The sequence below is a fragment of the Dreissena polymorpha genome, chromosome 4 (assembly GCF_020536995.1).
Source record: "Dreissena polymorpha isolate Duluth1 chromosome 4, UMN_Dpol_1.0, whole genome shotgun sequence".
Classification (NCBI taxonomy): Eukaryota; Metazoa; Mollusca; class Bivalvia; order Myida; family Dreissenidae; genus Dreissena; species Dreissena polymorpha.
Genome location: NC_068358.1, coordinates 119243858 through 119388036, shown reverse-complemented (window position 1 = coordinate 119388036; position 144179 = coordinate 119243858). Strand labels below are relative to the sequence as shown.

At 35.5% G+C, this 144179-nt stretch overlaps 5 protein-coding genes and 1 long non-coding RNA gene across 10 annotated transcripts; 3 read left to right on the top strand and 3 right to left on the bottom strand.

The window, feature by feature from the left end:
• The first annotated feature begins 24789 nt into the window (after positions 1-24789).
• LOC127878737 (uncharacterized) lies at positions 24790-28332 on the top strand. Its single transcript, XM_052425267.1, has 2 exons — positions 24790-25693; positions 27136-28332. The coding sequence occupies exons 1-2, from the start codon at positions 24970-24972 to the stop codon at positions 27891-27893; spliced, it is 1482 nt and encodes a 493-aa protein (XP_052281227.1). The 5' UTR covers positions 24790-24969; the 3' UTR covers positions 27894-28332.
• A 24486-nt stretch (positions 28333-52818) lies between these two features.
• LOC127877914 (uncharacterized) lies at positions 52819-54633 on the bottom strand. 2 transcript variants are annotated; one of them, XR_008048666.1, is made up of 3 exons: positions 54602-54633; positions 53903-54117; positions 52819-53258 (listed from the first exon to the last, which is right to left on the bottom strand). XR_008048666.1 is itself a non-coding variant. In XM_052424233.1 (2 exons), exons 1-2 carry the CDS (start codon positions 54075-54077, stop codon positions 53122-53124), a joined length of 312 nt encoding a protein of 103 aa, XP_052280193.1. In that variant the 5' UTR covers positions 54078-54402; the 3' UTR covers positions 52819-53121. The 2 variants fall into 2 exon arrangements, 1 of the variants encoding a protein (XP_052280193.1); XM_052424233.1 differs by lacking the exon at positions 54602-54633 and having other exon boundaries at positions 53903-54402.
• Positions 54634-59184: 4551 nt separating this feature from the next.
• LOC127877338 (cytosolic carboxypeptidase 1-like) lies at positions 59185-109531 on the top strand. Of its 3 annotated transcripts, XR_008048365.1 has the most exons (25): positions 59185-59351; positions 60715-60798; positions 61271-61401; positions 66108-66175; positions 70269-70335; positions 71362-71508; positions 72361-72492; positions 77672-77803; positions 78262-78408; positions 82115-82333; positions 83101-83216; positions 85317-86146; positions 88017-88163; positions 89045-89135; positions 89875-90031; positions 93851-94083; positions 95673-95826; positions 97271-97342; positions 98089-98197; positions 99818-99947; positions 100331-100468; positions 102471-102650; positions 103897-104060; positions 104558-106833; positions 106991-109531. XR_008048365.1 is itself a non-coding variant. In XM_052423074.1 (24 exons), the coding sequence occupies exons 2-24, from the start codon at positions 60782-60784 to the stop codon at positions 104712-104714; spliced, it is 3738 nt and encodes a 1245-aa protein (XP_052279034.1). In that variant the 5' UTR covers positions 59185-59351; positions 60715-60781; the 3' UTR covers positions 104715-109531. The 3 variants fall into 3 exon arrangements, 2 of the variants coding, with proteins under 2 accessions (XP_052279034.1, XP_052279035.1); XM_052423074.1 differs by having other exon boundaries at positions 104558-109531; XM_052423075.1 differs by having other exon boundaries at positions 59283-59309; positions 104558-109531.
• A 14831-nt stretch (positions 109532-124362) lies between these two features.
• On the top strand, positions 124363-128575 carry LOC127879570 (putative ATP-dependent DNA helicase Q1). Its single transcript, XM_052426510.1, has 4 exons — positions 124363-124430; positions 124813-125703; positions 125971-126112; positions 126992-128575. The coding sequence occupies exons 1-4, from the start codon at positions 124410-124412 to the stop codon at positions 127255-127257; spliced, it is 1320 nt and encodes a 439-aa protein (XP_052282470.1). The 5' UTR covers positions 124363-124409; the 3' UTR covers positions 127258-128575.
• Positions 128576-130823: 2248 nt separating this feature from the next.
• On the bottom strand, positions 130824-135880 carry LOC127879676 (uncharacterized). Of its 2 annotated transcripts, XM_052426668.1 has the most exons (8): positions 135803-135880; positions 135160-135351; positions 134629-134785; positions 134136-134301; positions 133477-133528; positions 132982-133087; positions 132796-132878; positions 132227-132371 (listed from the first exon to the last, which is right to left on the bottom strand). In XM_052426668.1, exons 1-7 carry the CDS (start codon positions 135833-135835, stop codon positions 132832-132834), a joined length of 753 nt encoding a protein of 250 aa, XP_052282628.1. In that variant the 5' UTR covers positions 135836-135880; the 3' UTR covers positions 132227-132371; positions 132796-132831. The 2 variants fall into 2 exon arrangements, with proteins under 2 accessions (XP_052282627.1, XP_052282628.1); XM_052426667.1 differs by lacking the exon at positions 132796-132878 and having other exon boundaries at positions 130824-132371.
• Positions 135881-142406: 6526 nt separating this feature from the next.
• LOC127876745 (uncharacterized) lies at positions 142407-143601 on the bottom strand. Its single transcript, XR_008048058.1, has 3 exons — positions 143463-143601; positions 142731-142796; positions 142407-142454 (listed from the first exon to the last, which is right to left on the bottom strand). It is a non-coding gene; the product is annotated as an uncharacterized LOC127876745 (long non-coding RNA).
• Positions 143602-144179: the final 578 nt, after the last annotated feature.

The following is a 144179-nucleotide window of genomic DNA, read 5'->3' as shown; positions in this document are numbered from 1 at the left end:
GATATTCGTACATCAAATAACACAAAGGCCACGTAAGTAAGCAACACATGTGTGGACGGTTTTATTTCAATAACTGTTTTATTCCGAGGTCTACGATCTGGAAACAAAAACCGAGGAAAGCTCGTTGAGCCGAAAGGAATAATTCATTTTTAAGAAATATTAAGAATATTTAGTTGCTCACCAATTGAAATTGTAACTAACTCTTTAGCGAACATCATCGAAACGACGCCATTTTGGATCTCATTTCCAACTTACCTCACTTCAACACAGTCAGCTTACGTTTACGCACGTGCCCCCCCCCCCCGTATAAATTCATTTACACTATGAATTTGCAATGTATAATTGGATTAAATTCAATATCGATATATGATTCGTCATTGTTTCATTTAATAATGCACTTCAGTTAAACGTCGGGTTTTAATGCCGGAAGGCCAAAGGGCGTAAGAAACAACATTTGGTTCATTCAATCGTTTTTGGTTGTTTATTGTTGCTTTTTTTAGCTTTTGTGTTTTCCTTTGTCTGTTTAAGGTCATTAACAACAAGGAAAATCATGTTATGTGTGGCGATACTTTCAATCATCCAGTTTTGTACAAATACTGTTCAGGGTGCATGTCGTATTTCGGGTTGAAAGAAATCACGGACATTACCTATTTAGTATTTACTGATCCAGTAACACTGCATACCTAAACACAATTACCTTAACTACGAAGAGTTACAGTGCTTCAATAATTATTGTTTATAAATAATCCAGTTCTATTTAACGCATACTGAGAACGTCAGATATAAAACAGCTAAACATGTTTACATCTAATTCTCGTATACTCAATTTCTTCGTAAAGGTGAGACTACATGCAAATGGTAACTTCCGTAAAATGGGTCTTTAGCCATAAGAATGTCATGTAAAGGTTTGGAGAGAGAAAATCTTGCTTTTGGAATTTCGCCTGCACTGTCGTTCCTATAAAATCTCTCGATGCTTTCCCGTTTTGACATTCCTCCATCTTTCAATCTCTCTGTGTATCCCGCTAACATAACTTTTGCCTTTCTAGCAACACGTAGTCGTTCGTCAAATTGCATTTGCATTTCGGTTAGACTATTATCCTTGGACATTTTAAGTTTTCCTACTAACAACAGGAACTTGTCGTTCATCAGAGCACACAGTTTATTCTTTTCAATTTCGACCTGTTTAATTAGAAAATCCCTAACAGCTAATTTCTTGACCACAGTGTCTTTAAGAACAATCAGTTCTATTGCCAGTTTGCAATACTTCGACTTAACCTTTCTTGGGTCATGTATGTCGATGGAGTCGCAAGCCTTGTGATTGTCCAGATAGCACTGGATACACACGATGTCATGGTGGTCACGACAAAGTATCTGTGCGGTCTGGCGAGGGTGGTTTTTGCATTCGGGCTTCCAAGGGATGTCTATAGACATGTTGAATCTAGCTGCAATATGCAATCAGTTGTTATAAATAATAACAATTGTTACCTATATATCTCGGTTTAAAGACACTTTACATCTACTAAAATATAAATAAAATGTAGATACCCTTTAGCGGTATATGTTTAAACAATGACTTTTTTAAAGGTGAAATTGGTGCAATTATAGAACAAGAATGTAATCATGTAATTTTGAAATAAGTGATTCACTTGAACCAAAATGACTTGAGGAACTAAATGACAAACAAGAAATTGGCATTTGTTAATTTTTAAAAGACATTTGTCTATGTAAGTGAATACAGTCAACGTGTAAAACGTTAATTAAATTAGCTTAAAGTACAGCTTTTTAAGATTTCAATTAAACACGGTGTAACACGAATATTAAACACTTACCATGTTTATTTGGCTTTTAACAATCCTTATACTAATGATATATATATACTTAAGGTAAACAATCGGAAGTGAGTTTATCTGGATGTAATCTAACCCTGCGTTTCTTATTTTAAAAGAGTATTTCACAGTATAAACTCATTATGTGGAAATCGATATATTTGTCAATAATGATTGACGTGCGTTTATCCAACCAAATAAACTTGGTTAAAGAAAACGCTTGTTTGTATATTCACTTTGCTTTTATATGACACGTTAATGTAGCGCAGAGTTTCCACTTCATTAATTCGTGTAAACGTGTCTTTTAAATAATGTTTTATTTAGAACGTAGATAAACAATGAATCGTGATAAAAAGTTAATGGATGTTTTGTTAGTTTGTTTTAAGTACTATTTGTAGAAACAAATAATGGCTGAAAATCACACAATAAGGCCAATATGTTTGGGTTCCGCGGACCACGAACCACGGGATGCGTACGCCTTGTGTGACACCCATAGCGCTTTTCTTTGCATACAATGCCTAATCGAGAAAAGACATCTACAAAGTGACTTGTGTAATGTCATCGACCTTAGTAATTTTACGACTAAATACGACAGGGCCAAAATCGAGCGAATAATGTTTACACAGGAGGCAAACAATAAAATAGCCAGTAGAGAAAATGAAGAGGAAACTATTGGACAAGCAAGGGTTAATATCGCTCAAGAGATGGAAAAACATTTTGAACAACTTAAAGCAAAGTTGCAAGGGATAAAAGACAAATGTCAGAGAGACATGTGCGACGACTTTGACAAACAATTACAAATTGAAGAAGTCAAGCGGGAAAAGGATATTTTAGAAAGAATGGAGACCAGTCTACAAGACAGCATCGATGTTCTCCTAGAGGCCGACAAAAAAGGCGCAATGGACTCACAGTCCCCAGAGTTCTTTCGGTATAGAGAGCAGGAGCGTCATGCAAGGAGCACGGTTGCTCATCTCAAAAAGGAGAACAAGACAGAATTAGTCTCCAGATTCGATCTGGCGCCAAATCTAGTAGATATATTATCGGGCCGAAAATCGTTATTTGGAAAAACTGTATTTACATCTTCAATAAGGAAATAAATAAATTATGCAAAAAAAACTATTCATACATAGAACATACATATATATGTTTGGTAGTTTAGGTTAAACACAATAATTGTTGTATTTAAAGCTAGCCTTATTATAGAGGTTCATTAAGAAACAGCACATTTATTCAAAAGTATATGTTATTCATTTGAAATTAACACAATTTGATTAACAGAGCATTTGGACATTCAGCATATATTTTTTTCATTGTATGTGTAATGTATCGGGTACATACAACATTATTTATGGATAAAAGAAAAGTGCACATGAAGCATGTACAGTTTGGTTATTATTATATGCCGACCGTTTATGTGAAAGTACAGCTTACTTTTAAAACTATATATATGTCAGTGCGTAATGAGAAAACTTATAATGTTAAAGTATTTAGTCACTAATTCGGAAAGATTATAATGATTTTAAATTTAAGATTGATGTAGTCATAAATGATTATTCCATATCAAAATCTATGTCAATTCGGTCAAAACATGGATGACATATTTTAACATTGTATCTTGTTTCGACGATTAATTAAAAAACATTTACAATGCAGTATTGAATAAAACAAAGTTGTACGTGACCACCAATTACTTTATGCATTTTTAAACAAATGTATTATCTGTGTCGTTATGTTGGTTTAGGTTTTTTGTACTCAATTTATTTTTCGAGTATTTGCAATATATAAAAAAAAAACACTGAATAAATGCGCCTATTTGTGTATACAATGATTCAAGTACTTTTATTAAATTAATGACACAACATTCATTGTTGCACTGTGCATAAGACACTATCGGGGGGGGGGGGGGGGGGCACAATGTGGCGACAGGTATTTTCGGCCGTTTGGTACCCATTCTTACTCGTGTAAATTGTTAAAATGCTAACTTTCCAGTCATATCAGCAGAAAATTGATTAGCGTTTATTTGGTATTAATGTTCCTTTTTTATCTCGGCTTTACAGGCTACGATTTTTTTCGTAGCGGAAACTGAAACTGGGTGACCCGCTAAAAATTTTGGCAGCGAGTAAATTGGAGATATAGAGCGAATATTTATACGATATAAACGCCAATCACTTTCTAGCCGATAGAGATGGAACATGAGCGGCATTTCAACAGTTTATTAAGTAATAAATGGTATGAAACGGGTATAAAACGGCGGAACAAATCTGTCTCCATCTTGTTTGTCAAGTGATTACCACCTCTTACTATTGGGTTTCCGTATACAACAAAGCTATAATTAATCATCCCCTCTTCCGCTCACCCTACGAGATTATCGATTTAAAGCATACTTAAAATTGCATACTTTATCTTGAACTTATGATTTTGATTATGTCAAATTAACTGTGATGTAAGCGCGTTTGTCCTTCATTAACTAACACTTTTAATATTCACAACATTCCATTTACCCAACATAACCTTGTTGTCAGATGAAATTATTATTAAGTGAGCGATATAAAAACGACGCAATAAATAGCATGTTGAATGAATTATTAGTTCATGATGGACTGAAATTATGGTGTTTTTATTTTGATGTTTGATTTCTTTGTATGTTCGAAAAATCATTTTATATTCATGAATTGTTTTTACATTGTTTAAAACCTCAATAAGCGTATCCAGACGTATTAAAACAAGCGTATTTGCTGTACAAAATAAAAGATCCGCAACAGGGACACTCGCACCACAGTGTTGTTATGTCATAATCTATAATTCTTATCTAATCGCAATTCGTGTTAATAGATTGTTCTACCAACACATTACTCAAATGTATGCATGTTAAAATGTCAAAAATAAGGACCTGATAACAAACAGACACAAGAAATTAACGCTTGGTTAACCTTAACTATACGAAAATTTCATTTACAGCTATAATGCGTGCATCACAAATGGGTTACGTGTACTGAACTTAAAAAGAAAAAAATGACCGAAAATTAAAATGTTAAATATGCTATATAAGCATATACTAAATCAGAGGGTAGGAAACATCATCCAGTGTTACCTACACGCTATAATTTTACCTGTCATTTTCATGAATATTTAAAGTAGTATTAATATTTACAAATGGCACTTCATAAAAGAATATACAATCGTTCTACTTAACTAAGAGAATATGACTCCAGATTTCGCCCAAACATTAGGGCTACTGCACTGCATCATGTAATTAGTGCCTACAAATAAAACGCCAAAATAAATAAACAATACAATTCTGAAAATAGAAGGAATTTAAAGAGTAAAACGATAAACAAGATGAGTGCTCATCTTCACATCAATCAACATACTTACATTATATATTGAAGCGAAACAAATCTAGTTCAGCAATGTAAAACAATAGTTTATATCTTTTTCATAACTGTATTAATTATACAATCATTCCATGTGTTTTATATATATAATTGAAATGCCGGATATTTTGCGAAAGTTTGCTTATCTCTCAATCACGGATCGTCAAATAATAGTTTATTAACACTAATCTGATGTTACTGATATATGTTAGTTAAGACAACGAGATATGGCTTTGAATGTAGTGCATTTGAAAAAGAAATGCTAGGATGATTTAACATGTGTTAAAAAAACATTTTAAGCCATTTTACCTAATGATAAAGCGAGTAGCAACATTTAGATGTTTCTAAAGCGTAACTGATGAAAGAATCGCAAAATTCGAAAAAATTGCCAATCTGTCTGAAACTAGTGTATAGTCAGCATGCTAGAAGGCCAATCAGAGTTTCTGATGTTTGTGTTACAATATATGTGCATTTGTGGATCACTTAAATAAAATAAGATATTAACACAATTACAACATAACATTGGTGATGGCCAAGATATATAATAGTGACTTTTGTAAACGACCCACCTCGTTTAATACCTCTTTTGGCTTAACATTACAACCGTTTAAAGTAAAGTAAATTAAATACAGTTTTTTCTGCTTTACTTGAACTTCTTTTCTGTTAAATCTGTACGCTTTGGTGGGGTTTGAAATTCTTTCAATTCTAAAACTATGTGAACAAATCCTTTAAAATATTTAACAAACCGATATATGTCATAATCAGTATCTATTTTTCCTGAAAAAGCACATTCATCAAAAGCAACTTTCAACTTACCTATAAAAAAAATCGAGTACTGTCGACTGCATTTTATTGTTTTCCCTATTAAGTTCAAAGGGCGAACACTCAAGCTATTGTGTTCCTAACAAATACACCTTATTGATACATTTAACACCATAAAATCTATCTGGTGAGACAAGACTGGTTACAAGTACTTGTTTAATCTATGTCATCTGCATAGCGTTTAGGAATTAATAAAATGACAATTTAGGAAAACTGTGATAGATGGCGACATAATTACTTCACTTTAAACGCATTTCACATCGGAAAAATCTAATTGTATACGGACACACTAAAAAACAAATACATAACCGTCCTCTGTTTTCTTTCGAATTATTTTTAAAAGATTCAGTCAATATAACTGGTAATGTTTGAACCGATGAGTACGAACCACATGTGTTATGGTATTGATAGCTGTTTGGCCCCGAGTAAATACACTCTAATATATTGAAAAAGAATAAATGAAACATCTATATCAATAAACTATTAAAGCCCCATAAACACTCAAAATGAACGAATATTTCGTAAAACATTTCGTAAAATAAAGTAAACCAATAACAAAATCAGTGTTTTTTATAGCAGTCGCCACTATGTCAACTCTAGATGTTGTAAGCTACCATAGATTTAACGAGACACAAGATGCTCATTTTTGTGACCATATATTCCACGTGAATTTCCCGCCAGCGACAATATCCGAACATTTATGAGCGAACGCGAGATTGGCTTCGGGCAGCGTCGGAGAATTAAGTCAAATGCACAATCAACATATGTTTCCACACAAACTAGTTCTCATGTAAACGAACAAGGGTTTTTTTTCACCCAAAAATATTAATTGTTTCAACATTTTTTATTTACGATTACCTACACAGGAAAGCTCAAGTTAGCTGTCACATAATTGTTATCGATGAATAATTCACTGGGGGCTGACGAGGTATAAGCGTAGTCCGTTTCGCTACGAAGTCGGGTATATGTTTTTCTACGAAAACATTGTGTACATACACATGACATCGAAGAACGGATTAGTGGAAATTTGTGTTTAAAACAGGTAAGATTATGCTTTTGTAATAACAAAACTCTGAATTTAAGCACAATGACATTTCATAGGTCTGTTACATCAAATTATGATTCAACATGTGTCTGGTTTATGCGTTAAACATTAAATTTACCGCTGATTTATCAAACCGAAGTCAAGTTTTATTTTACAAAAATGCAATTAAGGTTTACAACTATGTTTAATTAACACAATTTTACAATTTCCATATTGATGTATGTATCGTTAAGCCACTGGTGTGTTCAGAAATGTATAGGGTGACCCAGTTGTCAGAAATAAAGGCTAAATAGTATTATTATGTATGATCGTGTCTCTGACAGCATACGTATATGCCTCGCTACGACAACGCTTTAGCGTGTATGCGTTTCTCACAGAGGACGTATTGGTTATCTCTCAAAGGCGAAATAAAGAACATGTTTTTTAAAATACAGAGTCATGGAGTGGCTGGATGTTTCCTTTGAGGAAGAGATAGTAACAACGACACAACATGATCCGAAGCGCACAGTCGACATGGTAATGCACATTATTATGATATAATTAAATTCACGACTAGGCCAAAGGAAACGATCAAAATCGAAACTCCATATATAAGACGACAGTTGAGAGTCGAGAACCTATTGTCGTCGGTCTCAATAAAATTTACGCATCTTCACCTTGTGACAATCCCTTATACGTTCTTTTGGACAGAGACCGACGATAGGTTTTTAGCATACGGTATTCTTTATCAAATAACATTCGATGCTCGTTATGTTATCTCGAAACTCTGCTTATGTCAAAGTAAATCCCATGTCCCAACTTCGATCCTTCTTTATCTCATACGGATTTTTACATTTTATCTGTCAAAGCGATTTTCTTGAAAATCGGTTATCGCCAACTAATTTTTAGATGAATTTCATGTTCGTATACATGATTTTACCTGTAATATCAACACCTGTAACAGCCGTAAGGTGTGGAAAGTAGGTACCCAATGGCACAAATCCGCAATTTCCTAATCAATGTATTGTTGTTAAGGCTTGACAGTGGGTTTCTGTCACAGGTTATTGTTTACTGTGTACATGACGGCCGGTAAATTTACCTCGTGTTACAATGTGGTTAAGGTCCGGTCTCACTATGATGCCGGCGGAGCCCCGGTGCGTGATCAGGCATCTACCGGGATGAACGGGGGCCATACCGGGATGAACCGGTGCTCCACCGGGATGAACCGTAGACGACCGGGGACAACCGGGGCTCCACCGGTAAAATATTAAAATGTTTAATACCTCCGAGATGAACCGCGAGTCACCGGGAAGGACCGACAACGACCGGCGTGGCACTGTGAACAACCGGGACTGCACCGGTACGGCACAATAGCTCCACCGGGGCCCAAACAGACCCCGGCAGAGCTACGGGGAGCCTGGTGAATGCCGACAGAGTCCCGGTATAGATTCGGTACATAATTAAACCGGCGCTCTGACGGTTCCATCCCGGTTGTGTCTACATTGTCCGAAGGTACCACTGGCTCGGGAAATATCTGACAATGGGCGTGTTAATTCGTGATATCTTTCGCACAGGACTTTCTGTCACTGTAGATTTTGTCGGAATTATCAATTTGCCAGAAACCGGATTGAATGTAATATTTTCAGAATACTTTTAATGTCGCCACCCATAATATTGAACGTTCGATTTCTGTATTGTACACCTGGTGCAGTGTCACAAGGCATCTCCCACATAAAGGGAACCTTTTCGTTTGGATGCTCATGCGCACAATTAAGCACAGCATCTTTTGCACTGGGAAATGGTAGTCTGCAGTAACTGCAAACTGCATGTGATATGTCCTGAAAAGGATACAGAGACTTCGTTGAGTAACCTATACATTGTATTTGTACTTCGTAGCACAACCAATACATACTCTGTGCGAAACCTATACATAAAGCGACTTGTAATTTCCTTCGAAACAAAGCATTTGAATAATTAAAATACATGTTCGTAACCGTTTTTGTACTTTAAAATGTGTAATGTACAATGAATCAAAGTAACATGTAGTTTAATTCGATTTAAGTTACCGTAATTGGCTTTTTAAACATAATAACCACCTTATGCATTGCTTCAAATCAAAATATTTCGATTTTACCTCAAAATAAATGTACAGGCTGAAACTACGCACATTTGTTATTAGTTTTTTATTGAAAATAAGTACCTACCATTACTGGATGTTCCGTTCTCTAATCCATAAACACCAGAAAATATGAAACTCGCCTGATTAAGTAGTGTATGTACACAATGTTTTCGTAGTAAAACATATACCCGACTTCGTAGCGAAACGGACTACGCTTATACCTCGTCAGCCCCCAGTGAATTTATAGAATGAGAAACGAATGAACAATATTGACTTTACATGGTCCCATTTGGAACAGTTGCCACTCAATTTATATTTGACTGCTACTACTGTCGAATCCCATTTCCAAGGACTACCAATGTTATCGAAATTGATAATGATTACCCGTAAGAACTGCAGGATGAGTCGGGTTACCATATTCACCTGATACGGAAGTAATCCTAGACGATAATGTGTTAAAACAAATCATTGAAGTTAATATTCTCTAAGGGACGTTTTATTTCGTAACTCTATTGTAAGAACAACATGTTTTTTTCCATTAAGACACTATGTATAGAACAAGCACGTGTGCATAGTAAATAACTTTATCAACCGAGAGTGTAAAAAAACATTGTTTATGACACAGATTACTACAAAAAGCTAAGTGCTATGTCATAACATTGCTGTTTGAAATGCAATGAGAATTGTTAGGTCCAAGAGTACATATTTAACTATAAATTGGCATACAAATCATATGTAGTGTTAATATTGTTACTTCCAAAATTTAGACGTGTCCATAAAGAGGGCCAATACTGTGGATTTGCATGCTATTTAGACAATAACACACGACAGAGCTGGGCCGGGCATCTATAATCGGCCCGCTGCCGACATAACGGCATTATGCGGCTAGGGCCGATTTTAGACGTCCGGCCCAGCTCTGCCGAGTGTTATCGTTTATATCACGTATCATACTATTTTGGCCCTTCACTAAAATTTATACAGAACCAGCTCTCCGTACTTTTATTTTCATTCAATTGATTACGATTATGACGTACCTTATGTGACGTAATTTCAATGACGAAACTACATAGACTCTCTGGATTTTAGGACAACAATTCGGAAGTGGAGGGGTTTTATTTAATAATTACATATTTTTTAAGCATCGAACAATTCCAAAAACGCATTTCGGGTTTTGTGTTTGTCATTCATAATTGGGAGCTTCGATTGAAATAAAATTATTGTAATCGCTTTGACATTCGATTTCGTAAATCGTGTTTATGGTGACAGTGTTATGAATTCGATGCAATCTTTTATTTTAAAAATGATTATGTGATTAAAAATCAAAATACATAAACGGATGGAATAACAGAAAATGGAATTACAAATCTTTGTCATTTTATAGTTATAAGAACCGGATTTAAGTTGCCATCGAGGTATGTGTGTCTTTTTCTATAACTTTTCTGTTTCAGTGTTAGACGAATCTTGTTAAAGCACAAATAGAAGCATCAATTTAAAGTACAGATGAGTTTCAGTTTCAATCGATATTTGTATTATCCAAATTGTGTGCTACGTGTCATTATAATTATGATCGATTCTTTTATTGAGTTGTGGCTTAATTTTATTGAGCACCCTTGGTTAAAACTGAATGTGGACGACATTTTGTTCAGTATAAGCAGCGCGATCCCATTCTTTTTCTGATATGAAAAATCGGCCCGGCTCAGCGGGCTGATATAATTTATATTGGCCCGCTAGATACCAATAACTTCCCGCTCACGACGTCATTTTGTTATTATTTATAGTAAAGATATGTGATATACAGTTATTAGTGGCACTGTAAAACGAAATGGAAACGCAAATTGGTTTCGTAAAAAAGGTGAAAACATTGATTTATGCGCCTTATCAAACAAGACTGGACATTATTGTGGAAGAGGGTTTTGAAAAGGAATATATATATATATATATATATATATATATATATATATATATATATATATATATATATATATGTGTGTGTGTGTGTGTGTGTGTATACTTCTTGTCTCTTTATTTATTTTTTTATTTTATAGTCAATGTACCCTGTTGAACACAATGGCTGAAAGGTGTCCACCGTATCGAATTTCAACTACACTGGATTACAAACTACGTGTGTACCAAGATAGCCAACTCCAATGGCTGGTGGGTTAATTCAGTATTTTCCAGACATGATCTTTTAGTCCCTATAACCACGCACGACAGAACGATATATTAATGATAGTTAGTAAGCGTTATGGACTGTATGTATTCAAATTTATAACCTTTTTATCCTTTGATTTAAGTACATTTTTACAGGTACTCTGAAGTCTAAACGTTCGTTTGTGAAAAAGGGTAAAGCAATGCATTATCTGCAAATGCATTTTTAAATATAAAAAGTAGTTGTGACGTGTACTGTGATCAACAGGGACATATACATATATATCATAACTGTATTTTAAATGCATTTACAATTTTAGGCGAGTTTAAAATATACGGAAATATTTTCACTAGTTTTTTTTTAAATAATATTTCATCACATTAAGCCTTACAATGAACACAATAGTGATATCCCTAAATGTATATCTGTATGCCAGGACAAACTCTGTGCAAGTTATAAACAGGACCATAAATTACAAATATGATAACACGTCACATCATCGTTTTGTTTTCTCATCTTAACAACAGATTTTTTCATGAATCAATGTATACGCATACCATGCTTTAAATGAGATTAATGAATTATTTGCTGCCACAGATACATAAATATTTTCATTAATTTACATAGTACGATTACAATCTGCAAATGGTTGCATAAATGTGAAAGCAAAGTTCAGGCTAATTGATACAGCGTATCCCTCGTTTTATAAAGTGGAATAACATGTGCGCATTGCTTTGCCATACTCCAAAATAAACATCATATCGATTTCGCAAAGTAAACGATAATGTATCCATCACTTACATGCCAAGTTTCGAAAAGTTGTTTTAACCTAAGTTTGTGTTTGCGCTCAAAAAAAAATAACAATCAACGTGTAACAACATTTTAATTCCTTATAAACACGCGTATATTCGACTGGGTAGTTTCATATATTTTGTCGTTTATAACGAATTAAAAAACGTGCACAGCTTCCCGGTAAATTAAAAATATATTGGCGTCAAATGCCATCGTTCTCTAGGAGTATGGTGTTTTACGCGGACACTAAATAGATTTGTATGCACGATGTATTTTGGGTTTTGATTACTGTGCGAAATAAATCAATGGGTAATAAGTTGGTTCCTTTTTCCTAGTTCCTTATTCCTTATTCGAATTCCCTTATATAGCCCTTATAGAGTTTCCTAAATTGTTTTGTATTTATGTGATGAAAAGTTCATTTTACAAGCCCAATCATGCTGTTTGCTTTGTTAATACATTTATTAATATTCTCACTAAATTTCAAGTCAGTAGAAAATAGTATTCCAAGGTCACATTCTTGGGTATTATTAGGTATTTCTGTTTTATCAGGTCCTTCTCCTAACAAGTAAGCCATATTTGGGTTATGTATGCCATAATGAAGATTACTACATTTCGCAGTATTGAACTTTAGTAACTATTTATCACTCCACTGGGAAAGTCTATCAGTATCTCTCTGAATTTGGTCATGGACATATTCTGTCACATTTCTTTTTATATTCTATGTAACTATACACGCTGAAAACAAGTATTACGAAGAGGATAATTAGGAAATGGTAGTGCCTTTCTAAAACATAAATTAAAATTAACCAAATAATATAAAATGTCGCTGAAAATCATAGTTTGTGTAGGTTCGAAGTTAAAAATATTGATTGCAATATATTTCTACCTAGTATTATTAGCTCGGCTGTTTTCGGAGAAAACCCGAGGTAATTGTCATAGCTAGATCGTCGTGTCGTGTCTGTCGTCGTGTCCGTCGTAGTGTCCGTCGTCGTGTCGTCCGCCGTCCCCGTCGTGCTAAAACCTTAACATTTTGTCAAGGTTTTGAACATTGGCTCTAAAATCAAAGTGCTTCAACCTACAACTTTGAAACTTCATATTATGTAGCTGCACATTGATGAGTGTTACATGCCACATCCATTTTTGGGTCACTATGTCAAAGGTCAAGGTCACTGTGACCTCTAAAACAATTCTGACAAACTTTCATTTATTCAAATCTGCACCCGCAGCCGAGCGTGGCACCCGTTATACGTCGCTCTTAAAATACAGTTCCTTATTCAGTGCGAATAAGGAAATGGTTCCTTATTCCCTATTCAAATCGAATAAGAAACTGGCTTTTCATACTAAACAAACTATTAAAATGAACCAAAGAAACCAATAAAGCGATGAAAATCATTGTAAATTTAGGTTGTGTATCAAAACCATTAATTGCAGTACATCACTACTATGTTTCATTTAATGATAACCTTGTTCCTTACTCGGATTGAAAAAGGAATAAGGAACTGTTTCCTTATTCATTATTCGAATCGAATAAGGAACTGGTATTTTCTTACTTTACAAATAAAATAATATGAATTAAGGGACGCATAAATCAAGGAAAATCACTGTATATGTAGGTTTGGAATAAGAAATATGTATTTATTACAGTACATGTCTTTTTCGTATTATTGTGTAATGATAACCTAGTGCCTTTTTTGAGGCTGAATAAGGAAAGCGATACCAGTTGCAATATCTAAACATATCACTTATAACCACCGAGAACAGTTCCATTTTGTCGGATCTCACGACTTTTAATCGTGCGCTAATGTTGAAGGTGGCCGGATGTTACGTAGGCATCATAGAGCGAGGAAACGCGCTTTCGGAGATAGAAAATCTATTGAAATAAAACAACCCGATTACAGCTATGTAAGTTTTGGTTTCTAATTGAAAAAAAAACAATAGCAACAGCGAAATACAGAGGAATTTCAATGAAACTTTCCAGTATAATAGAGGCACCGTGGCCGCTGCTTCCGGTTCAGTCTCGCTTTATTGTGACATCAGTGACGTCGCACTGATAGCAACCGAGGTTGAAAGTCGCCGAATGTACCGTCGGTCTGCATGAGCGAGAAATCGCGTATTCGCACTAAAATATATCAGATGAAAACACACTTAAACAGCTAGGATGCGCGCTTTTCGTTTCAATTATAACAAAAAAAATATTGAGGCATTTCGATGAAACTTTTCAGACTTATAGAGGCACTTGGACCGCTGCTTCCGGTGCAGTCTTACTTTTATGGAGACGTGTTTAAATCATTTTGCGTTCTTAATCATATCCCTTCGTAACAATTTTCGTATGAAAACGGAACAAGATATCTAAAACATGTTTAGTTTTCAGCTATTATATAGTATTGACCAAATTTCAGGGTCAGATAAGACTTCAAGAACTGTACCAGAGATATAAGTAACACATCTTACACAAAAAATCGCCAATAATAACGAATATAAAGCTGTGCTATTCTTAAATGATCCGATTTAAAGTATCCGAAATTATGGCCTCTGAATAAGGAATTGGGCGTAAAGTTAGTTCCTCATTCGGAAGCCTGTATTCCGAACGATAACTTTCGGATATGTTATATTTTCGATGGTGTTTTGGTTATTTAAGCTTGAATATGTTAGATGGACGTATTCTGTCAGATTTCTTTTTTTATTCTATGTAACGATACATGCTAAAAACAAGTATTATGAAGACGATAATAAGGAAATGGTATTGCCTTACTCAAACATAAATTGAAATTAACCATATAATATTAAATGCCGATAAAAATCATGGTTTATGTAGGTTCGAAGTTACAAATATTTAATGCAATATGTTTCAACCTAGTATTATTTAATCATAACACAGTTCCTTCTTCAGTGCGAAAAAGGAATAAGGAACTGGTTCCTTATTCCTTATTCATATCGAATAAGGAACTGGCTTTTTCATACTAAACAAACGAAATGAACCAAAGAGACCAATAAATCAATGAAAACCATTGTTTATTTACGTTGGGTATCAAAAACATTAATTGTAGTACATCACTACTATGTTTCATTTAATGATAACCTTGTTCCTTATTGGGACCGGCATTGACAAACCGTGCAAGAGTTAGCACGGTGGCGGGCATTATTTATATTTTGGCAAATGTTAATGAATGTAATAAAACTGCGAACTTCCTTGCTGTCCTCATGTTAAAATAATGTTTTTATAAAATGCAAAACATGGTCTTTAGGTAATTTCCTTATGCTGCAATTAACAATAATGGATTTTATGACCTAGATTAACAAATAATTTTCCCATAATTGAAACACATCAAATGATTCCATCAAAATGCATTATTTTTTCAATAAACCATAGAATTTTAGAATTTACTGAAGTAAATTACTATTATTTCGCTGAAACTTTTTCGTTTGCAAGAGATACATTAAAATGTGTTCGGAGTGCATGGTTCGATAATATTATATACTAAATCAATGCATTCCAAAAGCAGCACGTGCTTTAGCATACCAAACAGCCGATACATATTTGCCAAACGCCAAAATTAAGTATACACATATAATTTGTCATAATTGTAAATTTCCGTATAATTCGTTTTAAAATACATTTTACATACGACATATTATTGTAAAGTTACAGTAATCTTTACGTAAGAACCTAAGATGTCTATCATGCGTGCCTAATAGTGACAAATATATGTAATTGTTAAATGCAAACTTCAACCTGAATTTCAACTTGCATTCAAAAGTTTTACCGCACTTTTAAAATTACAACGGTCATTTGTGTGTTGAAATATGGTCACATATAAAGTTATAATATAGTTCTTGGATAGAGAAAGTAAATAATTACCATGACAATGTAGGCAACGACGTCTCATTACGATATTTGTAACAAATATAGAGTTAGATACAAGTTGCACTCATTTTTTAAGCAAATTCTTACAAAGGGGATTTACTATACTAATTAACTTCATACGATGACCTCCAAAACATGTGTTAAGTTTTGATTTAATAACTGTTGTAGAATCAGAGGTATGGAGATAATGCGAATTTACTTTTACCAGAACATTACGAGACGCTAACGCTGACATTTGGATGAGAAGTATAGCTCGGACTTTATGGTAAATAAACGAGCGAAATACTTAATAACATTATCAACTACTTTCTCTGTCACACATATTGTTTAATTTTATTCACAGGTTCTGCAGGCGCAAGTAGACTGTTGCTATTTCACTGCTTTTGTTGACTGCAAAGACATGCATCCAGTGCAGTGTAGTTCTAACAAGCTTAATTACTAGTCTGTCTTGAACATACAAAATAGGTATTTAAACAGACTGAACAAATTATATGTACTAAGTGGTCTGAACATACGAAGGATTCCCTTTTTCGTAGACAAATCGTCGGTTGGTAAACTTTGTACATTATTAGTTGGTTGTACAGCTTTCGACGTAAAATATATATCATGAGATTAATTTAATGTCCATATCAATATAAAAATCGGCAATAGCTTATACAAACATGTATTTTGATGTTAACAGTAAACCACTGACAAGGCGAGGCACGGCAAGGGATTGACCGCAATGGCTTTCTCTAATGCTATGTAGTTAGTACTCGAAATGTTCTTTCTACCATCATGTAATTTAGTGGTCAATGTAGTCGTGTTAAGCAGCCTTGGCAGGATAAGGAACGTGCGAAATAAGAAAAGTCCTTTGCGGATTATCCGCATGATTTGTGCTCAGTATAAAAATGCTATAAAGTGAAATATTGTATTGAAAGAGAGTTTTAATAAACAGCAGTTCCCGGTATATGGTATAGGAATTCATAAACCTTGTTAAAGTATTTTACGGAAGCGCGCGATTCAGATTTTATTTTCCAATTATTTCTGTAAACAAAGCACCAAAAAATATAAATTACAAATACAATCTTACATAACATGCATATTCCACATAATGCCCTATACCGTCACCAAGAACTCCATTAACCTCGCTTTCATAGTTGTTTAGGTATCACACGATCCAACTCGTTCATTCTTTGTGTGAAATTATAAAAGTAACCTTATAATAATTGGGTAAGGTAGCGCACCCATAATGGGCACATATCCAAATATAATTTAATTATTTTTTTCCTAATCAGCATCATTTCACTGAACTACATGCAAATTTGTAGGTAGGCTTACCATGCTTTTTAAAAGAATATACCGATTTTTTCAAAACCACTCTCACGCTCGGCTTTTGTCCAGTTTATTTTCACCCCTGGTGTATATTAAAATTCCATAATTCATTCAAATTTCAAAATATGGGCATGCAGTTGGTGTGTACAGATGAAGTAAAGGTGTTTAAAGTTTAAACAAGATGAAATAAGTATTCTTTTACTGACATTTATTTTTCACAAATTTTTATCTATGGAATAGCGCCATGAAATGTAAGTGATTTCAGCCAAGTAAAAATTGGGTCGGTTAAAAAAAAAGTGTCATAAAATTCAAAATAGTATCATTTAAGTTATATTTTAAACTTAGTTTTTATAGAACCACTATATACAGCAACAATACCAAGAAATAGACAGATTTACCGTTGACTTATTTAAATAAAAATAAAAATGCAACATGCATCATTCGTAATTTCAGCAGTAAATTACCCAATTTAGCCATAACGTTGTTTTAATTTTAAAAATTGAAGGATGTGCATATAATTTTCAACATATTTAATAATAAACATAGCTTATATGCTATATTAAATCGAATTACGTTAGGAAAGAAATAAAACGCGTCGCAAAAAGTATGCGCTGTCGGCAGGATTCGAACCTGCGCGGGAAGATCCCAAAAGATTTCTAGTCCATCGCCTTAACAACTCGGACACGACAACTTCACATCAGTGCAACCTTCAATTAGATACCCATAAGTAAACAGGTAAAAACGCTCGTCGATCTTTGAAGAAATCTCGAAATCGTATTTTCCAGATGATAATTGGATCAAAGTCAATATTTATAGTGAAAATAATGTATTCTAAATGAATTAGGTAAACACATATCAAAATTCGAAGTTTGAAAAAAATAAAATGCATCTTTCGGAAATAACCGATCATTGAAGATCGGCAATGATCGTAAAATAAATCGCGGGAAATCATTAGAGGTGCGCTACCTTAATTTAAAAGAAGCCTTCATAGCAAATTATTTCAATGCAGTTACCCTTAAGTCAATGGTATTTAACACCGGAGTGTTACGCCGCGACATCTTTACACATGCTTTAATGAACATGGACGAAAAGTAAATGTGTAACTTTTAACTTATAAAATTGTTGAAAGATAAGACTGATTGCTGCATTTATTTGAACATCAAAGTACATAACTAATAGTACACGGTTTTCATGGTTCCGTGGGTTGTAGTTCATGATCGTTGCGCATATGCAAATAGTTATTGTTATTTAAATGAAATATGGCTTAGTATTAATCGAGAGGTTGCGAGCGGTAATAAATCATATTTACCTCAAAATGACGTCAACAACTGTCTGCTCTTTATGGTAATAGGAGCCTGATGGGTATTTATCATAAAAAGAATTTGTTATTATTTCCACATTTTTAATTGTATGTCACAACTTATTGCAAACATTTAAAACTTTAACCCAACAACTTAACTTGTTTGCTCCCACAAAATTTATTTTGGGGAGAGCATATGGTCGCCGCTTCGTCTGTCCGTGTGTGCGTCTGTCTGTCTGTCCGTCCGTGCACAATTTTTGTCCGGGCTATTTCTCAGCAACTAATGACCGGAATTCAATGAAACTTTATGGGAAGCTTCACTACCAAGAGGAGATGTGCATATTATCAGCGGGTTCTTGTCGGATGATTTTTCACAGAGTTAATGCCCTTTGAAATTTTTGAAATTTTCTAGTAACTGTTCATATAGTGCAATTTTTGTCCGGGCTATTTCTCAGCAACTAATGACCGGAATTCAATGAAACTTTATGGGAAGCTTCACTACTAAGAGGAGATGTGCATATTATCAGCGGGTTCTGGTCGGATGATTTTTCACAGAGTTATGGACCTTATAAATTTTCTATCAAAAAATTATTGTGCCCAAAATTACTGTGCCCTCAAGACGTTTCCTTTTATCTGAATATATAGTGCAATATTGTGAAAAAAAAACTTTGGGGAGCATCACCCGTCTCCGGAGGTTTCTTGTTACCATTGGTTGGATATACATACCACTTGACTTGGTTGCGCGCTGTCTATGGAAAGACCCCGTGTTCAAAATGTTTAGTTTTTGTAAATGGGATATACATATATCTTGACAATTAACTTAATAAACATACTCTAGGGGCGTGTGCTAGTAACACAGAAAAGACAACAAATCGTTCAGTGACAATACACTTAAGTTACGTTTTATGTCAGTTGTAGTGGGCTGAAATGCAAATATTGTACATATTTATTTCACACAATATATTTTATATATCATACATGAATGTCAGGAACTTTTAACGTTTCTTTCATAACAAATTACACTTTTTATATGCCTACCCTCATTTATTATCACAAAATTGATTTCAGTATAAATGTGTGTATCACTTTTTAACCAGGTTTTCCGAAGTAAAAAACTGGTTATTAGATTGGCGAATGCGGGCGGGCTGGCGGGCTGGCTGGCGGGCGGGCGGAACAAGCTTGTCCGGGCCATAACTATGTCGTTCATTGTCAGATTTTAAAATCATTTGGCACATTTGTTCACCATCATTGGACGGTGTGTCGCGCGAAATAATTATGTCGATATCTCCAAGGTCAAGGTCACACTTTGAGTTCAAAGGTCAAAAATGGCCATAAATGAGCTTGTCCTGGCCATAACTATGTCATTCATTGTGAGATTTTAAAATCATTTGGCACATTTGTTCACCATCATGGTACGGTGTGTCGCACGAAAGAATCACGTCAATATCTCCAATGTCAAGGTCGCCATGACTAAAAATAGATTTAAAAAAAAAAATCTTACAAAGGGGGTTAATTTTGTTTGTTCATTTCAAAAGTTCAGTTTGAATTTTCTCCCTTTATCATATTTTTTTTCACAATGAAAACCTGGTTTTGTGACAATTTTGTCCCTTGTTTTATAGTTTTTTATTAAAAGCAGTTATACACTTTGAAAGGATATAATATAATTTGGCTTAATATTTATATAATAAAGCATAAATAATACAATCTTTAAGTCATCCAAAGTTCAAAGGCAACCCATGTATACAGTTGCACTTTACGCAAAATGACAATGTATTTCAAATCTTACATAGCAGAAATATATGTTGTAATAGAGAGACCATATCCATATTGCCACCATTTATATACATGTTACCATTATAATCAAGAGAGGAGCAAGCTACTTTCTGGGCTTCTTGAAAAGTTGGCGCTGATGGCTTCACATATGTGGAAAACTTCGACTCCGTTTTCAAATCCAAGACAGCAATCCGGAGTTATATCCGAAATCCCTAAACCTGAACTGTAATAAATTCCTTTTTCAATTTTTTAATGATGCCTTATTTGTTTGTTATGGGAAACAATCAGTTTTGAGGACAACAAGCACTTTTAATTAAAGACGACTCCTTGACCTCAAATTATAAAACATGTAAATATGTGATCCATGATGTAATATGATGAAACGTTGAAACTCTAAACAATATTACATTCTTGTAAATGAGTTTTATTTTATGCGTATGGTTAAAGTCCAAAAACAAGTTTGTCTTATTTAGATCCGTTGTTCCAATGTCGAAGGTTACTTAGGCTGGATCTGACTCAAACTTGGCAAGATGGAAATAACCTCTAGAAACGGTTCCAGCATGTGTCAATAAGTCACAGCAATTATTGATACAGCATGCAATTCTTATAGTTGTAGAATGTCGTAATTCATAAGCTACAATGGATAATAGTATTATATGTTCAAGTATAAAAAATGTAAATAAAATATATGAAGTAATAGTAAAGCGGCTGTAATAAACTGATTTCATTTATAAGCAGAACAATGTAGGTTATCGGTAAGGCATGATTTTGTGTTTTCCCGAGTTAATTTTTTTGGAGCGGGAAACATAAGTTCTGTTTTCCCGTCTTTTTTTTGGGGGGGGGGGGGCGGAAAACACAAGTTATGTTTTCCCGTCTTTTTTGGAGCGGTGATGTCACCTTAGTGCCACCGTAACATGCACACAGCAATTGGCCTATACATGGGCGTTGTTCATTTCTAAGAGGATAGACAATAACATGCATGATAAAACATTAGGCACATTGGATAAAAGACAAGTAACAAACACATTTGCAATTCATTGTTTATTTAATCGATACGCATCATGGTGCACGTACAATAATGTCAATCTTAGGCAAATTAAATCTTTATATCTTATATCATCTTACATATCACAATGCTTAACGTGAGCAGGATTGTTGTGACATACAGATGTGGAACGATATAAGTTTACAAATGTAAAATATTACTAACTTGAAATTTAACAAAAGTCGATCGGACGTCTAAAGTTTTTATATGTTCTGACAGTTGATTTATGTTTGGAATAACAATAAAAAGAATTATGTAATGCATTGTCATATATAATAATAAACTGTTGTTATGTGTATCGCGAAAAAAAATACCGAAAAGCAAGTTCACTCATTACAGACATGTTCGTGTGTTATGAGATGTTAACGTGATACAAAACAAAACAAACAATAGCTTTTATGTCTTCTTTGGATTCATTGATAAGTCAGTTCATCAGAATACACAAGTTCATTAATCTGTTTATAAATAACGTTTTAAATGTATACTACACGTTTGATTACATACACTGCCAAAATTTACTTTTTGTAACATTGTTTCGAGCCTTATCAGGCTAATCAGCCGAGCGTCTGTTCTGCCAAGCGAGTCAGTATCGAACAAACTTTAGTTTTTTTTTTAATTCTCCAGATTTGCAGAGATGAGTTTGATACATTTGTTATCCAAAAAAATTGATAACGTTATTTAATAGCGTTGTGTATTATTCATTGATACAAGCGAGCCCAATGTGAGTATTCCAGTTGCGTACACATGTAGGTACAAATATATCAACGTTTTGCACGTAACGCTGTTAAATAAACTTTTACTATAAACCAATTACAACCTTTGAGTTATTTACCTAAATCACATCCGAAATTTATTATCCACAATAGCTCAGTGATTTTCAAATTTTATCAAACGCGGATATGTTCAATTTAGCGTACTTTTCCTACTTATCCTCTTAATTTGTTAAAAACCCTAAATCTTCAATGTGTGTGATTATTATTTTTTAATAAATCTTCCTTTTTTCTATTAAAATGTTCCTAGAATGTATTTCGTGTATGGTTATCGATCATTTTTATTTGTACATGCAATAAAGCACCAATTTAACAATTCAACATTAGTAACATATTGTATTGTTATTGCATTCTCCACGTATTGTGATGTGTTTTAAAATGAAATTCACAAACACTTATTATGCCACAAAATGTACATTTACCCTCATTTCCATGTAGAAACAATTTCTAAGGTCAGCAACAGGACATTTTGAAATTCGATGCGGTTAGTCATATGATTATTATAATAATATTTTGATAGAAATTGTATATGACTTAATATATGTCATTTTAATTAAACCGCTTAAAATTGCTTTGCTTATGACCCTGAAAACAAGGACAATTCACAAAATTGCTTAATCAAGTCCTCCGTTTCTCTTATGAAAATGTATGTGACATTTATTTCAACAGACAACATGTTAGTTATCGTAAAACCTTCTTTTCTTCACATACGGACGAAATGACGCATCGTACGGCATTTAGACGGCGGGACGGACGACAAACGTTAAGTCTCCCCGGTTAAACGCCAGTTGGTTACTGATAAACCATGCACCTGGGGTCAACCGTGGCCGCGCTCCTTGGGTCACTTGATTTATATGGGCTAAAACATGTATTTTTTAAATACTTTTGAATAGTTCTCGGGAAAAAACAGCCAAAAGGTAGTATATTGTGCATGTTAAATCAAGTAGTTGGCCTGAACAATACGTGTTCCAATCATTTTTTAGGGTAAAATTGACCATTCCGATGGTGTGGGTAATATGTTTAATATTGATATAAAATATCGGGTTTAATTTGTATCGGATAAGATCGTATTATTTTGATAACCTTAGATAACGTATGATGAGGTAAATAAACAATAGCATGCGTGACGTTTACAAAATCAATGTTTATTAGATCAATACAACTCTTTGTTTAAATATTATACTGTCAATCATATTCAAATTACAATTTAAAAGTTTATCTGATCTACATTGTCACAATATATATAATTATAACGGTATTGTTTCTGCAACTCATTTAGTGGAACAATTGAAATGAACACTATCTGTAGCAGAGGAATCTACTTTTTGTGGCAGACTGGTATGGAAGTGTTTTTTTTAAATCATTCTTGTTTTAGTACAATAATGTTAATCTTTATATTGTAATTTTAAGGTTGATATTATATGTTTTGTCAAGATATAAAATGTTGGGAGGACTTTATAATCGCTTTAAAACGTATTTAGTGGACCGTAAACAGCTTAATGTACATGTTATCACTGTGCGTGCTATACTTGACGCAAAAAGACATGTACATTTATCAAAACCTACTTTAACTTACATAAACGTTAGAATATGTTCCAACACGTGTTGTCGATATTTGGCATTAAAGTAATAATTGCATACAACACACATCACAGTGTCTATTGCCAGATTAATAATAATATTCTCAAATTAAAATAGCAGTAGTTGATATAAGCGATATTTAAGATTTTGAGTGATGCTCGGTTTACATTGTACCACAAAGACATTCGATTTAACCTTTTTGACTACGTTTGAATGAATGAATGTTTTCACAGCATGCATTATGTTCATCGGTTTCAAATGAAAATTTTAAATAAAAATACAGTATAACATATTACTTTTAATTTCTCATTATAGCGAGCCATTGCGGTACACCATTGTATAATTTATTTTAAAATTCCTGAGATGTCAAGTTTCAAAACAGGTTTTTACAAAATGACAGGTATTTTTCAATTGTCTTTACAAAACAGTATTTCATCGAAACTTATGAAACAATTTAATATTCTGGTAAATCGATCTATTTTATGTTTAAAGAACAAGATTCGCAACATTTACAAACACTTGGTGAACTTGTATGATTGCTTTGATAAGTGATACGTTTTTATATTTATTCATGTTAGTATACAAATGCAGATTTCCCACTGTAAAAATAAACATGGGGAGAGTATAGAATTGTGGGTTATCGGTAAATTGATTATTCTGTACATTTCACAAACTGAATGACACGAAATATAATACCAGTGGTTTAATTTATTAAAATGCTTATACACACATTATTGTGTTTGACATGCAGGCATTACCGGTATTTGTGTAGTATGTTTTGGCTATATTGCTATTGTTGTTTTTAAATGTGCACACAAAACGTAATTATATTATAAAAAATCGTTTCATTATGAGTACCTTATAATTAGTATGGATTATAAAACAGCTTAGCTATAAAGTACGTGGCGCTTAAATAAACTACATGTTTATATATCAAGCAAATTATAGGGATCCTTTTATCTTTATTTATAAATCGTTATCTGTATTTATTCTCAGAAAAAAACCACTTTCTTATCTTTTACGCAGTATGTGAAACGAGATTAAATCAGATGTAACGACGTTTAGTTTACATTTAAGTATGCGACAGCGTGGAACGGCAACTCTGCAGAGTGATATTCGAAATACATTTAATAATACTTTTCTTTTCAGATTCGATTCAATGCGGAAGTATAAGCAGATATGCGCAGTAAGGAAAACAAATCCATGATTAATTAAATGAATAAAAAAGAACTATCGGCAGTTCGGAATGTAACTCCAGTTATATTAGATAATCTGGATGTAAAACATATCATTCCTTATCTGATACAGAATGGATTAGTGAGTCAGAGTACCACAGAAGAATTGTTGGAACTGAATGAGACAAGACGGTCTAAATGTAAGAGGTTTCTGAATTACATTTTATCAGTTGACAGCAAGTGTACATTTGAAGATCTTCTTAGTGCTTTGAGGTTTAAAAATGTGCATAGTTTTATTGCAGATCAGTTACAGCATGCTTTTGAAACAACTGTGGATATTATTACTGATAAACCAGAACAAAACGAGGGTGTACATTCAACAACACTGATAGATGAGAAGCGATGCAATGAAATGCTAACTAAAAACGTTCCTCGGATCCCAATATCATCAAGAAAGAGCCTATGTGCTGTTTCAGTAATGCTAAAACGATTAAGCCATAATGCGGAGTTTGACAAATTACATGAGATAGCGAACACTATAAAAAGAGCATATTACACAAACCGAATGAAAAATAATGTACAAGTAACTGGCAAAATGTGTTTAGCCGACATGCATTTTGTGTCTTTGGAGGCATTACTTAGCCTGAGACGTGAGAAGTATATTGACTCTGAAGATCCAAGTGACTTTTTCAAAGAAATGATAGAGTTGATACCATTTACAAAAGATCCGAAAATAAGTAGCATGGTATACTTAGCAAGGCATAGTATCTTTTTATTTTGATCAGTTTCAATTATGAAGTAATTGATTATCATCAGGCACACATCACACCCAGCTTTTAGCAGTGATATTGCAATTGTTCATTTTTACGCCCCCCCCCCCCCCTGCACCCGTGGTTTAAAGTAAAAGGGGTATACAGGAAACGTCGTGGATATCTGTATGTCCGTCTGTCTGTTTGTCTGTTGTCCACATGGGATCTTGTACACTTTTCGAAGTTTACAATTCAGGAGGTGTTCCTGATGACATAAATTTGTGGATTTTCGGTACGTATAGTCCTTCGTTAACAATTACAAACGTTATGTCCCTTCATGCTAACTAAGACTTTCTGTAAAATTAGTTTTGTTATAATAGTCTTTGTTCGAAACAAAATGCTTTTTCTGAAAATACAGAAACTGCAACATTCAGATGTATGTTACATTCGATATTAGCTCTGTTTATAGTTCCAACAAATCATGAAACACGGCCAAACGCATGATTACAAAAATATATGTATAAAGACTTATGTAGCAAAAGAACATGAACACTCTGTGTCTCTGAAAAAAGGTCTAAACAGGTGTTATGTCACATGTAATTTCGGTTCTTACAAACTTTGTTGAAATGCCCCTCTGCCACGCACCACGATCCGATTTTTTTATTGGTAAAACCTGCTACAAACTAGTTCATACGGCGTCGTGGGGTATTTGTCAGTTATGTCATAGTTTCTTATCTAGTTTAAAATAGTATCCTTAAAGCGAAGAAACAGTATATTTATATCATTTATATAACATATAATGCAGATAGTTTTGTGTGTGCATTGAGAATATAATATGTCAAGTACAATTTTATCCAGCCCAACTAATTTACCCTAAATGAATTAACTTTCATAAATAAGTGTTTCGGTAAAGGAAAACACAAATGAGGATAAATTATAATAACGTATACATTTGCCATCATTATAATCAACATTTTAGCGAATTGGTACCATTTCAAACATAACTGGTAGGCAGCATGGTGTATCTGGCATGATATATTATCGACTTTGTGTTAACATTTAACACAAACAAAACTCACTATAAAGTAAATAACATTTATAAAATAAAACACAAGTTTAATTGTTACCATTATTGCAAAACAAAAGGCTATGCTATATAAAACATTTACTATAATTTTCGGATGGGGGTACGAACACTCTGTAATTTAAACACTTTTTGCTTTTCACTAAATGTTGTTTAAACAATTCGAGACTTCTCAAACATTCCGAGAAGCCATTCATTTTTCATGAATACATATAAATGAAATTACATATGAACTATTTACTTTCATCTTTGTTTAGATCCATATGCATGTTTGTCTTATTGCTTATGTTGTTGAAGATGAGCTGTACATTGTTAAATCTATAAATAAACTTTCTGCAGATTATCTGTACATGCTTATGTCTATAAATAAACTTTCGGTTTCCGTTTCTGTTTTCAAAGAAAATAACGATACCCGAATTATTTTTCTTTTGCAGGCGCGGTTCAGCTTTGGCGATGGATACCCAAAACGCTCATGCACTTGACGATGGTTTGTCATACTTGCAATTCGCAAAGGAACATGCCGAAGACATTTTACCTGGTAAAGACACGGGCATGGTGTATTACATAGAGACAAATCTACTTTTCGAGAAATACGAAACCAATCCTTCTAACGAAATGAAAAGTAAACTTTTGAATACCATTCAAATAGCTATAAGTCAGTTTGCTGAGGAAAGCGAAGATGTACAGCGTGATTTTAAGAGACAGCTCATGATTAAAATGGCGTATTGTTACCTGGGATTAGGGCTATTTGGAAAAAGAATCGACAATGTTGCAGTAGAGGGCTGTGATATCACGAAAGCAAAGAATGTTATCGATTTTATTGAAACGGAAATATGGCATGGAATAGAAAAGCGGCGACAGATGTTGTTTTTTCACGTGAAAGCAGAATATTATCGACAAATCGATAATGTTGCCCAATCCCGTATGTATGCCCGAAAGGCCAACCGCCTGGCAGAAAAATATAACTGGACGAAGGAATTGCCGAACATTTCCTCTTTGTTGAACAGACTTGGTTCGCATGCCAAGCAAACTGAGGCAACGGAAGGAGACATTTATAAGATGTTAGAAGACGTTATTTCAGGTGAAATTTCAAATAAAATATCGGTGCAAACTAACACTGACAACAAGTAACTAGAATATCGATGGTGTTTGCCATTGTAGTATACCATTGTCCTTTAAGATAAACTTAATAGACACGTTCAATGTAATAAACTAAATCCGTTTATTATTTTGCTGAAATAAAGTTAAATTATATATATTTGTTGGAGTTGTTTGTTTAGATATCAACTGTATTTTAATTTTGGTTAGACCAGAGTTTAGATTAGTCGAAAAAAAAAACACGTAGATATTTATATTTTTATGTATGTACAATTACCGGTAGACAGCACTCGAAGAATTTCTGATTTCCAAGATTTGCATAGTTAACGCCTTCTTTATATGTTCTTCGCTGGCCATAAGCACATCGCTATCAGACTATGTGATAATGCTGTTGTTGTTTTTAAATATTAATCGATGCAAATTAATGTTCTTTCACTAAAGTTACTAACTGATATAAAACTCTTTCAACAAACATGTGTTACATTATGTTTGAAGTTTCATATTTCATGTATTTTTTGCCCGATAAGTTCTAGTGTAATTCAATTAACAAGGTACGAGATATAAAATCTTACGCCGGCTGCTCTAATCATTTATTTACCAATATTAAACACGTATCATATATAGCATCGCGATTGAAATTGGACAATGGTTTTGTATAGTTCTTTGGGATCCAGTCGATTGATTGTCCTCGTGAGAATGAAAAAGAATGTTTTTATGATAAAAAAATGTTACGAATATGTGTTTTAAATAAGTACTAATGTTTTTAATGTGCTTTTAATGTAATAGTTAATGTGAAAATAACAATACACATCCAATCAGATAATAGCATTTGTTCACACACAATTTTTACAATAAAAATGTTCGTTCTAAATAATTGGCTAAAACAACGGCGTATTTTATAGACCATTATAATGATACGTTAACATATACAGTGAAGTCATATCTATGTACATTTACTGATGCAATATTAGTTTTATCTAAAACATATTTCTCATTTCGTTTAAGAAATGTAGCCTAATTGTCTTAACTTATTGTTAAAATTTACAAAATCTAGCAAGCTGTATGATAAACATTCCTTAAATTGCGAAAACAAGATATTATTTTCGCTTATGCATGAACGATTTTCATTTTTTAAATAAATTACTATTGTTATGTTCAATTAAACGTTTGCACAAATATCACCATGCAAGAGTAAGATTAATGTGTCATTAAAAAAATTCGAGGAAATTTCTAGGTCAGGCAAATTAAAATACCATATCAAAATATAAGTCGTCAACTGATAGCACGAGGACACAAACACTTGTTCTAAATTTGTTTAATTCAATATCAGCAAGTAAAAATCTCGTCATTCCTTTTGTAAAAAAGTAGCATTTGGTTGATTAGTTGAATCATTTCTTAATAGTAAGTATATATCAACACATGCGGAATCATATAACACTTAACGTGTATTACTGAATAATTTAAATATCTTTTACAGATTTTCGTTCTATGCACTTGTTATAATACATACCAGTCTGCTAAATAAAGTTTGGACATAAATGTCTAAACACATAAAATTTATAGTCTGACTAAGGCTTGATCATACTTTATCTGGAACATTTGAGTGAATCTTAACAGGTTCTTAGGAGGAATTCTTGGAACTTGTTGCTCTCTTTTGGTAATTACTCGTTTCAACAATCTTATATACATGCATTTTATGGTTATTATCATCACACTTAGTAAGCCTGTATACCATGGTCGCTTCGAATTGCAGCCTTAGTGGACTGGTGAACGTTTGGGGTGCGTTAACTATGTTGTGAACATTTCACTAAAACATAAACTTTTCTTCCTTCGTCATCACACAGATGACGGGTTCCTTAGAAGCGAATGACATCTCGATTATTTATTTTCTCGGGATAGGAAATTCTTAAATAAAGGAAATGCAAGGTAAATTCTCTGAAAGTTTGTACTTGTATGATGATGCTCTATAATGGTATTTACTGGAATATTACCGTTTACAAAAAAACAGAGACCTGCCATTCAGATATTGTCGACAAATCGGCAATCCGTACAAATCAACATGCTTCATTTGCCGAGAAATATAACTGGGATGAGGAAAAGATTCAAAAACCAAAAATATTGTATACGTCAATATTGTAACGAGCCGAGCGGTTGTTCTTTTTCTTTTCCTTATTGCAATGTGATAGCCGGCCTACTCTTGGTGTCAAACCAAGTTTTCTTTCATTAAGTTGTATTTAAACATTTTAAATAAAAGGGACTCTGTTAAAATAAACTGAAGATAATAGCCTGAGTCATTTAATGACTCTCAAATAATAATTATAATAAACTACCAAATAAAGTTCAACGATTTTTTATTCTTAACTATCTTGCATCAATAGTACATCAATGCATTCAACAATTTATCATAAATAATACAAACCTCAAACTCACATTTACAATGCTCAATCAGTCTTAAAACTGTACGATAAAATATCCCTATACCTTAGTCTTAAATCTTATTCAAAAACTCTATTATATGCAAAAATATGTAAAATGTTTCTAACTTACTTTTAATGAAAATGCCTAAAAATAATATTTATTAGACACAAATTTAGTAATGAGAATGTGCCTTTAATTCCAAAAAAATCAGAGTCCCTGACTGTGAAATTAACAGTGTTTTTATACTAAGGCTCCGAGCAAGTCCGAGCCTTGCGCGGTCCTAACATTTATCCGAGCAGCAACTCAACCGCGCACCATCCGCGCATCTTCCGAGCGTAACCGATCACCTCAAAATAAACAGAGTTACCGCTTAAAGTTTAAACAATAAAAACTATGTTAAAATGACTGGAACTGTTTCTTTAAGTATAAAAATAAGGTTTAGAACATATAAATACACATGACTGTAATTATTTGATAAAAATCAAACCTCCGCATGATGAGGAAATGTACTGCGAAAATGAAAAGTTAAACCGTCTGCTGACAAGTTTGACAGAGGTCGTCAATGTACACTACCCATAATTCAACAAAAGGTCAAAAGTCACTTCCTTTAATTATGGCGTCTATCCAAACATGTGATTGTTGTGACCAAAAAAAATGGATTTTACATGGATATGAACCGTACAAATGGTAAATTAAGCATAGTAGATATTGATATTAAGATGTTTTGTTTTGAATGCAATAAGAAATTACACTTGACATAGAGTTAAAATGTAAAACATGGTCATAAAAACAAACATGTACTCATGACCTACTTAATAAAAATGTCAACATGGGGTCATGACATTACCCCCTCCTTAACATTAAAGGTCCCTCTTAAATGCCTCAAAACATTTAAACTCATGGTTACACACACACACACATGTATAACAATCTTTAAACTTTAACAGCAAAGTTCAACATCTTTAATATATTTACAAAATGTCAGCACCAACTTTGTGCACTAAAAGGACTAGATTTTCATTTGAGCATCTTTAAATTCACAATACAATTATAATACGTATTATCTTCTAGATATAAAGGAGATCATTTATTAATGCACAGGATACAAAAACATTAGATATAAGTGTAGTATATAGCAATGTCTGTGATAAAATTTACAAAGTTAAGTTTTATTATTATTTATAAATTACTGTGATGCTATTTAACTATTTAATTGTGCCTTAACACTGACTGTGATAAAACTATAAACACTGTGATAAATGTTCATTAACATCATTTTATAATCTTCTATTTCCGGTGCAATGGACTGCGATCCCGGCGGTGGTAGTGGTCGCTGTTCTCCTTGTGCCACTGTGGCCGTCTGTTTTCTTTGTGATCCTGATGGAGACCGCGCTCCCTGATTCCTTCTTCTACTCTCCGCTGTGGGGCCTCTGTCTGCATTGTAGGCTGTGTCACGGGAACGGCAGGAAGCATCTGGGCAGGCTGTGTCCGCATAGAGGTGATGGCTCCCGCGAGATTGACCATAGCCATGGCCAACTGCTGGTTGGTGTTACCCTGCGTCTCGACCTGGCTTTAAATACCTTGCAGCATGCCCTTAATGCTTTCCATCTCCTTCATTATTTGGCGACAGCCTTCACATGAGGTGTTGCTTGAAGAGGATGATGACGATGAGGAGGAGGAAACTGAATTATTCCCCTTCAGCTTTCTGCACTCCTCAATAGTTGGGAGGCTGTCCAGGATTGCTGGAGATGGTGCTGCGTTGTATACTAATGATGGCGTACTTGCCTTTGGCCTTGGTGTTTCCAGCCTTGTTTCAGGGATGTAAGGTCCTGGTATACATTGCTGTGCCTCCACCATGTTGTCCAGACAGTCAAATCCGTCTGGGAATGTGATTTCCACTGCCCGTGACACCGTGTCTTCAACCACTGGAGCAACATCCCTTGGTCCCACGGTGTATGGGTTCGGGTTCCTTATTAGATAGCTTTCACTATCCTCCACCCCTTCTCTCGCAGCAACATCCTGTGCCGAGGAAAATTGGTGACATGCCGCTGCAAATCCTCAAGCTGGAAGCGGAACAGGCACAGCTTGCAATGGAATGGCGCCTGATCAAGCGAAAGGTGTTGGCGTAAAAAATGGTCCATGATCCGGTATCTGGGACCAACTCTTTCCTCCCCAGTAACATGGTAGCAGCGAAGGCACTGGTACCGTTTCCTTCCATGATTCTAAAACAGAAAATTGAATTTACTCTAGCCACTGTATACCAACATTTTGCTTCAATCTGTTACATATGCAGTATCTGGACGGAATAGTTGCTCGCTCTTTAAATCCTCTCTCTTCTCTCGCTCTCTCTGTACTCCTTCCAATTTTCTCACCCCGTTTGCACCAGCAAACATCATGGCGACTACTCCTTATAATATAAATACCCGAACTGTATTACTCTCATACTGCTCTACGCCATACTGTACTTTTCCCCAAACATATACAATTTCCCTATTTATCTCGCCAAATATCATTGTATCACAGGATTCTTGTTTTTCTACTTTTCACAAATGCCTTCATAACAGCTTCGCATTAATTATATTTTGAAGTACTGGTCCCATGTAACAACTGATTGAGCATTGTTTACAGCAGTAAAATGCATAATCAATGGCGCAATAACACAATATAGTTGCAGCAAACACATATCTCCTGAAGTAGGCATCAAAATATGAAATGACATTTCCATCACAAACTTGCATTTTTCAATATCTTCATGTGATTGTGGAGAAACTTCATTGTAAATGACCTCCATGAAATAGCAAGTTGAACATTTAAAAGAAAATCTGTACTTTACATCGCATCTGTAAACTCGCATGAAATTTGAAGAACCAATATCTAGCAATGATCTATATACAGTACAAAAATGTCAAGTTATTGAACATCAAATTGATATAAGAATTTACAACACGAAGTTATGAACTTTCCAAAATCACATTATTCCTTATTCATTTTGAGTTTTCTTCTTTCAGTTTGCAGCAACTTTGGTGCGTTGGTGCCCTCATACGGCTTCAACTTGTTGTGATTGACTACTTTTTCTTTTCCATGGCGATCCAACTGTATTCTGAAGTTGACGTTGGACAGCGACTGCATTACAACAAAAGGGCCTTCGTAATACATCTCCGGTTTATGTGTAATCCCAGGTTTCCTTGACTCTTCAAGCAGCCATACAAAGTCTCCAGGCTCGTATGAATGCATACATTGTCTTTTGTCATATACACTTCAACACCGTTATTTCGAACACCGATAATCCGAAGTCACCGTTATTTCGAAGTATTTTTCAGGTCCCGATTTTGGTTCTCCTTTGTTTAATGTAAAATTTCATTGTTAATCCGAACTTCGTTAAACCGAAGAAATCGTTAATTCGAAGTGATTCAGTCGGTCCCAACACTATAATTCGCACCTAATTATCAATCTTTAATCCGAAGTCAAAACTGCAAGATACGGTGCGTAATTTCACACCTTTGTCGTGGCGCGTCAAAAGCCGATCATTACACCTTTGTCGTCTGCGCGAACGCCGTTGTTCAGAGATACATCGCGTATTAGTTAAAAAAAATGTTTCATTTCCGAAAATGTATTCATATGTATGCATGTCTGATAATTTGTGCTATTCTTTATATTTTATATGTTCTGTAATTAGACAAATATAAAAACAAAAAAAGAATCGTTTTATTCCTCCGTTTTTTACAAGTGGAAATCTATTTGCTATCTGACTACTTTACGCTTTTAAGTAAGCGTGTAACAAAACCATGCGAATTCCACAATGTTTTATTTTTACAGAATCAGAGAAGTCTTCTGTAAAATGTTTATTTCGAATTATCGTTAATCCGAAGTTTTTTTAACGGTCCTGACGACTTCGAAATAACGGTGTTGAAGTGTATTTCTTTCGGTCTCCTTGTTGCTACAGATAAATGGTGGCGTGGTGCATCTTCTCTTTAAGTGCTGCAACATAGTCACCATATGACGTGGTTTCTTCGCTGTTGGGGTTCCTGCTGAATACTAGCTCAGACGGGAGTCTCACTTCTCTTCCTATCATCAAAAGGTTTTGTGTCATGCCAGTTGATTCGTGGGGTGTTGACCGGTAGGCTGCAGCTAGACATCCTAAGTTTTTGTCCCACTGGTCCTGCTCACCACAGAGGTATGCCTTGATCATTCTTACTAGGGTTCTGTTGAACCTTTCTGCTTGTCCGTTGCACTTGGGGTTCTTTGGGCTGGTTCGTATCTTCCTTATCTCGAGGATCTTGCACAACTCCCTGATAACTGAACTTTCGTAGTTCCGCCCCTGGTCGCTAAGTATTGATAACGGATATCCCCACCTAGAAATAAAATCATTGAGTATCCTTTGTGCACAAGTTTCTGCTGTTTGGTCAGTAACAGCTAAAATTTCTACATACTTAGAGAAGTGATCTGTCAAAACAAGAATATATCGGTTTCCCTGGCCTGTTTGTGGAAAAGGGCCCAGATAGTCTGTTGCTATAATATCCATTGGAGCGCCTACTTTAATTGTACCAAGAGGTGCTCTGGGTGTCTTGGGTGGTTTCTTGTCTGATGCACATGTATCACATTGACGAACATACAGCTCAATATCCCCTTTCATCCCATACCAATAGTAATTCTGTTTGATTCTTTCACACGTTTTCTTAACTCCAAAGTGCCCTGCGATTATTGAATCATGGTTCTCAAATAAGACTTCCTTCCTGTGACTCTGTGGTACTATTAACTGCCAAAATTCCCCAGTTTTATTCTGTTTTACAAATCGTTTATACAGTAATCCGTCTCTAACTTCCAAAGTGTCCCACCGTAACGAATATTGTCTTGTGGCAGGGCTCATTGGTAGCAACTCTTCACTTGTGATTTTGGTGTCTTTACTTTTCGCTTGTAGTATAGGTCCAAAGTCTGTATCTTTGTTTTGTAACTGAATTAATTGGTTTGTTGACCGCCCTCCTATTAATGCAAAATATAACACTTGAACATTTATTCTCTCTCTTTTACTTGTATCGTCTGGTGTTTTAGAGGTACTTGGTAGATTATTTTGGTCATTGTTGACTGCTCTAACTGTATTGGACTCTTTGCAATCATTGTTTGGTACCAGTGTACTCTCTTTTCCTAAGATTTTTGCATACACCCCAGATGCAATCATGTTGTGTGAGCGCCGGATACACTTTTTACATGGTCCACATTTTAAAATCTCATTAGTGTCCTGCTCCGGACATGCACAATCTTTCGGGTTTTCACACCTGAACAAAGCATCACAATGTCCATGCTTATTTCCGGGTCTGTATTCTATTTTAAAATCATAGTAGGAGAGAAGTTCGATCCATCTAGCTATCTTGTCCCGAGGTTCTTTGAGTTTGAACAACCATGTTAAAGCCCGATGGTCACTCCTAACTAAGAAATGTCGGCCTAGTAGATACTGCCTAAAATATTCAACAAAAAACGTATGGCTAATAATTCTCTTTCTGTAATGCAGTATTTTTTCGCGGCTTTGTTTAAAGCCCTATTAACATACGCTATCAATCTTTCTCTGTCTCCTTGTACTTGATGTAAGACTGCCCCAATTCCAAGATCACTGGCATCTACATCTATTCGAAATTCTCCGCCATCATTCATTGGGTACCCCATGATTTCTGGGCTGATCAGTTCTCTCTTGAGTTCTTCAAATGACTGTTGACACTTGTCATCCCACTTGAACTTCTTGTCTTTCTTTGTCAATTCCGACATCGGCCTAACTTTGCTTGCAAAATCTTTCACAAACCTCCTGTAGTATGAACCCATTTGTATGAACTGCCTTACTTCTTTTGCATTCTTTGGTACTGGCCATTCTACTATTTTTGCGATGTTTGCAGGGTTTGGCAGAACTCCCTCTTTTGAGACAATGTGTCCCAAGAATACCACTTCCTCTTTCAACATCTCACATTTGTCTGGGCGCAGTTTGAGTCCTGCTGCTTCAATTCTCTCTAGAACTTGTTGTACTCTTTCCATGTATTGTCTGAAGTCAGAGCCAAACACGATAATATCATCGATATAGATAAGACAGGTTTCCCACTGCAATCCTTGTAATGTTATTCCATAGTTCTTTGAAAAGTACTAGCCGCGGTACTGCATTTCCTGTATTGATTGAATGTTCTGTTAGGTGGGTTACACCGAGGTCAAGGTCATCTTTGGAAAAACTATTTTTGAAGCGGCCAAGTAGCTTTGCAATTTCTAACTTTTCTTCATGACTCCTATTTGTGCATGCATTTTCATACATACTTTGTAAGTGGCTTGGCACCTCAACACTCGCCTTGGTGTTCATCTCCGTGTCTCTTGTTATTGTAGGCTCGTCTTGTTTGATAGTAACTTTTCGCACGCTTATAAAGTTGCCTTTCTCGTCACTATGCTCTTTTTCTACAACTGTCCCTTTAATATGATCTATCTTCTCTGCTTGCCCTACAATGGTGTCGTTTTGTACTGACCAACTTGTTTGAAAAGGGTTTAATATCCTGATTTCGCATGCCGGTGCAGTATTGATGTCAACCAAAACTGATGCCATGTGCAGAGGGTAGGTCTCTTTGAAGTGATTTGTTTCTTCTATAATGAATTCTGTGTCTTGCATGAGGTCATTGCTTTCTAATCTGTCTACCAAGACATCTATTATGGCCTCGCTCTGTCCTGGTATGGTATAATTATCTGCAGCTCGAACTTTTCTGATTTCTTCTTTACCGCCCACTTGAATACATGGTATATCTATCCCTTGAAAAAGTATCACTCATCTTGACAGTAATAGGTCTGCTGGCCCTCCTTCGTCATTTTGTAAGATGTCAATTCCTAACAATGCATGATCTTCTATTTCTGCTACTATGATTTCTCTTGTTAAGCTGATGTCCCCCAACATAATGTTAAAGTTTGCCTTTCCAAATTCTTTTAATCTAGTTCCCCCTGCCCCTGCTAAACAAGCTGTTTTTCTTAATTCCGGCCTCTTCTTGGGATTAATCTTGTTGTAAATTGTGTCGGAAATTATTGTTATTGTGGCTCCAGTGTCGGCTGTAAAGGTCAAATTCATCCCTTGTATACTGCCTTCGACATATACCCTACTACTATCAGGCTTTCTTCTTCTAATTATTTGCTCTTCTTTCTTTTGTTGATCAAGGCAATTGTCTTCTATTGGTACCTCCCCCTGGCTATTTGGTTGGGTCCTTTGTAGTTTAAAGGTTGTTGAAAAGTCTGTGCATTAGGGTTCAATGGCTGATTGCTTTGTTTCGGGTTCGGATAGAGGTTATTTCTGTTGTTAGGGCCGAAACTGTGGTATAATGGTCTGTTTACTTGTTGGTGTTTATTTGGACACTCTTGCAAAGTGGTTCTCTCCGTTGCATTTGTAACATCTCACAACGCTTCTGTGGTTGTCATCTTTTGTTGATTTATTATTTGCCGTCTCCACCTTCTTGCTTAGTTCTTCTATTTTCTGTATCAAAGCTTGAATCACATCATCCTTGACCGCTGTATTGGTCTAAGCCTATTTGGCATTTGTTTTCCTTACTGTTTGGTTTTCTTTTCTCTTGGTTTCAGTCTTTTCACGACGCTTGACTTGTCTCTTGTTTGGCACCCTCAATGCATAGTCAACTATGAAGAAGTCGCTTTCATTTTCACTGACTGTTTCATCTGTCTCTGTGCTACCTGTCCGGCGCACGGGTCGTTGTCTCCGAATAGATCCTATTTGATGTCGCTTCCTAATTTGAATGTAGTTAACTACGTGATAAACTGCCTCATCGATATCCCTGGGCTCTTTGACATACTCTACTTCCCACCTTACATCTTCATCTCGCAGTCCGTCAAGGAACCTTCTTACCAAATCTGTTTTTCTTGTTGCTCCATCCCGACGCTTGTGCGCTCGATCATACAGCCTTTTGAGTTCAACGGCGTAGTCTTCTGCTGTTTCATTTTGTTTCTGGTCTCTTTGACTAAATTTGGCTGCAAACGTTCTGGGAGTTTCTATTATTCTAAATCTGTTGTTGATTTCCCCTATTAGTTCATCATAATTCTCTAAGGTCTCTCTGTGTAGTTGTGTGAAAACGAATTCCCCTGCTGATCCTTGTAGTTTTGGCAGGAGATGGTCTAGCTTTTTTCATCATTCCATCCTTGTCTATTTGCAATAGTTTCAAACCTGTTGAACCATACTTTCCATTCATCCTTCCCATTGAAAGGAGGGATTTTAGTGCTGTTATTACATTTATGATTGGAGCAGCTTATGCTTGACCTAGGTAATATGTTGTGCTGTATGGCAGGTTCTCCTGCAAAATTATTGTTTCTATGAAGAGAGGGGAGATCATTTTGTTGTTGATTGTTGCTATTTTGTACAAGAATTGTACTTTCAGTTTGCCTTTGAATGCTTGATATCATCTTATTGACTCCTTCTAGTGTTTCAACTATTTGGCCTTGCGTGTGTACTAATTTTCCAAACGCTGCCTTTAACCATTGATCTTTCTGTTCAGTAGGTTCTTGTTCTTCGTGGACTTGGTTCTCATCTTGATGGCTAGTTGTTCTTTCCCTTTACTGTAATTCATCTTTGAAGAAAATTTCATTTTCCTGATCTGTGTCAGTATCTGACATTTTCTTTTGAGGTATGAAGCCAATCACTGGAATAAAAATGTTACTTTATCCCACCGCTGCCACCATAAATATTTAACGAGCCGAGCGGTTCTTCTTTTTCTTTTCCTTATTGCAATGTGATAGCGGGCCTACTCTTGGTGTCAAACCAACTTTTCGTTCATTAAGTTGTATATAAACATTTTAAATAAAAGGGACTCTGTTAAAATAAACTGAAGATAATAGCCTGAGTCATTTAATGACTCTCAAATAATAATTATAATAAACAACCAAATAAAGTTCAACGAATTTTTATTCTTAACTAACTTGCATCAATAGTACATCAATGCATTAAACAATTTATAATAAATAATACAATCCTTAAACTCACATTTACAATGCTCAATCAGTCTTAAAACTGTACGATAAAATATCCCTATACCTTAGTCTTAAATCTTATTCAAAAACTCTATTATATGCAAAAATATGTAAAATGTTTCTAACTTACTTTTTATGAAAATGCCTAAAAATAATATTTATTAGAGAAAAATTTAGTAATGAGAATGTGCCTTTAATTCCGAAAAAAACAGAGTCCCTGACTGTGAAATTAACTGAGTTTTTGACGATGCTGGAACTGCGTCGTCCAAGGTTTCATAACCAGTAGAAAAATTTCTCACAATGGCGACCTATGTAAAAGACCGAGCCAGTCCGATTGAGATAACTCGATTTTTCAGTTACTTCCCTTTTGCATTCGCCACTGCGTAGGAGATTGCTCGTCATTGATTACATTCTCCTAACAGAGTTGTCGTTCGTGTTTCAACATTCAACAATGGCCGCCCCCATGAGAGTCTCGAGTCAAAACTTTCTTACTGCATAAATTGGCTTGTTTCGCTATTTAAAAGCTGTCATTTATGATATATGAATTATTTATTCACTAAATCTCCGCTAATGACAACAAAGGATGGAATTCGAAGGATACATTCGATGTGAATGGATCACTTTCTATGGCTTCGCCCATGAAAGTCTTGATAACACTCGTGTCAAAACTTTCTTACAGCTTAAATCGGCTTGTTTCGCTATTTAGTAATGCAACAATTAATGGAATTCGAAGGATATATTCAATGTGAATGAAGCACTTTCTGGATCTCGACAGTTTGACAAGGCAAAACTGTAATACTGATGATACTGGTATTTTTAGTTATCAATTTAAGTCACATTTTGCTTTATAAATTTTGTTTAACCATTTTGCGACTTATTGAATGGCTATGATACCCGATATCAACATGTCATATGGGATTTGCATATCACCAAGCTGTCCTGAAATACAACATTGAATACAAACTCTTTACTCAAATTACTGGTAAGTATGAATTCTTTCTTCTTTCTATTTAAGTAGTTGATGTCATTACAGTCCAAATAATTAGACGTAATTTACCGTTTAGTCCATGTATATTGACCTCATATTTATAGGAGTAGATATTATGTTAAAATGGGCCTTTTCACAGATTTTGACATGTTTTGAAGTAAGTCATTAAATGCTTTATATTGATAAATGTAAACATTGGATATTAAAAGCTCCAGTTAAAAATCTAGAATAAAATTCTTTAAAAAAAAGTAGTCCGCTCGAACCAGTGACCCCCTTAGCCCTGGAGTAAAAACGCATAAGCCTGCTCGACTATTCTGGCAAGTATAAATGGTTGACGTATTTTATACCTAGTATAAGCAATCTTCGTAGTTTCACACAATTAAACAACAACAACATAACTCTCCAAATTATTCAATCGTTTCGCGTTGCAACGCTTTTTTATTTTTAAATCGTTAAAAGATGCATATAATGGCTATATTAGACCATGGTAAATGTTCAGTAATACTCTTTCATAAAAATTACATAACTAAAATGAAATTTTGCAAATCCGATACAACTTTTTACAATTTTTGTCAATTCACCAAAACGTGAAAAGATCCCTTTAAAGTTAAATGAACCATATCCCAGTAAAAGAGACATTGAGGCGATTGTGGCCAGTTTAGATCCAGTTCAGCCTGCAGTTGCTTGAAAGCTGTTTGCTTAAGAGCGGTTTCTGACAATGACAAATAGTTTAATTGGATACATATTAGACTGCCCTTTTCCTGTGACCTGGCTAATTAAATTCAGAAGCCTGGTAACAGTTTAACGTTAATGTTACCAATGTGTCAGACCAGGGCCTGGATTTTGAAATCTAGGACATGCATGGTCAGAAGATGTCATTAAAGATTATACATTTTTTCAAACACATACAAATGCATACAAATATAAATAGTAAAATGCACCAAGTCAGAAGGCATTTGACTTCGGCTGGTGCCTTGGCACACCAGGTGTTTCGGTTGCAATAGTTTGATGGACTCACTACTTGGATGTGTAGTTACATTATTTACAGTATATCAAACAGTATTTAGCATGAACCAATGATTTTTTCAAACATAAATTATTGATGTAAAATGCTTGAAAGAATAATATTTAATGTGTAAGAAGGCATTTTCTTTTTGTTTTAAAGGATATCTTTGAAAATTATATTTTTCATGATTTTTTTTGGCAACAAGGGGTAATGCATTTTTAAAAAATGTGATTAATTTTCTGACAAAAAACTGGTACCATGAGTAACATGAAACAATTTTTTTTTAAACATTTGTAATTGATGAAAAATGATTGCAAAAATAATATCTAAGGTCATATAAAGCATTTTTATGCCCCCCTTCGAAGAAGAGGGTGTTTATTGCTTTGCACATGTCGGTCGGTCTGTTGGTCTGTCGCTCCACCAGGTGGTTTTCCGGATGATAACTCAAGATCGCTTGGGCCTAGGATCATGAAACTTCATAGGTACATTGATCATGACTCGCAGATGACCCCTATTGATTTTCAGGTCACTAGGTCAAAGGTCAAGGTCACATTGACAAAAAAACATATTCACACAATGGCTGTCACTACAACGGAGAGCCCATATGGGGGGCATGCATGTTTTACAAACAGCCCTTGTTTATTTTATTTTAATAGGTTACTCTGAAAATTCTATTTTTCATGATTTTTTTTTGCAACAAGGTGTTATGAAATTTAAAAAATGTTACGGGATTTTTAGACCAAAACTGTACTATGATAATACTATGATGCACTTCGCCAAAACATTTATAATTATTGGTTTATTCTTGAAAATGTATTTCCCCGATTCACTAAAAATAACACTTTTGATCAGAAAATTCATATATAATGATGTTTACTTTTATTTTCAAGAATCATAATGCCTCTTTTTAGTTGTATTTAGCCACAAGTTCTTGTCAGCCACTTAAGGGTTATATGTTGCCTTTCTTTTACTAAATGCAAACTAATTCTACACTTTGAGACATTCATAAAATATTGTATGTCTTTACAACACCGACAGGCTAATAAATTTATATATCAAGTACTTCCATACTAACAGGACCATTCTAGGCGGGCAACCTAGCCACCTTGATTTGTTCATATCTTCCTATCAATCTGTTATATGTGTTATGAGTCATTTGTTCGGAGAACATTTGTTATAACTTTTAAATAATTCAATGTTCAAAGTGATATTGTTATTGACCGATAAACTAACATACTGATTAAAAGGGAATGTTATATTAATTATTTGCAATCTATCTTACATAAGAAATATTTGCCTAAATGTTTTTCAAACTATAGAGAAATCTATAGACAATTAATAATTGACGATGTTTAACAAAAAAAAGAAATAGTAAAATGGTTTCCGGATGATAAGTCAAGCACGCTTATGCCTAGGATCATGAAACTTCATAGGTACATTGATCATGACTCGAAGATGACCCCCATTAATTTTCAGGTCACTAGGTCAAAGGACTAGGTCACAGTGACCCGAAATAGTAAAATGGTTTCCGGATGATAACCCAAGAACGCTTATGCCTAGGATCATGAAACTTGATAGGTAGATTGATCATGACTCGCAGTTGACCACTATTGATTTTCAGGTCACTATATCAAACGTCAAGGTCACGGTGACCTGAAATAGTAAAATGGTTTCCTGATAAAAACTCAAGAACACTTATGCCTAGGATCATGAAACTTCATGTGTACATTTGATCATGACTCGCAGATGACCACTATTGATTTTGAGGTCACTAGGTCAAGGTCACGGTGACCCGAAATAGTTAAATGGTTTCCGGATGATAACTCAAGAACGCTTATGCCTAGGATCATGAAACTTCATAGGTTCATTGATAATGACTGGCAGATGAAACCTATTGATTTTCAGGTCACTAGGTCAAAGGTCAAGTTCACGGTGACCCGAAATAGTAAAATGGTTTCCGGATGGTAACTCAGAACGCTTATGCCTAGGATCATGAAATTTCATAGATACATTGATCATGACTCGCATAAATTATGACCCCATTTGAGGTCACTAGGTCAAAAGTCAATGTCACGGTGACCCGAAATAGTTAAATGGTTTCCGGATGATAACTCAAGAAGTCTTATGCCTAGGATCATGAAACTTCATAAATACATTAATCATGACTCGCAGATGATCCCTATTTAATTTCAGGTCACTATGTCAAAGGTCAAGGTCACGGTGACCCGAAATAGTAAAACGGTTTCAGGATGATAACTCAAGAACGTTTATGCCTAGGATCATGAAACTATATAGGTACATTGATCATGACCCGCAGATGACCCCTAATGATTTTCAAGTCACTATGTCAAAGGTCAAGGTAACAGTGACTCAACTTTGAAAAATGGTTTCCAAATGATAAGTCAAGAATGCTTACGCCTATGATCATTAAAACTTCTTAGGTACATTGATCATGACTCGCAGATGACCCTTATTGAGTTATAGGTCACTAGGTCAAAGGTCAAGGTCACGGTGACTTGACTCAGTAAAATGGTTTCCGGATGAAAACACAAGAAAACTAACGCATAGGATCATGAAACTTCATAGGTACATTGATCATGACTCGCAGATGACCCCTATTGATGTTCAGGTCATTAGGTCAAAGGTCAAGGTCACAGTGAGTCAAAACAGTTTAATGATTTCCGGATGATAACTCAAGAATGCTTACGTTTAGGATCATAAAAATTCATAGGTACATTGATCATGACTTGCAGATTACCCCTATTGATGTTTAGGTCACTAGGTCAAAGGTCAAGGTCAAAGTGACTCAAAGCAGTAAAATAGTATCCAGATGATATCTCAAAAATGCTTACGCCTACGACCATTAAACTTTATAGGTACATTGATCATGACTGGTATATAACCCTTATTGATTTTCATATCACTTGGTCCAATGTCAAGGTCACAGTGACTCATAACAGTAAAAAGGTTTCTTGATAATAACTCAAGAAAAGCAAGGCCTAGGATCATGAAACTAGGTTACAACTTTGTCAAATCATACACAAGTTTTTGACACTATAGAAGGAGTTTTGGGTTAGCGATACAGGTCCATCTTGTTTTAGAACAGCCTGTAGAAAGAAAGGGAAGGTATTGTATTTGTTTCAAAAGTAACATTTTATTGTTATTGGAATTAACTGAGCAATTATATGATGTCATAGTTTTGGTTATTTTGCTCACTTGTTATGATGTGACAAGGTGAGCTTTTGTAATCACTCTTTGTTGTATTTTATCCAAAGTTTATTGTGAACACATAAGATCATTTGGGTGTCACCTCTTTGCCAGATTCTTATGAAACTTGTCACCTCTATGTCATTTTTGTTTTCATATTTAATCAAAAATTAGGGAACTAGGTCAAATATAAGAAAATGTCTGTTAATACTTTAGTGGTCACATTCTCTTTCTGATCCACTTGTAAATTGGTTAGAACATTATTTTAAATGATTTCAAAGTCAAGCATTAAAGTAGCATATTTAACATTTAGGTCACAAGGTCTAGTCTCAGTGATTAACAGGTCACGTTCCGAAGTGGGTCATGTGCTTCCAAGCAGTCGATCAATAACTAAAATCATTAAAATCCATGTTAAAACTTACATTTTTTACCTGATCTTCATGACAGTTGATCAGAATGTTCAAATAAATAAAAGTAGGATCTTGGTAACAATACTCAACTAGATCGGATAGACGCAAATAGTTTGTTCATACTCACAATGCCTTTTTTTCTAGGTCTTCATGAAAAATTAGTTAACACCACTAGGAAACAATCAGTTTCAGGTGAGCCACATTGTGCTGTTAAAGCTATCTATGTATAGTATAGATTGTTACAAAACCTTGTTTATCAATAAAAATAAATGAAAAAAATGGCTTTCTAAAACTTGTAGTCTTGGATGATATATTCATCAATTTTTAATCTACGACAATCTTTTGAGAAGAAAAAACAAAGTTTGATTATTATTATACCCCAACATACTGTGATTGGGGGCTAGCACAGGAATTCTCAATTATGTTCTTCGAAAAATAATGGGTTAGCATATTGTTGCTGTTTTATCCAGTTGTCTGGACCATTTCTCCCAAAAGCATTTTAAGTTCAAATATGAGATATTTAGGTAAATAAATTTCATTGAACTGATTGAAGGGATGCAGTGTCCAAGAACGAAAATGATTGCACCACAACCATTAACTATTGGCCTGCGGATAAATGACAAGCAATAAAAATTACACAATTGCGGTGATGTAGATTAACTTAAATGGATGCTTATTTATGTTATGCTTTCCGGTGATTTAAACAGAAATATCAGTGAAATAAACTGGTATTTCACTTTTTAAACAGTGAAAAATAACAGTGAAAATATCGATATTTTTCGCATTTTTTCTGGGAAAATCGATATGCCACCGAATCCATCAAATATCTTCTATATATCCATCCTCTTCAAAAGCATCGTCAAACCAGTACTTTCAGTACTTTGATTATACTAATGCTCCGAGCAAGTCCGAGCCTTGCGCGGTCCTAACATTGATCCGAGCAACAACTCAACCGCGCACCATCCGCGCATTTTCCGAGCGTAACCGATCACCTCAAAATAAACAGAGTTACCGCCTAAAGTTTAAACAATAAAAACTTTGTTAAAATGACTGGAAATGTTTCTTTAAGTATAATAATAAGGTTTAGAACATATAAATACACATGACTGTAATTATTTGATAAAAATCAAACCTCCGCATGATGGGGAAATGTACTGCGAAAATAAAAAGTTAAACCGTCTGCTGACAAGTTTGACAGAGGTCGTCAATGTACACTACCCATAATTCAACAAAATGTCAAAAGTCACATGCGAGTTGTGTATCGTGTTATTTCTTAAAAGTTGACCCAGCATTTGTAAAAATATTGCAAGACATATACATTTACAGAAAGAAAATTCATTTCTGCGTTGAATAAGACCGAGATCGTGAAAATCGCTGCACAATTGATGAAGATATGGCTGTTCAAAGCGATGCACCCTGTTTTGGGGTGATTTTGAGTTGCATACCTTGTTATATATATATATATTTGATAGTAAATTTTTGTTTTCATAAAAGTTAATTTTTCGTTATATTATGATTATTTATCATTCAAAATGATGTTTTCACTAATTAATATCATAGCGACACGCTAACCACCTGTGGATATGAACCGTACAAATGGTAAATTAAGCATAGTAGATATTGATAATAAGATGTTTAGTTTTGAATGCAATAAGAAATTACACTTGACATAGTGTTAAAATGTAAAACATGGTCATAAAAACAAACATGTACTCGTGACCTACTTAATTAAACTGTCAACATGGGGTCATGACAATATATATATATATATGTGTTCAATGCAGTTAAATGTGTATTCTTGGACATAACAACGAAAACCGCATTACAATCGGCAATATTTTGATAAACAGCCCGGCTATACTTAGCTCCCTGAAGTAATCTTAATAAAGTACAATTTTTCTCATAATATCGGCCTTTCTGGTTGGTTGCTAAGGTTTTTAACCTTGCGCATGTGCTTCTTCTATAAATATAAATAGTTCCTTGTGGAAAAAAAGCGAAACATGTGTTCACGTGGTTCTTAAAATAGTTTTACATTTCTCAAAAATAAGCGACTTAAAACACATTTTATAAACTTACTAATAAACCATAACACACAGAACAAGTATGTGTTATGTATTTTAAATAACTATATCATCAGCCTGTGGTAAACATGACCTACGTTTCAATGAAAACCGGAAAACATTTAAATGATCGCCGTAGTAGTCATTAATAAGCAGCAAATAAATAAAAACTTCTAAAAAATTTAAAACATTAAATGTCCCGCACTTATTAAGGGGCTTCGTTAAAATCGCGAGATAAGGCGCTATTAAGAGAGCATATTACACAAACAGGTTGAAAAATAATGTACACGTAACTAGAAAAATGGTTTTAGCCGATGTGCAGTGTGTGTCTTTGGTTGCATTTATTAGAATGAGACGTGCGAAATATAATGATTTCGAGGACCCAAATTACTTTTTAAAAGAAATGAAGGAGCTGATTCCATTTACAAAAGATCCAATAATAAGTAGCATGGTGTACCTAACAAGGCAAAGCATCCATTAAATTAATTTTATGTAATTAAACACACAAAATTGCGGTTTTTGCAATTATATTGACATTGTTCATTTATAAAGAAACTACAACATCCAAAGGTATTATACTTGTATATAACACTGCTTTTTTTATTTTAGTAGTTTCATCAAATCATCACACTGGGGTTATCCAGACGCAAGATTCAAAATTATTTTTAACTACTATACAGCAAAAGAGCATCAACATTATTTGCCTCTCAAACAAAAAGGTCCAAATATTGTTATGTCACATTGTATTGTGGTTTTCTACAAAATTTTGTTTGAAAATGTCCATCTGCTTAACCCTGACCGAGTCCAGGATCCAATTTGTATGTCCCCCACCACTATAGTGGGGGACATATTGTTTTCGCCATGTCTGTTGGTTTGTTGCTTTGTTTGCTCCAACTTTAACATTTTCCCATAATTGTTGCAATATTAAAGATAGCAACTTAAAATTTGGAATGCATGTGTATCTCATGGAGCTGTACATTTTGAGTGGTAAAAGGTCAAGGTCATCCTTAAAGGTCAAATGTCAAATATATGGGGACATAGTGTTTCACAAACACATCTTGTTTATTACTATAATTTGCATCATGTTAAAACATGCGGCGCCGTGGGTTATTTGTCAGTTATGTGATGCTTTCTAATTTTATCCTTAAAGTATTTTACAAGATCCATAACAAGCAACACTTTAGTGAAATGACGGGATTGATACCATTTTATTCAAAACTGAAAGGTTGCAAAGTTTATCAAGCATCGTAAAGTTTTGACTTTCTGTTAATATTTAACACAAGGAATATTCACGATCAAGTTAATAACGTACATATAAAAGAAGAAAACGAGAATGTTTATTTGTTGCATTATTAAACTAGACTAACAATAAATTAGAAACGTTTTAAATGTCTTAATTGCAAATTAAAGCTGCAGATATGCGGATCAATAAGAAAATATATTTGTGTTACGATATTGTCATACTATACTAATGCATAGTTTTACTATTAAACTCATTTAAAACACTTTTCGGACGGGGTTACGAACACTGTGTAGGTCTGTATATTTTGTCATTTTAACTGAGTCTTGTTAAAAACTTCGAGCCTTCTCATACATAGAACTCGTTAATATGTCAATAATAGGTGCAATTTCGTTGCATTTATTTACTTTCACATTTTCTTTAGATCCATATGTGTGTATGTTTGTCCTATTGCTTATGTTTTCGACGATCAGCTTTACATGCGCAAGGCTAGTATTCCATCTGTTCGTATCCGCATCCGCATATCCGCATCCGCAAAAATATAGAACAAGTTGAAATGCACTGCGCTTATTCCATTCATCCGCATCCGCATACCCGCACGCGCAATAGGCGTCCTCAAAAGAACGCTCGAGTGAGCATTCTAATGCGGATGCGGACAAGATACGGACGGTATTTAGCACGATGAGGGGAAAGCTCTCATCTAAAAAATCAACTGAAAAACTAATCGAATTCGTGAAAAATTACCCGGAATTATACAACCAACGCAGTTCTGCATATCGGTACTCTGATTTCACATGTAAAACGAGCGATTTTCCACAATTTTGTGAAAAATTAAAGTGACACATTTTACGTTTACACTTCTTCGCATGAACAACAGTAGCACCATTTAACAAAACATGGTAAAACTCTTCTTCTTTATACATGTTTTCAGTTCAGAAGTTATCCCAAAAAAGAAAGATACGTTCGATGTATGCGGATAAATGGAATATAGCGTCCGTATTATGATTTTGCGGATACGGATGCGGGTATGGATGCGGATACGGATGCGAATAGATGGAATACTAGCCTAAGTCTATAAATAAACGTTCTGACGATTAGAGCTGTACATGCGTCAATCTATAAATAAATTTTCGGTTTCTGTTGTCATGGAAAATAACAACCCGAGTTATCTTTCTTTTACAGGCTTGGTTCAGTTGTCGCCATGGACACCCAAAACGCCCATGCAGTTGCGATGATTTGGCGAAGCTGCAGTTTGCCAAGGAACACGCCGAGACCATCGCACCTGGTAAAGATACGGGCATGATGTGTTAGATAAATACAAGTCTACTTGTTGAGAAATACAAAAATCCTTCTTGAGACATGAAAAGCAAACTTTTGAATACAATTGAACATGCCATGAGTCAGTTTGCTGAGAAAAAAGAAGATGTAAAACGTTATTTTAAGAGACAGCTTATGATAAAAATGGCGTACTGCTACCTGGGATAAGGAATATTCTGAAACAGAATCGACAATGTTGCAGTAGAGGGCAGTGATATAATGAAAGCAAAAACTGTTACCGATTTTATTGAAACCTCGGAGATATGGGATGGAATAGAAAAACGGCGAAAATTATTGACAAATCGGTTATGTTGACCATTACCCATTTCCAAGAAAACTGAGCAAATGGAGGAAGACATTATTAATCAGTTGTTGAAAGAAGTTGTTTCAAATGAAACTTCAAAATAAATATTGAGGAAAACTAACACTGACAATCAGTAACTAGCGGTGTGATACTGTGTGCAATTGCATTTGGACTTTTATATTAACTGTGTAATGTAATAAACTACATCCGATTGTTACTTTACCCATGTTGATATGTAAGTTGAACTAGAAATTCGTTGGAGATTTTTGTTCAGGCATCCAATGCATTCAAGTTATGGTCAGCATCTATTTGTTTGTGTAGTTAAAGTACTGTCTACCCATGTACCGGTATTCATGATAACCGCCCTGGTTGTTTTCAAGAATAAACTTATGTTTCGTTTTACCTTTTACAGAACAGAGTAAAGAAAAGTTTTGAAAATATGCAGTTGTTAACATTTTAAATAGTAGTTTGGTTCCGTTGATATAAACCAGTGTACATTATATTTAAAAAAAAATCTTGATACAAACAAGCTTGAATTGTGAGATGATAGGGAGAAAAAAATAACGACATTAAAGTCAGTAAACTTAACAAAATGTTGTATAGTCCATATATATGAATACAGTGTTAGGTCAGTCATCTTACTGGCGTGTCGATGTTTAAAAATAAATTACGTCATTTGTCATGTGCGATGACTCTTTCAATCTTAAAAATATCCATATAACTGTGCGCGTATTTTGTTTTATTATTTAATATTTTTGAAAATCTTAACATAATACTCATGGGTTGACCTTTTTAATTTACCTTCAGAAAATAATTGTAAACATTCAAACCAAAAATGCGAAATAAGATCGTAGATACGTAGCATTTTTTTAATAATATTGGTAATTCGTAACGCCCGGGAATACAGCACTCGAAGGATTTCTTCATTCAAAGATATACATGTACATAGCTAGCGACTTTATTGTAAATTCGTTGCTGGTCATTAGCACCCAGCAAACATTTTAAATCGGTCCGATATCGGCCCGATATTTATTTCAATATCGGCCCGACATCGGTAATTACATCGGCCCGACAACGGGAGTGCAACACGGCGCAATGTTGGCCCGACATCGGTATGTATATCGGCCCGACATCGGTAATTACATCGGCCCGAGATCGGGAGTGCAACACGGCTCGATGTTGGCCCGACATTGGTATGTATATCGGCCCGAGATCGGGAGTGCAACACGGCTCGATGTTGGCCCGACATTGGTATGTATATCGGCGATACCTTCTTGAGCCAGCATGGTGCCGACATACTTTTAACCATTCCTCAGTCCCTGTCTAGCCTTAATTGTTTTTAATTGTTGTTGGTAGTGTTAAGGGCCTAAAACAGTTTCTTAAATAAATGAAAGAACATTTTCTTCAGACAACATTTTATTTTTACATTCTTTTCAACCAAACTGGAACACAGTATTTGCTAATTATACGACTGTCTTGAAACTGAAAATATTAAACTGATTTATTACTAATTCCAACATTTTTATTCTAATGGTGTAAAATTAATTAATATATACATTGACTAACAACAAATGTAAAAGAGATTATTTAAACAGACTCTATAATTCTACAGGTACAGAAACTGAAAAAGTAACACATTGAAACAAAATTTTAAATGACCAAATGACTTGAGTTTTGTATTTTGGTAATAGAATATTCGGCAAATGAAAATAAAATAGAGAATTATGAAAAAAACCAACGTATCCAACACGCATATTGTATACATGGAAAATTACCAAACATGCATGTATAAATGGTTCATATCATCCATATTATCAAAACTGGGCTATATACCCTGGCAATTAATAAAATAACCCTTTCTTTAAACTGGATAGCGTACGATACCCATAAAATAGTAACAATTCTGACTAGTTAGCAAAATACAACATAGTAGTCATACGATACACAAAAAATAGTAACAAGTAAGACTAGTCAGCAAAATACAACATAGTAGTCATAAGATACACACAAAATAGTAACAAATAAGACTAGTCAGCAAAATACAACAAAGTAGTCATACCATACACATAAAATAGTAACAAGTAAGACTAGTCAGCAAAGTACAACATAGTAGTCATACGATACACAAAACATAGTAACAAATAAGACTAGTCAGCAAAATACAACATAGTAGTCATACGATACACAATCAATAGTAACAAGTAAGACTAGTCAGCAAAATACAACAATGTAGTCATATGATACACAAAAAATAGTAACAAGACTAGTCAGCAAAATACAACATAGCAGTAATGCGATACACAAAAAATTGTAACAAGTAAATTCAGCAAATTGCTATCCAGCAAAAAAAACACAACATAGTAATGGCACAAAATGTAAATGTACAAGTGACTAGAAATCTCGCTTTAAGGTAATGGGCCATGTTCTCAATGGCATAACACATTTTTTTCCCCTAAATCAAGTCAAGCAATTCCTCATTGTTGAATAGTCTTAAATGGTTAATACTAGCTGTGAAATGTGGAATAAGACTTGTAGTTAATCAGTTGTACTTTTTCTGAACTGCAGGTAAATATATATATTGACACAACATTTCCCAATTTCATGGAATGGGGTCACATTCCCAAAATACTGAAAAAAAAAGCCATTAAGTCAGACCATTCCTTTAAAGAGAACTAATAATGCTATGCAGTATAAAGCAGCCAGTATTTGTTAATGAATACATTGCAGTAGGACAGAGCAATAGATTGCTGAATGATATATAATTGGGTAGTTTACTGGGACTTATTTACATAAAAATTATGGTTATAAATACCTTAAACTAACATATATTAAAATTATTTGTTGTTTTCGCCAGGAAATGATCACTTGAAAATAAAAATAATTGAGTTCTGTCACTTATCAAATTCAAAATGAATTGAGGGAATTGGTTTTTATAATTGAGTATTTTCAGAAATAAACACCTTGTATGTCCCCTGAACTTAGACATAAATAATGGGCATTTCTAGAAAGTTTTGAATAAAACATATTACGAGAAAATTGTTTTACATATTAATACAAACTACATGAAACTTGTTTTCTTCAAAAATGACAAATGAAAACAATTAGAACAAGAATATATTGAAAAGTTACGTTTACCTAAGTAACACACAGAGTTACAGCTATTTAGGTAATAAAGGCAAAAAAAAACAAAAAAAAATATACACTGCTTCCATCATTATGCATATTAGAAGAAAAGTTGTGTAAAATCATTAATTTCAAGTTCAAAGAGACCTTTACATCATAACAAATTGCAGCAGGAGACTAAATTAAAAGTTCAAACACAGACGAGTTAAAATTCATTGGGACGGTTCATCACTTTTTTTGGCTGTCCTCTTTTTTCTTCCACCGTCACGGTCAGAGGCTGTTCTAAACCATTCCCTGCACTCATGTTCAACTTCTTCAGCTGTGCATTTCAAGGACCGCATGACAGCTTCTGAAAATGGTAATGACATATTGGCTCATATTATTCTATATCCATTATATGTTCAAACAGGGTTGCAAGAATTAACGATACTGGGCAGTTTATAAACCAATATTATTTCTTAACCTTTTTTAAATTACAATATGAAGACTACTTTTGAAAAAGGAAAACAGCCGAATGTAATTCTGTATGTATATATATATTCACACATATGGCCAGTTACGGGGTCTCTGATTAAGAAATAGGTCATGGGGTTCCCACTTTAAATACATGTATCTCCATACCCTTTTTTACCCGATATAAACACGAATTAAGGCGTATAGGGGTACCTTATATAGTATTATATATACATACGTCATTTATTTCACGTCTCATACTAGGAAATATATAGCGACATTAATTGCGAGGTACATGAAATTTCAATTTTAGACGTGATTGTGGTTTTCGATATAAGACCTTATTGTGACATTTGATTGCATTACCTCCCCTACACCCCCCTCATAGTAATTAAAGGTGCCTAGAACGCGGGGTTGTATACAGACCCCATTTTTTATATTGACCCCTTAAGTATAGTCTGAAAACTACCGAGACCGTGTAACTGGCACTATGTATTAGTTCTGTGACCTTATCTTTTTACACATACTATGACAACTTACTCTGCACAGCATCAGCCAATGGAAGTTTTCCAAATACTGCCTTTTTCTTCCTCCCATGCCAGCTGTACTGGTTGGCCACCTCATTTGACATGCAATGCTTCAGAATGCGCCGGCACACATCAGCGCGGTTTCGGCAACCCAATACAGACAAATGGCTTACCGCGCCGGCACACATCAGCGCGGTTTCGGCCACCCAATACAGACAAATGGCTTACCTGAAAAGAAACACAAAGCATCTGTACACAGCTCTCAGTTCATTAATTTATGTTGTATACTAAAAGAACAATAAGTAATTACCTAAGAAATAGCTGCCAAATGGCCTGTTGCATTGGGTGTATTGGAACATGATTCCTCAGCATTGTAAACATGATTTAAGTGTATAGACATTTTTTTTACCTGTCTGTATGAGTGCCAGTATGTTTTATCCCTTGATTTTGACATTGCTAATATAATACACGGAGTGTTCTCAGTTTCACCAAAATTTATTAGAAAGAATTTTATGGAACAACTTATAACTGACTAGCTATTCATTCATGAAATTAAACAAACATTGAACAGTCGCGAAAACATGTGACATTTGATGACAGATAGCAATTTCAGAAAAACAGCACTCTAAAAATGGTCTGATCTTGTGAATAAACAAATAAAATTGTTTCAGAACAAAAATAAATAAAAAAGCCCAGGACAGAATAGTTCTACCTTGATAATTTCGAAATTGAGTCAATGCAGCTATGTCGCGCGCCTATTTGTATGATCATACAGGACTGAATATATTTTAAAGTCAAATATTTCAAACGCATATTTACATAAAAAGTAATATGACAAATATATTTATTAAATAAAAGGTATTTTATAACATTATGTGATATAAATTTAGTTGACATACTTTATTTTGTTTACTTCCAAAGCCTGGGCAGATTCACTGCTCAAGAGCCAAGGGAAGCAACCTGTGTATTTCCTTTTAACAACGGTTACTCTTCCTGGACATGATAATATTGATTTTTTATCAAGTATCTTACACGGTTTTTAAAAGAGACATAATAATTAAATTTAATAACAAGAAATTAAAAAGAAAATAATCAAAGTTACCTTTTCTCTTGAGTGTTAATTATGATATTGGGCCTATGTTGGGCCGATATCATACTTTGAACTGTTGAGTTATAAGTATTTTTATAACAACGGGCCGACATCGGGCCGACATTGTCCTATAAATATAAATTGTATAATATGCGACCTATCTTTCACGGTTTTTAAAAAAGACATAGACAATTAAATTTAACGCAACAAGAAATTAAAAAGAAAATAATATAAGTTACCTTTTCTCTTGAGTGTTAATTATGATATCGGGCCTATGTTGGGCCGATATCATACTTTTAACTGTGGAGTTATAAGTATTTTGATAACAACGGGCCGACATCGGGCCGACATTGTCCTATAAATATAAATTGAATAATATGCGACCTAATCAAACGTTATTAAACCAGATGGATTCACTAAAATGGAAAATTGCAAAAAGTTATCATCTCTTAACAAAATATTTTTTGTTTAACATAAATGTCGGTCCGATGTCGGCCCAACATCGGCAAACCTCTGCCGATATTCCATCATTTAGCCGATATCGGGCCGATATGGGCATGTTTGCTGGGCACATCGCTGATCACGAGACGGTGTGCTGATAATATTACTTAAAATATAAATATCGGAAATGTTATGGTCATCCACTGCGTGCTTATCTGATATCAAACATTTCGAACAAAAATGTGTTACATATTATGTTTAAATGTCCATGTTTCGTGTACATATTCCTGTTTAGTTCTATTTTATTCAATATACAATATATCACAACTGAAAACGGGTGTAATAAGACATTTATTTAACTAAATTGTTCTTAACACATTTAGCACATGCAATTGAAATTTGATACTAGTTTTGTTTAGTTCTTTGGGTTCTAGTCGAATGATTGTCTACATTCGAATGAAAAATGTCTAGTGTGACAAATCACGATCTCGAAATACTAGTAGATAAACTGACATCACCAGGAAATAAACACTAATCATTATCTCGTTTTATTCAAGCCAAGTGGTTTATTTCCTTTCAATACAGGACAATAAAGGAAATGCAAATCTCATTTAAACAGCCCAATATATAGTGTTTATCTCATACACTGTGCACTGAAACAGCTATATACATGTTCCAATTGCGTTCTAGTTTGATTTCAAACAAAGTATATGTAGACTACAGCAATTATTAAGCAAATGTACATGCACGGAACAACATATGGGACAAATAAGAGACACAGCTTGTAAATAAATTGTACCCACAGGTTTACACTGTGGACAAAAACTAAATATCTTTTCAAAACGAATTGAGACAAGTGCACATACTTTAATTAGTTTTAGTTGTTACTTCATTTCTAACAAGTAATTTTATATCAAAAACATGTGGCATCATATGATACTTAACGCATATTACTTAGTTATTTGATTTCCGTATTTTCAATATATTTGAAGATATTCGTCATTTGCTATCATGCAAATCAGTCTGATAGATTATTTTCAGACATAAATTTATAGAAAAACCTATTTAATTTATAGACGTTATTATATTTATCATGCTCCTGGCATACCGTGATTTACTGGTATGTAAAAATACTCTTAAATAGTATATAAAGCATGATTGCAATAATTCACGATATCAAAATTTGAGTGTTTACGACTAAACACTGTGTACACCTAAAACATATCCGTTCAAAGAGCACGCGCCGCGAGGCGTATCCAGAAAATTTTCAGAGGGGGGGCTCAACAGGGGAGGGTGCGGGAGGGGTGTGCCCTTCCGTCGACGAATTTTTTTTTAAATGACACCTTGAAATGATGCGATTTCCTGCTATCTAATCAGCATTTTGCATGATAAAAGTGCATGTAAAACAAATAAGAACTTGAGTTCACACATCAAGTGTGACAGACACACGAACAGACAGACACACAGGGGTAAATCAAATGTCTCACAAACCACTAAAGTGGTGGGAGACATTATCTTTATCCATAACTTTTTTAACAGAGTTAGATGGGTGGACCTCCTATTTAACCTTGTTGGATATCCTACTAGGTCAACTTAGGTACAACATTGAACTGTTTATGTCCATGTCCCTATGAATGGAAAGCAGGCACACAGCGGACAACCTGTCCTGACCCATTGATGATCTTAGTTTTGTCTTAACAAGTCCTTGGGCACTGATACTCCTTTCACACTCGCATGATGTAACAGGGAACACACATGATATGGACAAAACAGTGTAAATGATGGGGTACAGCTGGGAACCACAATGTGCAACAGAGTCCTGAAGGATAGTAGGTGGGTTGGGTAAACCTTTCCACCTAGCCTGCCATATAAAGTGCAAGTCAGCAGGGAGGGACTGAGGGGAAGGGAGATCATCAATGAACCATTCAAGGTCACTAGCACTGACAGGATAGGCGCACATTTGTTCAGGTATAAACTTCAATCCCATGGCTGCCTTAGTCTGCAAATCACTGAATCGGGTGTCCATTTTGTTCACAAAAGTGTTAACAAAGGGAGTCGTTAGGTTTCTGTGTAGTTTAATTCGGGTGTTGCTGCCTCGATGTTGTCACGCTTTAAGAAAATGATTTAGTTTCATATAGCAAAGTAATTCTTCATTTTTGAGTCTTTTTAATTTTAAAAAGTATGGATGAATATCAAAGCAGTAAGCCCGGTTTGTAAAAAATAAAAAATAATAATTGCCATTCATTAAGTGTGCAGTTGAATTTCACTGGCAATAACTTGTTACTCAAAAGGTTTATCACTCTAAAGAGCTAATACCAATTAAATTCATCAAAGAAATTACCGAAAAAATATTATGATTGTCCATTGCGTTCGTCTAAACTCTTTAATTGCTAAGAATTGAAATATTGTTTTTCACAAGTCTCATGCGGCAGCCATTTGTAAACATTTATCTATAGCTAAATGTATGGATGAATTTCATTAGTTGAATGTATCTTCTTCAGCCAATCAAATAGCGCAGTTTATTACTTACAGTCAATGAAGCGTGCACTTTAGCTGACGAAAGTTAGATCGTCTGTACACTTGCCTGGCGGCTAATCACACAAATCGACAGCTGTTTATGGCTTAATTAGGGACATATGACAGAAAATACACAAGTGGATTGAAACTGTAAGGGGCTCATTTTAATTAAAAATCGTGTCTAGCCAGCCAGCTGGGGGGGCTTTAGCCCCCTAGCCCCACACCTAAATACGCCTCTGCGCGCGTAAAATTATAGTTGGGTTCGGTCAATATGTAATGGATGTTTATATTTCCCTTATTAGAAGGAGTTTTTATTGTATTTATCTTTTGTCATAATAAATATTTTGTTCCCAACATATCATTACGATGACTTGTTTGTTAAATTATGCATGTCCTTGTGTTTTCCAGATACATATAATGCCTTAAATTTGTTTGTAATTTTTTTTTAAATTGTCAACAACACGTTTAACACATAAGTTGTTTGATTTCTTGTGTGCAGAATTCCTACTTCGTCTTCCCGATATATGATAAAATTGCAGTTATATTAATTGTTTCTAACGACTTTTTTCATAGTTAAATGGTGGAAAGCTTTACTTTCTCTCTTTAAAAATCTTTATCCGGTAAATGGATTTCAATTTGATTTGCTAATATATTTAATATCTAGAATTTATTGAACTTAGATCAAAGTTTAATTGCGTTACTCGTACTAATTCCATAATGGCAAATAAATATGACTGAGATTTGATGAACCTAAACACAAAGAATAAAGTTACATTTGATTTTAACAACATACCAATTATGATAAGAACATAATAAATATATGTGCTTAATGAATGAATTAAGGCTTGAGATTGGTATTTTTCTGGTTTTCTGAATAACTAAAAAACTTTGTAAATAAAATGGTTATGTTAAAATGGGTCTTAAAGAGTGAGGATTCGCGCATTGGAATATATGAGAATCCACATGTATGTGTTCGGTTGTTGTTGTTTTTTAACTTTTATATTGGAAACACAATACCATGTGCTTAGGAAATATATGAAAACAATAACAGAAAATCTAAAATGTCGCATAAGGAGAATCCAGAATACCATACAAATAGAAAATATACGAAAAAAGAGCAGAAAATTAAAATGTCGCATAATTAGAAAAGGAACTGTTTTAGAATAAAGAACTGCTTTCGATATGTGTACCAATAATGATATAATGCAGTTTAACCATGAACCTACTGTATGTTTGCCTCTTGCGAATATTACAAATATGTATTTTGGCCTTCGTTACTATCAGGAACTTTGCAAACACTTTTTCTACGATTTTTTGGCATATTGAATTACACGTTGCAAGATACAAATCATAACTGCAAAAGTGTACTTTTGTGGGTATAGCACATCGTGTGTTGATGCGGGCTTTTCCTCCGGTGATTACACGTTTTAGATAATGCTCTACTGATGATGCGAAACTGTTTTCGTTATTTTCATATTGTTGTTGTTATTAAATTGTTAAAGCTAAGAGCACGAATCTGATTTGTACATTTCGCTTTTTCCAAGTATATCGTTTGCAGCTTAACGGACAGTTTAATATATTCAGCCGGAATAACACATGGGTAAAGTAATTAATTATCTTCCATGCCCCAATTCTTGTGTTTTAATACCAAGAAAATGAACCCTTAGCCTAGGCCAAGGTGTCACTTACAAGTGTAACTGCTTGTGCAATTTTAGGAATTATAAAACATATTGATATGCATGCAGTTAAAGCTACCTATTGAATATCTGAGACAAAGGATCCCTGCACTTTACAGGAAGAAGAAGACTGACATATAAACAAGGACAAATATAAAGAGTTCTATTCTTATGTTGTGGCAAACAAGTCTTAAATTTAATTAAATGTACAAACAAACATGCTACAGTATTAAAGGTATAACTTAAAAAAATAATAATACACATGTGCCCAGAAATTGTTTTAAATTTGTTACGAAACTGCATGCAAGAAATAATTATGTGAAAATAAATAATGTTTTGTCACTCTAGCTGCAAAACTTTTAGAGTTTCATTAAACACAAATATTAAGATGTTATTTTTGTTTAAAATGGTCCATAAGGATTCTTACATGAATAAATGCACACAAAAACAGGTGCAAAAGTTCTAAGTGCAAAAGTTTTGCAATTTTCTTAAATAGGAGGCATGCAATTACCTGTATCCAACCTTAATTTGTGAATGGCATTGATTATTTTGAGGGTTAATTTATATGATCTGTTCTTAATAGAATCTTTTTTTGTCAGACATGTCATAGCTGCACTAAATTTCAGTGCTCCAGCTAGGCCTAAATCGATGGGCGCCGCGCCCTGCCCTCCCGAACCTCGTCCTGCCCCCCCATGGGAATAATACAATTATTTATAACATATAAATTAACATGCAATAAGAAGCATTCCAGAAACACCCGCGCGCTCGAACGTGCCCTTCTTACAAAATACTGCACGTCAAAAGTGCCCTTTTGACAAAATACTGCGCGTCGAAAGTGCCCTTTTGACAAAAAAGCCCCCCTGCCCTTTTCAAATCCTAGCTGGAGCACTGACTAATCTATGTTATGGCGACTCTTTTGTCACAGAGAACAAAAATAATTCAAAGCTTACTTTCTTATTTTCTACTGTAGTAAGCTGTGCATAAAATCAGTGTTAATAGCTATATGAAATAAAAATTATGCATTATGTCACAAGCTGTGTTGGTAGATACATGATACATGATTACTGGTAATGAATAATTTAATCAGTTTTATTTATCCAGGATACAAGATATTATCAGTTGTTCTTGCTGTCCAAAAACCACCTGAACTGGCTTCAATAATAGTCTGATGGAACGCAATGTCGGGTAAGTTTGTGATTCTTTCTTTAAAAATATACTTACAAAAAAACAACAGAAGATTAATATCAGCAGAGAATATGCATGGAAAATGTCTAAATTAATACATATTAATTAACATTCTAATCAGGAAAAAATCTCATGGTAAAAATCCACCTATTGCGTTGAAAAGTAATAAGGCAGTAAATCTGTTATTTTGTCATACCTTTTAAATTATTTAAAAAATCATTACAAAATGTTTTTTGCAGACATAATTTGAATTGTATGAATTGAAGATTTATTAGTGAGCAAAACTACATACTTTAATATTATGGTTATTGTGTTATTACACATTATAATAAATATTTAAACTAAATCCAAGATTATGCTTGAGATTTATTATGTCATGATTGTGCTATAGGGCCAGTGGGCTAAATGCAGCTGTTATGATTCTGGTATAGATCTTCAGGTACCTCAACAAGGTTTGCATTTATGATTTCAGCACGCGGCTACAGACGATGTTCCAGCAGCTGGAAAAGCTGGGAGGAAAGGCCGCCAAGCACCAGAGTGGAGATGACTTGCAGCAGATACGCTACATCACCTGCAAGATCTTCCAGATCATCACCACTCAAGGTTAGCACTGCTGCAGTCAATAATTATGGTTTGAAAGCGTGGGGCTAGGTCAATGTTATTTGGCCTTATAAAGGAGTATTTTAATCACTCCATGAGACTACTTAATAAAAATAAACAAAAGCATAAAAAAATCGCAAGGTTAACAGGTGTTGTATTTGGTATGTAAAACCAAATTGTTGTCCTCTACAAAGTTATGTTTTGTCTCTAGGATAAAAACTGGTCATGCCTTGAGGTCATAGGTTATATTGACTTATATATCACAAAACATCATTTTCAAATGAAGCCATAAGGCAAAGAGTATTGAAACCCTGGTACTTGATATGTAGCATCATATTTTTGTTTAAATTATGCCCCTAGGTTCAAAACTGGTCACACCCGCTTGATGTCATGGTCTATATAGACTGATACATCAAAGCAGTCATCCTAGCCAAAAAATTAAGGGATAAATGACTTCTTCTTTTGCCAAAATTAGATTGAGTAACTCTTTGTTTTCCAAATTTAGGGAGAAGTTTAATGACGACTTTAAGTTAATGGTGGGTGGCATGTTAATTTTTCCAAATGAACAAATCTATTACTTTATTTACTTGTGATAAGTATTGGAATGCAGATCAATAATAAATACATGACATCAATGTCTGAGACATTAAATATCCCTTGCATTTGAATACAAGATGAATTTAAGGTAGTACAACTGTAATGGGCAATATTCCAAAACGCATTAAAAGTATTATTTTCATAAACTTCATACATTATGTGGTCTTATTACAAATTTTTAGGGTGGCTTTCCATGCAAAAAAAATGTTCGTGATTTTTTCTGTATGATGACCCATAATTTGAATTTTCTGCTAAATTAAATTACCCCTGGGGATAAATAAATTCAATAAACTCATATTTTTAGCATTTTTTGTTAACAATGTTTGTATAATTTATTATTACTAAATATAATATTTAGTACAGAATATGATTGTAGATGATAAAATAATATAATACAAGACAATTGAGTGATACAAATAATGAAAAAAATCTTATTTATTATGTAAGGTCCTTCAAAACTACAAGCTCAACTAGTGTATGCAAAAATCACCCATACAATATTTTCTCTTTTTTTATAAGTTGTATGTTATTTGTTTGGAATTTAAGCATTTATATTTTAGCAGAGACATGTGATGAGCTTAAATCAAAGTAAAAAAAGCAATTTGCCCGTGTATATTTTGAACAATTCACTAAAATCTAATAGGACTATAAGAAATATTTTTAAAGAAATTCAAAACCACATAATGGCAAATTGTCAAAATATGCAATATAAACAGAGTCATTTACCAATTCAGTTAACACCTTCAATGTTCTTACTCTCTTTATACATATATTTAATACATTATGCAGTTATGCTAAACCTGCCAATGTAGGGATGGCGTTGGTGAGGTGGGGGTTGGGGGTGGTGGCATAAGTAGGTCTGAAAAGTGAAAAAAAAATACAAAGTTGTATACTAAGTATTTGTCTCTGTTATTAACCAAGATCTATAACATTGTTAGATTTAAATTCAAATGACCACCTACCTAACAAGCTTGTATTCATTTAATAACAATGTACAAACAAAAATATTAAATGCAAAATTTCAAAACGAAACTAAATATAAATATAATACTTATAAGTTCCTTTGACATGGGCAGGGCTTTCTACACTTAATATTGCAGTTAGTTACAAATACTCAAGCAAATTTGGTGAAACTTGGCATGCATATAAAAGGCAATGTAGGGATTAAGTGCAACCTTTCATTTTTCACCTAATGTGATTGATCAGGTCGCTGTTACTAAAAATAGAAACAAAAAATCACACAAAATGGATCCTACGATAAGTACTAAGGGTGCTTTGATGAAATTTTGTGCACTTATAAAGAGCACTATGGAGATTATGCAGTACCATATTTCTAACCTTAGTTGAAATCACTGTAACTGAAAAATAAATAAAGAAATGCACACAATCTGACTACTGTAATTACTGAAAAACTACTGAAGGTACTGAAATAAAACATGTAATTGAAATTTTCTTTCAAATCATTCGTTTACGTACTTACATATTTTAAGAACAACTTCATGTAATACTTTTTAGAATAAGTGACTCTAGGCAAGCCTTCAGCATTTTTTAAAATGAAAACATCACGTATTGCTACCTCTCCACCCCTGTTATTAAGCATTGTCAAATACACAAGTTTTAGCCCTGACCCAGCAATATTTTCAGCGGCGTAGGCCTTTTCATTACACTTCATAAAATGAGTGGGCTCAATGTTGGACAGTTCTGGGCTTTAGCACTGTTGAAAGCAATTTTTTTGACACAGCCAATGGGGAAAAGCTGTGGGTCAGAAGATCTTTTAAAGAGTAATTCACAAATTGGAGCAACTTTCTTAGTGCTGCCACATCTGCCATAGCATCATGTACATTGTATGTTTCACCAAGCAATTGTAAAACTAAATCAACTTGCTTCAAGGACTGCTTTGGATATAATTTTCTGAATATTGATAGAGAATCGATAAAAGTGTAGTTATACAAAATATAAATTGCACTTACATTTACCAAGATTGAAACAAAAATTGTTAAATCAGAACGACGACCATTATGAACAACTAAGCACACATTTTAAAACTTTTCAAGCCAATGTATAATTCTTTCGACAGCCACTCATGTTGACACTGGCTGCACAACTTATCCAATGAATGCCATTGTCCCGACACTTGCTGCACAACTTATCCAATGAATGTCATTGTCCCATCAGTAATTGAAATGCCTGTAACTTGTAAAGCCTCTTGACTTATTGGAACAGTTGGCATGACGAATGTTGCGAACTGACTACCAGACTGGACTTCCACCGATGCATATGAGTAACCTGCGGGAGTTCCCTTCCTTCAACTGGAAACATAGTTGACATTGCAATCTAGTAAAATATTGACATGCAATATCACATTAAGAATGCAACTTAACATAATATATTGGAATTTTAATAGGTTAATAATGATACTGCTGATCTACCAGCCATAAAATGTGTGAACTGCTGATCTACCAGCCATGAAATTTGTTTTAATATAGAAGAACAAAACCATGATGTTTTAAGAAGATGATTGTTATTTTTGACATATTATTTTGGCTATTATTCTAGGATTGGGAAAATTTTCAGCTAATTGGGCGAAAATACTTGTATTTTGAATTGGGAATGGGTCAGACATTCTGACCCGCAGGAATTCTATAAAAAGGCCTGCCAAACGTTGCCTAACTTACACTTGTGAGATTGGCGGTCAACATAGATAATTGGTTTTACAACACATTTTATAAAGTATGATGTTTTCCATGTAATGATGCAAAAATTTATTGTTACCACTGATAATCCAAATAATAGATTCTTATGTCATTTGATTTAAGATAGCATTGTTAGCTGCAATCCTAGCTGATTCAGTCGCAACTTGCTCCATCACCTCACCAGCTGGCTGTTCCATTATTTTTAAGTTGGTGTCCGATATTGTTTTGAGGTTTAATGTGGACAGGCTCACAGCATATTGTTTACATGGGATGATCCACCCAGGCTGTCCACGATTGCTAAATGCAGAAACAAAAATAACTATAGCAAAGATAAAAGTAAGTACAAGATCTAAAAAAAATACACATTTACTTCTGGTTACTGTATCTCTATGTTTACAGTAAATATAGCATAGACAAAGACTATAATATATTGATAATAATGCCCATAATGTACATCTTTGAACTAAATGTCTTTATAAATGATTACCGTATGTGTATTTTATATAAACGCTCTGATCATATATCTGTGACCTTACCTGTTTCAAGTTTTGTGTTGACAACAAAGCAGGTACATATATTCCACTTTTCCAGGTCCATTTTTCCCATTGTCTTTGACTGTGCGAGGTTTACCATACGCTGCAGTGTTTACCAACTGGCAGTCAATGTTACTGCACTCTACGTACAGATCTTTTTCTTTTTTGCTACTTCTTTTTTACTCGTTAACCGTCTTTTTGGTTATGATTCACGATTGTTGTTTTTTATGTTGTCGCGAAAATATATTACTTTCGGTCCTTTTTTTACACAATTTTTAAAGAAAAATCTATTTTGACGTCATAAAATATATTGTACTATGCATATCATCGATACAATCTATTATTGAATTATATAAAACATGTTTTTATTAAAGCTTTATACTTTGCAAATAATAAACCAAACAAAACAGATATGTCATGACTTAAGGTAGGATATTTACCGACATTAGCCGACGTCAACCGATCTTACAAAAAAATGCGGGAAATGATTACAGTTGCACTACCTTAAAATTTAGCATGACAACATCATAAAAACACACAAAAACAGATTACATTAAGATACTTTCTAATATTGCATGTTAAACAAAAACAGAATTCAGGAGCTGAAAAGAAATTGTCATAGTGTCTGTTATTGCGTATAATAGTTTAAAAGTCTATGAACAGCGATTGTTTTGTAATAAAATATCAAGTTTCCAAAAATATGTAACAATATGAATTAAACACTGTACTTGCATTTTGGTTTTTAACATTATATAGTGATTCTTTTCAGAGTTTTTTTAAAACCATGCTCCTATGGTAAAATTAGATTATGCTCCAGATGTATTTTTATGAATCAAATTGCTTCAAATTACGACATGCAGTATCAGAGGGATATTGCTATTTTCAGAGAAAATCCACAGGGATTCCATCTTAAAGAACCAATCACAGCTTGAACTGTTGCTACAAACACTCAAGGTAAGTTAGTGATAAGATAATTACAGGGTTTTCATTAAGACCCGGCAGATGGATAAAACATCCCGCTATTTGACCAAACTATTTAAAAATATCAGGTTACTTTTTGAAGTCTTAGTACAGACAAATTAAAAAATGCCCTTCTTCTTTTGTACATCATTCTCCTTCTTTTAATCTTAATGAAACCCCAGCAATAAGTTAGGGTCAACAGGTTTGAAATGTTTCAATACATGTGTGGTTATATTTATTTTGTATTTCACAATCTTAGGTGATGTTATATTTCTTTTGTAAAATTATGTGAAAGTAGAAGTAAAGTGTATGAATATCAGATACAAATTAGAATAAAAGGAGAGTCTGCATAAAAAGCCTACAAACACTCAAAATCAAAGAATATTTTATACAATATTTTGAAAAATAAAGTTAACACATAAACACTCAATGTATCTTATAGCAACAGCCTAAATTTCAATGCTTAATGTCGTCTGGTAACATAGATTTAGCACAATACAAAATTCTCGTTTTTATTTTTGTGTCAAAATATATTCCATGCGAATTTCCAGCTAAGATTTCCAGACATTTACGAGCAAACATGAGATTGGCTTCAGGCAGCTTTGAAAGCTCCACATAGTTTTCTTGAATACGTCGTTGCCGGGCCCAAAGCCAGTCTTGCTTTCCCTCCTAAATGTTCGGATATTGTGGCGGGACATTAACATGGAATATATTGTCGCACAAAAAGTAAAAACAAAATGCTTGTTTAACCTATGTTACCATACAACATCTAGCTTTGAATTGTTGGCTATTGCTATAAGGAACACTTATTTGTTATGGGTTAACTTTATCTTACGGGAAAAAAAATCAAAATATTTGTTGATTTTGAGTATTTAATATGTTTCTTTTATTAAATACCCTGTAGATTCACATGTAAACCGAGATAAGTTGTGCTTTTCCCTATTCACAACATTTTGTGTTTGAAATGCAATATTTTTGACATGGTTCGTTGTCACTTGCCTTATGATAATGAATTTAGTTATTTTTAACAGCATGTTTGTAAACTATGTACAGGTATTTAAACCATATAAGTGGTTTGTAAGGACATATTGATTTTTAAATTACAATTTAAATATAAGCGGTAGCGGAAGAGCGTTTAATGAAAAGAAAGTTTGTTGATTTCAGAAGATTATAGATTTTTACCCAATAGTTATCATTGGAACAAATAAATTCGCGAGTGGAGCAGCAATACATGTATTTGTTTCTGTGATCACTTTTGAATCTACATGCATAATTTGAAACCAAGAAATATACTTAACTGGTCTACGACCAATAGCGGAAGGAAATTACACCAGAAATCTATCTGATATTGCAAATGTGCTGTTTAATGAACTAAAACTGCAACTGGATTGATGTCAGTGCATCTTTTTTCAAGCTCATTAACTTTCTGGATGTTATGACATACATGTAGTGTCCAATTTCCAGTATTTAATAAGGCATGAAATTCTTAATTTGCATGTAGACTGTGTATAAGTGTAAATCTGTATGTAGACTGTGTATATGCATGATGATGCATGTTTTATGTCAGGGGAGGGCTTCCAGATATTATCATAGAAATGCATTATACATTCTAGAGGTAAGAGTAGACATTGTAACTGTGTGATCATGTTAAGCTCTGTTGTTGGTGTAATGATATTATGGCCAGTCTCTGCTGACAATCTTAAACAAAGGCTTTTACAATAAATGAGGTCCATTTAAAATTACTCAAACTTGAGACTGTTAAAAAAATCTAGTACCGGTGCTTGTAATTGGTTGATTTTGATGGGTCACTTAACTGCTGGCTTTAGGCAGTAATGTTCTGTTCACTAATGATTTAGCGATCTTTGCAGAGGATGTTAGAGGGAAATGATTATTATCTTTCACAAAGAAAAGGCTAGTTAAAGTTCAGGGCTCCAGTTAGCAATGCAGTTGCACCATGTTACCCTTTATTTCACCCTGCCATTGTTCGTAATGTAGACAGCAGTAGTTGTTATATAATGTAAAATATACAGGACAGCTTGTAGACTTTCAAGTATATTAGAATGACAGAAATGTAAATGTTGTGGCAATGTGTTAGAAATAGTAAAAGTGTTTATATTTTTAGCTCACTTGAGCACAACGTGCTCATGGTGAGCTTTTGTGATCGCCTTTTGTCTGTCGTATGTCGTCGGCCGTCAACATTTGCCTTGTGAACACTCTAGAGGCCACATTTATTGTCCGATCTTCATGAAACTTGGTCAGAACATTTGTCCCATTGATACCTCGACTGAGTTCGAAACTGGGTCATGCTGGGTCAAAAACTAGGTCACTAGGTCAAAAAAATAAAAACCTTATGAACACTGTAGAAGTCACATTTGATGCCCAATCTTCAGGTAACTTTGTCAAAATGTTTGTCTCAATAATATGTTGGTTGAGTTCAAAAATGGTTTTAGTCCGTTGAAAAACATGGCCGCCAGTCAATTGTGTTTTCTAAATATGACGGTTGAGTTCGAAAATGGTTCGGATCGGTAAAAAAGCATGGTCGCTGGGGGGGGGGGTCATTTTCCTTATATTTATATAGTAAAAACAGCTTGTGAACACTCTAGTTTAGCATGTCAAGGAATGTAACTGCAAAATGGAAAAATTATGTTGAATTGACAGAGTTGTCTCCCTTTTTAGCTCACCTGAGCACAACGTGCTCATGGTGAGCTTTTGTGATTGCCTTTTGTCCGTCGTGCGTCGTGTATCGTGCGTCGTGCGCCGTCAACATTTGCCTTGTGAACACTTCAGAGGCCACATTTATTGTCCGATCTTTATGAAATTTGGTCAGAATATTGGTCTCAATGATATCTTGGATGAGTTCGAAAATAATTATGTTTGCTTGAAAAACATGGCTTCCAAGGGGCGGGGCATTTTTCCTTATATGGCTATATTAAAATCTTGTTAACACTCTAGAGGCCACATTTACTGTCCGATCTTAATGAGACTTGGTCAGAAGATTCATCCCGATAATATCTTGGAAGTTGTCAAAAACGATGCTGGTTGGTTGAAAAACATGGTTGCCAGGGGGCGGGGCATTTTTCCTTATATGGCTATAGTAAAACCTTGTTAACACTCTAGAGGTTTATTTTCTGATCGTCATGAAACTTGGTCAGAAGATTTGTCCCAATAATATCTTGTTATCTCAGGTGAGCGACTTTGGGCCTTTAAGGCACTCTTGTTTATAGATTGGTAGGTACAGAAATATCAGGGAATTATTGTAATTATGCAGATTTTTTGCAAACCAGAACAGAACTGTTAAAACCCCAATTAAATAGGGTTGCTTTGTTTGATGTGTGATTTTCTGGGTACTTAATGTGTGCAGTTATTTTCTTATAGTTGAAACAAATATTTATTTTCACTGTGTAATATCTGGTATTTGAGAAATGATATTATAACTTCTGGTGGTTCTATGTGTTTTCATGCCAAAAGTCAAACATTTATCAACATTTATTTGAGATTCATAAAGGTATTATGCATTAATTTTTTAACCTGTTGAAGGTTTATCTAGATGTTTTGAGGATCATTATGCACAGTCACAGATTAAGGTCCATAACTCTTACCTGCAGGTCAATGTCATTTTCGCTGAAAACATAATATGTAAAGTTTGCCTTCAGTAACTTATATTGGCCAGTTGAGTCAAGGTAATTTGTTTTTAAATAGAAAAATGGTTTCTGCTCAAGAACTCGAGCATTGTGCTTTTATTTTCTGTACAGGTACATGCAGCTTATATGCAGACCTTGCATGCATAGTTCATTCACTGCACCTAAATTGTTTTTGTAAAAATGTCAAAAATTGAATTTTTGGCATGGTCATATTGCTTGTTCAGTTTTATAAATTGTAATCTTTAAATTATCATAAACAATACACATTTTACAGATATTCTACTTTAAATAATGTTTTTGTGGTCATTATATTAGCTTTTTGATAGAAAAGGTACATTAATTTATACAATCATAGCGGAATGAAAGTCAAACTTGTTGTCTTTGGACAAATTTTGTCTCCTTGCTTCAATTGTTCAAATGTGTTTTGTTGTTTATTTTATGTACAGAATGCAACAGATCGGGCTGTTCTTGTCAACATCATCAATATATGCAGTGAGCTCTTGGGTAAAACTCGTAAGTAAAGTGTGTTTTTTACTTTGTAAAGACAAATATTTGTCCATCATTTGTCCCATGTTGTCTTTAAGGCAACATAAATAAGATCTTGTTAAAATTCTTAAGTCATATTAGTTGATCTATAATATTTACCACGAACTCAGCAGATTTTTGTCACAATGATATAACATGCTAATTGGGAAATGGTTCCAGTCTGTTGACAGAAAAAAGCTACCAGGGAACAGTTCAGTTAATTGTATACATGTATGGCTATAGTCAACCTTTGTGAACACTCCTGAGGTCACATTTATTGCCCTATCTTTATGAAACTCGCATATAACATTTGTCCCAATCATATCTCAGCTGAGTAAAAAAAAGGTTCTGGTCTGTTGAAAATAATGGCTGCCAGGGTGCAGGGCAGTTTTCCATATATGGCTAAAGTGAAACATTGTTTACACTCTAGAAGTCACTTTTTGGCCAATTCTCATGCTTAGAGCATTTCTTCTAATCAAATCTGGGCCATGTTTTAAAATGGATATGGTTCGTTAAAAAGATGTCGGTCTTAGTTCAAAAATGGTTCTTAAAGCATAGTAAAAGCTGTTCAAAACTTAGTTCATTCAGGTCTCAGGTGGGTCTTGTCAAAAAATGTAATTGAATGAATAATCTTACAAAACTGTTCTATTTGGAATAGTTTAAAAAGTTATAATAACAAGATAAAATGGAAAATTTATATAAAAAAAGTGACTTTCATGGGTTTTGAACACAGGACAAATAGAAGTAAAAGCTAACATGTCACCGCTTTACAATGCATGCTTTCAAAATTTGAGGCCAGTGTAAAGGCTTTATATCACTAATACACATTTTTGCACAATTTTCAATGAAAATGATACGTATATTCCAATATTGTTTGATGGTTGTTCATGAATGCATATTTAACAAAAAAATCCAATGTGGAGTGTTAATTTGCTATTAATACCTTTCTTTTTAATTGTGTGCCCATTGTTCTAAAAACAAGTAAACAAGCATCCATTGATTGTCATGTTTCAGAGGTGGGTAAGAAGGCGAGTGCCTTTGTGAGTGTGAATGCCACGAACATCGTGTTCCAGACGCTTGTACAGGAGGCGGAGGATAACAGTCCCTCAGATGACTTCATGTTGACCTGCCACCATGTGCTGGCAAGGGTTGGGCAGAAAGGTGGGTGCAACAATGGTTTAAACCTGTTTATTTAAGCTTGATTGCATGGAAAGAGAAGTCTTATTGAAACATTCGAGTCTTTCTCCTGGGTAGAGCCAGTACTTGATGTCTTTTGGCGAGATCAAAAGAATATTTCAACAGTGAGTATCAAACCCATGACCTCTTGTTGGTGCTGTTACTCCATTGAGTGTTAGATGTCCAGCAAGTGGATTGGCCAAAGTGGGTTAGAAAGGTGGGTTCTAGTATTGTGTTTAGTATAAGATGTCCAGCTTTTGTTCTGGCCACTGTTGGTCAGAAAGGTGGGTGCTATTATTGTGTTAAGTGTAGGCTGGGTGCCTAGTGGGTACACTCTTGTCTAAAAGGCAGCACAGGTGCACTTCTTGTGGTCAGTTAAAGAATAAAAAAGCTAAGAAGTATTTTTTTTATGCCCCCGGTAGGGTGGCATATAGCATTTGAACTGTCTGTCTGTCCGTACGTACGTCCGTCCAAAAACTTTAACATTGGCCATAACTTTTGCAATATGGAATATAGCAACTTGATATTTGGCATGCATGTGTATTTCATGAAGCTGCACATTTTGAGTGGTGAAAGGTCAAGGTCATCCTTCAAGGTCAAAAGTCAAAAAATACAATCCAAGGGAAGTAAAAAGCTTTAAAAGGGAGATAATTTCTAAACATGCCAAATGATATATTGAAATTTTATTTTTAAAGCGGCGCAATAGGGGGCATTGTGTTTCTGACAAACACATCTCTTGTTCTCTGATAGCTTACATTGTACATTATAAACTGTTATGAAGTTGCATCGGCTTTTCCTTTAGTTAATATGTGTAATATAATTATATTCTCATTGCAGACAGGAAATTTGCCCTGAAAGCTCGACTGAACCGTGCCTTATTGGTTACCTTGAACTTGATCAAGAACAACATCACTAACTTCAGAAACCTGCAGTTGCTGTTGCCAGTGTTCAAACTCTACACAAATAACAGTGAGTCATTAAATAACATTCCTGGTCTCACAAGCAACAATTACAATTTTGTCCAAAAAGACGTGCAGCAGAGAATTTCCAGCCCTACATACAATCAATTTATTATTAAATGTATAAACTAAGGTTGCAATAGAGTCACAGGTTATTTTTCCACAATGAAGATTATGAAGGTTTTCAATATACATTTTATGCTCAACCTTTAATAGTATAAAATGTATACCCCCGCATTTGATGTTTAACACAAGGTATATAGGAATCAAGAAGTCTGATGTCTTTTAGTGTTTCAGTTAGTTTCTAAGTGTGTCTGCGAGAAAGATTATAAATTTGTGGAGATAGTTTATTCCACTTTTTTTAAGCTATTGAATTAAAACTGAAAATATGTCATCACTATGATGCCTAGATCTGCAAGACAGATTTTTCATGGCCAGTGATCCAGACGTTCCTGATTTATATGCCAGTTAAATTTTAAGTGTGTTCAGCAAAAAACCTTCCACATTTCTGAAGTGATTGAATTGAAACTTGTTACATGTAACCACCATAAAGTGTAGATGTGCAAGACACATTTTGACGATGCTGCAAAGCAGCTCGTCTAAGTTATCATACCATGAAAAAATTCTTGACAATGGCGACCTATGTAAAAGACCAAGGCAGTCCGTTTGAGATACATGTAGCTAGATTTTTTAAGCTATTGAATTAAAACTGAAAATATGTCATCACTATGATGCCTAGATCTGCAAGAAAGATTTTTCATGGCCAGTGATCCAGACGTTCCTGATTTATATGCCAGTTAAATTTTAAGTGTGTTCAGCAAAAAACCTTCCACATTTCTGAAGTGATTGAATTGAAACTTGTTACATGTAACCACCATAAAGTGTAGATGTGCAAGACACATTTTGACGATGCTGCAAAGCAGCTCGTCTAAGTTATCATACCATGAAAAAATTCTTGACAATGGCGACCTATGTAAAAGACCAAGACAGTCCGTTTGAGATACATGTAGCTAGATTTTTCTAATCGGCATACCTCGCTGATTATCATTGATAAAGGTAAAGGAAGCTCAGCAATAAATAGGACAGCATATTCTGGGAAAAAGATTTGATAATACTTCGAAAACATTAATTTTAAATCAGTTATATTCAATCCATTATATGTTTATAGATCAATGAAACAACTATGCATTTTCTGTATTGTATTTGACATTTGTCGTGATTTTGTAAATAAATTGGGAATGAAAACGTGTATAATTAACGTTTAACGCAATCATGAGTGTAAAGAAAACGAATAATTTCGAACCTGCCATTTGTGAACTTTATAGCGAATATGGTATATAAACAACATAATAGCTGTACGATATCTATGAAACTTGCTTTTATGCGTGCTTTCTCATTTTGCATATTTAATAAACTTTTCAAACAGAAATTACAGAGCCACATCAGTGCATATACCATTTTTGATAATTCATTCGTTTTTTAGCTCACCTAAGCACAACGTGCTCATGGTGAGCTTTTGTGTTCGCTTTTTGTCCGTTGTGGGTTGTGCGGCGTCAACATTTGCCTTGTTAACTCTCTAGAGGCCACATTTATTGTCCAATCTTCATGAAATTTGGTCAGAAGATTGGTTTCAATGATATCTTGGATGAGTTCGAAAATGGTAACGTTTGCTTGAAAAACATGGCTGCCAAGGGGCGGAGCATTTTTCCTTATATGGCTATACACTTCAACACCGTTATTTCGAAGTAGTCCGGACCGTTAAAAAAATTTCGGATTAACATTAATTCGTAATAAACATTTGACAGACGACTTCTTTGATTCTGTAAAAAAAAAAACGTTGTGGAGTTCACAATAATTGTTTTACTTAAAAACGTAAACTAGTCAGGTAGCAATAGATTTCTACTTGTAACAAACGGAGGAATAAAACGATTCTTTTTCTTCTTTTTATTTTTCTCTAATTACAGAACATATAAAATATCATGAATAGCACATCATGCATGTAAATACATATGAATACATTTTCGGAAATGAATTAACTTTTTTTTTTAATAAGACGCGATGTCTCTCTGAACACCGGCGTTAGCAGCACTAAACTGGACGCGTGTAACATATTTCTCCAATTTGTCAAGGACATTGAAGAACTCACTTCCTCCCGTGTTTTGCTCGCAGAACTGCCTTACGTTTTTGATGCATGTGGTCACACGTTGATTAGATATCAAGTTCATTCTTGTGTTGTCGGCCTCGTCATCAGCTTGTAACAAAATTATAAAATTAAGATGCAACGGGCAGACGACAAAGGTGTAATTATCGGCTTTTGACGCGCAACGCGCAGACGACATAGGTGTGAAATTACGCTCAGTGTTTTGCAGTTTTGACTTCTGATTAAAGATTGATAATAAGGTGCGAATTATAGTGTTGGGACCGACAGAATCTCTTCGAATTAACGATTTCTTCGGTTTAACGAAGTTCGGATTAACAATGAAATTTTACATTGAACACAGAAGAACCACAATTGGGACCCGAAAAATACTTCGAAATAACGGTGACTTCGTATTATCGGTTTTTCGAAATAACGGTGTTGAAGTGTATATGGCTATAGTAAAATCTTGTTAACACTCTAGAAGCCACATTTATTGTCTGATCTTCATAAAACTTGGTGAGAAGATTTATCCCAATAATATCTTGGATGAGTTCGAAAATGATGCCGGTTGGTTGAAAAACATGGGCGCCAGGGGGCGGGGCATTTTTCCTTATATGGCTATAGTAAAACCTTGTTAATACTCTAGAGGCCACATTTTTTTCCAATCTTCATGAAACTTGCTCAGAAGATTTGTCCCACTGATATCTTGGATGAGTACAAAAATGGTAACCTTTGCTTGAAAAACATGGCTGCCAATGGGGCGGGGCATTTTTCCTTATATGACTATATATGGCTATAGTAAAATCTTGTTAACACTCTAGAGGCCACATTTATTGTCCAATCTTCATGAAACTTGGTCAGAAGATTCATCCCAATAATATCTTGGACGAGTTTAAAAAATGATGCCGGTTGGTTTAAAAACATGGCCGCCAGATCGGGGCATTTTTCCTTACATGGCTATATATATAGTAAAACCTTGTTAACACTCTAGACGCCACATTTATTGTCCAATCTTGATGAAATATGGTCAGAAGATTTGTCTTAATGACATCTTGAATGAGTTCGAAAATGGTTACGTTTGCTTGAAAAACATGGCCGCCAAGGGGCGGGGCATTTTTCCTTATATGGCTATATAAAAAGTTCAAAAATGAAGCCGGTTGGCAAAAAAACATGGCCACCACGGGGGCGGGGCTATTTTCCTTATATGGCTATTCATGTATTAAAACCTTGTTAACACTAGAGGTTGCATTTATTTTCCGATCATCATGAAACTTGGTCAGAAGATTTGTCCCAATGATATCTTGGATGAGTTCAAAAATGGTTTTGGTTGCTTTAAAAACATGGCCACCAGGGGCGGGGCATTTTCCTTATATGGCTATAGTAAAACCTTGTTAACACTCTAGAGGCCACATTTATTGTCTAATCTTCATGAAATTTGGTCAGAAGATTGGTCTCAATGATATCTTGGATGAGTTCGAAAATAATTATGTTTGCTTGAAAAAAATGGCTTCCAAGGGCCGGGGCATTTTTCCTTATATGGCTATAGTAAAATCTTGTTAACACTCTAGAGGCCACATTTACTGTGTGATCTTCATGAAACTTGGTCAGAAGATTCATCCCGATAATATCTTGGACAAGTTCAAAAATGATGCCGGTTGGTTGAAAAACATGGCTGCCAGGGGGCGGGGCATTTTTCCTTATATGGCTATAGTAAAACCTTGTTAACACTCTAGAGGCCACATTTATTTTCATGAAACTTGGTCGGAAGATTTGTCCCAATAATATCTTGTTATCTCAGGTGAGGGACTTTGGGCCTTCTAGGCCCTCTTGTTGGATATTGTTTGCTATTTTAAACACATATTAGGTCATATTTCGGAGTTTTAGTTAACCTTACCATGTGTTCATAGGCGAACTCACGTATTCAAGTGCTCTTACGACTATGTGCTCATACCTACTTTCGGGAATCATCATAAAAGTATTGTCATACTTAAAGAACAAACATGCCTAAGCTTATTGCATTAGAGAAAAAACAATAATCAAAAGAGAAAAAATTATATGTTCATACACATGGGCATGTGAAATCACATCCGTACACAATTATCATTAGCTTAGGAAAGGAAACATCGAAATATAAAGTTTGGTATGATATACTTGTGAAATTAAAGATCATGGTGTAATTAAAGAGCATGTCAAGTTTTGAATATATCTGCTGAAACGTAATGTTATAACCCACAAATGTTTTACTGTAACAGAAACTTTTTTAAGATAAGTGGTACAGAAAATACACGTCGAATATTTTTTTAAAGATATTTCTTGTTATATTTGATCAAGAATGTAACCCTCCTCCCAGATTCGCTGAACGGGTCAAGTTTTCCACGGGTACTACTTCCCCTTACCCGCAAATGTTTTTTCGTACCCAAATTTATTTTCCTACCCAAATTTATTTTCCTACCCAATTATTTTTCCTACCCAATTTTGTTTTCATAACCAAATTTTTTGTTTTTAACCAATTTTTTTGGCATAATTTTTGTACCCAACATTTTTGTACACATTTTTTTTCTGACCCAAAATTTTCGTACCCACATACACAATTGTGGTGATGTAGATAAACTTAAATTGATGCTTTTATATCCATCCTTTTCAAAAGCATCGTCACACCAGTACTGTCAGTACTTTGATGTTGCAAATGTTCTTACAACATATGCACTTGGACTTAGCCATGGGCATGGCTGCTTAGTCTGTGACATGGCAGTGCGGGTGTGTGTTAAGTCATTTGTGTGCAAAGCTCTAAATACTTTTGGGACATGCTCTGTGAAAAAAGGGTTTAATGCATGTGCATAAAGTGTCGTCCCACTTTCGACACTTTCCACCCAAACTTGATTTTTGCTAAGAAGAGACTTTCTTAAAAAAAATAATCAATATGTAAAGATAAGTATGTGCATCAAATAGAACGTATTTTCAAAACTGAAAGATGACCAACAAATATGGGTATTCAATGTAATTAATGGACGTGGGGTTTTATGGTAAAAACTTATTGTGCTATTTTCAGGTGTGAATTCCTCATACCTTGGAAAGCACAACACCATTCCGCCGATCTGCAAGGTGGTCCTACAGTGCAGTCGCAAACATGCAAGTGTCCTCAAGTTTGGACTGGATATACTGAATAACCTTACAAAATCCAGTAAGAATTAGTTGTATGTGTCCTAACTTGTTAAATTAAAGCTACCATCTTCATTTATGATATTTTTATGGAAATATTTAGTTCCTGAAAATGTCATATTGAACTTTTGCACCTGGGTATTTTGGGGAAATTTCTGGGTGTTTAAACTTAAAGTTGAGAACCATGATTGCAATCGTGACTATCAGTGGAGTGTGGGGGCATGGCCACATGTCTAGCTCATTATAAACGGTAACCAGTTGATAATATTCAAAATGAATGTTCTGATTTTTGTGAGATTTACTTAACCGGGAACACTTTGGCTGGCCTAGTTTGCGTATAATATGGTTTTACAATGATTATGAAAAATGTAAAGAAAACTTCTTATCTATGATATGTTTTAGTGTGTCTAGTGTTTCAAAGGAAATTAATTTAGTGCCATGCTTATGGAATTTAGAAGAAACAATTCTGTTCTAAAACAGGGAACAATTCAGCGCGTACCATAGGTGGAGAGTACGTGCCCCATATTCTGGCACTATACAATGACTGGCACCACACAGACACCAAACACAGGCACGTGGCCATCAGGAAAGGTCTACTCAATGTCCTCAAGAACATCACTAACCTCAGTAAGTTAGGAAAAGAGTGAATATGTATCATCTTACATCAGACATTGTTGCATTGATTTAAATGATCTTATGTTAGTTTTTTTGTTAAGAGAAAAGTTAATGAGAATATTTGCTTAAAATGGGAAGAAAAGGGGGTATATAGTTTTCGCACTGTCCGTCAGTCTGTCTGTCAGTCTGTCACACTTTTTCGTGTCCGCTCTCTAATTCAAATAGTTTTCATCGGATCTTTACCAAACTTGGTCAGAAGTATCTAGACAATATCTAGATCAAGTCAAAAACTAGATCACTGGGTCACTTAGTGCATTTTAAGGATTTATCATGGTGTCCGCTCTCTAATTGAAGTAGTTTCATCTGATCTTTACCAAACTTGGTCAGAAGTTGTATCAAGACAATATCTAGGTCAAGGTTGAATATGGGTCATGCCGGGTAAAAAACTAGGTCACAGGGTCACTTAGTGCATTTTAAGGATTTATCATGGTGTTGGCTCTCTTCGTTAGTCCACCATTTACATTTTTCTGTTTTTTAATATAATCATATTTTATGGCATTTATTACTACAAGAAAGGACGAGGCTGTCCAGTAACCTGGGATTGTTGGCTGCATTGCACCCCCACCCTTCCTCTTTGACACCCCACCCTTTCCCCTTCAAACTCGAAGAACCATGTCGGACTGGAGTGCACGGTGCAGGGCCTTATACCATGATAAACACCTATTTAGCCCTATCCAGGATAAAGTATTGTCGACTTTGTTGAAACTGCTAATTTCGTACCTTGGAGTACATTAAATATTGTTATAACTGCTATTTTGTGTAGCAATTTCCTTATTTTTGTGGAAAACTGCTATTTGATATAGCAAATTGCCTTATTTTTTATCTCAATATTGCTATTCCTACACCATAGCAACCATTTTACTTTGTATTGCATTAATTCATGTTAAAATTGCTACTTTTATAGCAAATATCCTTATTTGTATATTAAATTGCTATATTATATAGCAAATTGCCTCGGTTTTTCTGTTTAATTGTCATTTTGCATACCATACAAGGTACTTAAGTATTATTGCCTCCATTGTTATCACCAATATATTAATAATATTGGTTAGATTAGAGCTTTTTGGGTTTATTTTAATGCATCTTGGTAATATTTGGTCTTTTTACCATTTTACATCTTACCATTTTAAATTTTCCTTCAATAGTATACAAACTATTTTTCATTTACAGTGCACTCCCTCTGGTCCAGGGGAAACAACCATTGTAGACTCCATCACCACAATTACCTCCCTTTGCACAACTGAGTGACACCACCTCTGCTGGCTCTTCTTTTCCCCCACCCACATCGGCCTACACTTCCAAAAATCTCTCCTTCTTTCAACCCTCCAGGGTGGCAACATGTATTTTAAATATATAAATGCATATAGTTCTGTACATATTGTAAATAATGTACCTTTTGTACAAATTTAGCTGTTTTTGTCTCATTTTTAACTGTAAAGCACATTGTCTTGCCCTTAATTTTTATGTGGCCCTATGAAGGTGACCGTTTGGAGACACGTAAGTTATTGCCCTTAACATATAAGGGTTTTTACTAAACCCACTTTTAAATATTGTTTTAATGCCACTCTGGGGGACCTCTCTTCTCCATAGCCCAATCCTCCTTAAGTTCCATACAGACAGGGTCTTATGTTGGAGCATTACGGCTATATTCCCTGTCTGCAAGTGTTCAACATTGAGCCACATACATAAACTTGCACTCATTATTTTTTATTTTTTTAACAACTCAATACTCAATTGCAACATTAATATATAATTGAGAGTTATACTCCCTATGTGCTATCATATATTGTCTTTTTTCCTTTCCTTTTCATATAATTGCATGTACACATGCAACTTCACTTTACATTTGAGAGCTGTTAAATCAGGCTCTGGCATCCCTATTAATTAATGTTCATAGATATAAACATATCTCTCCAATGATTAGATCTTGTTGTGTGGCATTTAGTTTAAACTTTAAATATACACATAAAAATGGTACTTGACTTTGTATGTAAACATATTGTGGCAATGTTCAACCACTTTGTGATCTGGAAAACCCTCAAGTATTATTATTGTGTTACTCAAACATATTACACATCTGTGTATCCCTTTTTCTATTAGACTTATATTAAAATAGTTCTATTTGGATTCTAACATTTAAAACACAGATCACAAAGTCTAAAGACTCCAACAAACCCATTGCAGTATATACTGAACAGTGGGTCTGGTAATGATGATGCCACATACAGCAGTATGTGTGTTTTCACCATCTTTACTTATAAAAATTGGGCTATTCTTTCTCTCTCTCCTCCTTAAAAAACAAAACAAACAATAACATACAATAACAACATCATATTAATGATAATAATTAATAATTAGCACAGTAACATAACATAAACATAGTAATTTATAACTATAAAACAAGTCCAAGTTCTTTTGGATTTATCATCTTTTTCGTTCATTTATATTTTTTGCATATAAACTATTATTGTGTACTTTTTCTTAAAGTACAACGTCAGCCGTGGGAAAATCTATTTATAAAACGGATTGACCTACTTGCAATCCTTAATAAGAAATTTCGGCCAATCAGCGCCATCGTTTTATAAGTGCATCAACCAATAAAAACGCCGCTTTTTAACAGCGTTAGGCATTGTAAAGTACTGCATCTTTTAAACGCTTCTTATAAAGGTTAGATATTTTTAAACCAATAGATTTTTATTAAGGCACCGCACCAACACTGCAAAGTTTTCTATTTATATCAATGGTACAGCCCAGTAAAATCGGGCTGTCCATTTTATGGCCGTTTTCGGCTTTTTTATGCAGAGTTTTATGTTAAGCAGTGTGCTCGGGCAATGGTTTATAACCGAAGTCCCGAGGGTAAACAATCCCATTAGTCGTAGTTAGCTCTCTAATTGAAGTAGTTTTTATCTGATCTTTACCAAACTTGGTCAGAGGTGGTATCAAGACAATATCTAGGTCAAGTTCGAATATGGGTCATGCCGGGTCAAAAACTAGGTCACTGGGTCACCTAGTGCATTTCAAGGATTAAGCATGGTGTCCGCTCTCTAGTTTATGTGGCTTTCTGATTTATTTTGATATTCTAAGACATTTTTATGCCCCCAAAGGAGGGCATATAGTGATTGGACTGTCTGTCCGTCACACTTTTCTTTTAGATTTCGAAAAATGCTCATAACTTCTACCAAGCATTTATAGGAGGCATAAGTCATCCTATGGTGACAGCTCTTTTTTATCTATTTATCTAGCAAGAGTATATTGACTATTGTTAAAATTAAATACACAGTCTAAGTGGACGCAAACCCATGCCTAAAAACAAACAACACTTCTATGAGAATTTTACCCCAGTTCATGTCCTTAGCTGCAAAAGTTTCACATACATTTAAGCCTTAATGCGGGAATATTGAGCTTAATGCATGTTCATTAAGTGTTGTCCCGTATAAGCCTGTACAGTCTTCACAGGCTAATCAGGGACAGAACTTTCCCTTTTTATGTTATTTGTCATTTGAAGGAGGTCTTTCTAAATGAAAATCCAGTTAAGGCAGAAAGTGGTGTCCCTGAACAAACAGTGTGGACTGCACAAGCTTTTCTGGGACGACACTTTAAGCACTTGCTTTTAATAAGCACATTTTTCCAACAAATTTGTCCATTCTATCTTGACCAGAGTCTGGTCGGAAGGCTCTGGTGGAGGCCAACGGGATCCGTGTGCTGTACGAAAGTGCGCAAGATGTGATAGAGTGCCGTGAGATGGAGAGCCTTATTCTGCTGGCCAGCGTGATCATGCGCAAGTGCTGCCCGCGCAACAAGCTGCCCATCTCTAACGTGAACAGTGTGGTCACCTTCAAGATACCGGAGTCTGAGATCTACCCTGCACAGGGCACAGGTTTGAACAGCTCCACTGCTGGCTGTCACTAAACGTTTACAACTCAGATACGCGCTTTGATGTGTTCGTTAGAGTATCAAATAAAATTAAAGACCTGAACAGAGTGTTAGTAACTGGCAGGCTGTTCTAGTTTTATGCTGTTTGCATATAGCCATGTTCACCTTGCATCTTATTGAGAAAGGGTGAATTGTTTTGTTAAGATGAAGAATTAAGCAAATGGTTTAAATGGTTTTAATAAAAATGATGCCAGGTTATTCGGAAAGAAAAAAAAATGTTTTTGAAAAAGAGAAAAGTGTGTGAAAGTTATTGTTTGTTCTTTATTTTACAATAAATTTAAATAATAATTAATTATAAAGAAGTTTTGTCCAAATGATATTTTTAAACTGTATTAAAAAAAATAATGAATTTCAGAATTCATCAATACTACCCGAAGCAATGAAAGGCAGAAAAATCTTTAACTCTAATAAATGTCCTTATAACATACCTGTAAGAAGATTAAACCTATTTACATGACTGGTATTAACAAGTAAATTGGAGACTTCTCCTGCCATCAAACTGCATATAATACAGCCATTTTACATTGTATGATTTACAAAGATTTAATCTTGTTGTGCAACACTCTTTCATAAACTTATTTTTTACCTTGCAAAATTTATAGCTATTTTCTATCTCTAATGTAAACATTCTTTCTCTACCCTTGTTGCAATTGTTTTCCCATTATAATATGTGTATACATGTACTCTACTTCATCATTGCTCCAATTCTAGAAAACAGTGGCATTCAACCCCTGATTGACGGTGGTGACAGTGACAACAGTTCTCTAGAAGATGATGACGACATTGACAGTGATGATGAGAGATTCAAGACTGACAATATTGATGAGGTAAAGCTTTTTACATAAAATTGCAGGGACCGAAACTTAGCTCACATACTCGCAAATGCGAGCGAGATTTATGGATAGCGAGTTGAAAATTATAAAGCTTGCAATTTTCTGCGAGTAAAAATTTCAGATTACTCAAACCTGTTTTTCCATAAATCCTTTAAGTATTGAGAGATAATTATACCCCCACAAACAAAGTTTAGGGGGGTATATAGGAGTGAACTTGTCGGTCGGTCGGTCTGTCTGTCGGTCCGTATTAAGTGTCCGCTCTCTAATTCAAGTAATTTTCATCCGATCTTCACCAAACTTGGTCAGAAGTTGTATCTACATAATGTCTAGGCCAAGTTCGAAAAATGGGCCTTGCCGGGTAAAAAACTAGGTCACTGGGTCACTTAGTGCGTTTTTAACATTCAGCATGTTGTCCGCTCTCTAATTCAAGTAGTTTTCATCCGATCTTCACTAAACTTGGTCAGAAGTTGTATCTACATGATGTCTAGGCCAAGTTCGAACATGGGCCTTGCTGGGTCAAAAACTAGGTCAGGGGGCCACTTAGTGCGTTTTAAACATTCAGCATGTTGTCCGCTCTCTCTAATTCAAGTAGTTTTCATCTGATCTTCACCAAACTTGGTCAGAAGTTGTATGTAGATGATCTTAAGGCCAAGTTCGAACATGGGCCTTTCTTGGTCAAAAACTAGATCAAGGGGTCACTTAGTGCGTTTTAAAAATTGATCATGGTGTCCGCTGTTTTTTGTGAAGATGACATGCAAAATATTATGTGTCAATGTGGCATGTGGGGGTAATAGTCACGTCTGTGACAAAGCTCTTGTTACTTTCTATAATAAAGACTCCCATTTTCAAAATAAAAATCTTTCTTAAACGATTAAAGTGTTAAAGAATTGCATAAACACATTTGGCCGTCATTGTTGTTGTTGTAAGATTTAAGGGAAGCTACTCTGGTACAAGCTATGGTTGGCTATGCGCTTGCAGCTAATAAGCATCGCGGTGATTGGACTTTTTAAAAATCTCTCTGTCTGCACGATAAAAAAACTTCATCAATCATGAACAAATTTCTGAAGAGGCCGGCGTCAGAGGACGCTGATACAGCAAAGAACATAATAGCTCCAAAAACTAAGGATAAAGCCACGCCGACAGCAGCTGTCAAAACAGTTAAGAAATGGATGACTGAATTTAGCATCAAGTAGCCAACATATAATGCACAATTTTAAGCAATTTGTTATAAGAAATGTATTGTTTTAAATAAAAAAATATATAAAATCCCAAATTGTGTGTAAATTTTCATTTTGCAAGTGAAAAAAATCAACTTGCAGAAAATTGCAAGTGCCTTAATAGCGGTAGGTTAAATTCATCCCTGAATAGCGGTAGGTTAAATTCCTCCCTGAAATTGAGCTGCGCTCTGGGAACACCGGGCTAGATGCATGTCCTTAAAGTGTCGTCCCTTATGAGCCTGTGCAGTCACAGGCAAAGCAGGGTTCACTCTTTCCCCCTAAAGTGGATTTTTGCTTAGAAAAGACTTCTTTTTAACAAAAAATACTATAAAAGCAGAAAGTGTAATCTCTGATTAGCTTGCGCAGACTGCACACGCTAATATGGGACGTTACTACACACTTGCATCGAGCTCCGTTTTCCCAGAACACGGACCATTTCTGTTTATGATGCATTTATTTATGGGTGGGTAGGGGATGGTTGGTAGGACTATATGAGTTAAATTATTAGTCTGCAGTTTTGTTGTTTTGTTTTCGTTGATTCCGAATGATAAATCAAGAATGTCGCAACTGAATAACACATACTGTGAAACCATTATTATTCGTCAGATATTAATTTTCGTCTTTTTCGTCCTTCGACCGATGGATGAATTCAAGATCCTAACGAACAATCATGTCCCATATTTGGAATAAATAAGACTGAATTACCGTAGGCATGAGGCATTTAAATCCAGCGTAATCCACTTTTTGACTTGACTATTTGAAAAACATGGTGTCTGTGTGGTAAATCAAAGAAGTTTTTTATGCCAAATAATACAAATGACTTCCTACAAAGAACATAGATAAGGTCCATGAATATTCATCTGTATGTACATTGTAGAATGAGGATGAGGCTGGAGAACCGGCCCCTGTGGCCTGTAAGCGGTCTCCTGAGGACCTGAGAATGTACAACTTCCTGTTCCCAGAGTTGTTTGAGATTGAATGCAGTGAGGGAACCAACGAGTCCATAGTCATACCCACTGGTTCCCTGGAAGCTGGGCTAGAATACACCAAGAGTTGTGAGACTGAAAAGAGTAAGAGTGGAATCTATCCTCTTTCGGTTGGAAATTTGAGCAAGTCTGCCTCAACTAGTTCAGGGATGTACCGCATGGCAACGACGGTGAGTGATTTTCCTGATCCCAGTGCTTGTTATGGGAGTGGCAGAGGGGGCCAGTTTTCAGGGGCCAATACTGAGTACATAGACAGTTATAGTAGTCGCTCTGAGACTTCGGGATCTAAACCTGGTGCTAGTGTAATCTCAATAGACTTCCCAATGTCCCAGTCACTGTCAACAAAGTCTTCTGCTGCAAAGAAGACCGCTGTTCAAAAATCTAGAAAGTCCAAAGGTTCTAAAAGGCCGGGCAAGGATAGGAAACCAAAAAAGTCTATTGTGAAGGACAATTCTGACACTATAGCAAGCTTTACGAGTTCTCTGTGCATAACGCCTATACCCAATATTGTGGATCCAGACGAGGAAATAGATCAGAACTTCTTGTATGACGATGATGATGACATGTACGAAGTTCCCCATGATCCAACGATGTACCAGGAGGTAGCACGTCTCACAAAGAGCGTGTACAAATTCGAGAAGATTGCTTATCCTGACTTTGTTGGTGCTACGTCACCTTTCGATATAGAGAACCTGTATCACAGGAAGTTTGGTGAACAGAGGTAGGTTGGCTTCAAATATAATTATATTTGTATTATGATGTTTGTTATTGATGTGTACACAATATATGATTTATGTTATTATTTTATAAAGATTACAATTACATATTAAATAATTGGAAAAAAGTTGTAATATAAACTTGGTATAATCATTTTTTGTGTGATACAAATTATTTCATGAACTTGTGTCTCAAATAATTATGCCCCCGAAGGAAGGCATATAGTGATCGCACTGTCCGTCTGTCTGTCTGACCGTCTGTCTGTCTGTCCGTCACACTTTGTGTTTAGGTTTCGAATAATGTTCATAACTTCTATGTTCGCTTCAGATGTAACATTCATGTTTGGTATGCATGTGTTTATGGACAAGGCCTTTCCATACACACACACATTTTGACCTTGACCTTGAACTTAGGGTCCGGGTTTAGGTTTCGAAAAAACAGCCAGTCCAATTGAGTTAGCCAAATTTTCTCAATCGGCATACCTCGCTGATTTTCATTGATAAAGGTGAAGGCAGCTTCGTTCCCATTCATTTTCAAAATCGAGAGGTTTGGGACAGGAACCAGGCACGAAATTGCCAGGTGGCACTTCAAACGCTGTGACGCTGGGAAACCCCCAAATGTAGTTATTTTTAGATTTGATCGAGAATGTAACCCGCCTCCCAGTTTCGCTGAATGGGTCAAGTTCCCCACGTGTTCTACCTCCCGTACCTCCAAATTGTTTTTGCACCCATTTTTTTTCGTACCCATTTTTTATTGTACCCAACTTTTTTTGTACCCAAATTTTTTCCGTACCCACATTTTTGGGGCATAATTTTTTCTTACCCAAAATTTTTGTACACATTTATTTTTCATACCCACATACACAATTTTGGTCATGTAGATAAACTTAAATTGATGCTTTTATATCCATCCTCTTCAAAAGCATTGTCACACCAGTACTGTCAGTACTTTGATTATCTTTACTATATGCACTGATTTGCCTATCATTGCAAAAGCTATAATATTATGTTTACCCTTCTCTTTGCTTCTGTCTGCTGCTTATTATGTTGTCATTGACTTGTTCGTGCCTATAGTTTTAATATACGGCCTTGCCACCCCAGTTTGTTGAGTATAACACAGCAAATCTGAGGGTTGCCTTTTGGATTCCCTGCCGGGTGGCATAATTAACTTGTGCAACAGATAAAACAAGATATCCCATGAAAAAGGAAAGTTGATTAACATACTGCCCATTATTTACGATTCACTGAAATACTTTTGAAATTGGTATGAAAAAACAACAAAACAAGAAAAACAGTTTCAATAAGTGATTGTCATTTCTGAGTAAGTTATATTATATGAAATGTAATACATGGCAAGAAGGACAAAGGTAATACTTATTTTGAAAAATTACACAATTTCTTACAATAGAAAGTTGTGCATGTACAATTTGTTGCAATCTAAAGGGAAAAGATTGCTCAAGTTAAACTCATTTGTAAAAAAGCGAAAATCAGGTTTACTTGGAAAGTGTCCCACATAGCCTGTGTGGACAGTTGTCCCGGCTAGCCTGTGTTGAAAGCACTTCATACACACGTAACACTTCATGCACATGTAACACTTCATGCACACATAACACTTCATGCACACGTAACACTTCATGCACACATAACACTTCATACACACGTAACACTTCATGCACACGTAACACTTCATGCACACGTAACACTTCATGCACACGTAACACTTCATGCACACGTAAGACTTAATGCACACGTAACACTTCATACACACGTAACACTTCATGCACATGTAACACTTCATGCACACACATTAAGCCCGTTTTTGAAGAGCAAGGCTCATAAATATTGCAGTTTAATTCTTTTTTCCCTTCTTTTCAGGGCAAAGGTGTTTGAGGATATAGACCGGATGATTCACCCGGAGCTAGTGATAGACCGGGATGTGTATGACCTTGACAGCATCAAGGCCAGGACTGGTATCAACTTCTTGCCAGACAACAACAATCTATCCAATGGAGATGAATTTAGGTGGGCAAATGCTGGCATTTAGATGTGTGTAATAACAGTGTCATTTTGCTGCTGGAGGCATGATGTGTTTTACTTGTTTATCAGTCTGTCACTGGATAAGAACATTTTACATTTTTGTCTATCACAAACACTCCTTTCTGCATTTTTAGCTCACCTGAGCACAATGTGCTCAGTGTGAGCTTTTGGGATCAACTTTTGTGCGTCGTTCGTTGTCAACATTTTGCCTTGTGAACACTCTAGTGGTCACATTTATTGTCTGCATGAAACTTGGTCAGAAGATTTGTCCCAATGATATCTTGGTCTAGTTCGAAACTGGGTCATGCTGGGTCAAAAGCTAGGTCACAAGGTCAATCAAAAAAAAAAATGTGAACACTGTAGAAGTCACATTTGATGCCTAATCTTCATGTAAATTTGTCAAAATGTTTGTCTTAATGATTTGTTGGTTTATTTAAAAAATGGTTCCAGTTCGTTGAAAAACATGGCCGCTAGGGGGCGAGCAGTGTTCCTTATATGGCTATAGAGAATCCTTGTGAACTCTCTAGAAGTCACAATTTTTGCCCAATTATCATGAAACATGGTCAAAACATTGGTTTCATTGATATCTTGGATGAGTTCGAAAATGGTCCAGATTGGCGAAAAATCATGGCCGCGAGGGGTTGGGGCAGTTTTCTCTATATTTTATTTTTACATGTTTAGTGCATATTATATGTTCCATTCAAATGCAGATGCATCTAGCATTTTATTTGTGGATAGATAGTATAATTGTTTTTAAAACAATCTGTTTCTCAAATAACATTTGTATAAAAGGTAAACAACTTTTATTCAGACCTAGTAGACCAAGAGTCATTGTGTACTATTGGTTTGTCTATGCACTTTTGCAGAGTTGGTCCAGGAGGCAGGTATGAGCCAGGCCCAGACTGTCTCCGCTTCAACTCCCAGTTTGAGAGTGGAAACCTGAGGAAAGCTGTTTGTGTGAGTACCAGTCTAAAAACCCTGAACATTCTTAGCAGTAATATCTTTATCATGAGGAGTGGTACTCATCTATGCTTAGTTATGATTGATACCCATGATGGACTTATAGTGCCAGTGTTATACATGTACAATAAATTATACTAAGAAGGAACACTTTATAATTTCTATTTCTGATATTGTGTCCCTTAGTTTTGGGATCATCCCATGTTGAATGTCTAATAATTCAGACAAAGTGGCATAAAGATATTGTGGTAGGGATAAACATTGATGATATTGAAGTGTATTATGTGTGTTGGTATGATGATTGGGATATGATATTGAGGCCAACATTTTAGTGGAGTTCCCTATTCATTTTTGTCTTGTTCTGTGAAAGCTGGTCATAATGCATGTGCGTAAAGTGTCGTCCCAGATTAGCCTGTGCAGTCCGCACAGGCTAATCAGGGACGACACTTTCCGCCTTAACTTGATTTTCGGTAAGGAAGAACTTCCTTGAAACTAAAAATACCATTAAAGCGGAAAGTGTTGTCCCTGATTAGCCTGTGCGGACTGCACAGGCTAATCTGGGACAACACTACGCACATGTATTAAGCCCAGTTTTCTCAGAACAAGACACATTTATAAATGCATTGCTTCCATGATATGCATAGGCCATGGGGGCATATTTTGCATCCTGAAAAAATTGTAGATGCCATATAGAAAACGCACCCTTGCACTGGTACACCCATACAATTATTGGCAGGTTCGAGAGTTTGAGTATGATTTGATACTGAACCCAGACATCAACATTAACCACCACCACCAATGGTTCTACTTCGAGGTCAGCAACATGATTGCTGGATACCCCTACAGGTTCAACATTGTAAACTGTGAGAAACTCAACTCACAGTTCAACTTTGGTGAGATACCATTTGTGTACACTTATTTCTTAACACTGCTTAAGTTCTTTGTCTGATAGACCTTTACAAATAATTTCATGCTCATTCTTTCTTTGATGTTTTCTTTAACATTCAAAATGGGATTTCTTGGTTCATAACAATTCACTATAAAAAGTGTTGTGTTTTTAGCTCGTGAGCTTTTGTGACCGGTCTTTGTCCATCATCTGTCCGTTCGTCCGTCCGTTAGTCCGTCCACATTTGTTCATAAACACTCTAGAGGCCACATTTATTGTCCGATCTTCATGAAACGTGGTCAGAAGCTTTTTCCCAATGAAATCGCAGTCGAGTTTGAAACAGGGTTGTGCCATGTTAAAAACTAGGTCACAAGGTAAAAAAATAGAAAAAACTTTAGAAGTCACATTTTATGCCCAATCTTCATGTAACTTTTTCAAAATGTTTGTCTTAATAATATGTTGGTTGAGTTCAAAAGTGGTTCTGGTCCGTTGAAAAACATGGCCGCCTTATTTGGCTATAGAGAAACCTTGTAAACACTCTAGAAGTCACAATTTTTGCCCAATCATCATGAAAGTTGGTCAAAACATTGGGGTTTTTTTATATCTCGGACGATTTCAAAAATGGTCCAGATCGGTGAGAAAACATGGCCGCCATTGGGCGGGGCATTTTCTCTATATGTATATAGTGAAAATACCTTATTTGGCTGTAGAGAAACCCTTTAAACACTCTAGAAGTCACAATTTTTGCCCAATCATCATGAAAGTTGGTCAAAACATTGGTTTTATTGATATCTCGGACAAAATCGAAAATGGTCCAGATTGGTGAGAAAAAATGGCTGCCAGTGGGCGGGGCATTTTCCCTGTTTACCTTATATTTATATAGTAAAAAAGGCATGAATTAAGGTCATGAAACAAGGGAGACAACTCTTCTAAATATTGCTTTTAAGTTTTACAGTAGTTAATCCCCTTGGACTTTTAATGTTTTCATATTAATACATGTAGTTGTGTGTATTATTTATGTTTTAATTGTTATTCGAGGCTCATTGTTTGTTTTTTAGGCTCACCTGATTGCTCAGGTGAGCTTTTGTGACCGGTATTTGTCCGTCATTCGTCCGTCCGTTAATATTTGTTCGTAAACACTCTAGAGGGCACATTTCTTTTCCGATGTTCATGAAACTTGGTCAGAAGCTTTGTCCCAATGATATCTTGGTCAAGTTTTAAACTGGGTCATGCCGGGTCAAAAACTAGGTCACTAGGTAAAAAAAAAAGAAAAACCTTGTTAACACTGTAGAAGTCACATTTCATACCCAATCTTCATGAAACTTTGTCAAAATGTTTGTCTTAATGAGTTGTTGGTTAAGTTCAAAAGTGGTTCTGGTCCGTTGAATAACATGGCCACCAGTGGGAGGGGCAGTTTTCCTACTTTGGCTATAGAGAAACCTTGTAAACACACTAGAAGTTTTGCCCAATCATCATGAAAGTTGGACAAAATATTGGTTTTATTGATATCTTGGACGAGTTCGAAAATGGTCCAGATCGGTGAAAAACACGGCCGCCAATGGGCTGGGCATTTTTCTCGATATGTATATAGTCGAAACACGTGAACACTCTAGAAATAATATTTTTGGCCGAATATTCATGAAATTTGGTCAGAACATTTGTTTCCTCGATACGAGAGTCAAGTTAAAAATTGGTCAGTTGAAATACATGAAGCATTATGAAACTTGGTGCAATGATTGGTTTTATATATATCTCAGATGAGTTCGCAAATGGTCCCGATCAACAAAAACATGGCCGCCGGGGGGGGGGGGGGTACTTAGTCAATACATTGGTTTTATTGATTTCTCATACAATTTGGAAAATGGCTCAGATTGATGAACACACACTTTTGAGCTCACCTGATTGCTTAGGTGGGGTTTTAGAATTGGTCTTTGTTCGCTGTCCGTTCGTCCACATTTGGTTTGTAAACACTCTAGCATTCACACTTCTCAATCATTCTTTATGAAAGTTGCTGAAAGATCTCAGTCAAGTTTGATAATGAGCAAAATCACATAATTAATGCCATATTTATTGCCCTTAGATTGTCCAAATTTTCATTATATTATACAAAATCCTTGTAAACACTCTAGAGGTCACAATTTTGTTTCAGATTTTATGAATCTTGGTCAAAATATTTATTTTTGTTAGCAAAGTTTGATGTTTGGTAAGGGGGATCAACTCAAAATATAGGTCACCAGGTAAAATCTTACAAAAACAAAAACACTCCATACGCCAGAGTTTTGGTTCAATAATGATGAAACTTGACCAAGATGTTTGTCTGGACAATATCTAGGTCAAGTTTGACGTTTGGTAAAGATTAAATGAACCAACTCCTCTCAGGTGAGCGAACTAGGGCCATCTTGGCCCTCTTGTTTTTCAAACTGATAATATATTTGTATTAGGAGCTTTTGTTTCAGGCAAAATATAGATTTTGTCACCAAAAGATAATATAGATTTTCAAATAATAAATCAGATATAAAGCCGATTTTGGTGTGTGAGTCTACCTACATGACTTACAGATGAAGTGAGTTACTGTCTGGTCCATTGATTTCTGACAGAGTTATGGGATTTGGAATTGTCACTAAAATAATTGTTTTTATGTCCCCCACTATAGTAGTGGGGGACATATTGCTTTTGCCCTGTCTGTTGGTTGGTTGGTCTGTCTGTCTTGTCTGTCTGTCTGTCTGTCTGTTTGCGCCAACTTTAACATTTGCAAAAACTTTTGCAATATTGAAGATAGCAACTTGATATTTGGCATGCATATGTATCTCATGGAGCTGCACATTTTGAGTGGTGAAAGCTCAAGGTCAAGGTCATCCTTCAAGGTCAAAGGTCAAATATATGGGTCAAAATCGCTAATTTAATGTACACTTTTGCAGTATTTCAATATTCAAGATAGCAACTTGATATTTGGCATGCATGTGTATCTCATGGAGCTGCACATTTTGAGTGGTGAAAGGTGAAGGTCAAGGTCATCCTTCAAGGTCAGAGGTCAAATATATGTGGCCAAAATCGCTCATTTTATGAGTACTTTTGCAATATTGAAGATAGCAACTTGATATTTGGCATGCATGTGTATCTCATGGAGCTGCACATTTTGAGTGGTGAAAGGTCAAGGTCATTCTTCAAGGTCAGAGGTCAAATATATGTGGCCCAAATCGCTTATTTTATGAATACTTTTGCAATATTGAAGATAGCAACTTGATATTTGGCATGCATGTGTATCTCATGGAGCTGCACATTTTGAGTGGTAAAAGGTCAAGGTCAAGGTCATACTTCAAGGTCAAATATATGGGTCAAAATTGCTCATGTAATGTCACTTCTGCAATATTGAAGCTAGCAATTTTATATTTGAAATGCATGTGTATCTCATGGAGCTGCACATTTTGAGTGGTGAAGGGTCAAGGTCATCCTACAAGGTCAAACATCATATAGGGGGACATTGTGTTTCACAAACGCATCTTGTTTGGAGGTATTTTACACAACGCTTTCAGATTTTCACCTGATTTTTGGTGTGTGAGTCTACCTACATCAGTTACAGATGAAGTGTTAGTTTAGTTTCGGTCCATTGATTTTTGGGGAAGTTATGGGCCTTTGATTCAACAATTTTCTTTCAAATAGCTGTGGTGCAGCTTCAAAGCGTACTTGTTTCACAAAGACAGGTCTTGTTAAAATCTCTGACCATTATTTTGAAACAAAATATTTAACCAAACTGTAAACAGGTCCCTTGAAACACAAAATACCCAAAATGAACACACATAGCCCTTTTTTCCTCCCTGCTCTCCAGGCATGCAGCCCATCCTGTTCTCAGTGATGGAGGCCATGCAAGGGCGTCCATACTGGGTCCGGACGGGCACAGACATCTGTTACTATAGAAACCACTTCACGCGCAGCGCCCAGGTGACGGGCGGGGTGAAGGGCAAGACGTACTACACAACCACATTCAGCGTGACCTTCAAGCATACACGGGATGTTTGCTACATGGCCTACCATTATCCGTACACATACTCAACATTACAGGTATATAAAATGTTTCTCTGCTATTCATGGTTTTAAAGTGAAGAGTCCATAATCTGTAATTCTTTTTGTGCTTTTATACAGAGATATATTGGAAATTTACTTTATATTCATTATACCCCAACAAACAAAGTTTAGGGGGGTATATAGGAGTGAACTTGTCGGTCGGTCAGTAGGTCTGTCTGTCGGTCTGTATTAAGTGTCTGCTCTCTAATTAAAGTAGTTTTCATCCGATCTTCACCAAACTTGGTCAGAGGTTGTATCTGCATGATGTCTAGGCCAAGTTCAAACATGGGCCTTGCCGTGTCAAAAACTAGGTCACGGGTCACTTAGTGAGTTTTAAACATTCAGCATGTTGTCCGCTCTCTAATTCAAGAAGTTTTCATCCGATCTTCACCAAACTTGGTCAGAAGTTGTATCTACACAATGTCTAGGCCAAGTTTAAACATGGGCCTTGCCGGGTCAAAAACTAGGTCACGGGGTCACTTAGTGCGTTTTAAACATTCAGCATGTTGTCCGCTCTCTAATTCAAGTAGCTTTCATGTGATCTTCACCAAACTTGGTCAGAAGTTGTATCTAGATGATCTTAAGGCCAAGTGCGAACATGGGCCATGCCGGGTCAAAAACTAGGTCACGGGGTCACTTAGTGCGTTTTTTAACATTCAGCATGGTGTCCTCTCTCTTATTCAAGTAGTTTAAATCCGATCATCACCAAACTTGGTCAGAAGTTGTAACTAGATGATGTGTAGGTCAAGTTGGAACATGGGCCATGCCGGATCAAAAACTAGGTCACGGGGTCAATTAGTGTGTTTTAAACCTCACCATGTTGTCCGCTCTCTATTTCAAGTAGTTTTTATCCAATCTTCACCAAAATTGGTCAGAAGTTGTATCTTGATAATGTCTAGGGCAAGTTTGAATATGGGTCATGCCCGGTCAAAAACCAGGTCACGGGGTCACTTGGTGCGTTTTAAACATCACAATGTTGTCTGCTCTCTAATTCAAGTAGTTTTCATCCAATCTTCACCAAACTTGGTCTGAAGTTGTATCTAGATGATGTCTAGGTCAAGTTTGAATATGCGTCATGCCGGGTCAAAAACTAGGTCATGGGGTATCTTAGTGCGTTTTAAACCTCACCATGTTGTCCGCTCTCTAATTCAAGTAGTTTTCATCCAATCCTCACCAAACTTGGTCACAAGTTTTATCTAAATAATCTCTAGGACAAGTTTGAACATGGGCCATTCCGGGCCTAAAACTAGGTCACGGGGTCACTTAGTGCGTTTTTTAACATTCAGCATGGTGTCCGCTCTCTAATTTAAGTAGTTTACATCTGATCTTCACCAAACTTGGTCAGAAGTTTTATGGAGATGATCTTAAGCCCAAGTTAGAACATGGGCCTTTCTGGGTCGAAAACTAGGTCAAGGGGTCACTTAGTGCGTATTTAAAATTGAGCATGGTGTCAGCTGTTTTTTGTGAAGACGACATGCAAAATATTATGTGTCAATGCGGCATGTGGGGGTATTCGTCACGTCTGTGACAAAGCTCTAGTTAAAAACTTAAACTTGGTCAAAATGATTGTGTTTTCTCTTGTTCAGACGCACCTGACCCTGTGGGACCAGACTGTGGACCGTGACACAGTGTTCTTCCGTCGCCAAGTATTGTGTGAGACTCTGGGAGGCAACCCTGTGCCTGTCCTCACAATCACTGCCCAACCTAAGACTGACTCCAGGGACGGTGTCGACGAGTTCAGTAAGAAATTAATTATTTGTATGCATTTCCCCACCCACCCTGTCATGAAGTGGGGGCCATTTGGCAATTCATTTCTGTCTGTTTATTCTTATGTCAAAAGAGGTTAAATATTGGCATAATACAGTTTGTATGCACTGTATCATCATTAATCAGGCAATTTATAAATACTATGCCACAAACTGTCCCTGACTCTGGGCAATTTAAGTGTATCAATACATGTGTAATGGGAACATCTTTGTGATTTTTTTATTTAGCAGATGCCTGTGCAAATGAAATTGAGAACGTTGTCAAAACCAATGTCCATATTAGGAAAGTTTTAATTAGTTTTGTTTTTAATTAAATATGTGGGTTTTTTTCATTATTGATTTATGTCTTTAGACTTAGTCAGGGTTGTGATTTCTCCTTCTTTCAGCTGATGTTCTCCCTTTCAGTGGAAAATAATTGGTAATAAACTTTGCAGGATCTATATGAAAATGGAGAGTTTGGTTTAACTGTGAAAGGGGGTGAGGCATTTTTATGTCCCCCACTATAGTAGTGGGGGACATATTGTTTTTGCCCTGTCTGTTGGTTGGTCTATTGGTTGGTTGGTTTGCGCCAACTTTAACATTTTGCAATAGCTTTTGCTATATTGAAGATAGCAACTTCATATTTGGCATGCATGTGTATCTCATGAAGCTGCACATTTTGAGTGGTGAAAGGTCAAGATCAAGTTCATCCTTCAAGGTCAGAGGTCAAATATATGTGGCCAAAATCGCTCATTTTATGAATACTTTTGCAATTTTGAAGATAGCAACTTGATATTTGGCATGCATATGTATCTCATGGAGCTGCACATTTTGAGTGGTGAAAGGGCAAGGTCATCCTTCAAGGTCAGAGGTCAAATATATGTGGCCCAAATCGCTTATTTTATGAATACTTTTGCAATATTGAAGATAGCAACTTGATATTTGGCATGCATGTGTATCTCATGGGGCTGCACATTTTGAGTGGTGAAAGGTCAAGGTCATCCTTCAAGGTCAGAGGTCAAATATATGTGGCCCAAATCGCTTATTTTATGAAAACTTTTGCAATATTGAAGATAGCAACTTGATATTTGGCATGCATGTGTATCTCATGGAGCTGCACATTTTGAGTGGTGAAAGGTCAAGGTCATCCTTCAAGGTCAAATATATGGGTCAAAATTGCGCATGTAATGTCACTTCTGCAATACTGAAGCTAGCAATTTTATATTTGAAATGCGTGTGTATCTCAAGGAGCTGCACATTTTGAGTGGTGAAGGGTCAAGGTCAAGGTCATCCTACAAGGTCAAACGTCATATAAGGGGAAATTGTGTTTCACAAACACATCTTGTTCTTCCTTGTGGTGGTTCTTTTATCACTCCCCTGATTAAAGAAAAGAAAACAAACAAGAATAAACAAGTATAATCATGTCGATCCTATTTTAGGAAGTCGACCATACATCTTCCTGTCAGGACGGGTCCATCCTGGTGAAACTAATGCAAGTTGGGTGATGAAAGGTAGGCCTGAAAGAGATGTCAGCCATGTTCTTCAAAAATGAGCCATGCTGTGCGAAAAGTGGGTTTAATGCAGGTGCATAAAGTATTGTTCCAGATTAGCCTGTGCAGTCCACACAGACTAATCAGGGACGACACTTTCTGCCTAAACTTGATTTTTGCTAAGAAGAGACTTTCTTGAAAGGAAAAATATCCTAAAGTGGAAAGTGTCGTCCCTGATTAGCCTGTGCGGACTGCTCAAGCTAATCTGGGACGACACTTTACGCACATGCATTAAACCCCGTTTCCACAGAGCACAGCCCAAATGGGTAATATGCCATATAGGGCCAGTGTAGCTTCAGACCCATCTGTGCATCCATGCATCTTTGTCTATTGATTTGTTGATGTGAAGTGTACATTTGATGCTGTTGTTAAGAGGTTTATAGTCCTTGTCCACAAGAGGCTTGATTATGGGTGGACTTAAAATTAATGTTTGCAGTATCATGATAATTGTAAAATGATTTCTAATTGGTTAAATGAAGCCATGGCATGATGTGCATTATTATTATTATACAGTAGTTGAAGTTGCTTATTACTACAGTTCCTCATTGCTACATGTACTTACTAAGTATTAGCATATCTGCTATAAGCTCAAAATGCCTTTCTTGTCAACTCTATGTACTCGATAGGAATTAGCATACATGCTATAAAAAGACTGCCTTTTGTGTCAAGTCCACTTTAAACTGACTATGCCTTTGTTTTTATTTCAGGCACTATAGATTTCCTGCTGAGCAAGCGCCCTTTGGCAGCCAAGTTGCGTGACATGTATATCTTTAAGATTGTGCCCATGTTGAACCCTGATGGAGTGATCAATGGAAAGTGAGTGTGGCTAGTTACTAGCTAATGTGTGTCAGTGTGATTTTGTATTGTAAAAATATAAGTTATTCAAGACTGAAGAAGTGCATAAAGTTGCATATAAACCTTACCTAGATAAATATTATAATATTCAAGTGATTTCTATTTAAATGTTACATTTAAATTATATTAAATTTTAATATTTTGACAATTTTCCTTTGGGGGTCCATTGTATAAATAAGTTGGAGTTTATGACAAATGATTAAATATTTCATTTTAGTATTTTGTTAATTTACAAAATATATGATATATTATTTAGGTCCGATTTTGAAGTTTCCATCGTTGACATAACAGTCAATTTAGCAAGACAAACTGATATGTTAAGATTAAAGTTGATTCCATTAGTCTGTTACTACCTTAAAAAAAAACATTACGTGACCTCTTTAAAATCATGTAATATGCTATGGTTTTACAGTTCTTTATAGTAGTCCTACTGAATATAACATAGAGGTTAATGAAAATTTAAAAAAAAATGCAGTTCTGAGCATCAAATATTCACACAACTGAAACTTAGTTTTTGAATACTTTTATTGAAACATAAAAGAATTACAAATTGTTCAAGCATACAGCGTTACATAGAGGGTTTTGGCTAACACAACTTGAAGAATTATTGGGCCAGTGAATTGTTTTTTGTGTGAGGGCTGTCTTTTTCTCATTGGATTAAATATTTAACAATCGAGTTTACCTTAAGTTGTTTGTACGCTTCTTCTTGAGCTTTGTTGCAATTTAAACAACAATTATTAGAAATATTATTTATTGCTCTTGAAAGAAATACATAAAAAGAATGGTCCATACTTAAAATTAATGAATACTGATGCAAATCTTTAAGGTCGCCGTGGTGTAATGGATATGGTGTCCGCCTAGCGACCAGGAGGTCACGGGTTCGATCCCCACCGTGGGAGCGTTCTTTAGATCTCCCCCAAAGACACCAAGTACTGGTTCTAGGCCCAGGAAACGGACTCGAGAGCGTTTATATAAGCCTTAGGCTTTCGATGCAATCGAGCTTAAATAAATAGGTTTAAACTAAACTAAATCTTTGAAAACATCTATTCATTGGTTTTCGCACTTAGCAATCTTCAACACAACTATCTTATCAAATTTTTTAATTTAGGTTTTTTGACGACAGTTGGGAAATTTTGTTTATGAAGAAGATCTTGTATAGTAGATAGGAGTGGGTTTTTATGCCTGCGATAGGGTGGCTTATAGCAGTTGAACTGTCCGTCAGTCCGTCCGTCCATCCGAAAACATTAACATTGCCCATAACTTTTGCAATATTGAAGATAACAACTTGATATTTTGCATGCATGTGTATCTCATGGATCTGCACACTTTGAAGTGGTGAAATGTCAAGGTCAAAGGTCAAATATATGGCTTCAAAGGGGGGCAGTAGGGGGCATTGTGTTTCTGACAAACACATCTTTTATTTTCTCCAGAAAATCTAAGTGTCAAGCACAGACTTTTGGGTCCCATTTATATCCTGGTGATGTTATTATGAAAATGTCTCTGGTTTTGTAATAGTGCCCTGCTATATGGGGTATCTTGGCAATCTTTTCCACCTAGGTTACACAACACTGTTATTTTTAGTCACCGGTGTTCCCTGGCAGCAGAAGACCTAAATCGTCGCTGGGACAACCCCTGCCCCAGGATACACCCCACCATCTACCACTGCAAGGGCCTCTTGCAGTACATGCAGATGATCAACAAGATTCCATTGGTGAGTAGGTCTGCAAAGTCTCATTTTGTTGCAAGATCAGTATGTCAGTGAAACAGTGATCTGATGATACATAGGAGAATTATATTGAATGATTTAGACTAGTTCAAATATTAATACCATAATTGGAAGTGTTTAGATATTAATTTTTAAAATTAAATGGGAACACATTTTTCCTCAAATCTTGAAGCAAGTAAGGGCAAATGTTAATCTTGACAATAATGAGGCCAAGTTCAAATCTCTATGATGTGTTATTGTGCAGGACATTTTGCATGCTCAATGATCCACTAATTCCTTAGAATAGCTGCCCTTGAGCAACTTGGACAAAATGGTGTAGAGGGTATAAGTCACAGTTTTTATGCAGCTGTTTTCCTGATTTGGTGTAGGTGTACTGTGACTATCACGGCCACTCCAGACGCAAGAACATTTTCATCTATGGCTGTAGTGCGTCAATGTCGTGGGTTGTCAACGATACCAACAACCCGGGTGTCACTGGAAACAAACTTGAGGACAATGGTTTCCGAGTAGGTGTTTATGATACATTATATTGGTGTTGAAGAGTCAAACAGTAATGTTTTGGAACTAATTTTTGCTAGTTTTGTAAATAATTCAGTTTACAGATTGGCAACACTGTTGGATACAACAAATGTTAAATTAATTCATTATTTCAATGTAATGAAGTTATTAGACTCTTATTTATTATGTGGTTACTAATGAGAATTCAAATGCACTGATTCTTAAATATAATCACACACCTGTTGTCATTAATCACTAATCATGTAATTTTTAGCTTGGCTGTTTTCGGAGAAAACCCGAGGTATTGTCATAGCCAGCTCGTCATCCGGGGTCTGCCGTCCAGTGTCTGCCGTTCGCCATGCTTAAACCTTAACATTGGTTCTAAAATCAAAGTGCTTCCACCTACAACTTTAAAACTTCATATGTAGATGCACCTTGATGAGTTCTACACGCCACACCCATTTTTGAGTCACTAGGTTAAAGGTCAAGGTTGCTGTGACCTTAAAAAAAAAATTATCTGACAATGTTTCATTTACTGTAAAACCATTATTATTCGTCCGACATTATTTTTCGCGTTTTTCGTCCTTCGACCGATGGACGAATTCAAGATCCTAACGAACAATCATGTCCCATATTTGAAACAAATAAGACTGAATTACCGTAGGCATGAGGCATTTAAATCCAGCGTAATCCACGCATATACACACGGCTCGAAATTAACACTTGCACACTCGCAAAATGCGAGAAAAAAAGATTGCAAGGTAAGTTATAAGCCACTAGTATTTTTTGCATATAAAGAAATAGTGAAAAAAAACGAGTTATATTGCTTTAATGCGTTCGACGGCGTGAACGCTAAACCGTAGGTCAATTTTTTGAACGTCCGAATACCCATATGCGTAAGGGCGCAACTTGTTTGTTGACTGGTATACTTATAAAACAGATACACAGATGGTAGTGATACAAAGAACATGAAACAGTCGACTATTCACACTCAAGTTAAATCCGGTTTTGACACAAAGGGGTGTTCATTATACAGTGTACTGACAACTGACATTTCCTGTAAAACGCGAATGCAATAAGGCTGTATCGAATGCGTCGACTTCGTTTAGGTATAATAGTGTTGATTAGCGCTAATTGTTAACAACTTTATTACCCATTGTGTGTATTGTGTTTTTCAGGGGTGTTGCAGATTATACAGCCTACACGCGGCGAATCCGGATTAAAGACAATACTATTAAACGCAATTAAAAAATGACGATGTGTGAAATATATTATGCGCTTTGTTACAAATTAATAAAGAACATTTTGATTTGTGTTTGGTTGTTTGGTTTCAAATATTTACGATGCAAAACGCTTGAAACTTTAATGAAATATGACCAAAATAATTTGCTTACGCTAATTATAACCCATAATGTTCGCACCTTCTCTAATTGGCGCCGATAAAGGTAAGATTGTAATCAGTTTGACCGTGATAGTAATGGAAAAAGACTAATTGGCAATTGGCTTCGTTGTTTAAAACACTTGTTAACGATTATTCAGTCCAACTTATCCGCTAATCATAACAAAGAACGTGTCAATGACATAAAATGATAAGGGACAGTTACTATCACCTAAAATAACAGACTTGCTAATTGGCATATGCCAAACAAGGCCCACCTCCTGCAAGTGACTACCAAGTGCTGCACCTCTCTTTCCCCAGCACAATGTTTTCGCAACCGCGTATTACATGTATTACAAACAAATCGGACGTTTTTTGTTTTGTTTTTTCAAAACCAGAAATGGACGAATTTAAGAGCGGACGAAATAGTCATTTTTATGAAAAGGGCGAAATTTTGTGCCGACGAAAATAAATGGTTTCACAGTATTCAAAACTACACCCGCAGCCGAGCCTTGGCACCCGTTATGCGGTGCTCTGGTTAACAATTATTTGTAAATTATGATTGGTCTTAGTGTTTTTAAATCATCACTGTTTGTTGGATGACACTGATATTTATGTTTCCATTCTTCTAGACGCTGCCGCGAGTGCTGGACAGTATTTCCCCGCAGTTCTCGCTGGCTAACTGCAGCTTCCTCGTGGAGAAATCCAAGGAAACGACAGCTCGTGTGGTGGTGTGGAGACAGATTGGGGTCAACCGCAGCTATACCATGGAGAGCACCTACTGTGGAATAGACCGGGAGGGCAAGTATAAGGTAGAATTTGCTGTTAAGTATCACATGTACTCATGTTCAATTGAGTCATGACTGTTTGTGCTATTTTTATGCCCCCGAAAGAGGGCATAATAGTGATCAGACTGTCCGTCAGTCTGTCCGACACACTTTGCGTTTAGGTTTCGAAAAATGCTCATAACTTCTATGTCCCTTGAGATATAGCCTTCATATTTGGTATGCATGTGTATATGGACAAGGCCTTTCCATACACCCCAAAATTTTGACCCCTGTGACCTTGACGTTGAACTTAGGGTCCGCGTTTAGGGTTCGAAATCTGCGTTTAGGTTTCGAAAAATGCTCATAACTTCTATGTCCCTTGAGATATAACCTTCATATTTAGTATGCATGTGTATATGGACAGGGCCTTGCCATAGACATAAAAATTTTGACCTCTGAGACCTTGACCTTGAACTAAGGGTCTGCGTTTAGGTTTCAAAATCTGCGTTTAGGCTTCGAAAAATGCTCATAACTTCCAGGTCCCTTGAGATATAACCGTCATATTTGGTATGCATGTGTATATTGACAAGATGTCCATAGGCACACAAATTTTGACCCCTGTGACCTGGACCTTTAACTTAGTGACCGCGTTTAGGTTTCAAACTCTGCGTTTAGGTTTCGAAAAATGCTCATAACTTCTATATCCCTTGAGATATAACCTACATATTTTGTATGCATGTGTATATTGACAAGGCCTTTCCATAGGCACAAAAATTTTGATCCCTGTGACCTTGAACTTAGGGTCCGCGTTTAGGCTTTGAAATCTGCGTTTAGGTTTCGAAAAATGCTCATAACTTCTATCAAAGCGTTTATAGAGGGCATATGTCAACCTATGGTAACAGCTCTTGTTGTTTGTGTTTTTTTACACAAAATTCAGCCCTTGTGTAAGATTCAACTTTAATAGATATGTCAACCATCCATTTAATTCCAAATATTGGTAAAGAATTATGAATTAAGATAAAAATGTATTACAGTAACAATATATTAAGGTGTCATCATAGAATTAATTTCCTTCACAAAAAAGTAGTAAAATAACATCTTGGCTGTCAACTATTATTAGATAATGATCTTCAAAAGCAAAAATTATCATATGTTGCTTATAACTTTCAGGACCTTACTATCAAGTGAATCAAAAATTGATATATGAGCTCACCCAACCAATTTTCTTTATATTTCATATGCATTATTGCACTGAGTAAAAATATATTAATATCATTTTGTTGCCTTTCAGGACCAGCAGATCACGACGCACATGCTGGAGGAGATGGGACACCAGTTCTGTGAGGGGCTACTGAGACTGGGCCGGGGTCGAACATCCTACGAGACCAGCTACACCCTGCCCTGCGAGACCAGTCTTGAACAGCTTGGCGCGTACGGCACTGCGACCGACTATATGTTCGTACTGGGTTCATATCATTTTATCTACAGCTGACTATATGTACATGTTAGGTTCATGTGACTTGTATACTCACTGCAAAAAATATGTCATTATGTAGACAGAAAATTGTTAATTGAAGTACTGATACTGTTTTAAACGTACAACCAGAGGTCGACCTTAGGGTTGAATTTAAGGTGAAAGTAACTTCTCCCTTAACTGTAATTAATGAATAGGTGGTTTTTGGTAATATTATATATATCTTGCAATTGTTTGCATTATTTTGCCATTTAAAATTTCGTACATTTTTGTGGTGTATGCAAAAAACATATTGTTTATAATGTTACTACTATCCATATAAGTTAGATGCAAGTTTATTGTAATGAAAAGCTTGCGACCAAGAAAGAAGATTTCACTAAACATACATGTACAAAACACATGTAGAGTTGTCCGATTCAAATAACAATATCTATTCATACAGATAATACTACTTATATCTGGTGTTTTATGTATTCAGAGAGGACGATGGTTGTGACATGCAGAGGGGTGACCTAAACAGAGCCCGGGCAGGGAAAGGCTACCCAGACCTGCTTGTGGATGCTGAGGACGACAGTTCCTCCTACGCGGACTCTCCCGACAATGACGAAAATGACAATGACGCAGAAGACTTCTGACAGGCCGATGGAGGGGCAAAGGCACCCGTGTCAACTGGCATAGATGATGTAAAAAACAGCAGCTCAGATGACTTGCAGTCCGATGGCTATGCTAAGTCTTTGATGCAGTTGTATGGTGCTGATAATTTGTCGGAAATTGATACGAGTTTTGCAGAAGGTTTTGATGGTCAATCCTTAAATGTGTTAGATACTACCCAGTGTAAAGACATTAATGATCTGAACAAATGCATGGATCATACAAATGAGCCCACTGGAAGGGGTAAAACAGTTGAAAATGACACTGAGTTGACTTTCTTGTCTTTGTCACCTCCGGAGAATAGCAGTAATGGTGTTAGACGTTGGCCTTTTGCAAGGGTTATCATGGGAATAGAGGGCATTGTGACCATGGAGGCAAACCCACCCAGTGAGTCAGTTAGGCAAAGAAGGGATCAATCCGCATTGTGTCTCCTCTTGTAAAAGTGCTGCCATAGAAATGCATTGACAAACACATTTCAAAATACTACTCATTTCATACTGGTTTCAGCTTAAGTTTGAAGCATATTCACAATTATTTGATGTTTCCTTTTTGTTTCATAATTTAATTGTTTGAATCCATTTTTACTATGATTTATTTCAGCTCCTGCAACATTATCTAATTATTTCTGTTGTTGTCAGTGGTATTCGTTAAAAAAAAGAAAAACATATTTTTTCATTAATGGACGCATTAAAATTATTCATTTATTAAATATTTATATACTTTGTAGCACTGTTTAGCTCACCTGAGCACATGATTATCATTGTTAGTGTTGACCATGTTTTTTTTCGCCCTATGTCATGTGTTATCAAAAATAAGTTTGTTAACACTATAAGTCCCACTAGAATATTACCCAATATTACTTAATATTGAACAGACCATTTTTATACCAATGATATCTCATTTGAACTTGGTCTCCGAGGGGCAAAATATAGGTCAAACTAAAGAAAACACTTGAACAAACAAACTCTAGAAGTACCTTCCTTGCTCGAACAAAATATTGGTCAAAAGCATTTGTCCAAATGATATTTCAGTCAAGTTCAAACATGGTTTTACTCTACTGAAAAACTAACCACCTGAGGTAGAGACAGTTTTTTTAACTGGTTTTATTGTAACGGTTTTAGCTTACGGGGTATACACAATTTAGCACCATATCATATTATTTTCAAATTCCTAATAAGATGATCTGTGTTGAGCAAACTATGACACTTTTGATCTTCTGTTTAAAAAGAACTTCTGCCAAAGAATATAAATGTGATGGTGAATTGTACATTGTAGTTGAAAATATATACATATATAAAAATCTTTAATAAATGGTGTCAGCTTTAAAAAGTGATGTGTTTTCCTCTTAGAGTGCTTTTGTGGATTTCTTTAAATAGCTAGTATGCTTTACATGTCTTCATCAAAATATTCTATGCAAGTTGGTGACATTTGTTGTTATACATATTTATATATCAATTCATTTATATATGTTACTCTTATAACCAGTTTATTTGTCATAGTCAAAACCTCAATCCAGCATTAGATCTTTGTATGTTTAACTTTTCATGGCATTTATTTAAAACAGCATAATTATTTAAGTTACCATTTAAATTAAATGTCTACAGACAATTGATAAAGAGTGAGTTTCTATAGTATATACTTTAAAAAAGACCAATGTAGATTGGAGTTTCTCTTCAATCAGTTCAGAACAGGTTTGCAGTACTTGGCAATAAAAACTTTGCACTTTAGCAATATGATGCGTTGAACTTGTTTTCATTTTTATGCAAAGCACATGGCAATTAACTTAATCTGGCAGTTTTGTAATATTTTGTGGAAGGGTTTAACATTGATCTTTCACTTGTTAATAACTTATGTTGTTGAAAATATGTGCATATTTGGGTTACCTGGCTTTATTCCTTATTATACCCCCACAAACGAAGTTTAGGGGGCTATATAGGTGTGAGCTTGTCTGTCGGTCTGTCTGTCGGTCCGTATTAAGTGTCCGCTCTCTAATTCAAGTTGTTTTCATCCGACCTTCACCAAACTTGGTCAGATGTTGTATCTAGATGATGTCTAGGTCGAGTTCGAATATGGATCATGCCGGGTCAAAAACTAGGTCACGGGGTCACTTAATGCGTTTTAAACATTGAGCATGGTGTCCGCTCTCTAATTCAGGTAGTTTTCATCCGAGCTTCACCAAACATGGTCAGAAGTTGTATCTAGATGATGTCTAGGTCAAGTTTGAATATGGGTCACTCCAGGTCAAAAACTAGGTCACGAGGTCACTTAGTGCGTTTTAAACATTGAGCATGGTGTCCGCTATTTTTTGTGAAGACAACATGCAAAATAATCTGTGTCCTTGCGGCATGTGGGGGTATTCGTCACGTCTCTGACAAAGCTCTAGGTATACCAGATTCTATGCAAGTATATTTTATTCTAAAGTTTCTTGTATAAAATACAATTGAATTGTTTTGTCACAAATGTGTTTAATCAGTTAAGTGTTATTGTTACAACAAACTGCTCATGTGTATTGTTTTGTTAAGTTTGTAGTCATGGAATTATTTCTTAATGTATTCAGCAACCATTTGAGCTGTGTTCTTAGAAAACTGGGCATAATGCATGTGCGTAAAGTGTCGTCCCAGATTAGCCTGTGCAGTCTGGACAGGCTGATCAGGGACGACACTTTCTGCCTAAATTGGATTTTTGCCAAGAAGACTTTATTTAAATGAAAAATGTCATAAAAGCGGAAAGTGTCGTCCCTGCAGTCCGCACAGGCTAATCTGGGACGACACTTTACGCACATGCATTATGCCCAGTTTTCTCGGAACACGACTCATTTAAACAAGCAACTTGTTCAATCACACTGTGTTTTGTTAATTTTGAATATGAGAACATTAATATGTTCCTTTGATACAGCTTGATGCATTTCAAATAACTCGCTGTCAACTAGTTTACATTCATTTTGTATCTAACATGTTTCCTTTATTGGCTATCGCTTCTACACATCATGTGGAACTTTATGTATGACTTGATTTAGAATTTACTTAAATTGTATGTGCTGTAAGTTCTGATTGTAATGGTATCTGTAGTTCTTAATAAGAACATATTCTCATTATATGTTTTTGGTCAGCAAAGCCACAGTATTGTTCTAACGAGTTGCTTTAAAAGATCAAATTTACCTTTGTACAAATTAAGAAACATTGGTGTAATCAAGTTTTCAGTTTCATTTTTTTTTCAAAGCTAGCATTTAACAAATTTTGCAAGTTGGCATCATCATAAAAAAAATACGAAAATGTGTGCATAATTGGAACATAATGTGTTTTCATTTTACACCAATATGTAGTGTTCTTATGTGTTGATTTCTTAGATTTTGTTTTTATAAGTTTAATTTACTGCCATAATTCCACAATGCATGTTATGTTAACCAATGTGTCATGCATTCGGAATGTTTTGAGTGATGAACATTGGTATTGACATTGTCAGTAATTGCAATTCAGATTCTTCTAAGAGACTTAGATAAGTGATATTATGACGTCGTCAAAAATACACCCTCACAAAGTAGTCTCAGTAAAAAATAAAAATGTTAGTTTTGTATAGGTTACGCATATTTTATGTATATCTTTTTCTTTTTCATTGTTGCATAGTCTGCCTATAGTGGGCAAGAGTAGGCCACGAGGATGACTTAGGTGAAAAATTTTCGCTGAAAGTAGGCTTATTTTGAGTTGTTTTTAAGAGCTATGAGAAATTGTTTTCGCCCTAATTGTCAAGTTTACCGATTAACAACAATACCACACTTTCAGTGTTGGACAATTCAAGGTCTTGATAATCTCCTGATAAATATTTCGTCTTTTTTAGCTCAGCTGTTTTCGGAGAAAACACGAGGTATTGTCATAGCCAGCTAGTCGTCTGCTGTGCGCTGTCTGCTGTCCGCCGTCCGCATCAAGAGCGTCAAAGCATCGCATAACGGGTACCAACGCTCGGCTATGGGTGCAGTTTTGAATAAATGGAAGCTTGTCGAAAGAATATTAGAGGTCACAGTGACCTTGACCTTTGACCTAGTGACCCAAAAATGGGTGTGGCATGTATAACTCATCAATGCCCGGGTACATAATTTTATGAAGTTTCAAGTTGTAGGTGAAAGCACTTTGATTTTAGAGCCAATGTTAAGGTTTTAGCATGAGGCTGGCGGACAACCAGCTGGCTATGACGATACCTCGGGTTTTCTCCGAAAACAGCCAAGCTAATAATAAACTTATACCAGCTAAATTTTATGGGTTGATACTAGTGTTCAAAAGACCTACCAACGTACATTTTCGTCACAGCTTTAGGCTGTGATTTAACAGGTTTGTGATAGTCTTCAAATGGTCTGTGATATGTTGCTTGTTACTTTACTTTCTTGATCCGTCCTTTAAATTCTTCTTCTGTGATATAAAAGTTGCATCTTTATCACAACCATCAAAAAGCAACAGAAATTCAACTAGAACTATTTTAGTACCATTTTGATTACAAACAGTTTGATTGCAATTGCTGTTGTATCAGACGCATTGGTTTATGTACAAAATACACAATTTAATATAGTATTTTATAATTATTTCTCAATATCTTACCTTAAACTCTGGAATTTCTGGTCTTCTGAGTTTTCCTGAATAACTCATATTGTGTGTTTGTTACATGTACATGATAACACAATATGCATGTTTGTTATTTAGTATAGCAAATGACTTGTTTAATTAGTTCCTTATTTGGTTTATAGCCTTATGCATAATAAGCTGGGTTTTATCTTGTGCATGTGTTTAACAAAATAAAAGCTTATAAATGCTTATATGTTACTTTATGTATTCTGCATTCTTTACTTTGCTCTTTATGTTGGTAAACCAGTATGGCAAGCGGTTCGACGCATAATCCCAAGAAACTAGGTTTCTCATGAGAACCTAGGTTTTAAAATGAGAACCTAGGTTCTCATTTGAAAACTTGGGTTCTTGAAGCCATGTGCAATCTTCAAACGAGAACTTTCATTCTGAGATCCTAGGTTCTCATGAGAAACCTACTTTCTTGGGATTATGGGTCTAAATGCAAGAAACTAGGTTTCTCATGAGAACCTAGGTTCTCATTCTGAGAACTTAGGTTCTCATGAGAACCTAGGTTTTCAAATGAGAACCTAGGTTCTCATGAAAACCTAGGTTCTCATTTGAAAACTTTGGTTCTTGAAGCCATGAGCAATCTTCAAGCAAGAACCTAGGTTCTCATGAGAACCTAGGTTCTTAAATGAGAACCTAGGTTCTCATGAAAACCTAGGTTCTCATTTGAAAACTTGGGTTGTTGAAGCCATGTGCAATCTTCAAGCCAGAACCTAGGTTCTCATGAGAAACCTAGTTTCTTTGGATTATGCTTCGAACCGCAAGAAACTAAGTTTCTTATGAGAACCTAGGTTCTCATTCTGAGAACCTAGGTTTTCAAATGAGAACCCAGGTTCTCATGAAAACCTCGGTTCTCATTTGAAAACCTTCTCATGAGAAACGTAGTTTCTTGGGATTAATGCGTCGAACAGCTTGCCATAAACCAGCATTCATAATTTAAGGTAAACTGTGTTATCTGATACTGTGCAAAACGGGTACCAGTTTCATAGTCAGGCCCAATATTGATGCTTATAATATAAGCATCAATATTGGGCCTGACTATGAAACTGGTTATTTTAATGAAAATACGCGTCACTTTCTATGGAAGTTTAAATATTGCATGCGGTTTAACGAGTAAAGAACATGAATTTGGATTGTCTCGTAAATTTCATTTGTGTTGCCAGAGAACGAACAATTTTCAAAATTGCCCCACGGGTATTGATAGTTATTTGCAAATACGTAGTAAAACATATCACACGTTATGATAGTGTTCAGTAGTGCATGGTGAGTTAACCATGCCAGCTGGGGCTACAGATGATATTTGACACCCTTACAAACTCTGTCCTGTGTTATTGTTTACATTGCATATCATACTATTTTGTACCTTCACTACACTTTATTACCAAACCAGCTTACCATACTGTTATTGTCGTTCAATTGATAACGCAATTTATTACGTATCTATGTAATTTCTATGATGAAACTTTCTGAAATTGAACAATCCACAGTTTCAAATATTTTAAATAAAAAAGCTACAGGCATTGATAAAATATCTGTAAAACTACTCAAATTAGGTTCGCAGTCACTGGTCCCTTTCTATACACATTTTATAAATAAATCTATTGATACCGGAATTTTTCCGGATAGACAGCAGGCACAGGTAACCCCAGTATACAAGAAAAACGACCCCCTAGAAAAATCAAACTACAAACCTGTTAGCATACTACCAGCTCCTTAAAAAATCTTTGAAAAAGTACTTGCAAACCAACTTACATTACATTTTGATAAAATTTTCAATAATTTCTTATGTGCCTTCAGAAAAGGACATGGATGCCAAACAACTCTATTGAAACTTGTCGAGGATTGGAAAACTGCATTAGACTCTTACCAATATGTCGCTGCTGTTCTCATGGACCTATCTAAGGCCTTCGATTGCCTACCTCATGATATTCTTTTATGTAAATTAAAATGTTACGGCCTCTCTAAAACCTCAATCGACCTCTTAACATCTTACCTTTCCCATAGGAAACAACAAATTAAAGTTGGCAGCTCAGTAAGTTCATGGGCACACATTATCAAGGGCGTGCCACAGGGCTCTATACTCGGTCCTCTCCTATTTAATGTATTTATAAATGATATATTTTACTTCATTCATAAGGGTACACTCTATAACTATGCTGACGACAACACATTATCGTACTGTACCTCAAATTTTGATGATTTAGTAAATGTTCTACAAGAAGAGAGCAATATTCTAATAGACTGGTTTACTTTTAATTGTATGCAAGCCAATCCCGACAAGTTTCAAGCAATCACTGTAGCAAAAAGAACTTCTTCAAGAAATCCCTCTTTTGATATAAAAAATGCTAACATAAAACGTGATGATGTAGTCAAACTCCTTGGTGTAAACTAGACTCCAACTTAAATTTTAATAGTCATATTAGTAGTATATGCAGTAAGGCAGCTCAGCAACTTAATATCTTGAAGAGAATAGGGAAAAACCTCTGTCGCTTAAGTAGAGTGACCATTTTTCATTCATTTATTTTATCAAATTTCAGTTTTTGCCCTTTAACTTGGCATTTCTGCGGTAAAAGTAATACAGATAAAATTGAAAAAATACAGGAAAGAGCGCTCCGTTTTGTATATGATGATTATTGTAGTTCCTATGACCAATTACTTAGTAAAGCAAATCTACATAGCCTGTATATCAGAAGAATCAGATCTATGGCACTTGAAACTTTCAAAATTATAAATAACATGGCACCACCTGTTTTAAATGACCTAGTGTTTAAACGTGACTCTTGTTACCATTTCAGGTACACCAACTTATTAGAGATTCCCCAGGTTAAGTCATCAACGTACGGTAGTAGCAGTTTCCGGCATGCGGCTCCAGTTCTGTGGAATTCCTTTCCAGAAAGCTTCAGAAAAGCGAGCAATTTTAATCAATTTAAGAGCTTTATTGTGCACTGGAATGGTAAAGAATGTAAATGCTCAGCATGCAATGTCACATAGGCTCGCATAGCTGGCACACAGATCTGGAGCGGCATGCCACACTGCTTCCTTTGTTTTGTTCTTCGGCTGCTTGTGCTGTCCTTATTTCTGCTTTTGTATTTTATTTTTGCTTTTGTATTTTATTTTGCTGTAATATATTAGTTTGCCTGTGCCTGCTCATAGTTGTGTTGCTCATAGTTGTGTTGCTTTTCGCTATGTTACTTGTTATATTGTGAGAAAGCTGCTGATCAGTTCACCCCAAATCTGATTTGAGATGATATTCGTTCTTAGATAAGTTTTATCGGGTCGCACATTTGTGTTTCTTTTTGTGTTCAGTTTTTTATTTCCTTTTCTCTTATTGCAGTTTTTAGTCCTATCCACAGGAATAGATCAGCAGCTTCCTACACAGCTTTTAAACTCTCATATTGTTTTATTTGTGGTTGCAAATGTACGTTCATTTTTGCTTTATATTGCTTTTGGTTTCCATCGATGCTTTATTACTCTCTGGTCATAAATAACTTCTTGCACTGACTCTGCTGCTGGTCCAGCTAATCTACATCCTTACATTGATTTGTTTGTTTTAAACATATTTAACCCCATGCGTGCCACGATGATGATAATATCATGCCTTAAATTGCCCCTCCTAGTGCAATACCAGCAGGAAAGTAAGGAATATGTCTACCGTAGTCTAATTTGTGTTGTATGCCTTAAATTGTATCGACTGTTTGTGTATTTGTATTTCTTCTGATTATGTATTTGTATTTTAATACCCAAGTAATTGTCTTTCTTTTAACTAGCTTCTTTACTCTTGTTTTACTGTTTACATTTGTTGTATAGTCGGTTCAAAAGCTTCACAGCTTATGTTATTTGTTATTGTCTTGCCGACTCAAAATGAAATTTATTTGATTTTATTTGAAAAATCAGACGCGGTGTTTTAGAGTTATATATTTTTAAAGCATCAAACAATTCCAAAACGTATTTCAAATATATGTTTGCCATGCATTATTGGAAACTTGTAATGGAAAAAATAAATTGCTCTGACCAGTCATTCGATTTGGTAAACTTTAAAGCGTGTTTGATTTTTTTGGTTGCAACAGTTTAGCATTCTATATATTTGTTTCCAAAGAAATATTTATATTCCTCACTTGGAAATATGAGTTTGGTAGATTAAATGGCCCAATACCGGAAAATTGGATCAAATTCCAAATAGTGCAGGGTCGCACATATGCTCATAGCTACCATGTGTGTAAGTTTCGAGGTTCTAGTGCTTATAGTGTAGGAGGAGATAATGGCCAGGACGGACAGACAGACAGATGGACAGACGCCGGAGATAACCACAATATCCCCACGCTTTTCAAAAAGCGTGGGGGTAATAATTCAATAGAGGTATTTCCTGTTACATGTAGATCATATAATGATTGGACATAAATGAAGGGGTCAAAGGTTCCCTACAATCATGGGTGGTGGTGTTTCATTGATAAATGTTTTTCTAACCTATTTCAAATGAAATATACTTTGAATATGTTTGTTCGGTTTGAACAAGGTTCAGGTTCGAATAGCTGCTGAGCCCGTTGCCGAGGTGTGAGAGCAAGGAACAACTCTGCATGCAGATTGATACACTCTCCTTTATATATAACACTAGAATAACATTAATATGTCAAATATACTGATATAAACAGATTATGGCTTATGCATATAATACCATAACCATACTAACAATCATTTATCATAATTTATTATTATCAGTATTTAGAAAGTTTTATCCCTGATGAAAGAATTTTGACATACTTTCTACCATTCCTTGGATAACCATTTATTACAAAAACACACAAAACAACTGCAACAAAAAAATAATATAAGGTTTTAATTTTTTAGAATGATTGGGCAATACATTTTCATCTTTTATGAAAGATTTGCATATACCTAGTCCTTTACTGCAGCATAATTTGTTTTAAATTTCTTAAATACATTTATAAATTATTGATTTTTTCACTGTCAAATACGCAATGGAAAAAAGGCCAGCAACTACTTACTTTGGGAAGGCCCAGTTTTCTGGCTGGCACTTGTTGGAAACTGACCACACTGGATCACATATGTCAGTGCGTTGAACTAGTTGCAATAATCCAACTCCCAGCTATTGACCCTCCGGGTCTGTACGTATGTACTCATAAAAGCTCAGAGCATTCAAGAAGAACTATGCGTTGAACATACTGTTCCCATGATCATATGTCTGCCTATGCCTAAAGTATTTGAATCTTTCTTTTTTCCCATTAATTGGCACACTGCGACTATACTGGGAGTCTGTATCACATTGATTTTTAAAAATATGTGTACTGTATGTTTTTAAGCAACCCTAGTAGTTGTTGTGCCGGTGCCCGGTCTACAAAGTGCGCACATACCTCGTGATTGGGAACCAGCGACAAATCGGTATAGTGCATGCTGGGTAGCACGATATAATACGTTTTTTTTGTGCACGGGTGATTGATGCGAGTGGACGTATTTTCCATAGCTGAGTATTGCTAGGAGTAATTGTGAGCCTGTGACTGCTTATGTTAGCCTGTGACCGTTTCAATAATACGTATTTCTCTGGAGAGCCATTCCCAGAAGGTATAGGTTCCATTCTGTGACGTGCAACCGACGAGACGAGCCGACGAGTTCCCTCGAAGACGACGAGGACGATTGGTGCCATCCTGACGAGCATTCCAGTTGATGCCAACGTGAGTATCTTATTAAGTGCCGTTGCAAGTAATTACCGTTGTTGTTGTAAACGAACCGAAAGCTAACCGGATTAAAAACACAACATTGGCGTTGTCGGCAGGATTTAGTGTCTCGTGTGTTTTTGTTTCCAGGTTTTGTCTTTTGGTAAACCACGTGTTGGACCACATATTGTAGTTTAACAATTTTGTAATTGGATTGAACCAGCCACGCAACGAAGGAATACTTTAACGCCATACCCCATTTGAAATATTATTTGAATTTCCCGGCCACGTGTTAACTCGTCCGTGTCGGCCATCTTTGTTGTTGTCACCACAATTGAGGGCTTAAGTTCACGTGGAAGATAGGCATTTGGTAGGAAGTTTATTGTTTCTTTTGAAAAACTTTTTTATTGTCCTTACCATTGTAGCACAAGTTATCATTTAAGAATTGTTGGGTCTTGTTTGTTGTTTAAGTACAATGTCAATATTCAGTGGTCTATGCTGGTCGTCTGCTCAGGTAGAGCAGTCTATTTTTAGACGTGTGTAAAAAAAACAGATATCGTTTATAGTCTTTCTTACATTGTTTGCATTCGCCACAAAATTTGTTAAAAAACGTGATTGTCCAGTGCAGTTTGTAACAGTTTCATTAATTGTACAATCAACAAACGGCTACGTGGTCTTATTGCTGGGCAATTTTCCCGTCATATTTGCAGAGGGGGTAAACACGTGATTATCAAGATGGCGACGTCCATGCCGAGGCAGGTATTTGTCGCCGTTTTATACCCTTTATTACTTGTATTAAGTTTTTAAATTCCGCCCACTTTCCAGCCATATTAGCAAGAAAGATACTGGCGTTTATTTCATGATTATATTCGCTATATATCTAGACTTTACTCGGTGTAAAATTTCTTAGCGGGATGACCTAATTAGGGCTCCACTTAGAAAATTTGCGGCGAGTAAAGTCGAGATATAAAGCGAATTTAAATACGAAATAAACGCTAATCACATTTATACTAAAATGGCTGGAAAGTGAGCGTCATTAAAAAAATAAGCACAAGCAATAAAGGGTATAAAACGGCGAAAAATAATTGTCTCGGCATGGACGTCGCCATCTTGACTATCACGTGAATACCCCCTCCGATTTGGCGCGAATTGAGCATTGTGTCACACCGGTCTTACTGACAATAACGTAGTGACGTCACCATTTATGTATAGAATGCGAATTGAGTGCATTGCAGTTTATGCACTTGATTGGTCAATTGCTATTTATAGCAGTGTTATTTCTTATGTTGTCCAGTCAAAGCGGCGTGATTTTTATTTTTTGTTTTTATTGATTATTGATAGCAACAACAGTGATAGCGATTTTGTTAATTGGTTATTGTTGGGCAATTAAATTTTAATTGTCTACCAGTAGATACAAAAGTTTTTATTTCAGAATTTCTCGGCCCATTTATTTTAGGTTGTTTATTAATTAAAAAATTTCATATTTACTTTTAAATTTCTAAATTTGAAATGGATATGAGAAGTGGATATACCCCACCATTGTCACCGGTAGCCCACAGGAAAGTGCGCGTGAAATTCGACACTCCCACTAGATTATGCAATATTCTGGGGGTGGGCAGACAACTGGCAGAGTCCATTGTTGTGATACGGGAAAATACGGGAAATTTGTTCCCAGATACCTTAGGAACAATTATAGGGCGGCCGCTGACCTTGGGTGACATGACCGAGTTGGATTTTAGCACTAACCCCGCATTATTTAGAGAAACCCTGTGGTATGGGGACGGAGCGGAGAATGTTTGGGATAGGCGGTCAACCGCAAGTAGTCCCATGTACCCACACGGAAGGCGAGCAAATATGCCTGTGTTGGAGAAGCCGGTAAGTCGCGTGAAGGCCCAACTTAGAGCCCAAATTTCAGCTCTTGAGACTGATATAACTGCTAGTTACGAACGTTTTAGGTCACATACCACTTCATCCCGTTCATTGAACTATGGGCAAGATCCCCAAGAGGCAAAAAACTTGCCCCGGCCAGAGTCCTATGTGACATTGTCCCAGACCCCAAGGATATCTAGGGAATTAATTTTGCCCTCGGGACGACCAGATAAGGAACCTGTGCTAAGGTGGCGCAGTCCAGTGACGACGCTCAAGACAGAGACGTTCCCCAATAAATCGTCCCCGCCTGCACTTGGGGATGTTAAGTGACGACAATGAGGCCTTATTACATCAATTGTCACTTTTAAACGCTGCACGAGCTCTCCCAAGTCCTCCGGTGACAAGTACTCCAGCCACAAACCTTGTCCCAAACAATCCCCCTGTGGTGTCTGGCCTAGTAACAAACAACCCTTCAGCAACAAACAACCCTCCAGCTACAAACAACCCCCCAACCACAAGTAATCCTCCAGCTTCAATTATTCCTACTGTCCCAGCAGTAATGACCATCACAAGTAACCCTCCAGGTCAAAATGTTCCTACTGTCCCAGCAGTAATACCTGTAACAAATAACGCTCCTATTTCCGTCCCACTTCCACCTACCACACCAAACCTTTTTACCCCTTTAAAGAGGGATGTACTCACCAAGCTGCCCAAAGCCTTGCAATTTGACGGCCGCAGCAACTGGCCAGTCTTCCGTAGTAAGTTTGTAGGGTACGCCAAGTTGAACAAATGGTCAGATGAGGAAAGCGCAGAGTGCCTGGCCTGGTGTCTAATAGGTAAGGCTTCGGATTTTTATGCGGTGTTAACTGAAGGAAATGCTAAAATACCGTACGCTGATCTTATGCAGCGGTTGGAGGAGCATTTTGGAGGCAAAAGAACTCCCCGCCACGGCTCAGGGCCGTTTCCAGGTTGCCCACCAGGCATCAGGTGAGTCCCTGGAAGATTGGTCGGACCGTGTGCTTACGCTGGCAACTAAAGTCTTTAGGGACTTGCCCTCCAAATATGCTACCGAACAGGCGGTGGCAAAGTTTTGCAAAGGCCTGAGCAATAAGGAGGCAGGCAAACATGTGAGCCTCCAAGTACCCACCTCAATGGGGGACGCCATGAACAAAATTAAAATGCACAGTTATGTCTTCGCAGCATGTGCCTCTCTTCCTAGGGATGGTGCTAAGGTAAAACCAGAAGATTCAAAGCGGGTGCACGCCGTAAATACAGAGCCAAACCCAGTTTCAGTGGATGGGTCCACTGTTGGTAGGTTGGTTCAAGCAGTAGAGCGCCTAGAGGGCGCTATTGGGCATTTGTCCGGGGCCGGGGGAAATTCGGGCGTTGATCCCAGATCCCAACAACTGGGTCAGCCGCCCCGTAAAGGAGGTTATAATGATTCTCCCTATCAAGGGAACGTCCCTAACCGGGGATTTAATGGCCAACACCAGGGTAGGTACGGGTACGCCGAGGGAAGGGGTGCCGGCGGTCCACCTAGTTACCCGAACCAGTACAATCGCTACAGTAATCGCAATGCGAACCCAGTGGATGCACAGCGCGGAGGTTATGGTGCTAACCGAGGTAGATACGCTGACCAGCCTGTAGCAAACAGGGGCAGTCGCCCTGGCTATGCGCCTCCACCAGGACCCGGAAGACGCGGAGGTGGTAGGCAAGACTTGATGTGTTTTAGATGTAGGGGCTTATGCCATTTTCAGCGGGAATGCCCATCCCCACCCTCCAAGCGAGGCAGATATGGTTCCAACTGGGGACATTTCCATGCCATGTCCTTGCCCAGCCATGAAAGGGGATCCGGCCCAAATGCTTATGATGGGAGTTCCGGGAGCAGGCGATGCAATCGGTACCATAGTGGGTACCAAAATTCAAATTACCGCCCCGAGGGATCCAAGCGAGGTAGGTTTGGTTCCAATTGGGGCGAGGGTCATGGCATTGCGAGGCGGGACATATCGTGTCTTAATTGTGGTCGTTTGGGACATTTCCAGCGTGCTTGTCTTGAAAACACAAAAGTATGTGGACAGCCGTAATTCTGACTATGATGCGGCCGCAGTAGCCCATAGAACGGCTGCTGAACATGTAGTCAGCGAAATGTCCAAAATGGACACTAGTGATGAGGTCATCCCGACCGCCGGACACATGGATCCGGTCGACAGCACCGCGGCAAACAGCCGTGAGATGTCCAGTTACCGGAACCTCCCTGGTAACAACCAGAGGAAGTCTTCCAGTTGTGGCGTCCTCTCGGTAAACCGCCAGAGCGGTGCATGCGGTTACGGAGTCGCCCCAGGTAACTCCTTGGGGACAGGAGCGCGAAGAACGGCTAGGTTTGCCCCTAAACGTTGGGAGGATGGATCTCGAAGACTTTTCAAGCGCGGTTCCAAAGGGTGGCGACCCTCTAGTTCTCGCCGCTGGGAGCGGTCCCAGCGTTGGAAATTAGGTTGGCGACCACCAGAGTGTCTAATTTCCAAAATATGTACCGCCTAAAATTGTAAATAGCGAGGTTAATTGTTTGTAAACTAGGAAAACAATTAAAAATACAATATTCCCCCAATTTAAACAATTACAGTAAAGTTGCAGTCACATAATACTAACAGCAGTATGGTCACCTTATTTTTATGATCCTCCTTAATACTCAGGTGTTTTTCTACTGGAAACTCTATCTGATTTGCGGTGTTGATAATTTATTACGGTGTAGGTAGAATAACAAAAGTAGGATTTCTATTAAACATTTGGAGTAAGTTGATTAGATTGTTTTGAATAGATATATGTCCTATTGTCTCAGTTTAAGCCAAGGCTTTTATCGCAATATTGTTGGAACTATAAAATTGAAATAAATCTGACTTAGCAGTGCTCTGCGAAAAAGGGGTTTAATGAATAAACATAAAGTGTCGTCCCAGATTATCTTGTGCCGTCCGCGCTTAACTTCCTGTAATTTTTGTATTACCGCGCTTAGAAGTGCTTTGCACAGTCACGGATGTGTTTGTTTATTTCCTGTGAAGTCTGGTTTTTTCCTTATGGTCGGATGTGACATTGTCGGACGACCGCTGTCACACCGCACCATCGGGTGTGGTAACTACGTAGATGGTGAATAGTAACCCGGTTTTCCCTGCAATATCCCAGTCTTGGCACCTCCGCACCTTTTATCCTTCCATGTTAAGATTAATGAATCAATATTACTTCAATCACTTCGTAATTTCTGTATCATGTCATTTATTTCAGTAAATTCTATAAATGAACTTCTTTTCTACCAACAAATGCTGAGCAATGTCGTAGAATTTTGTCGCACTCCATACTGTTTTTTTTTGTTGTTTTTTTTTGAATGGCCGGAAGTGGTATTTTCCGGAGTTTTTCTTTTAAACAATATTTGCAGGTCTTTTGAATTTTTTATGTGACCATGCTTGACGGCACCTGTCACTTTGCATCAATTTGATTTTCTGAATGGCCGGTAGTGTTTCCCGGTGCATGTACCGGTACACTTTATTTCGTTTTTTATTTCTGAAAAGATATTATTTCTCAGTGTGATATCCACGTTCTAATACATCAGTGACTGTAATATTTTTATTAACTAATGTGATGGAACTTAAAATATGCAAGAAACATATTGGTCACTAACCGCTAGAATGCAGCGGTCTGTATGTACCCCGTTAGGCAAAGGCACTCCTGTGCCTGCGGTAGGGATATCATGGTCCCATTTGAGTCTCTGTCTCCTCTGCCTTGGGTGCGACCGTACGGCGGCGGCCCAAGAGGAGAAAAGTGGGAGGAATGTAGTGGGTTCAATAGTTTTTAGTTGTCTTTCCCTCCAGATGTCAATGAAGTGAATTTGTAACATTATGATTAAAAGCAATTATAGGTATTATACTTGGACAAAAATAAGATTATTTTTATTCTTATACTTTTAACCTTTTTGCCACTTATATATGTATTATAACGCATTTGTAGTCCCTTTGTTACACTTCTTGTGATTTTATTAAATAACAAGCAGGATTTTTATTGTAGATTATGCAGTTCCATGTTGGGGCGAGGGCCTTTTCATGTGTGCTGCAAGGCGGATGTATTTATTGGCATTTATTTTATTGTTACAGTTGGTGTAAATATGTTGTAAGGCGGGTACTCCTGTCCATTGATTGTGTGGACAAGAAAAGGGCAGGAGTTACAGGACCTTGTTTGGAAAATGACTTTTTTTTGTTAGGGCATATAAGTTCATATAAATAACTTTGCATTCTGTAAGCAAGCTCATTTGCATTCAGTCATATGATTCTAAGATAATTAAAAGTGGGTTACTGACATTTAATGGAGATAAATAAACTTTAGTTGTGGTACATTGCAGGCGTTGCGCAAACAGAGAGGTCGGACGAAAGTCGGCCGGCATGCAGACCTAACTTTGAGGTGTTAGGTCAAGGTGCTTACGCAAGGGGCACTATTACTTCATCGGTTTCGCCGGTACGATTCCTTCGCTGTGTGGCGTCGTCCCAAAAGGAGAAAAGTGGGAGGAGTGTTGTACCGGTGCCCGGTCTACAAAATGCGCACATACCTCGTGATTGGGAACCAGCGACAAATCGGTATAGTGCATGCTGGGTAGCACGAGATAATACGTTTTTTTGTGCACGGGTGATTGATGCGAGTGGACGTGTTTTCCATAGCCGAGTATTGCTAGGAGTAATTGTGAGCCTGTGACTGCTTATGTTAGCCTGTGACCGTTTCAATAATACGTATTTCTCTGGAGAGCCATTCCCAGACGGTATAGGTTCCATTCTGTGACGTGCAACCGACGAGACGAGCCGACGAGTTCCCTCGAAGACGACGAGGACGATTGGTGCCATCCTGACGAGCATTCCAGTTGATGCCAACGTGAGTATCTTATTTAGTGCCGTTGCAAGTAATTACTGTTGTTGTTGTAAACGAACCGAAAGCTAACAGGATTAAAAACACAACATAGTGAATGTTGACGCATTCTTTGCACACGTTCTGTCTGACCATTTGCAAAAAAAACAACACGCCTGCATGTGAACATCTTGGAACACCAAGTAAAACGACGCTTTGATAATAAACGACCCAGATTATATCCCCAACTAAATAGCCGAAATTGCTTGGGGCCGAATTAATCTGCTAACGTTATAATAACAATATTGTTTTTGTGTTCACGCAATAAGAAAACTAACGAGCAAAAATCATGACAATATTGTTCGGGGTTTTTGAGTAGACTTTCAGCATCTAAATCATTTGCCATTTGCAATAATCATGAAAATAGGGTAAAAATCATTGATACAATACAAGGATACGGTCTTGCGTTCCTCACGAGCATGTTTACATCGCACTGCGCATGCGCAAAACCTGTTGTTTTCCTGTAAATCTTAACTTTCTCACGGTCTTGCAATTCTGACGCGACACCGGTATTCTTGTTATCGCGCTGACGTCACAAAAGGGGCAGTACCTTGGCGACGGTGAAAACAATTAATGCCGTAGATACGGTCGATTAACTACGCTGATTGAGCTACCTCTGCTGATATTTCGCCAATTGCATTCCTATTTGGAAGTTGATAGTTAATTAAATGTGCTGTAATTGGTGTTTAAAATGTCTTTTGACTATTATGAAGGGTTTGATTGCACTTCGAAAGCCCGATATGACCAGAAAATAAAACTAATTTAACTAAATTAATGTCCGTACAAATTGCATGCTGGATGTTGGAAAAATGACCCGACTAAATGGCCGATGTTCGAGTACGGCGACATTCATAACTTTCTCATTGAGACACCAGATATAAGTTTATTATGTAATAATGGGAGTACCATTGTAGATGTTGATGTAATTAATATTGTCGTTTTTTTAGGGTTCATTCATCTTCGTACATTATATATTTCTACTATGTCAATTTATAATAATAACCTGAAGCTGTAAAATAAGTAGGGAATTCTGGTACACGACTTTCTTAGTTGTGTTATAAAAATCAAAGTCAAGCTTTATTTACTTTATACTGATCTCATTTAAAGTATTTCTTTTATGTTGGTACATTATCCATTTACATTGTAATTTACATGCCATTCATTATGACCCGTGATTTGTTTAATAAACGTGACTTACTTACTAATTGTCTATCGCTTTTACTTTTGTTAATAAATCAAATTGAAAAAAATAAATAGATCTAATAAATAAAAAACCGCCAACCTCTAAGTTATCAGTTACTCAAATGGCATTTCACACCTCCTGCATGTGTGACAGCTGAAAGATGTACACAGTCCTAATGATTGTAAATTTACTTAAAGTGATATTATGGGCATTTTTCACTGTTGAATTGAGCTGAAAAGAATTGCTGTCAAACGTAATTTCTTGTTTTTATGTCGTTCGTTTATAGATTGGTTACCTCCCCTTATCTTTCGCTACTCTCTATATAGGGATCGGTACAAGCTAATTTTACCGGTCCAAAATTGGATCGGTTATTTTTAGAAACATATCAGGGGAAATAATCCGTGTACCATTTCCGGTTTATTTTCCCGAACTTTTTGACAGCTGACAGGTAAGAATGAAAGCTCGTTCTAGTCAAATAACATTCATAATACATATGCAACTTGAGTACTACATGATACATAATATCCTCGCGTTACTTAAAAGTGGAATTCTTGATTTGTGAGCATGTGAATTTTTGTATTTGATCTAGTTATCAACGGAATGACAGAGAGATTAAAAAAATAATCCGGGGAATGCAGCGCGCGAACCATAACATTGTAACGTCACGTCACGAACGGCGCTACCGATTGGTCTTCGCGTTATCCAATTAAAATCGCCGATACATTAGCCTGTACCTGTTGTATATTATAGTCAACGAAGTCAACGGTTATATTCAACGGGGGACCAGTTAAGTTCGTTTATTGCCGTAACATTAAATCTTAATACGGAATGACGTCGTTTTAATTAACCGATACACGCCTAATACGTTACAAGTAAGTTTGTATTTTACGTAAATTTTATCATTATTAAATACTTTTTTTTATAAATTAATCGGGCTAGTATCTTTACGGTGTACAATTTTTGATAATCTATATTGGACATGACTTTAAATTTGTACAATATGTAACATATTTAATTTAAGCAACTGTTAAGTATGCATGTCGGCGTTAATTATTCAACCAAATGACAGAAAGAGAAAACATGGTGACATCATCAATCATGTTTAATGGCACTGTCATCTGCCACCCAGTGTGGTTTATAACACCATGTTGTTAGTTAAGTCACTGACTAGATGAGCTCCGTAGTTTAATCTGGACAAAATCTGATCAAGCCGAGATAATCGGTTTATGCAGAACAAAGGGGCTATTCAACACCGGAATACAAAGGCTCACACGAATCTAAGATTGATGCAAAAAATCAAATGAAAAATATTGCATTTAATTTAGTTAAGTGTTTATTTAAGGTATGAACGTGTTAGTCTGGATTACCTGCCCCTTTGTATACAAAGAGTCAGGCACAGACGAAGTAATGGCGGACGCGATGGAAATAGTAAGTTAAATAGCAAATATTAAAAGGTGGTTCGTTTTGAAAGTATTTATTTCCCTATCAGTATTATAATTAATTATTTCAATGGTATGAATCATTTTCACGGAACGATTGATTTTGTATGAGATATTTCATTCTTCATAAGTTGAATAGTTTTCGGATAAATTAATGGAAAATGTAATTTCGGATAATACACAAGAGGAAGAAAATGACATGTGCGGGACTAAAACCTGTGATCATCATTATTCTATTATGACTACCGACTGAGCTTAAATCGAGATGCTTGTAATTTTCCATGGTGGGATAATAATCCTGTGTAACAAAGGTCTAATAATTTACTATTTAGACTAGCCCTGACACTACACTTCTTTCTTCTTTTTTTCAGGTTATAAACAGCCAGTCAATTACAGATGCTTTGCAGAAATATTGTTCAGAATTCCAAACTAATATATCAGAGCTCAAACCACTACAGTTTAAAGCAGTACAAACATTATTATCAAAAAAAGACTGCATCTGTGCTCTACCCACTGGTTATGGCAAATCATTAATTTACGAAATTTTACCTTTTATTGTTCCAAAATGTATTGTGATTGTTATTGTGCCTTTAAATGCCATAATAGAACAGCAAATACTGAAACTCTATGGACAATCTTTTTCTATGTCTATGAGTATAGACACTGTTGACTTATCAATTACCAAATATTTTTTCTTTCATCCAGAGACTGTTTTAAACTCTCTTGAAGTGAACAAACTATTTCGCTCTGTTAAATTTCAAGATTATAACAAGTTTCTTGTAATCGACGAGGCTCATTGTGTTATTGAATGGGGCGGAGAATTTAGGAAGGACTTTAAAAGAATATACCAACTGAAGTCTCTTGTAAGTTGCCCAATTCTTGCTTTGTCAGCAACAATAACAAAAGCAGGTCAAACTGAAATTGCAAAATGTCTGCATTTGACTAACTATGAAGTTGTAAGTGCTAGCCCTGCAAAAGACAACATTAAGATGGTCGTTATGAATCGTCCTAGTCCAAACTCCAAAGGGAATACCTCATTTACACCATATGACTATATATTTGTACCGGTTTTGCAACAACTGAAGAGTGAGATTGATAATTTTGAAATAACTATTGTATATTGTAAGACAATTAATTGGATTGGTTATGGATATGAACTTGCAAAGCAAATACTTGGTGATGAATTCTACTCAGGAAAACCATCGGAGAAAACTGCAAGAGTCATGATGTACCATTCATCTATGGAAGGCTCTGATGGGAAGGTACGATGTTGTATTATTAGGTTTACAAAAATACAGTCAGTAATATGAAAATCAATCATAGTATAAAATTGCATTATTTTGTTTTTCTAAATTGCCCAATTTACATATTTTAAATATGTAGTTTCAGTAAATATGACACTAGTTTAATTGTTACTTGTCAGAAACTATTTAGTAAGGTTGATGTTTTATTATGAATGGATCTAGTTTTATCTTTGAGCCATCAACATGCAAAGTATTTATATGTTGTTTCTTTTCAATAATTTTCAGTTGAAGAAACATATTGTTGAGACGTTACAGACTGAAAGGTCTACGATCCGACTGATAATTGCATCTGTGGCTCTAGGCATGGGTGCAGATTTGAGGCATGTTAAGAGGGTGATTCATGCTGGACCTCCTACTTCCTTAGAAAGTAAGTTTAGGTATTTAAAGATAGTAAACAATTTCAAAAAAGTTTATTTCATAGATATTTATCAACATTGAAATACTTTGAGTATTATACCAAAAGTAGTGTAACGAACACAGCATTCAACAACATTGGTCATAATGTTAGCATAATTAAGCTCCAATATTAGATATAAAAGTCAACAAAACAATTTGAAGTTTGAGCAATGAGCACAGAATTGAGCATTGAGCACAAACAAGTTAATAAAGTTTTGATCTGCTGATGCAAACAAACTGACCTCAGTACTGACCCAAGCTTATATGATTTTATTTTGTGTTTTAAGTTCTATTCTGTGCTCTCAGCTCAAACATAACACATAATGTCACATATAATCCTAATTTTTTCTGGAGCTGTTTATTACCTTTTAACAAAGTTTTCCTAAAACTAGAAACAATTTTCCTAATATTTTTACCAAAATGTACAATTGTAAACCAATGAATATCTTGAAAATCTTCATATATAGTGTTTTTCCCAGGAGGGCGAAGGGCCATGTTGCAGTAAATTCAAAAAGGGTATTTTAACGCGCCGTTTATGCAAAAAAAGGCAAAGATACGCGTGGTTCCTTTTAAGCTATGAAAGTACTGTTATATATAATTACTTATCAATGATAACGGCTATGGGTATACTTGTATAGGTTATTTTTACTTATCAATTATAATGTGATTACAACATTTATCATTAAGTTGAAGACAAATAAGGTCATAAGGCAATAAAGATCTTATCGATAAGGGCGCGTGGCGAGTTCTGCCTTTGAATAGGGTGGCGTTCCGGGAGGGCGGCATGGCACATCGCCACGCTAAGAGGGCCTGGGAAAAACACTAATATATACACACATTATATTTGCAGCTTATATACAAGAGATCGGCAGAGCAGGAAGAAGCCATGATGATGCCCTGGCCATTCTCTTCTTTAACAAATCAGACATTGCATCTGAACATATGACCAGAGAAATGAAGGACTATTGTGTAAACTCAACTATCTGCCGAAGAAGTTTAGTTAACCAGTATTTTGGTTTTGAAACTCAGGAAGTCAAACAGTTTTCAATTTGTTGTGATTTGTGCAATAATGAACTGGGGATAGAATATGATTTTAGTAAACTGTCAGCTAACTAAAAGCATACATAGCTTAGTTTTCTTAAACTTCACCATGACTCGTAAGCACTATTTTTTATAATTTTTATTACAATTACTGTTGCTGGTTACACCATCCCCTTAAAATAGGGTTGGTTAGTTGGCAACTGTTTTTATTTTTATTTTTGGATGATAAAATTGTATTTTATGATTGTACTGCTTAACAAGATATTTTGTAGAATCATTTGATATCTTATCCTCTCACCTAATTTATTTAATGCCCTTTTGAAATCTGGTGTTTTTCCTAACTGTTGGATGGAAGGTAAGGTTTTTCCTCTCCACAAAAAAAAATGTTAATAATGTAAATAATTACTGAGGGATAGTTTTGAATAGCTCACTAAACTTCTTCGGCAGATAGTTGAGTTTTCCAAAATATGTACGGGCATATTTTTAGGCAACAAGTAGTAGATGTTTTTAATCAATCTTGGTTCAATAGTGTATCTGCAACTCATTCTTAACATTCATATTGCCATTTTTAACAACATATAAAGTTATATTCTTATTTAGACTTTGTTACAAAAAAGTATAGTATTTGTATCAAATTTAAACCATGTTTTTTATTTGTTTCATATTGCAAAGTATTATCTGTTTAACATGTAGCGTGACATTTTATTTTTTAAACTATAAATCATAAGATTGTTATTTTTTTATTGATTTCATTGCTAACACATAGTTAAATCTTGTTATTTATGCATAATATGTCTTTGAATTTTTGTTTAAATAGCAGCGAGTATAGTATATTTGTTTTAACTTTTTCATTGTTAAAGCATAAGCTTAAATCTTGTAAATGAATTTTTTAAAGTAATTTACCGGTTCTATATGAATAGGACCTTCTTGAAACATTTAAGTACATTTATTATTTTATATACACTTTGTGTGTATTTATTGTTAAGTATTGATTCGTGATATACACTATCTGCATCATTTACTTTTTTTTCTTCACTGTAAAGATTGAAGTCTTAAATTTGGCTTAATCTGTTCTGCAAAAAATAATAGTTTTATTAAAAATAAGATTTGTTGATTAATTGAATTTTCACATCTTTTTAGGAAAGTCTATCCTCGAATATTTTAGATATCTTAAATATATTTGATTAGGTTGATTTTTTTATCATTTATGTTTGATGAAAATTTATATATTCTATGTTGACTTAATGCAAATGTTAGTAATGAAAGTGCGTATGGGTGAAAATGTGTGAGAATGGTACGGGAGTTTCGTGATTTATGATTATAAATTAACATTTGATTATAACGATATACCATGTAGTATAAGTTACCTAATAAAGGTCTGTTCTGTTCTTAATTGTGCTTCTATGCTTATTTTACTTAAAAAAAAATCAAATATACCTTAAAAAGAACTTATTTATAAATAATTGACTTTTGACATATTTAAAGAAAGTGTCAATCAAAAAGATTGGGTGGGAATAGAAAAAAGAGGGTCAATCTGGTGACCAGAAACAAGATTGTTTTTTTCGGCCTTATGGGAAACAGTTTCTGTAATAAAAAATCCTTGTCTATAAAATGTTTGTAAAATTTAAACATTCTATGTAATTTGAATAAAGAGTTCAGAACTATTAAGCATAACAATGTTACCATATTGCTTAACGTCCAATTTCATAATAAAACTTAATTTGGTTCTGAGAAATCCATTTGTGCAGTTCTTCCGTGTTAATCTTCTTTACCGGATTTTTGGGACAGTGCTTCATTGAAGCAATTTGTCTTCCACACACATGCTGAAATGGCCTCACTTTTCTCAGGTCTTTAATAATTGCCTTTTCATCTTCAACAGATGACAACACTTTGTGCTTTTGAGCACGATGAACAACTTTTGTTTGTTCATCAAAGTTGTCACAGATTTTCTTCATACCATAAAATGCACAACTTCGTTTCCGCACTGAAGACTCGGACTTGTTAGAACACATCGCTTTCAGATGACCTTTTGTCAATCTAACCAGGTGTTCCATTTCTAAATCAGCTGGACTGTTTGTATCAAGTTTCCCCCCAGTATTAACAAACATTCCATACAAACTAGAATATGCCTGACTCTCACTTAACAAAGCAAATTGCTGACACAATAAACGAAGAATTTCAAGAGCATACTTCGATCTGGTGTTATGTCCTTTTAAGATGACCATAAGTATTTTCAGGACTGCCAGTAATCTATCTCTGTCTGGGTATTTTACCACATCATTCAATTCCATGAACAGAACACCTAGTTGTAGAACAAGGTTCGCATAGTCAGATGCTTTGTCACAGTATCCATGGTCCAAGTCACTATCAAGTTTACAAGCATCGAGAATTTTTTCTGTAACTGGTTGAACTACTTCCAATAGCCAAGAGGAGACTGAGTCATCATCATTCGGCAGATGAATATCAGGAACAGTATGGAATAGGTTTTGTATGATAGCCATTGACCCAAACCAATGCTCCATATGAGCTGCATTTCCTCTTGATTTACGTTCATGGGTTAAACCTACATGAAAGTTAATGTTGTCCCCAACAATTCTGAATTTCTTTCCACTGGCAATGGCATCAATTAGTTCATTATTAAAGTGTCCCGATATCTGATCCATGGTATACAACATGCCTGAATGGCTCAGAGTGACACCCAAAGGTTGAAGTCTGTCATACACCTACAATGATCAAACATTTTTGTCTATGATTCATTTGAAGTTTTTTTATTTTTATTTTAATATTACCTTGAATAAATCAACTAAAATGGGTTTGAAAAGCTAAACCAAACACATTTAAGTAATACTCTTATATTTCCATTTAACTGAAAGGCATTCTATTAAGTGAAAAAAAAAATATGGATACATTATATACAAATGTAGTCATTGAATAATTCATATTTATGCCCCCCTTCAAAGAAGGGGGCGTATGTTGTTTTGCACATGTCGGTCGGTCGGTCCGTCCGTCTACCAGATGGTTTCCGGATGATAACTCAGACACTAAGGCCTAGGATCATGTAACTTCATAGGTACATTTATCATGACTGGCAGATGACCCCTATTGATTTTGAGGTAAATAGGTCAAAGGTCAAGGCCACAGTTACTAGAAATAGTAAAATGGTTTCCGGATGATAGGAACGCTTACGCCTATGTTCATGAAACTTCATAGGTACATTGATTATGATTCGCAGATGAACCCTATTGATTTTCAGGTCACTAGGTCAATGGTCAAGGTCACAGTGACTCGAAACAGAAAAATGGTTTCCGGATGATAACTCAAGAACGCTTACGCCTATGATCATGAAACTTCATAGGTACATTGATCATGATTTGCAGATGACCCCTATTGATTTGCAGGTCACTAGGTCAATGGTCAAGGTCACAGTGACTCCAAACAGAAAAACATTCCATTGGTTCTTCTTTACAATTTGGTCAAAAGATGATTGTCATTAAATGTAAAGTAATATTAAAACAAGATTGAAGCAACAACTTTCAGCTTTAACTAATTCAGTGTGTTTGGTTTTTGAAGCTCTATGATACTTTAAGGATAAATAACAAATAAACATAACCAAAGTATAAACAAAAAACAACAAACTAACATTCACAAGGTACATTTTTTTATTTCTTATTTATGACATCTGCTGTGTAGAAGAGCAATTTATCTTTTATAATGTTGACTTTAAAATTTCTATTGTTTGGAGATACCTGACTGACTCATGAAATCGACAGAAACATTTTTTTGGCTTCTATATAAGGCTTAAAATGATTTATTAGTGAAGAATTACAAACCCTGAGAATCCTGCTGGGAAATCAATTTTTACATCAAATTTAACACATGTTTACCTAAGGTATATTAATGAAATTGAAGTTCTAATTACATATAGAACTACAAAAACAATTCAAATGGACAAGACATAAGAATAACAAATTTGCAAGATTTGCAGATTTGCAAACTTATTCCTGATTGTGTTAAGGGTAGAATTAAAACAAGAGGGCCATAATGGCCCTATATCGCTCACCTAAGTACAGGTAGCCAATATTTGTTAATGGCATAGTGACCTAGTTTTTTACCCCTGTTGACCTGTCTTTGAACTTGACCTACAACTTCTCCAAACAAAAATCCTGACAAAGTTTCTGGATATATAAGCAGAACAAAACATCAAATGGGAGTTAAGAGAAGAAGGACATTCATCGATCCTATGAGCTCATCTGAGCTCAGTTGAGCTAAAACATCAAGGACCTTAGTGCCTGGGACAGCGCTATTAAATAGATGTTCCAAAAGATTTATTAAATTTCCAAACAAAACATGTGTAATGAACAGTAACAGGAACATGAACATTCAAATGCCCAATTTCACAAACTTGAGGTTAAAAAAATATAACACGATTTATTACTGTTTTTTTATCAAATTGCAAGAAACTATATATTGCAAAGTTCTAGTTAAGAAAGATTTTGTTGAAATAACTGGTATGTTTTTATCTGTATGTGTATTTAGATATTGTGAAATATTTAAAACATATAAAGATATATTCAAAATGCATACATTGAATATTTTATGAAACAAACATTCATTCACAGCTGAGTTGGGCAACTCTTTATGAGTTTCTCTTGAGTTACTCATACAATGATTTAATATAAATTGCACACTTAACAATATTGCATTCTATACACAAGGTGTTAAACTCATATTTTGTGCTATTGGGCTTTAACATAACATTTGAAAAAAAACACCAAACACAGTTGAAACAAATTGTACTTTTTGGCTTGTTTGTTCATTAGCTAAAGTCATTGCGATCATCTTTTGAACTAACGACAACTCCTGGTATCGTGTTTTCATCAAAATTCCAAACACAGTAGATATGACCGGTATAAGGCTCTGAACAGATTTTGTATTCCCTATCTTAGAAGTTGGTAGAGACACAGCCAAGAGAACATCAGCTAGCAATGGCTGTTGCTCTAATAATTCATCAATGAGTTCATGCCATTTAAATTCAGCCAGGTCACAGAAATCCTTTTGGGCCAAAACACTGTCCTTGTTGCAGCATTCTTTTGCTGCATATTCAATTTCATTTAAAAGTTCAACAATGATACTTCCTCTCAATGGAGAAGACAATATATGCCCTGCTACTTCTCTTGGAGAGCTGGAACCTGATTGAAGCAAAAAAAGTAAAATAATAAAAAAATAAATAAAACAAATACATGATAATATTGCTTGATAAATCAGTTTTTTTTTCTTTTAAAGAAATGCAATATAATTATATTTTAGCAAACATAAATGTATGTTTATATATCATAGACTTCTTAAAAAGTGTTTTATACATTATAAGCAGTCATTTCAAAAAATTAATTTGTTCAAATTGAATAAAAATTAGTCATATCTTTTAAAATAACAAAATATCTTATTGATAGCTGTTTTATATTTTTTATTTTATAAAATCACCCACCACTTTGCTACATTTATCATCTCCAACTGTTTCTGTTGTGTTACCAAAATTACTGCAGTTTAGTTTAAACAATATTTATTTTGAAAACATATACATATACCATGTACATATATAATACAATATCATACATATTTGTTAAGGATTGAAGAGATAGCTTAGCTAATTTAAAACTTCACTCCCCAGATGCAGTTTCCACTGCAGTGCTGGAACACTGGAAATGTAAAAACACGGCTCTATACTCCCATGGGATGGTGGGTGCAGTGGATACAAATGACTGGTGCATAATGCAATTAAACATTAATAATAATACTCACTTATTTTTTGTATGATCTCCTGTATCTCAGACTCTTTTAGCTCAGAGTAGGTCCTTAAACGTCTTAGTGCGGCCGTATTTACTGTTTCAGCACACACATTCGTTGTCTGAAATGACCATTATCAGTTTTTGATTTGGGGTTGAACATTGTTGTTTGAGGCAACATGCAATACTCTAGTTTTATTATATAAATTTGACTAGCAATTGAACGACAAAAGATACCATATAAACCATTTAGTATTAATAAAATTCTGTGTGAACTATATCATGTGTATCGGTAACACAATTTAGATTTATCAAAAACTACTTCAACTATTCATGTCCATACAATAACACTGAAAAGAAATCTGGCGCATCAGTATGTTGCACTAACTTTAGGTCATCATATAACAGTTTAAAAACAGATCAAATCACATTGTCAAATAAACTTACATTTACATACTAGTGAGAAGTTGATTATCAGTAGCTTGTACATAAAATATTGTATTTAACTTACCCCCTGCAGATTTTTCCGTGGTTCAAAAAAAACCCAGTCTTGTTTGTTAGACCTGAAACATTTAATATTCCTTTACTTAAAACTATAAATATATCTCTGTTCTACCAAGCAAGTCATTTAAACATTCTGACAATATATTATTCATATTTTAAACATTTAAAGAAGTTGGTTCACAGACTTGTGAAATTTACACTATTAAATTAGTTGTGGTTGTCATATAATTTAGAATTTATGATTCAGAGCCCTTCTATCAATAAATTAACATTATTGGTATTGGAAAGAAATACCAAAAACCAAGTGAAGTTAGAAAATATGAATCAAATTTATAAAGATATTGGATACAAATTTCAAAGTCTGGGACAATTATTTTTAATAGTGCAATTTTCACAATTATGAGAATGAGCTTCTGATAAAATATGGTAATGGTAATTAAAGACTATTAATCAAACAAGGCAGTATAAAGTTATAATATAAGCAGCTTTCAGTTAAAACAGAAATAAAAATTTAACGGGTTCAAAAACAGCCTTTAAACAATGCATTTTTGAGAAAATAATTGGGTGAACAATGACTTCACCACTTGGGTGGGTAACTGATTTCCTAGCTGTATATTGTTTTAGACAATATCATCAAATTAACTTTCAGAATTAAATTTTACTTGCCTTTGCTTATTATTAAAAGACAAATCAGTCTGGGTTCCCACATTGTTTCCTTTTGTCTCTGACAGCGGCGTAAAATCCACAAAGTCTTCATTAACAGAAGTACACATGGTGCTGTTACATGTACCAGAAAGATTTAACCGCCAGGCTGCCATCTTGCAGGACTTCCCTATATAAAGCAAATGAGATGAGTACACAGTAATTAAGTCTGCAATGAAACAAAGACCATACCTACTATAACTACATCAAATAATAACCTTTAACAATAACTGCTTTACTGCACAAATGAACCACAGTCAACAGATACTGGGGCCTGGCCTAGTCATTAAAGACATATGTACAGCTTATGACATATAGTAATGACAGTTTTCTAAATTCAATTTAATAAGCATGATTCATATGACATTATATCATACATAAATTAAAAATTGAGTGCCATGCCAGCAAAATAAGGAAAATATACTAATGTTATCACTGTTTAAGAATCATTATTTACCTGTTCTGTTTTTTCCACCAAACATGTTGTTCATTGCAATTGCGCAGTTGTTCCAGAAACTGTTTTCTGACTCGCCATCTTTTCGTAATGTCTGACTGTATTCTCTCAGAAAGGATGTCTCATCAAGGGACCATTTGTTGTGTCTGGTTTTTTCATCCTAGATCAGCGATGAAACATGAAAAGTTGAGTGTGTAATGGCAAAGATGAAAAAATGATTGATGGGCTTTTGCTTAAATAGTTTATATGAATGAAGAGTGGTTTATTTGATCTTTGAATTAAAATTTTAGCCCATGTCCTAATGCAAAGAACTTAATATTAATGGCATAAATAAAATAAATAAACAACAAGACAGTGTTCTAATAAGCAAGCCTATGTTAAAAGATAGTATATTTACCAAATGATGGTACTTAATAAGTTATATTTTGTGTGTTTAACAAATTTTACAATTGGTTGAAGAGATTTCACAATTATAAAAATACAATTGAATTATTCTAGAAAAGAAAGTAGTACTAGAAAGTGAAAAATAATCACCAGTTCAATCCTTTTAGGTTCATGTGTAGGTGTTTGTCCTGTGGGAGTTGACACTGCCCTCTTGCTTCCTCGTTTCGGAGGGGTACTTGAGTCTTTGGGGGCACAGGAACTGTATATGTGATCTGGGCCAGACCTACTCCCGATCACTTGAAACCCAGACACTCTCTCCCCTTTTATATAAGTATGATCCATCTGAAATATGATTTATGAATTAATAAAATAACTTAGTCTTGAAAACCATGAACCATTTTTAATGGAGTTTAGAAAAGATTTTTAGAAGCATTTTTGTTAATCTGGGAAAAGCAGGTCTGAAATTCGACTGTGGTTAAACTGGAAAAAGGCCTGAATACATAAAGATGCAATGTTAATCAAAGATAACCACACCGCAATGCATTCATATTTGTCACACTACTCAAACATACGTCAGAAATACAGTATGTTACAAACTTACTCAGACATCCGAAATAACACTATCTGTGTACTTGTCCGAAACATACTCAGGTTATGGAACATTAATTAACTCTTATATGCGGAAGAACTCGAAAAAAAGGAAGAACGTTTACAGAATGAAATATATGCATCTCGATTGAAAAATGAATGAGAGCCCGACGAACCACTTTTTAAAAATATTTGGTTAACTTACTATTATCATCGCGTCGGCCATTATTCCGCTCATGCCAGACTTCTATTTGTTTACAATAGAAGCTGGGCACCAGACCATGAACGTGTTTGATTCCCAGGCAAATATCATAATGGTTAATTTGTATATGTTGTGTATTTGCAATTGATCCATTTATTGCTTGTTTTCAATCTTATTTAATTGTTTCAGTAAAATAGAACAACTTGTTAGCATGTTGAGAAATAAAATCTTAATATAATCGTTTTAATATAAACGATCACGCTCTATTTCCCAATGCAAACTATGGCGGCAGCGCTTTTGTTTTCACCGTCGTCAATGGGCACGTAACTCTAACTGACGCAAGTGCCCGGATGTTGCGAGAATGAATTATGTGCGTCAATGTGACTGTTACGGAAGCCGGGAACGTCTCTTTTCCATTGTCTGAAATGTCTCTTTTCCATTGTCTGCAAAAAGGCAGTGAAACACAAAATTACGCAACATTTTTTTTTATTCAGCAAAATAGTTCAACGCTAAATAGTTTGTGCATGATGTTCAAAAGATTTAAGTTACATTTAAAAGCGAATACGTTTGTTCGTAATATGTACGGTACCGACGGACTAATACATTTAAAACAAATAATCTATTTTTTTTAGTTCTTTCCTTCTTGAAGTCTAGCCACGGCGTGAGAAAATAATATTTCAAAATGCATTCGTTAGCACACCTCATCCTTTACCACTAAAGATTATTATCAAATCGAATTATTGTTCTTGACTATAAATAGTCTATAGTCTTTACTAAAAGTCGAATATGGCCACAGTAAACAACACTGAAAATCGCACCATCGTTCATTTCTGAAAGTCGACTATGGCCACAGTAAATGACTCTTAAAATGAGACCATCGTTCATTACTACAGTCGAATATGGCCAAAGTAAATGACTCTTAAAATGACACCATCGTTAATTACTGAAAGTCAACTATGGCCACAGTAAATGACTCTTAAAATAACACCATCGTTCATTACTCAAAGTCGACTATGGCCACAGTAAATGACTCTTAAAATGACACCATCGTTCATTACTAAAATTCGACTATGGCCACAGTAAATGACTCTTAAAATGACACCCATCGTTAATTACTACAAGTCGACTATGGCCACAGTAAATGACTCTTAAAATGACACCCATCGTTCATTACTACATATCGACTATGGCCACAGTAAATGACTCTTAAAATGACACCATCGTTCATTACTGAAAGTCGACTATGGCCACAGTAAATGACTCTTAAAATGACACCATCGTTCATTAATAAATGTCGACTATGGCCACAGTAAACGACTCTTAAAATGACACCATCGTTCATTACTGAAAGTCGACTATGGCCACAGTAAATGACACTTAAAATGACACCATCGATTATAACTGGAAGTCGACTATGGCCACAGTATATGACTCTTAAAATAAGACCATCGTTCATCACTGCAAGTCGACTATGGCCACAGCAAATTACTTAAAATGACACCATCGTTCATTACTGCAAGTCGACTATGGCCAGAGTAAATGACTCTTAAAATGACACCATCGTTCATTACTGCAAGTCGACTATGGCCACAGTAAATGACTCTAAAAATAACACCATCGTTTATTACTAAACGTTGACTATGGCCACAGTAAATGACTCTTAAAATGACACCATCGTTCAATACTAAAAGTCGACTATGGCCACGGTAAATGACTCTTATAATAACACCATCGTTCATTACTGAAAGTCGACTATGGCCACAGTAAATGACTCTTAAAATAAGACCATCGTTCATTACTGCAAGTCGACTATGGCCACAGTAAATGACTCTTAAAATGACACCATCGTTCATTACTTCAATTCGACTATGGCCACAGTAAATGACTCTTAAAATGACACCACCGTTCATTACTGGCAGTCGACTATGGCCACAGTAAATGACTCTTAAAATGTCACCACTGCTCATTACTGAAAGTCGACTATGGCCACAGTAAATGACTCTTAAAATGACACCATCGTTCATTACTGCAAATCGACTATGGCCACAGTAAATGACTCTTAAAATGACACCATCGTTCATTACTTCAATTCGACTATGGCCACAGTAAATGACTCTTAAAATGACACCACCGTTCATTACTGGCAAGTCGACTATAGCCACAGTAAATGACTCTTAAAATGTCACTACTGCTCATTACTGCAAGTCGCCTGTGGCCACAGTAAATGACTCTTAAAATGACACCATCGTTCATTACTGCTAGTCGACTATGGCAACAGTAAATGACTCTTAAAATGACACCATCGTTCATTACTGAAAGTCGAATATGGCCACAGTAAATGACACTTAAAATGACACCATTGTTCATTACTGGAAGTCGACTATAGCCACAGTAAATGACTCTTAAAATAAGACCATCGTTCATTACTGCAAGTCGACTATGGCCACAGTTAATGACTCTTAAAATGACACCATCGTTCATTACTGCAAGTCGACTATGGCCACAGTAAATGACTCTTAAAATGAGACCATCGTTCATTACCAAAAGTCGACTATGGCCACAGTAAATGACTCTTGAATAAACACCATTTTTCATTACTGCAAGTCGACTATGGCCACAGTAAATGACTCTTTAAATGACACCTACGTCCAATACTACAAGTCGACTATGGCCACAGTAAATGAATCTTAAAATTACACCATTGTTCATTACTGTAAGTTGACTATGGCCACAGTAAATGACTCTAAAAAATGACACCATTGTTCATTACTGCAAGTCGACTATGGCCACAGTAAATGACTCTTAAAATAACACCATCGTTCATTTCTAAAAGTCGACTATGGCCACAGTAAATGACTCTTAAAAAGACACCATCGTTCATTACTGAAAGTCGACTATGGCCACAGTAAATTACTCTTAAAATGTCACCACTGTTCATTACTGCAAGTCGAATATGGCCACAGTAAATGACTCTTAAAATGGCACCATCGTACACTACTGCAAGTCGACTATGGCCACAGTAAATGACTCTTAAAATGTCACCACTGTTCATTACTGCAAGTCGACTATGGCCACAGTAAATGATTCTTAAAATGACACCATCGTTCATTACTGCTAGTCAACTATTGCCGCAGTAAAAGACTTAAAATGACACCATCGTTCATTACTAAAAGTCGACTATGGCCACAGAAAATGACTTTTTAAATGACACCATCGTTCATTACTGCAATTCGACTATGGCCACAGTAAAGACTCTTAAAATAACACCATCGTTCATTACTAAAAGTCGAGTATGGCCACAGTAAATGACTCTTAAAATGAGACCATCGTTCATTACCAAAAGTCGACTATGGCCACAGTAAATGACTCTTAAAAAGACACCATTTTTCATTACTGCAAGTCGACTATGGTCACAGTAAATGACTCTTTAAATGACACCTACGTCCAATACTACAAGTCGACTATGGCCACAGTAAATGAATCGTAAAATTACACCATTGTTCATTACTGTAAGTTGACTATGGCCACAGTAAATTACTCTTAAAATGACACCATTGTTCATTACTGCAAGTCGACTATGGCCACAGTAAATGACTCTTAAAATAACACCAGCGTTCATTTCTTAAAGTCGACTATGGCCACAGTAAATGACTCTTAAATAGACACCATCGTTCATTACTGAAAGTCGACTATGGCCACAGTACATTACTCTTAAAATGTCACCACTGTTCATTACTGCAAGTCAAATATGGCCACAGTAAATGACTCTTAAAATTACACCATCGTACATTACTGCAAGTCGGCTATGGCCACAGTAAATGACTCTTAAAATGTCACCACTGTTCATTACTGCAAGTCGACTATGGCCACAGTAAATGACTCTTAAAATGACACCATCGTTCATTACTGAAAGTCGACTATGGCCACAGTAAATGACTCTTAAAATGACACCCATCGTTCATTACTACAAGTCGACTATGGCCACAGTAAATGACTCTTAAAATGACACCATCGTTCATTACTGAAAGTCGACTATGGCCACAGTAAATGACTCTTAAAATGAGACCATCGTTCATTACTGAAAGTCGACTATGGCCACAGTAAATGACTATTAAAATGAGACCATCGTTCATTACTGAAAGTCGACTATGGCCACAGTAAATGACTCTTAAAATGAGCACCATCGTTCATTACTGCTATTCGACTATGGCCACAGTAAATGACTCTTAAAATAACACCATCGTTCATTACTAAAAGTCGACTATGGCCACAGTAAATGACTCTTAAAATGACACCGTCGTTCATTACTGGAAGTCGACTATGGCCAAAGTAAATGAATCTCAAAATTACACCATCGTTCATTACTGCAAGTCGACTATGGCCACAGTAAATGACTCTTAAAATGACACCATCGTTCATTACTGAAAGTCGACTATGTTCACAGTAAATAACCCCAATTATCTATTTTTAAGCATTAATACGAAAATGTGAACGAGATTTTGTATAAAGACAAAGGCGCTCTTATGCCATTATAAGCATTAATACAAAATTGTGAACGAGATTTAGGTAAAAAACATAGGCCTTCTTATCCGCCATATAGCCATTAATACGGAAATATGAACGAGATTTAGTCAATTTACATAGGCGCTCTTTTCCCTTGATAAGCATTAACATTGAAACATGAACGACATTTTGTTAAACAAATACGGAAATTAGAACGAGATTTAATGAAAAGACAAAGGCGCTCTTACCCCATTATAAGCATTTATTCAAAAGACATAGTCGCTCTTATTCGCCATATAGCCATAAATACTGAAATATGAACGAGATTTAGTCAAAAGACATAGGCGCTCTTATCCACCATATAGCCATAAATATAATACAATGTAAGAGTACTATATTTTACACTTGTATTAAATTTCATTAAACTTAATATGAATGTGTTCAATCATACTGCGGTGCACGCGTAATTAATTTATTGCCCCGTAATAGATTGAACTTCAGGAAGGTTGTACGTCCGGAGCTGTTTCACAGTACCTATTTCACGAAACTTAAAACAAATATGCATCATCATTCGCCGATATTGTTTCTGTGTGGTTCTCCGTCCTTCTACGTTCAATGTCCGGAGCTGTGTGACAGTAACTATTGCATGAAAGACTATAAAACTTAAATGTCATCATACTGCAGTGTATGATGACACTTAAGTTCTGTCCGGATCGATAACTCAACAGTTAACAGTAAACCGGTGTCTGTAATGCAACGATCCCATTTTTGTCCTTACACATCTTCCGACCGTACGGTGTTGTCAGCCATGTTGAACTTTTCTGCAGGATGTTAGCGTCTTTGTGTTCACCAGGCTTTACCTTTGAAATAGATTGCAACAAAATCCAATCTGGTACGACATATTGACTAGAATTCTCACACAGTTTCTGAGTACCATGAAAGTTGTGACATAAGCTTCAAGAAAACTTGCTTTTTAACATGAATATACATCTTCTATCCAGAAAAATTTCTTGCATGAAATTTCATGAGCACCTACAATTTCATCTGTAAAATTTATGTTCCGTGTTTTACTTACGTCTATCCGCTAGGGCGCTTGACCAATATTCTTTTATGCTCGAACCTGCATTAAAAAACCCAAAATGTTTGTGAAAATGGACTTAAACACATCAAGTTACATAACAAGTCAAACTTTTAAAGTGTCAAAAGCTACGAAGACACTTATAGGTAATTGTTTTATTTCGATGATACGATAAACGTTTACTAATCATAAATTGCCTGTGACTAGTAATTGTATTAATGGCTTGGTTATGCTAAAACACGTTACAGATATCTCTTTAAACCATTTTGTAAAACGTAAATCCGAATGAAATTTCGATGACATTTATACGAAAAGAAAACGAAAAACCTAATATGACTGCTATATTTTTTTTTACAAAACTGATCATTGTAGTATTAATGATATGGACAATACATACGGTGAGTTGTTGCCAGGCTATATGCTGTGAAAATACTTTTGGCCACCGTTCGTTGCAGAGCCTCTGTGGCCTCTTTATAACTACATCCAGTCGCCTGCAGTTTTATGATTTGAAACAAACGATTATGAGAATATTTAACAAATTTTACATACATGTACTGTGAAATATTTTCTGTACGAATATGTAGTTTACTTTGACACCAAAGAAGAAAATAATTATTGTATGACATTCGAAACCGATATACTTTTTTCAATTAATTATATAACTTTAAATTTTTGCCTTTACTATTTATATTGGTCGGACTCGCCTTTAAAAACCGCGTAAAAAATAAAACGGGATTCTATGTCTATTGACAGTCTAACAGGCATGTTATATGGAGATATTGTTCATTTTAAGACTTTGCTCTTCCCATTAACTTTTAAAATATTTACATTTGACGAATTAAATTTACACAAACACAGCGCAAGTTTATACTTTCGTGAATGAAATGTGGTTGTGCACAAAATGAGCAAAATGTTACGCACTCTTATAAATAAAATCATGTTTTGAAAACGTATATATTATTGTAAGATAATACTTGTTACTAAAAATAATCAAAGACCATACTCTATACCTCTTGCATGATCACTGAACACGCTTCCTTGACGAGGACGGATTCTGTATACGATGAAACTAGTCTGTAATTCAATATAGAAATGGTATTGGTTTTAATTATTATAAGTTTAAGTTAAGTTTTTAACAAATGTTGATGGCAGTCTCGATCGAGCACGACCTTAGATGTATATCTTTCTACATACTAATTTTTAACCTTTACAAAATCGGTCATATGCAAGATTATGTTTATTTTTCACTTTCTAAATCCATTGTAAACGGCCCAATGATTATGTTATGGCTGACTGGAATAGTTCATGAAAAAAAATCAATACTCAATAAAAAAATATAATACGAAATACCTTTTGTTCTTCTTGAAAGCTGATTTCAGCTTTTCGTTAGCTACGAGCTTTACCAAAGGGTGGTTCCTGTAAATGTCGTCATTATTGACAGTTTAAGTAAGCAATCAATTTCCCATGTTTTGTGAAATTTGTATGAAATCAAAGAAAGGGAAAGTTTTACATTGTGTATGGTACCGTTTGTCAGGAGAAATTGTGAATAAGCGAATAACACATATTTTTTCTTTACAATCGAACCTCGACTTTTATCGTTGATTGATTCAAAATATTTCGGCTCTTATCCTAAATATAAAGTGGTTATATAAATAAGGGAACACAGATAGATTTCAATATAATTGGTATTTTGAATGCCAAGCGCTTATGCAATATACAGTTGCCATTGCTAGGCATTGTACTGTACTAAGTGCCTGTTCGTAATGCAACCGGATCATTGCGATACTTTGGTCTTTACGAATTTCTCATATAGAGTTTATCTATTTCGTTCGGAGCTCATAGAATTCGAAGTAGCTCTTGACTTTGGGCAAGTAACAGACGCATCAAGACCAATTCCACAACACCGTCACACATAGGTTTCGGTGGCAAGACCGAGTTCGAATACTACGCCGTTTACAAAGCTTTTCTGCTGTTAAAGTCAGTTTTTGTAAGCATTAACGCACATTTTGAAGAAGCTTAGTATATCAGTGCCTTGAATTTAATTGCAGAAAAGCTACCTTATTTATGACAATTACAACTTACCCGTTTTCTGAAAAGGTATCTTGGATGTTTTTCTCCACGACAGTCAGTGCCTGAATTACATGAGGAAAAAACTGATAAAAAAGAACCAAATGATTATAGCATGTACACTGTTTCAAGAGTATGACAATACGTTAATGAAATTGTGCATTAATACTTGAATATGATAATCAATAGGCATGCAACGGAGAGTAATGTATGAATTAATACCTCTAACGTGACAACGCAAAATCCATATCCGATGGAACTTTTGGTGCCGCGTCTACGTTTGTAATAAATTTGCAATGGTTTTGCAACCACAAAACGTCACTGAAATATATATATATAAGATCGGAATGAAATGGCGATAGAACTTCGACCAAATTCCTATGAACTTATGTGATCTAATGGAGAGTAAAATATATATGACTTTCTTTAACAATATTGTAACCACTAGAACATGCAGAAACCCTATGAAACCATTGCTCACCTGTCTTCCACCGTCGATGTGACAATGGAAAAGCACGTTTTTTATGCCACAGGGACCTAGATAGCATTTACTGTGGCCATAGTCGACTTGCAGTAATGGAAGATGGTGTCATTTTAAGAGTCATTTACTGTGGCCATAGTCGACTTGCAGTAATGAACGATGGTGTCATTTTAGGAGTAATTTTCTGTGGCCATAGTCGACTTGCAGTAATGAACGATGGTCTCATTTTGAGAGTCATTTACTGTGGCCAT

What these genes read in the sequence shown, in the direction of transcription:
- LOC127879570 (XM_052426510.1), top strand. Translation starts at nt 124,410, where the DNA reads ATGGCGGACGCGATGGAAATA. An exon ending in TGGCGGACGCGATGGAAATA is followed by an intron (nt 124,431 to 124,812) that starts GTAAGTTAAATA and finishes TCTTTTTTTCAG; the next exon opens with GTTATAAACAGCCAGTCAAT. An exon ending in TGGAAGGCTCTGATGGGAAG is followed by an intron (nt 125,704 to 125,970) that starts GTACGATGTTGT and finishes AATAATTTTCAG; the next exon opens with TTGAAGAAACATATTGTTGA.
- LOC127877338 (XM_052423074.1), top strand. An exon ending in TGTTGCTACAAACACTCAAG is followed by an intron (nt 66,176 to 70,268) that starts GTAAGTTAGTGA and finishes TTTTATGTACAG; the next exon opens with AATGCAACAGATCGGGCTGT. An exon ending in CAAACTCTACACAAATAACA is followed by an intron (nt 72,493 to 77,671) that starts GTGAGTCATTAA and finishes TGCTATTTTCAG; the next exon opens with GTGTGAATTCCTCATACCTT.
- LOC127878737 (XM_052425267.1), top strand. Translation starts at nt 24,970, where the DNA reads ATGAATAAAAAAGAACTATCGGCAGTTCGGAATGTAACTCCAGTTATA. An exon ending in GGTATACTTAGCAAGGCATA is followed by an intron (nt 25,694 to 27,135) that starts GTATCTTTTTAT and finishes TATAAATAAACT; the next exon opens with TTCGGTTTCCGTTTCTGTTT.
- LOC127879676 (XM_052426667.1), bottom strand. Translation starts at nt 135,835, where the DNA reads ATGAGCGGAATAATGGCCGACGCGATGATAATA. An exon ending in TGGTGGAAAAAACAGAACAG is followed by an intron (nt 134,302 to 134,628) that starts GTAAATAATGAT and finishes TGCTTTATATAG; the next exon opens with GGAAGTCCTGCAAGATGGCA. An exon ending in CACGGAAAAATCTGCAGGGG is followed by an intron (nt 133,088 to 133,476) that starts GTAAGTTAAATA and finishes TGGTCATTTCAG; the next exon opens with ACAACGAATGTGTGTGCTGA.
- LOC127877914 (XM_052424233.1), bottom strand. Translation starts at nt 54,077, where the DNA reads ATGTGTGCCGGCGCGGTAAGCCATTTGTCTGTATTGGGTTGCCGAAAC. An exon ending in ATTGGCTGATGCTGTGCAGA is followed by an intron (nt 53,259 to 53,902) that starts GTAAGTTGTCAT and finishes TACCATTTTCAG; the next exon opens with AAGCTGTCATGCGGTCCTTG.